The sequence below is a fragment of the Stomoxys calcitrans genome, chromosome 5 (assembly GCF_963082655.1).
Source record: "Stomoxys calcitrans chromosome 5, idStoCalc2.1, whole genome shotgun sequence".
Classification (NCBI taxonomy): Eukaryota; Metazoa; Arthropoda; class Insecta; order Diptera; family Muscidae; genus Stomoxys; species Stomoxys calcitrans.
Window position 1 is genome coordinate 115,897,976 of NC_081556.1, and position 122,185 is coordinate 116,020,160.

Consider the following 122,185-nt stretch of genomic DNA (forward strand, 5'->3'; position numbering starts at 1 on the left):
GATGAAAGAATGCAATTACAGAGTCACAAGCTGTGAAAAAATTTGTCAATGCCGACTAAATGCCCGCAATTACTTTTTGGACAACCCAATACTTAGCTTGTTTGCAACTTTTACCCATGAACATTCCACTAAGGAACAGGGGCAAAATTCTCACATATCAATGAGTGCAGTCCGATTCAAGTTTAAGCTCAATGATAGAGGCCTCCCTTTTATAGCCGAGTCCGAACGGCGTGCCGCAGTGTGACACCTCTTTGGAGAGAAGTTTTACATGGCATAGTACCTCACAAATGTTGCCAGCATTAGGAGGGGCAAACCACCGCTGATGGTCTCGCCAGGATTCGAACCCAGGCGTTCAGCGTCATAGGCGGACATGCTAACCTCTGCGCTACGGTGGCCCTCTTGCTTGTATCGACATGTCGTATATACTTGTGGTTTGAAAGAACAACACAGTAACACACCAAAAAAACAAGTAAAAAGGCGTTAAGTTCGCCCGGGCCGAATTTTGGATACCCACCACTTATATGTAAACCACGTTTAGTAATAATCCGGTGAAAAATTCATAATTTATGCCTTCATAGCAGCTATACTGAAAAAAGGTCCGATTTGGACCAAAGTCGGCACGGACATTGACATCGATCTCAAGCATAAAAGACATGAATGTCGAATTTCAGCGAAATCGGATTATAAATGTGCCTTTTATGGGGCCAACACTTTAAATCGGAAGATCGGTCTATATGGCAGCTATATCCAAATCTGAACCGATCTGGGTCAAATTGGAGAGGGATGTCGAAGGGCCTAACGCAAGCCATATATATATCCAAATCTGGACCGATCTGGGCCAAATTCAAGAAGGATGTCGAATGGCCTATCACAACTCACTGTCCCAAATTTCGACGGAGTCAGACAATAAATACGCCTTTTACAGGCCCAAAATATTAAATCGAGAGATCGGTCTCTATGGCAGCTTTATTCAAATCTAGACCGATTTAGGCAAAATTGAAGAAGGATATTGAGTGGCCTATCACAGCTCACTGTCCCAAACTTCAGCAAAATCGTACAAAATATGCGCCTTTTATGGACTCAAGATCTTAAATCGAGAGATCAGTTTATATGGCAGCTATATCTAAATATGGACCGGTCTAGGCCAAATTGCAGAAAAATTTCGAAGGGCCTAACGCAACTCACTGTCCCCAATTTAGGTAAAATCGGACAAAAAATGCGCCTTTTATGGGACCAAGACCTTAAATGGAAAGATCGGCCTATATGGCAGCTATATCCAAATCTAGACCGATCTGAGCCAAATTGCAAAATGATATTTAAGGCCCTAAAACAACCCACTGTCCCAAATTTCTGCGACTCCGGACAATAAATGCGCCCATTATGGGCCCAAAACCTTAAATCGAGAGATCGGTCTATATGGCAGCTATATTCAAATCTAGACCGATCTGGGCCAAATTGACGATAGATGTTGAAGGCCCTAACACAACTCACTGTTCCAAATTTAGGCGATAAATGCGCCTTTTATAGGCCCATAACCTTAAATCGAAAGATCGGTCTATATGGCAGATATATCCAAATCTGCACCGATATAGGCCAAATTGAAGATAGATGTTGAAGGGCCTAACACAACCCACTGTCCCAAATTTCGGCGATAAATGCGCCTTTTATATGTCCAAAACTTTAAATCCAGAGATCGGTCTATATGGCAGCTATATTCAAATCAGGACCGATCTGGGCCAAATTGAATAGGGATGTCGAAGATCCTAACACAACTCACTGTCCCAAGTTTCGGCGAAACCTCACAAAAAATACGCCTTTTATGGGCCCAAGACCATAAATCAAGAAATCGGTCTATATGGCAGCTATATCCAATTATAAACCGATCTGGGCGAAATTGCTGAACGATGTCGAGGGGCCTAATACGACTCTCTGTCGCCAAATTTCGGAGACACCGGGCAATAAATTCTCCTTTTATGGACCCAAAACCTTAAATCGAGAGATCGGTCTATATGGCAGCTTTATTCAAATCTGGACCGATCTGGGGCAAATTGAATAAGGATGTCGATGGCCCTAACACAGTCCCAAGTTTCGGCGAAACCGGACAAAAAATGCGCCTTTTATGGGCCCAAGACCATAAATCGAGAGATCGGTCTATATGAGAGCTATATCCAAATATAAACGGATCTGGACCAAATTGCAGAAATATGTCGTGGGGCCTAACACAACTCACTGTCCCAAGTTTCAGCAAAATCGGAAAATAAATGCGTTTTTTATGGGCCCAAGACAATAAATCGAGAGATCGGTCTATGTGAAAGCTATATCCAAATCTGAACCGATCTGGGCCAAATTCAAGAAGGATGTCGAGTGGCCTAACGCAACCCACTGGGCCCAAAACCGGATAAGAAATGTGGTTTTTATGGGCATAAGACCTTTTATAGGCGGATCGGTGTATATGGGGAACATATCCAAGATATAGTCCGATATAAACCATCTTCGAACTTACCCTGCCTATGGACAAAAAAAAAGAATCTGTGCAAAGTTTCAGCTCAATATCTCTAATTTTCGTCTTAGATTATTAACACGATCAAGAATATATGCACTTTTTAGGGTCGGAAATGGATATTTCGATGTGTTGCAAACGGAATGACAAAATGAATATACCCCCATCCTTCGGTGGAGAGTATAAAAATTGCTCTTATTAGTCAATGATGATTTATGCTAAAGGCTCTAGAGAGATTGATTTCTATGGACCACAGTAAGCCAAAAGTAAGGGCAAGTCAAGTTCTTTGGCCGATATCTCTTTATAGACAAACAAAGATAATGGATAAGAATTGCTATGCTATTTTCATACCAAGTTATGAATCGATTGGGGCCGTACTTAGTTTGCCTGTTGGAGACTTAAGTGGAATTCATTGTGAAAAATTTCAGTCAAATCGGATAAGAAGGCTCAAAAACTAAAATTGGGAGATCTCTTTATATGGGAGCTTTATCAGGTTATGGACTGATTCACGCCATATTTAACATGTATGTAAAAGGTCATACAAGACGCAGTTGTGCAAACCAAATTGGATAAGAATTATTCCTTCTAGAAGCTCAAGGAGTATAATCGGATTTATCGGTTTATATTGGAGCTATATAAGGTTGTGAACCGATTTGGGCCATACTAAGCGGAGGCAAACCAAAACACCTCATGCCTAATTTTAAGCCAAATTAGATACTAATTGCGCCCTCTAGAGACTTACGAAGTCAAGATCCGAGATCGGGTTATATGGGAGCTATATCAGGTTATGAACCGATTTGAGCCATACTTGCCGCAGTTGTTAATGGTCAAACCAAAATACTTCATGCCCAATTTCAGTCAAATCGGATAATAGTTGCGCCCTCTAGCGGCTCAAGAAGTCAAGATCCGAGATCGGTTTATGTGGGAGCTATATCAAGTTATGAGCCGATCATTGAGCTCGTCTCGAAAGAGAAACAAGTAAAAGCGTGCTAAGTTCGGCCGGGCCGAATCTTGGGAACCCACCACCATGGATTCTGCTAAAATTTTATACAAAAAATTTTATACAAAATTCAAGGGCATAATTTTATGGTTTTTTGGACCGTACTTGGCTAGTTGTTGGAAGTCACAACAGATCGAATGAAAATTGCGGCTTTCAAGGGCTAAAGATGTCAAATCGGGATATCGTTTTAAATACCAGCTATATCAGGTTATAAACTGATTTGGACCGTATTTGGCACAGTTGTTGAAAGTTGTAATAGAACACCGCATGGCAATTTCAGCCAAACCCGACATAAATTGCGGCTTGTAAGGACTCAAGAAATCAAACGGGAGATCGGTTTATATGGGAGCTATATCAGGTTATAGACCTATTAAGACCGTTGGAAGTAGTAACAGAACACTACATTCAAAATTTAAGCCAAATCGGACAAAAATTGCGGTTTCCAGGGGCTCAAGAAATCAAATCTGGAGCTCGGTTTATATGGGAGCTATATCAAGTTATACACCGATTTGGACCGTACTTCGCACATCTGTTGAAAGTCATAACAGAACACTACGTGCAAAATTTCAGCCAAATTGGACAAAATTTTTTGCTTCCAAGGGCTCAAGAAGTCAAATCGGGAGATCGATTTATATGCGAGTTATATCAGGTTATAGACCTATTAAGACTGTGGAAGTAGTAACAGAACACTACATTCAAAATTTAAGCCAAAACGGACAAAAATTGTGGCTTCCAGGGGCTCAAGAAGTCAAATCGGGAGACTGGTTTATATGGGAGCTATATCAGGTTATACACCGATTTGGACCGTACTTCGCACATCTGTTGAAAGTCATAACAGAACACTACGTGCAAAATGTCAGCTAAACCAGACAAAAATTGTGACTTCCAGGGGCTCAAGAAAATCAAATTGGGATATCGGTTTACAATCCCAACCGACCTACACTAAAAGACGTATTTGTGCAAAATTTCAGGCTCCTAGCTTTATTCCTTTGACGGACGGACAGACGACGGACATGGCTAAATGGACTTAGAGTGGCAAGACGATTAAGAATACATATATACATTGTCAGTTCAATGTTTCGATGTTTTTTCAAATGGAATGACAAAATTATTCGGTTGCCCAGAAAGTAATTGTCGGTAATATAGTAGTAATATAGTCGGCGTTGACAAATTTTTTCAACGGCTTGTGACTCTGTAATTGCATTCTTTCTTCTGTCAGTTATCAGCTGCTACTTTTAGCTTGCTTTAGAAAACAAGTGAGCGACATTTTGTTTACATTTGTTTGTTTGGCGACAATTTTAATATGGGTACCACATGTATTGAAAAAAATTTATTTAACAAACCGAATCAACGCTTGTGATATGCACCTTAAACGCAATGAATTCGATCCGTTTTTAAAACGAATCATAACTGGAGATGAAAAATGGATTGTTTACAACAACGTTAGTCGAAAACGATCATGGTCCAAGCATGGTGAACCAGCTCAAACCACTTCAAAGGCTGATATCCACCAAAAGAAGGTTATGCTGTCTGTTTGGTGGGATTGGAAGGGTGTGGTATATTACTGTCAACAATTGGACAAATTGAATACAGCCATCAAGAAGAAACGACCAGAATTGGTCAATCGTTAAGGTGTCATATTCCACCAGGACAACGATAGACCGCACACATCTTTGGTCACTCGCCAAAAACTGAGTGAGCTTGGCTGGGAACTTTTGATGCATCCACCATATAGCCCTGACCTTGCACCATCAGACTACCATTTATTTCGATCTTTGCAGAACTCCTTAAATGGTAAAACTTTCGGCAATGATGAGGCTATAAAATCGCACTTGGTTCAGTTTTTTGCAGATAAAGGCCAGAAGTTCTATGAGCGTGGAATACTAAATTTGCCAGGTAGATGGCAAAAGGTTATCGAACAAAATGGCAATTATATATTTGATTAAAGTTCATTCTAAGCTTTATTAAAAATGCATTTACTTTCTTTTAAAAAATCCGCAATTACTTTTTAGGCAACCCAATAGTATACACCATCCTTTGATGAAGGGTATAATCAACTGCAAAGCTATTATTAATCGCTGTACTATATTTATTATTATTCTAATTATTTATTATTATTATTTTTTTTTTGTTAATTCACTTATCCAAGTCTGAAATAAGTTAGGTCTTTTGAAAATTTTTCGCGATATTTCCTAATTTTTTTTTGGTCAAAATTCAAAAATACGAATTTTTAAATATGTAGTGAATTTTGCGAACCAAAACAAAACAAAAATAAAAACATTAAAAACTTCAAGTCGGCCGGAGAATATTTACGAATGAGACATGTAAAGCAAATTCACTAAAAACATCGCTTACTCGCTTGAGGAAACGGAAGATGCAAGCTAAGCACTTTTCCTTTTTCAAAGCAGCCAGCCGGCCAACTGGAACTGAAAATTGAACTTGAACTTGACTTACTTTGGACAAAATTTCAGAAATTTCATAACAAAATGCTGAGCTTGATTATTTCGAATGCAAAAAAAAAATAAACCGGCTTCAACTAATATTTCTTCCGCAACCATTGATGGTGAGCTCTTGAAGCGCCAAGCTAAAGTGCAGTTTCAAGCTGCACAAACCGTCATGGTTTGACTGCTGCTTAGCCTAAAATCTGCTCATTTGAGTTGAAAGTTATGCAAGAAGCAAAGTTCAAAGCTGAAATGAGAGTTTGAGTGGTCAGAGAATGCCATGGGAATTTCGTGATCATTTCGAAATGCATTTAAACACCCGCTCGCTAGCGGAAACAGTGCAAACGTAAAGAAAAGCTTCGTGAGTTAAGAACGACATTGAACTCGAGAACGGAAATTAAACGCGAAACTCAACAAGCTTAACGAAAACGAACGAAAGGAAGTGCAACGGAAGACGAAGCAACGAGAAAAAGTGAATAAAATTTCCGCAATGTATAACGAACTGTCCTGAACAATAAATGGATAAAAAGTGCTAAAATGTAAACAAAGAAAAACAAAACTGAAACAGAAACAAAAAAAATTAAAAAAAAAACATATAAACAAATTAAGAATTTTTAAAAATTTAATACAAAAATAAGAAAAACGTAAAACAATTTTAGGATAACAAAAACCTATAGTGACTCTTAAAATGTTGAAATTTCTGTTCCTGTCCGCCATCATTATCTGTTGCTGCTGGCCCTGTGGCTATAGCCGTTATTTAGGCCAACCTTCCTATGGTTCCCAAGTCTATAACCCATATGGTGGTTATGGCAACCCTTACCGGATTCCCAACTATTATCCACATGGGACATATTTTGATCAAAAAAGCGGAGTACTGAAATTCTTTCCAGGCGGTGGTGTTCCTATTATCGTGGATTATGTAAGTTGGCCATGTATAGAAAATTTGGCAATGTGAAAGTTGTATGCAAAAAAAAAAAACGGACATTATCCATTTACTGCCAAAATAATAGAGTGAAAGTTGGTGACATAATATGTTGTGTTAAATCCCCTACACAAAATCTTTTTCTGAGACTGATAGCTTCCTTGCTCTAATAGAAATGGAGAAATTATTCTTTGTCAGGGTTTGTGCAAATTCAGAAATAGATTTTAAAGACGATTATAGAGAAAAACTTAATTCTGTTCATGAGATTTTCAATTTTTTTTTTTTCAAAAAATTGTCAACTCTGGTCGCCATGGCGCCGAGCTTAGAATGTCTCCTTATAATACGGAAAACCTGGCGTTCAATTCTTGCAAAAATATCGGTAGTTGGTAGTTGTACCTTCACTAGTTGTAGTTGTCCCGCCACTAGCGGTAGTTGTCCCTTCACTAATACTGCCAAATTTGTGAGGTCGAGTGCCACGGGAAACATCTCTACTAATTGGTGTTGCTGCAAACCCTTCGGGAGGCCACCGTAGTGCAGAGGTTAGCATGTCCGCCTATGACGCTGAAAGCCTGAGTTCGAATTCTGGTGAGACCATCAGAAAAAATTTTCAGCGGTGGTTTTCCCCTCCTAATGCTGGCAACATTTGTGAGGTACTATGCCATGTAAAACATCTCTTCAAAAAGGTGTCGCACTGCGGCACGCCGTTCAGACTCGGCTATCAAAAGTAGGCCCCTTATCATTGAGCATAAACATGAATCGGACTGCACTCATTGATAGATGAGAAGTTTGCCCCTATTTCTAAGTGGAATGTTCATGGGCAAAATTTGCATTTCCAAACCCTTCGGGTATGAAAAAACCTGGACAGAACTTCTCTCATAGATATGAGCTATTCCCTTATGCATTTTGCTTATCCTGTGACATCCACCTACTGCTCAATACTAAACCGCAACCAAAGAATGGCTTATTTGTGCATCACAGACGCACTGAGGACGACACCATCTGATGCACTGAATTTAATGCTACATCTAATGCCTCTGGACATTGTGGCTAGACAAATTGCAGCAAACACTGCCGTGAGGTTAAGGGAGTTTTCTCATTGATCATGTGGCGGCTACGGACACTGTAGCCGCCACATGACCGATGTTCCAGGCAGTGTGGATGACACCCTACCTGAGCCGCTTTTTGATAAAAAGTACTGTACCACTATTCCTGATAGAACCGATGGGAACTACGATAACCCTGGTAACAGAAGTTACATAGGTTTCCAAACTAAACGACCAGATGGGCTTTGGGGTGTACTCTAAAGATCCAGGACTGGCCATATCGAAAAGGTTACCGACCACTGCAGTGTATATCAAGCGGAGATCCTTGCAATTAAGGAAGTGGTGGAATGGCTAAGATATAATGCCATTACGACAATTGGCATAAACATCTTCTCAAAGAGCCAGACAGCCATTAAATCCTTGGATAACGTGTTTTTGAACACAAAAACCGCCTTCGACTGTCGCAGATCTCTCAACAAGATGGCAAAACAGTTCAAAATTCAGCTGTTCTGGGTGCCGGGCCACAGAGATATCCCAGGGAATGGTAAAGCGGACGAGCTTACGGTAAAGCGGATGAGCTTTCGAGACTAGGAACTACCCAACACATTCCAGGAATACTGGAATCCGTGGGTATGCCCCTAGCGACATGTTAGCTAAGTTTTCAGGACCAGGACCGAAGGACAACGAAACGACCAGGTCGGCTTTGGGGTGTACTCTAAAGATCTTGAAGTGGTCATATCGAAAAGGTTACCCGACCACTGTAGTGTGTATCAAGCGGAGATCCTTGCAATTAAGGAAGTGGTGGAATGTCAAAGATATAATGATGGAAAGATGGAGTGTCAAAGATATAATTGGCATAAATATCTTCTCAGACAGCTAGGCTGCCATTAAATCCCTGGAGATCGTAATTCTGAACACAAAAACCGTCCTCGACTGTCGAAGATCTCTCAATGAGATGGCTGAACAGTTCTGGGTGCCGGGCCACAAAGATATCCCAGGGAATTGTAAAGCGGACTAGCTTTCGAGGCTAGGAACTACCCTACACATTCCAGGGAATGCCTCTAGCGACATGTGAGCTAAGTTTTCAGGACCAGGCCCGAAAGACAACGAAAGAAAGATGGTCACAAAGGGGGGGCTGAGAGCATTCCAAAACTATGTGGCCTCATCTAGACTTAAAGAGGTCTGCTGCTTTGCTGTCGTTGGCTAGAACAGACGTCTCAGTCATTGTGTCCGTCATGATAGGTCACTGTCTAATCGGAAAACATGATGACAGATTGAAGGTTGCCAGTAACGACTTTTGCAGAAGCTGTGAGGACATCGAAGAAGAAGAGATCATAGAACACCTTCTGTGGGTGTGTCCCGCACTAGCAGTCAGAAGGAGTTCCACTTTAGGTTTTCATTTCTTAAAGAACCTGTCTGATTTAGCGGATGTGTACATGCGCAAGTTATTAGGCTTTTTAAAGAGATCTGGGCGGGTTAACGGTAGGAACTAGAAGGCATCTTCCTTCTTCTGTTCCTGTGGTATCTTAATGGACGAAAACGTCTAAGTGATTCTGATGGCAGAATGACACTTAAACCTAACCTAACCTAACCTGTGACATTTATCCTTGGGTCCTAGGTTCGCATTACTTGAAATTTTGCACAGATACTTCTCAAAGATGAAGGTCGTTGGAGATTGCTAAAAGGCCTTATCGGTTCAGGTTGGCATAAACCTCCCATATGAAATGGTCCTTACCCAGAAGCTTCAACCCCTAGCCCCCATGGTCGTCTTTGAAGAAAAACAGACTAATTATGCCACTAGCACATTAGCCATGTCTGTCCGTCTCTCCGTCCATCTGTGGAAATTACGATAGTGGTCGAATGCGCGAAATTAGCCGCTTGAAATATTGCACAGATACTTCGTATTGATGTAAGTCATTGGGAATTGCAAATGGGCCATATCGGTTCAGATTTGGATATAGCTCCCATATAAACCGACCTCCCGATTTGACATTTGTAGCCCCTGGAAGCCACAATTGTTATCCGATTTGGCTGAAATTTGGCATGAAGTGTTCTGTTACGACTGTCAATTGTCCCGCTAAGTAAGGTCTAAATAGGTCTATAACCCTATATAGCTACCATATAAACCGTTCTCCCGATTTGACTTCTTGATCCCCTAGAAACCACAATTCTTGTCCGATTGAGCTCAAATTATGCATGTTACGACTTATAACAATCGTGCCAAGTGTGGTCCGAATCGGTCTTTGACCTGATATAGGTCCCATGTTAACCAATCTCCCGATTTGACATCTTGAGCCCCTAAAAACAGCAATTGTTGTCCGATTAAGCTGAAATCTTGCACGTAGTCTTATATTACTACTCCTACCAATCCTGCCATCTAAGGTCCGAATCAGTTTAAAACCTGATATAACTCTCATATAAACCGATCTTCCAATTTGACATCTTGAGACCCTAGAATCCGCAATTGTTGTCCGATTGAGCTGAAATTTTTCAAGTAGTGTTCTGGTACGATTCCCAACTAACATATCAAGTATGTTCCGAATCGGTTAGAACCTGATATAGGTCCCATATAAACCGACCTCCCGATTTGACTTCTTAAGCCCCTGGCAGTAGCATTTCTTATCCGATTGGGCTGAATTTATTCATGTGGTGTTCTGTTACGACTTCCAATTACCGTGCCAAGTATGGTCCGAATCGGTCTATAACAGAATATAGCTCCCACATAAACCGATCTCTCGATCTCCCATCTTGGCCCTATAGCACCGCAATTGTGTTATGTTACGACTTCCTACAATCGAGTCAAGTATGATCTAAATCGGTTTTTAGTTTGGTATGTAGAATTTTTCAGCATAATCCAGTGTGGTGGGTTCCCAAGCTTCGGCCTGGCCGAACTTAGCACGTTTTTAATTGTTCGATATGCATCGCTTACTTTATTGTACGGCTTCCTACGCACCAGATGTAAAAATATTGCTTCTTTACGCATTCATTTAGCCAAAAATCAGACTCATCGCTGAATAGGAAATTTTGATAAAACAGTGGATTTCGATCCAGCTGTTGCCACAGAGCAAGATTATTGATAATCAATTTTAACGATTGACAGTCGTTGCTTGTTTTCAGTTACTCCATGATGAAGTGGCAGAGTATACTGAACACTTTTCACTTCCACAGATGGCGTTTGTACGCAATTGTGCAAATCTTTTTTACCAAAATTTTTGTTATTATCAAAATTATATTGTTCCGGAGGAGGCCATCGTAGCGCAGTCCACCTATAATGTTGAACGCCTGGGTTCGAATCCTGGCAAGATCATCAAAAAAAATTTTCGGCGTTGGCAACATTTGTGAGATACTATGCCGTGTAAAAACTTCTCTCCAAAGAGGTGTTGCATTGCGGCATGCCGTTTGGACTCGACTATAAAAAGGATTCGCCTTATCAATGAGCTTAAACTCGAATGGGATGCACTCATTGATATGTGAGAAGTTTGCCCTTTTTTAACACAATTTTTGTTATTATAAAAATTAGTTTGTTCTAGAGAATATCACCGAGGTTAGCATGTCCGCCTATAATGCTGAACGCCTGGGTTCGAATCCTGACGAGACTATCAAAAAAAATTTTTCAGCGGTGGTTTTCCCCTTCTAATGCTGGCAACATTTGTGAGGTTCCATGGGACGTAAAAACTTCTCTCCAAAGAGGTGTTTCACTGCAGCACGCCGATCGGACTGGGCTATAAAAAGGAAGCCCCCTTATCATTGCGCCTAAGCTCGAATGGACTGCACTAATTTTTATGTGAGAAGTTTGCCCCTGTTCTTTAGTGGAATGTTCATGGGTAAAACTTGCCTTTGCATATTGTTGTAGAATACTTAGCCAGCTCACCACCATAACATGGGTGGACAAATTGAATATTTGTCATTTCGTTTGCAACACATCGAAATATTTATTTCCCGCCCTACAAAGATATATTTTCTAGATCGCCATTAAATTCTAAGACAATCTAACGATGTTTGTATGTCTGTCCGTCCGTCCGCCCTTCTAGCCGTCCTTCAATTGTAATCACGCTACAACATTTTTGTGATATTAAGTTAAAATTTGGCAAAGATCCATATTTTTTCAAAGGGTAGGTTAACATCTTGAAGGGAATAAATCGCAACATATCTGGATATAGCTGCCACACAGATAAACGTGCTTTATTAAGGGTACTGAACCCATAAAACCTTATTTATGGACATTGAGTTGCTCTAGGTCTCCCGATTTCCTTACATATATGGTCCGACTCAGACCATATTTAGATATGGTTGCCATATAGACCGATTAAGGGTGTTATACCCATGACATATTTAGTGGCTCTATGCCTTCCACCCGATATTTGAACTGAATATGGTTAAGATCTGTCCAAATGTAGATATAGCTGCAATAGACCGATCTGTCGATTCGGGGTGTTGTGGCAGGTTTGTTACTCAATTTCGCCGAAACTTAAAACCGTTAATTTCATGAGATCCCTTGAGGAGGATACCTTAGCGCAGAGGTAAGCATGTCCGCCTATGACGCTGAACGCCTAGGTTCGAATCCTGACGAGAACATCAGAAAAATGTTGGTTATCTCCTCTTAAAGCTGGCGACATTTGTGAGGTACTGTACCATTTGGAATGGCAGCCATGTATTGTATAAACTTCTCAACAAAGAGGTGTTGTATTGCGTGACGCCGTTCGGACTTGCTTATAAAGGGAGGCCTCTTATCATTGATCTTAAACTTGAATAGGACAGCATTCATTGATATGTAAGAAATTTGCCCCTATTCCTTAATGGAATATTCATGGGCAAAATTTGCAATTTGATCCCTTGATATATGGTGAAGATCGTATCATATTTAAATATAACTCCATATAGTACGTCTTCCCATTTATTGCCTGAATTGGACAAATTTGGGAAAAGTTATTAATTTGGGTCTCCTTAACATCATTAGCCGATTTGGTACGAATCGAACTATATTTAGATGTAGCCGTATATACACTGATACTGATGTTAACGAAATTGGGATAAGATGTATACCCATGGTATCCTATGTTCGGCACAGCCGTACCTAATTCGCTTTTTGTTGTTTCCTTTTGTCTTCAGTTAAGATTTTGGAAAAAAATGTATGGCTACTGAACTTCTAGAAAAACTTTAATTTGGGAAATGTCAAGGTCTTTTTGAAAACTTTTATGTAAAACTTTAATGTTCATTTTGTTTTGTTTGTAGTTAAATCTTATTTTATAACAAAAAAAAACAAATTTTAATTCATTAGTTTATGTTTTCTTTGCATTTCAGCACAAAAAATGTTCAGATAATTTCATAGGCTTGAAACCACATCCTGAGGAACGACAATACTATTATGTGTGCAAACGCGATTGTGTCATATTTGGCAGATGTCAAAGATTTCAGGTAAGAACATCGCATCATAGCTATACAAAACGGTGCTACATACTCGGGAATTTAAGAAAAAACCTTAAGACCACAAATAACAATCCGCTAAATTCGCCGCGAAGCCGAAATTAGCCATATTTAATTATAGACTAAAATGTGTAACCTTATTATACAGCTTCAAGTATCTACACCCAAGTGCCTAAGTCTGTAAGCCGCGTAAGCCGGGCATTAGCTTAGGAAATCTTCCAAAGGGTCATCATTTTCCCCACATCATCAGATTCGTACTCTATTTCCAAAGACCTTTCACTTGAATTCCACATTGTCCTAGCCGAGCTACATATCCGTTACGTGGTGTTAAAATGTTCATATTCCCATTCTATTTTCAAATACCTTTCATTTGAGTTCCTATAAGTCGACAAAATCTTTTGGGGTTTTTTGAGAAGGGATTTCGTCCTGAGGCAAATTTTGATATCAGATTCGCCCAGTCGGTCTGGATTTTCGGTGTTTCCGTTTTTTTTAGTTTGGAGTAGCCCCCCTAAGACTTTACCATAAATATTGACATACGTTTCGTATTACTCGCAAATACCATTCATTTGAGCCCCATATTATCCCGATCGGTTCACTTTTCAGTTTGGGCGGTATTTATGGGTAAGGGGAAGGGGCCGCTGCCTTCCGATATCAAAAAGTTATATACCCTATTATTCCTTCCAGAGCTTTAAAAGTGAACAGGATAAGTTTAACAAGCAAATTCGTACTAAGTTCAACCGGGCAAGTTTTGTGTACTCACCACAGTGCATTCTGCTATATTAGGTTTGACCGGACTCGGTGTTAGGTTAGGTAAGTCGTAGAAAGAAATAAAATAGGAGATAAGAGAGATACAAAAGCCGTTAGAAAAATATAAGGACAAACTACAATAAAAAGCCGACATTAAGACCCAAAGAAGTCTCACCCACTAGAAACCCAAAGAGTCTCACCCGCCAGCCATCCCAGGTCGTTACAGAAGTCCAGGGTGATTCGGAGGCCGAAAGACTGAAGAGAACTCAGGTGAGCTAAGCACCCCCCAGAAAAGTTTAAGGCAGAACTCCTCATCGTCCCGAGCCTATTTCCTAACATTGCAGTTGCCTGTCAGGACTCTCACCAACAATCCAAGGTCAGGCTCGACAACAATCGGCGTCTTCGTTCCGCAGAAACTCGGTCACAGGGCTTTGGCAACCCTGCAGTGTAAGACATCAGCCCACGTCGCTGATTCACCATAGTAGAAATTCACATTGGCGTCCCACTCCCTGAGTCCATCTGCGACCCAAACCTGGCCCAAGCGGTTAGTCAGCCGTTTTGTTCCCCGCCAACCCTCGATGGTCCGGAACCCAGCAAAAACTGACAGATCTCTGGACAAGCCTCGACCTCACGTGATCACCAGCCAGGGCCTTCAGCGCCGCCTGACAGTCCACGTGAATTGTGAGTCTGAGAAAGCAGCCGCTCCTAACTCTAATCCTATCCATGGCCCTGCAAATACAAATTTGCACATGAACATTGCATTAAGAACAGGTACAAACTTCAACGCAGAGGTTAATAAGTCCGCCTATATCGCTGAACGTCTGGGCTCAAATCCTGGCAAGAACATCAGAAAAATGTTCAGCAGTGGTAAAAACTTCTCAACAAAGTGGTGTCTCACTGCTGCACGTCGTTCGGACTATAAAAATAGGCCCCTTATCATTGAGCTTAAACTTCAAGGGGACAGCACTCATTGGTATGTAAGAAGTTTGCCCCTGTTATCCAAGGCCCTGAGGATCGTAAAATCGTCAGCCGGAAAGACACTATACCCAACCAGAATTTTATGTGACTTCCTTATTCCTAAGAATTCAACAAAATCCCCTGTCCCGGTACCTCCATCCAGCTTGGAACCATCTATGCAAACAGCAATACAAATTTGTCCAGTTGTCCAAAGGTCTCTGATCGAGTATCGTATTCAGCGCTGCTCTTGGAGCGCTCCACCTCGCCCACGATGGTGCCACACCAGGCACCAGGCATAGGTGAGGGTCGGCCGAACCACAACTTTGTACATCAAGTAGACCCTACTTGGCCGAAGTCTCCAACTCCTGCTTGTCCAATTGCGATATGAGTAGAGCACCCTCGTTCGACTCACTCTCCTCAACTTTGCTTCGTTAGTTCAATTTCTGGTCAAGAATAACGCCCTGGTATTTAGTCCCTCGAGAGAGCGGCAGCCGGTACTCTCCTTCTCGTGAATAACACCAGCTCTAATCCATCAATCCGTGAAAGTAGAGAGAAAACGACCGCCAATCAAAATGACGACGTCATCGGCGTAGGCAACCACTCTTTCCTCCTCGAACAACCTGAAAGACCCATTGACAACCAAGAGCCACAAGAGGGGCGATTAAATCCCCTGCGGGGGTCACAAGCTTCCTCAGCAAACCCTTCGTCAGTGATTGATAATTTTGCCCTTGAGTATTAGATCAATCCAGTTCATCTGGTTCATATGAACCAGAGAATTACGAATGGACCCCAACTCCATTATTAAAAGGTTCTTCTATGTACAAAAAGGCCACCAAAGTTATGTGGGAATGAAAACTAACCCAACCCCCTGTCACGCAGTTGACGAAAAACCAAGCAAAACGCAAGCCCTAAAAATCCCTTCCAGAGGCCTCATGCCATCTGCAGCACGACAGCATGAATTAATCGCCCGCATTATCCTCCCCTCCGTTATCATCCCCTCAACAACCGACGGCGCATCAGCAGTGTTTTGTATCTGAGGGACGGATGTGTTGTAACCAGAAGTTCGAGAGTTTCAGAACAAGACTTCGTCCAAGTTCCGTCATACGTATTTCAAATACTAATACTAAGCTCGTCCGGGCCGAATCTTATATACCCTCCACCATGGATCGCATTTGTCAAGTTCTTTGAACGGTTTCTCTTTATAGGCAAAAACTAAAAACGGATAATGGGAGATCATAACGGGAAATACGCGTGGGTTTTTAAATGCTTGAACAAGAATTGCGCCCTCTAGCGGCTGAAGAAGTATATTCCGGAGATCAGGTTTTGAACTGATTAGAAGTATGCTCCGTAAATCTGTTGGAGGTTATTAAAAAAAGTACTCCGTAAAATGTCAGCCTAGTCGGATAAGAAATGCGCCCTCTAGAGGCTCAAGAAGTATATTCGGGAGATCGATTTGTATGGGAACTAAGTATATCAGGTTTTGTACCGATTCGAACCATATTTGGTACATCTGTTGGAGGTCATAGGAAAAGACATTGTGCAAAATTTCAGTTTCGCCCTCTAGAGGCTCAAGACAACAATTGCGCCTTTTATAGGCTCAAGATCTCAAATCGGTAGATCGATTTATATGGGAGCTATAAGAGGTTTTTTACCAATTTGGGACGTACTTAGCACGATTGTTGGAAGTCGTAACATAACGCAAACTGCAAAATCCCTCTCAATCGGACAACAATTGCGAGTTCTAGAGTCTCAAGAAGTCAAATCGGGAGATGGGTTTATATGGTAGCTATATCACGTTATAGACGGATTCGAACCATACTTGGCACGGTTATTGAAAGTCATAACAAAACATTTCGTGCCCAATTTTAGCCAAATCGGAAAACAATTGCGGCTTCAGCGGCTCGAGATGCCAAATCAGGAGATCGGTATATATGGGAGCTATATCCGAAACTGAACCAATATGCCCTAGTTGCAATCCCCATCGACCTACATGAATACGAAGTATATGTGCATCATTTTATGCGGCTAGCTTAAGGCTATCTACCGCTATCGTGATTTCCACAGACGGACGGACGGACTGATATGGCTAGATCGACTTAGTAAGATTCTAAATCGATTTAGCCATGTCCGTCCGATTATGGAAATCACAATAGCGGTCGAATGCTAAAAGCTAGACGATCAAGAACTTATATACTTTGTTGGGTCGCAGATCAATATTTCGAGGTAAATATATACAAATCGAATACCAAATTTTCTAACTTTTTAAGGAAAAATTTCCTTTGCTTAAATATTTTTTATGTTATACTAGCTGGCCCGGTGCGTTTCGCTACACCATAAAATTCGTTTTTGAAAATGGATTTTTCTTGAATCATTTTTAAGCTAGCTATCAAAACATTCAGGACTACGACTCTTGTTCAGATTACACACTAATTAATTTTTTTTTGTATTGGTTATCTACTTTTAAAATCATATTTCAAAGCTACCACTTGGTAAATCATATTTTAAAGATCCGCAAGTACTTCCAGTGTCCGTCCCGTTTTAGGGCTCTACTACCAAAGATCTTTTTTTTGCACTCATAGAAAAAAGTTTGCTGAAAATAGCATACACCGTATGCTGAATATTCGTATTGGGTTGCCCAAAAAGTAATTGCGGATATTTCATACAGTAGGCGTTGACAAATTTTTTTACAGCTTGTGACTCTGTAATTGCATTCTTTCTTCTGTCAGTTATCAGCTGTAACTTTTAGCTTGCTTTAGAAAAAAAATGTAAAAAAGGTATATTTGATTAAAGTTTATTCTAAGTTTTATTAAAAATGCATTTACTTTCTTTTAAAAAATCCGCAATTACTTTTTGGGCAACCCAATAGTTAATTTTGCTGCTATTGTAGCAGTAGTCAGCAGACTTGTCCATTCAAAACCGCAGATATTGTTAGTTCAAAGAGCAGCAAGTTGAAATAACAGCCCTATGTTTGCTGAAACCACATGCCCATTTTCAGTAGACAAAAACTGCTGTTTTAGCAAACATTTTTGTTGTTTTGAATAACAGATTTGGTTAAGTGTATATTAAGTGTATTTGGTTAAGTGTATATATTATTTTTAATTCCTTCTTGTTTTGGGTAGGATGGGGGGAAGGAGGATTGCCCTCTGACACGTCCTGTCATTTGTGTACAATATGTTCTCAGTCGTCCAGTTTGGGGTTGCTTATTTTGAGTTTGTTTGTTTGTTTGCGATCTACATGCCCTGATGAACGTCAGGACGTGACCCATATCCTTATATCAACATTAGATTCGAACTCTTCTGTCATAGACCTTTCGTTTAATTCCCATTTCATCCCGATCGAATTACACTTCTTATTGAAGCGTATTAGGTGGGTGGGCCGGTCAGATTCGTAGTCAACTCTCAAAGACCTTTCATTTTATACACATTTTGTGACGCTGAACATTTATGATCGTTTTGGAGTTTTTGTGGTTGAAGAGGCCCCGTAGACACCGTGCACCAGACATGTACTCAACTTCCAAAAACCTTTCATTTGGTAAATATATCCTGTTGAGAGGTTTTTGGGGGTGGGGGGCTCCTCAGACACCAAGTGGTCTGAAGCTTTTTACTATACTTCTAAAAACCTTTCATTTGATATCCATATTGTCCCAATCGGTAAATATGTCCTGCTGGGGGGTTTTTGGGGGTTGGGTGGCCCGCAGACACCAAGGAATACATTTTTATGTCAGATTTGTACTCTACTTTTAAATACCTTTCATTTGATACCCATATAGCCCAAAGCGTCCTTTCGAATGGTGTTTTTGGTGATATTTTTATGTTAAGGTGATATTTTTATGCCAAGTTCGTACTTTATTCTTACCTCTCTCTCATTACTTCTCATTTGATACCTATATTGCCCAAAGCGTTAAAAGTTTACTGTTATTGTTAAAGGTTAGAAAATTATTCTCATTGGGTGAGGCTTACATCGTATCAAATAATAGAAAAATGAAAAAAGAGAAAAACAAACTGACTTTAGGAAAAAGACCACATTGTACCTTAATTAACCTTTCCTTCCTTTGTCCGATATTGATGAAATTACATATTTTCAATATTAAGAGCATTTCATCGACGTAGTACTTAATTACATTTTTTTATAAAAATTAAATTTAGTAAAAAAAGATATTTAATATTTAAAAAGTAGAAACTTTTTTCAGATTTCCTAAGCCACTATAACAGTTGCTGTAAAACTTATTCCCAAGAATTTTCCGAAAATTTTTGTTCGAATTTTTGTTTGAAATAACGCACCTTAATTTCAAAAACTATGATAGAAAGAAAAAAATTCCTCTTCATCAAATTGAATTGAACAAATTCAATAACATGAGTAACATGAAGCCATGAGCTTATAATACCAAAGTTAACTTGAACTGTTTCTGAGCAGTATTTCGTAATACAAATACTTCATAATAATCTCTTTTTTGCAAAAACAAATATTCATGGTTGCTACCATTAAGATAGGCAAATTGATCAACTACCACGTAATGTCAGCAACTTACTTCGAATATATACCTTATTTAACGAATATATGCTTTAATTAAATATTGATAAATATGTTATATACTCGCATACATTCCTATTTATTTGCACTATGCACCAAAATATAACCATTGCTTTATCATCTTAAACGCATACCTCACTCTCTGATGCATGGTTGAAGGTGTTTGCCAAGTGTATAGCAACAACTCGATATGTGTCGTGGTGGCTTCATTGGTAGATATATTCTTTTCTTTTCATTATATCAGTTATTGGCCATATACGAGTATTGGCCACACAATTCGAAGAACCTGCACGTTTTCTGGTGCATATCACAACAGCTGTTTGGCCAAAAGCTTGGCGTAGAGCGAGCAACTTTTCAACGAAATATAAAAGATAGCCATGGTATTTAATGGGACAATTTTGAAATTAATGCACATTTCTTTAAAATGCCTTTCTGGAGAAAAGATTTGGAGTTAATCAAGCCTTTATTTAACAACTTCACTGAGAAAATTTTAGAACATTGTGATACCACACCTATTATGTTGTAGTGACACACCGAAGGCTGGCGAAAATCAAACCTGCGACCTACACACTTGTAATTCTCGCTTGCTATCAACTAAAGTACCGGAGGTCTCAGTTTATATTCTTACCTCCCCAATATTTGTAAGACTGGTTTCCAAGGAAAGCATTCATCGAACGTATAAATGCTGTAGCTAAAACCCCAAGTGCGATCATATACAGCAACTGCTGCCAATCTGCAGATGTTAGGTTAGGTAAGAGTGGCAGTCCTTTACAGACTCACTTAGACAATTGTAATACCACAGCAGCAACAGACCAAGGCTTTAAGCGGGAATCGAACCCACGACCCCTGCACTGGTAATCCAAGCACGCTACCATCTCGGCTACTAGGGCGCCCTTCAGATGTCAGAATCACTGAAAAATTTTAGATCGTTGAGAAATCTTTTTTATGTGACCGACCAAAGCTTCCGGTAAGAATTGAACATACATGTATGAGTCATGACAGGCCTCGAAATGGCTAGAAGAGGGTCTGGAGGAAGTTGAAAGTTAGTTTAGGCTATTCACAAAATTAATATGTAAACAATATCGTGTGGATGTCGGTTTTAAATCTCGAATATTCAAAGAGAACTTAAAAACAAAGATCCGTTTTAAACTTCACAGGTTCAATGATTTTTATGTGCATCGTGGCCCAAAAACCCCCTGGGTGGGTCAACTATATATTGGGTTGCCCAAAAAGGAATTGCGGATTTTCATATAGTCGGCGTTAACAAATTTTTTCACAGCTTGGGACTCTGTAATCGCATTCTTTCTTCTGTCAGTTATCAGCCGTTACTTTTAGCTTGCTTTAGAAAAAAAGTATATTTGATTAAAGTTCATTCTAAGTTTTATTAAAAATGCATTTACTTTCTTTTAACAAATCCGCAATTACTTTTTGGGCAACCCAATATATAGTTGCGAGGAAACTCCCAAGTAGATGCCGAAATTGGAGATCACCGTGGCGCAGAGGTTAGCATGTCCGCCTGTGACGAACGCCTGGTTTCAAATCCCACGGTGAACATCAGAAAAATTTTCAGCGGGGTATTTCCCCTTATTAGGCTTTTTAAAGCGATCTGGATCGTTCAACGGTAGGAACTAGAAGGCATCTTCCTTCTTCTGTTCCTGTTCCAATGGACGAAAACGTCTAAGAGAGTCTGATGGCAGATTGCCATTTAAACCTAACCTAACCTTTCCTCTTACTAATGGTGGTTCCATTTGTGAGGTTTCCTACCATGTTAAAACTTCCCTACTAAGTGGTGTCGCTATGCGGCACACCGTTCGGACTCGGCAATAAAAAGGAAGCTCCTTATCATTGAGCTTAAACATTAATCGGTCTGCACTCATTGAAATGAGAAAAGTATCACCTGTTTCTTAATTAAATTTTCATGGGAAATTTAGTAGTAAATCCCAAAATGGCATACCTGGTGAAATAAAAACTGACGAAGACAGCAATATATTGGGTTGCCCAAAAAGTAATTGCGGATTTTTTAAAAGAAAGTAAATGCATTTTTAATAAAACTTAGAATGAACTTTAATCAAATATACTTTTTTACACTTTTTTTCTAAAGCAAGCTAAAAGTAACAGCTGATAACAGACAGAAGAAAGAATGCAATTACAGAGTCACAAGCCGTTGAAAAAATTTGTCAACCCCGACTATATGAAAAATCCGCAATTACTTTTTGGGCAACCCAACCATAAGCCCTCTTCTTCTGTCCTTCAGTAGGGATTTCCTTTACCCTCCACCATAGGATGGAGGTATACTTTCTACAACATTCCGTTTGTAACACCTCGTAATATTCGTCGTAGCCTAAAGTATACTTGATCGTCTTGATATTTTAAGTCAATCTAGCCATGCGCGTCCGTCTGTCTGTGGAAAGCATGCTTACTTTGGAAGGAGTAAAGCTAGGCGCTTGAAGTTTTGCACAATTACTTCTTATTAGTGTAGGTCGGTTGGAATTGTTAAAGGGCCAAATCGGTCCATATTTGGTTATAGCTGTCATATAAACCGATCTTGGGTCTTGACTTCATGAACTTCTAGAGGGCGCATTTCTTATCCGATTTGGCCAAAATTTTGCATGAGTTGTTTTGTTACCATTTCCAACAACTGTGCTTAGTAGGTGCTGAAATAGGTGCCATATAAACCGATCTCTCGATTAGACTTCTTCAGCTTCCAGACGGCGCAATTCTTGTACGATTTGGCTGAAATTTCGTATGAGGTGTTTTGTTATGACTTCCAACAACTATTCCAAGTATGGTTTAAATCAGTCCACAACCTCATATAACTGCCATATTAACCGATCTCCCGATTAGACTTCTTGAGCCTCTAGAGGGCGCAATTGTTATCGAAGTTGGTTAACATTTTGCGCATGTCGTTTTGATATGATTTCCAGCAACTGTGCCAAGTGTGGTCTAAATCCACAACCTGATATAGCTGCCATATTAACCGATCTCCCGATACGAATTCTTGAGCATCTAGAGGGCAGAATTGTTATCTAAGTTGGCTGAAATTTTGCAGATGTCGTTTTGTTATGATTTCCAACAACTGTGCCAAGTATGGACAAAATCTGTCATAATCTGATAAAACCGCCATATAAACCGATCTGCCGATTAGACTTCTTGAGCTTCTAGAGGGTGCATATATATATGATTCGGCCTGGCCGAACTTAGAACGCTTTTACTTGTTTAGAAGAAAAATTGCTCTTCTTGGCTAAGACAGTTTCTGCAAGTACAAACTATCTGTATATACAATACTAATGCTGGCCCGGGATGCTTCTCTACACCCATAAGTGTTTGCGGCCCCCTTTTGACATGGTCCAAAGTTGAAAATTATTTATCTACGTGTTTAACTCTCATTATCATCCCATATTGTCCCGTTTGTATACATGTCCATTTGGTGCATAATTCTAGGATAGAGCGACTCCCCGAAAATTGATCCAAATTTTTATATAATTTTGGTATTTTATTGTCTCGATCGGCCTACATGTCCGTTTGTATATAAGTTTCGAATTCCATTACCTTTCATTTGATACTCATATTGCCCCAATCGGGCAATATGAGTCAATTGGGGGTGGAGCGAGCCCCCCGACACATAGGGTCGAATTATTATATCAAGTTCGTACTCTACTCTTAAATGTCTTTCATTTGATACCCATATTGTCCCAATCGGCAAATATGTCTGTTTGGGTGGGTTTTGGGATGGGGCGTCCCCCTTTTTTCTGGGTTACCATGAAGGACATACAAAACACGTTATAGTCTTTATAAATTGAGATATTGAGTTGAAATTTTGCACAGACTCGTATATTTTCTATACGCAAGTCAAGTTCTTGAATGAGCCATATCGGACTATATTTGGATTTGACTGTCATATAAACGGATCTGACGATTTAGGATCTTAAGCCCGTAAAAGCCGCAGTTTTTGTCCGATTTCGCTGAAATTTGAAACAAGAATTTTTACTAGGGTTCCCGATACTCACATCGGATATGGCTCATATCGGACAATATTTATATATAGCAGCCATATAGGCCAATATGCCCTTTTGCCCTCTGAAGCCCGTAACAGGCACATTTATTATCCGATTTAGATGAAATTAGAAAAAGTGAGTTGTGTTAAGCCTCCCGACGTCCCACTCAAATATGGTTCAGATCCGACCATATTTAGATATAGCTGTCAAGTACACCAATCTGATAATTTAGGGTCTTGAGCTTATAAAAGCTGCAATTTTTACCCGATTTCGCTGAAATTTGAAACAGTGAGTTGTTTTAAACCTTCTGTCATCACACCTAAATATGGTCCAGATCGGACAATATTTAGATATAGCTGACATATAGACCAACCTGTCGTAAGCCCATAAAAGCCGCAATTATTATCCAATTTCGCTAAAATTGGGAACAGTGAGCTGTTTTAAGCCTCCCGACATCCGACTCAAATATGGTTCATATCGGACTCTATCTAGATATAGCTGGCCGATCTTAAGACCCAAAATCGTCTTAAGCCCATAAAGCCGCAATTATTATCCGATTTCGCTGACATTTGAAATAGTGAGTTGATTACAGACTATGGATATCCGACTCAAATATTTTTTAAATCGGTCTTTATTCGGATATAGCTGTCATATAGACCGATCTGCCGATTAAGGGTCTTAAGTCCATAAAAGCTGCATTTATTACCCGATTTCGCTAGAATTTTACACAGAGACTTGCATTAAGTCTCTCGCCATCCGACCAGCCTATGGTCCAGATCAGTCTATATGACAGATCGGTCCAGATTTGAATATAGGATGTCGAGTGCCCTAACATAACTCGCTGTCCCAAATTTCAGCAAAATCGGTTTGTAAATACGGCTTTTATGAGCCTATGGCCTTAAATCGGCAGATCGGTGTATATGGGGGTTGTATCAAGATATAATCAGACGGATGTACATCGGTAGACGATTACATCGACGATTAGGAATATATGTTCTTTATAGGGTCGGAAATGGATATTTCTGTGTTGCAAACGGAATGACAAAATTAATATACCCCCATCCTTTGGTGGTGGGTATAAAAAAATGAGGAAATCGAACATACATAGGTCACGAAATTTGAAAATGACGGTTATGTTTTGATCTGACAGAAACAGGGACAAATTTCTCACATATCAACGAGTGTTGTCCGATTCAAGTTTAACCTCAATGATAGGAGATCTTCTATTAAATGCAGAGTCCGAACGGCGCGCCGCAACGTGATACCTAATTGGGGAGATGTTTTTACATGGCACAGTACCTTACAAATGTGGCCAACCTTAAGGGAGGATAGGTTAGGTCAAGTTCAAGTGGCCGTGTGCCATCAGACTCAATTAGACGTATTCACCATTGTGATACCACAGTAATATGAGAAGGAAGATGCCTTGTAATTCCTACCGTTGAACCATCCAGATCGCTTTAAACAGCCCAATGACTTCAGCATGTTCACATCAGCTGAATCAGACAACTTTTCAAAGAAGTGAGAACCTAAATTGGAACTCCTTCTGACTGGCAGTTCACAATTTTTTTATGTTCCACTAGTATGTTTGTCCATCACTGTTCTATAGTCTTGTCCTCCTCCACGTAATCACAGCTTCGGCAAAAGTCGTTACTGTCATCCTTCCGTTCTAGCCAGCATCATAGGCGGACATGCTAATCTCTGCGCTACGGAGGGCTCCATATAAATCAAATATATAAATACATATATGTTATCAAAGCAAATTTTGTTATCGTCTTGGAATATGCATAGCAACAAGTGGTGTATGCCACTGTGGCGCAAAGGTTAGCTATGACGCCGAACGCCTGGGTTCAATTCCCGGCGTGAACATTAGAAAAAACTTTCAGCGGTGATTGTCCCCTTTACAAAATGCTGGAAATATTTTTAAGGAGTCCAGCCATGTTAAATTTCAATAACAAGTGGTGTCGCAAAGCTGCATGCTGTTCACACAATGGTACTAAAATTACGCTTTTCCGAAAAAGCTTACGCTTTTTAGTACTGCGATTTTCCGAAGGAAAGGCAACTAAAACTTTGCTTTCCCAAAGGAAAGGGTACTAAATCTACATTTTCCCAAAAGAAAGGTTACTAAAAGCGTGTTTTTCCAAAGGAAAAGGTACTTAAAGTGCGTTTCCCCACAGAAGGGTTTATAGAGAGGGTACTAAAAGGTGGTTTTCCCGAAGGAAAGGGTACTAAAATTACTCTTTCCCAAAAGAAAGGGTGCTAAAACTACTTTCTCCCAAAGGAAAGGATACTAAAACAAAACTTTCCGCAAGGAAAGGGTTGCTAACACTACTCTTTCCCGAAGGAAACTGTACTAAAACAAAACTTTCCGCAAGGAAAGGGTCCTAAAACTACTCTCTCCCAAAGGAATCGGTACTAAAACTACTTTTTCTCAAAGGAAGGGGTCCTAAAACTACTCTTTCCGAAGGAAAGGATACTAAAACAATGCTTTCTCTTAGGAAAGGGTTGCTAACACTACTCTTTCCCGAAGGAAAGTGTACTAAAACAACGCTTTCCCCAAGGAAAGGGTGTTAAAACTACTCTCACCCAATGGAAGGGGTACTAAAACTACTCTCTGCAAAAACTACTCTTTCCCCAAGGAGGGCTAAATATACTCTTATTATACTTTATAAGGGTACCAAAAGTGTATTTTTCCATAGGAAGGTTTATAGAATTAGGCTTTCCCAAAGGAAAGAGTACTAAAACTTCGCTTTCCCGTGGGGAAGGGTACTCAAGCTATTCTTTCTCAGAGGAAAGGGTACTAAAACCACTCTTTCCCGAAGGAACGAGTACTAAAAAAACGCTTTCCCAAGGAAAGGGTCCTAAAACTATTCTCTCCCAAGGGAAGGGGTGCCAAAAATACTCTTTCTCAAAGGAAGGGGTGCTACAACTACCCTTTCCCAAAGAAAAGAGTGCTAAAACTACACTTTCCAGGAGGAAAGAGTACTTAACTACGCTTTCCTGAAGGAAAGGGTACTTAGACTACACTTTACCAAAATAAAGGCTAGTAAACTACACTTGTCAGAAGGAAAGTTTAGTTAAACTAAGATTTCCTTAAGGAAAGGGTACTTGAACTACCCTTTTCCGAAGGAAAAAGTACTTAAACTACATAACCTATGCTTTCCCGAAGACTTTTCCGTGGTAAAGGTAGAAAGGTAGACGGAGGGGTCGCACATCAATTTTTCGAGGTGTTTTCAAACTATACTGATGGTATTTCCCCTTAGAAAATGTCCAATTTTTACTTTTTTCCCTTCAAAAATCCCCATACCTCAAATAAGAAAAAATTTTCACAATCACGAATAAAATCCCCTTTTTGGGGAAATTTCTGAAGGTAATTTCCAATCTGAAGACACTGCCTGTGTCCCATATTGGGCAAAGATCGGGTATCTATACGATCTGTACGACCAAACCATGTCGTCCATTTTCCACTCCCACACCATGTCTTTGTTTCTTTAATGAAAAAGGCTTTCGTTCTCTTCCACTCTTTCTTAATCTCTTCTTAAATGGTATATAGGAATAATGCCTCTTACACGGCTTACACTTTTGCTTAAGGAGCACTATAACACCTGAGGTAACCATGTATTTTCGTTGTCGGTATAGTTTGTTTACCCGGATAATCGACTAATCGTCTTCAATTACTCGATTAATTCTTTATTTGATAATGTGACATTTTTAATTGTTCGATTATTTGAAAGGGCAAAAATAATACATAAATCCCATAACGATTAATTGAGCACACACCATAAATGACACCTGTCATTTAATATCTTCCTCCCTCTTCTCCATTGCAGCAATTCAATGCCACCTCTGGCCAGTGTGTTCAATATACACCATCTGAATACAAGCCCAATTGTACCACCGAAGGACGTTTCCCCATCTTTTCCGACTGTCATCTCTACTACAAGTGTGACAAATCCATGGAACCCCAAATCTATGCATGCCCCTACAACATGATATTCTCGCAGCTAGAGGGAAAATGCATACGAGGCAACAAATGCATGCCCACTCAAATAGTAGCTGATGCCGACGGTGTGCCTGAATATTGTGAAAATAAATATCCACCTTGTTTACAAAATGGTGTCTTCCGTTCACCATCCGACTGTTCACTCTATTATACGTGTGAATTGAAAGACAATCGGGTTTACTATCAGACAAGATTCAAGTAAGTTAAAATTATTGCATTAAGCATAGCGAAAACAAAATTAACCGATTTCTATTCCAGATGTCCTGACAGAACTTTCTATGATTTAAAGAAAAATCTATGTTTACCTCAGGAGCAAGTACCTTGTGATTCCATAAGATTTGCCGAATTGATCTATCCCACAACTCATCTGCAAGGATATGGCGCCCGAAAAATATACCCTGCAATGCATCCTGTGGTACATCCTAGTGAATTCGATGTAAGCTCTATGGAAGAGCTCGATCCTCCTATTGAGAATTTGGAAGACGTTAAGTGTGATGAGAATTCCAGTATACCATGTGATGATGATGAAAGTAAGTGTGGCGAAGCTACGCCCCAGAATATAGCCGTTAAATCATTACCTGCTGAACCAATTGAACAGGCGGTAATGGATCAGCAAACGCCAGAAATGTCAGCTCTATCGCTTACAGAAGAAAATTCTGCACCTGCGGAAGAGAGTGAAACAGAAGCAGATGATGCTATACCAACACCTGTAGTAAGCACAAAATCGCTGCCAACTGTACCGGAATCGCCTGCTTCAAGCTCAGTTCCATCACCAGATCCAGCTCCAGCATCTTCGCCGCCTTCAGCCCCCTCACCGCCTTCAACTCCCTCCCCAGCTTCAGCTCCCTCTACGGCTCCAGCTACATTACCGGATCCTTCTCCTGTTCCTTTACCACCACCTTCCGAAGAGAACCCAACACCAGAACCTGAAGATGATGATGATGATGACGATGATACCAGTGAAGATTCTACCGAAATACTTGGAAGTGATATGGAATTTGGAGGAAGAATGGTTTTAGATGATGCCCAACAACTAAAACAATCTGAAGGAAATAAGCCAGAAGGACAAGAGAATGAAACTGTACCGCCAGAGACACTTGTTGAACTAGAACAAGCCCAACCCCAAAATCCAGAAGCAGTAAATAAAGACGAAAATCCTCTGGCATCGGAGCAGGAGGAAGGGGAAGTTGAAGTGGAGACAGAGATGGATTTGATAGTGAAAGCTGACGTAGCAAACACGGAAGAAATCGGGACAGCAGAAAGTGCTAATATGGCAACACCAAACTCTGAAACAGTTACAAATGAATCTGTAGCCAAAGATGAAGAAGAATTAATTGAAGCAGTTGAAGAGGAAGATTTGAATACTGGAGCTTCAACAGGTACTCCAATGTTCCCAGACCCAAATACCTCTGATCCAAATACAAATGAGGTCATAGATCCTGCTTTAGAAGTCAAGTCTACTGAACCTGAATCGGAAGCTGAACCTAAACCTGAAGCGGAACCTAAACCTGAAGCGGAACCTGAACCTGAAGTGGAACCTGAGCCTGAAGCGGAACCTGAACCTGAAGCGGAACCAGAACCTGAATCGGTACCTGAACCCCAAGCGGAACCTGAACCTGAACCTGAATCGGAACCTGAACCCATTGCGGTGCAAGCAGAAGAAGTCCCTGTAGAAAATGAAGTTGGCGATGATGAAGCAGCTTCGGACCCTGAAAATCCAAGTGTGCGAACACAAACCTCTTCTCAAGTGCAAGAAGATACAGAATCGCAAGGACCAACCGCAGACTCTACAAATGATCAAGATAAACCATGTGATGAAGTGTCTACAGGTAAGATATGTTTTAAAACGGAAAAGAGCTAGTCACCTTAAGAAACTTTTCAACATTTTTTAACAAAAAATCTCGTGAACAAGAAACTATTCTAGAAAAAGGAGGCATACCTTGTGATTATATACAATCCCTTTCTATACAAACATAACTCCTCATAACATAATAACCCTATAACAATATTTACCTTATCTTATAACGATTGGATAAAAAAACAGCTGTCATTTCATATGTTCCCTAACTCTCTGCCTATATGAATGTATTCAATTTCAGTCTTCTTTAAGGAAACCAGATTTCTTTAAGAGTTTTCCTAGCCTTTCCTTTTATTGCTTTCAAGCGCTCTTATACCATGATGCCTTAAGAGTTTGTTAAGTAATGGTATTGTCAGAATATGCCCTGATGCACGCACAACACCGTACTATGACCCTACTGTAACTCCCGGTTCCTTATGAGTGAGTTAATGAAATCGTATTGTTTCATTTCTATATCCCTATTTGCTTGACATATTTTTGGTTCTATAGAAAGCTACAAGTTATTCCAGTCACATAGGTAAAACCTTAGACCATTTTTCGAAATATGAATCAAAATTAACTAAAGTCACATAAAATACTGAAATTGTCGATACAAACTTAAATATACAAGCATGTAACTTCTAATCGATTATCGAATGAATCGATTATCGGGTGAACTAACCAAAAGAAATTTAGTTCTTCAAAAATTGGACAATAATCAAAATTTGTATTCAAACTTAAAAAGCTTCTAACTCCTGAAAATTTATCTCACTAAGGCTTCCGGGATTTTAATCTCAATTTTCCCAAAATGTTTTTAAGTTCGTGAACTATAACGGACTCCGGCACAACTTTCTTAAAAGATTTTTAAAAAATCTAAATCTAAAACTTCACCAAAAAATTTTAAATGTTCTTTTGAACTTAAAAATGCTTGTAACTTCTTAAATGCACGCTTAATCGAAAAACGGACAAAATTTGTGACCTATAGAACCTTCAACACTGAACAATAGATTTTGGTCTTATACTTCCAACTCTTATAGGTATTACACAAAAGATTCTTCGCAACCCCGTTCCAGAAAAAGTTTCCTGAGCCCATTAAAAATGATACTGACGACAACCCAAAAATCTTTTCTACGCAATTTCCAGGTTTACCTTACTCTGATAGTCCTTCTATGCCGTAAGGCAACTTGCTTCACAAGAGTTTTGGTGATTTTAACCTTATAGAGACACCCTATAAAAGGGCGTGACCCAGATTTATTTCGAAATATTGGTCACGGCACAACTTTACGAACGTATCCAGCAATTAGTTTGAACCACTTTCTACCTCAAATAGTAAGGAGAAATTCAAGAATACTTACTACAGTTACCGCCAGGTCGTTTTAAAGTCCCACTTCCGTTTAAATTGGATCCCGAAATTTTATGTTCGTCGTTTGACACGAGAGACGTTTTTATCGCTTGAGAGGAAACTTTCTACAAACAAAGAGAAGTATTACGCCTTTATGTAAGGTCAGGTGTGTTACGAACAATAAAATACCAGATTTTCCTCACTTCTACATTCCGTACCAGTGCATGCTTCGTCCTCAAAGCACTTCTACAAGGCTGAGAGTAATTTTCAACGCTTTATATCGAACTACTTCACGGAATTCTCTCAATGACTTGCCAATGATTGGACCCAGTGCAGAAGAGTTTGTATTCGACACTTGTAAGATTTCACACTCATAAATTAGCAATTACTACAGACCTTCATTTTCATCGCCTGAAGGCAACAAAACTAAAAGTTTTATGGGTCTCGTCAAGACTGTTTGATACCCTCGTATTGTTTTACCCAGTTGTTATTTAGGCTGACAATTAAAACGACACTAAAAACTTTCCATGCAATTTCCCGTTGCATTTAAACTCTGGTTTTCGACTTTCCTTTGTAGTAAAAAGTTGTCTTACCAGAGCTTACCAAAGGCTTATTTTGAATTATATGCCACTGCACTCATGAATAAGTTTCCGTCATACATATCATCAGTGTTTGAACAACCTTTTTCTAATGGGGCTCATTTTCGTTGCTCTATTGAAATAAGCTTATTGCTCTCTCTTTCCCTCTCTCTCTCTCCCTCACTCTATCCCTCTCTTTCTCTCTCTCTCTCTATCTCCCTCTCTATCTCTCTCCCTCTCTATCTCTCTCTCTATCTCTCTCTCCCTCTCTATCTCTCTCTCCCTCTCTATCTCTCTCTCCCTCTCTATCTCTCTCTCCCTCTATATCTCTCTCTCCCTCTCTATCTCTCTCTCCCTCTCCCTCCCTATCTCTCTCCCTCTTTATCTCTCTCTCTCTCTTCCTCTCTCTCTCACTCAATCAATATTTTCCTCCATTCCTAATTCTCTCTCTCTCTCATACATTCACAACAGTTGGCATTGTTGTATTCAAAAATTTTAAGAAATTTTTCACTAAAACCTAAAACCTACACATCCATCATATTACAGATACCAAATCCCATGATCCCCACACAAGACCACCACACTGTTCTCCAGAGATGCACAAAGAACAACTAGATACACAAAATTCCAATAAAACACAAACCCCACCCGCTGAGTCACCGCGTGAATCAAGAAGTACAGTTCTTGATGGTCACCTTTCCACACCAAGCATTGCAGATATGGCAGAGTCGCTAGCAAAAAATATAACCACTCCCACACCGGACACATCTACATCTAGACCTACGGAGTCAAAAGCTTCAACAAACATCACCCAAATAGAAGAACGAGTGGAAGGTATTTGGCTCAACGAATTTGAGGCCAATGATCAAAAGAACGATACAAAACAACAGGCAATTGAGGGATTGTTTTTACCCATTAACCCAGATGTCAATGAAATTCCTCAGGAAAAATTGCCAGAAGATCCTTTAACTTCATCTGGTTTAAAGGTTAAAAACAAACCTGTCTTCACTCCAGAAGAAAAAGAAAATGAAGACGAATTTATATCAGTAAACGGAGAAAATCTTCAAGTCAAACAAGCTTTGGAAAATTCCCAAGATTATGAGGCATCTGGTGAAAATCCAATTGAATCCAGCAGCCGCATTAGTAGTAGTGGCAGCGGCAGTTTCGAAGAAAGTGATCAACAGGAAAATGAGGAAGATACTGAAAATGAAGAAGATGAGGAAGAAGATACAAAAGGCAATGAGCCACAATCTCCCTTAAAGATAAAGGATGATTTGGAGGATGATTATTTTGGTATATTCGAGAAAGGAGACTCAGTAACACCTCAACCTGGAATAGGTAATACCATTCTACCTGAGGATATATCCTTAGGAATTGATTCCACAGAACAGCCTGAAACATTTAGTGCAGATGAACAGGCTGTGGAGATAACCACAATAAAACCAAATGCCACACCTATGCCACCTGTGGAGAGAGAAAATCAAAACGATACTACTATACCTAATTTAGAGCCCAAGTCTAATGTAGCACAGGCACTGAACACTACGGAGCCTCAAGTGGTACCGTCTTCAAATCCCTCTTCAATACCAATTAACGCAGCTAAACCTAATGCCACATCAATAGAAACTACGGATACAGTATTGCCAGTGAATATCTTAAATCAAAACGATACTGCTGTATCTTCTTTGGAACCCAAGTCAAATATTGTTTCTGCAGCACAGACACAGAACTCTACGGAACCTCAAATGGTAGCTTCTTCTAATACATCTTCTGTACCAATTAACACTGCCGAACCACCTCCTTCGGAAAATCATGCCGTATCATTGGAGGCACAAAGTCAAGAAGTATCTTCATCAGATACTTTGAATTCCCTTTCTAATTCGGATATCACAAACGAGACACTGAACTCTTCGGTACCTCGTCTAGAAAGTACAGTAGCGAATGTATCCATTACTGAAACTCCTAATTCTGATAGCGTCAATGATGATAACAATTCTGTAAATGAAGATATTCCTAAAGTACAAGAATTAGTTAAGGAATCTATAGCCTCTTCCCCTGCTGCTGAGAACGATTTTGATGAAGATGAACAGAAATCTAACTCAACTGTCAACAATACTGTCAATGAGGATATTCCCAAAGACATTCTTGTTCCTTCTCCTACTGCTGCTGATGATTTAGCTGAGGATGAACAATCTGTAGAAAGTTCAAATGACTTGGAGCAGGCACAAACCAACAATGCCCTCAATTCATTTGAATATGATGATGATGATGATAATGACGAAGAAGAAGAAGAGAGCGATGAAATTGGAGTTTTATCAGACGAAATTGTTTTAGATGATAATTTCTTTTCGTTGGAGAAGAACAATTTTAACGAATTCGAAGAAAATGATGATGACGGTAAACCTAGCGAAAAGTCTCTACCAGATGAACCTAAAGAAGAAGATGAACAAGATGAGAATACAAAGCAAATAATTCAGAATGATGTCTTAGAACCAAAACAGATTTCTACCCAAGATGAACCAGAGGAACAATCCCAACCAGAAGTCAACGATACAAATGTTACAAAGGAACAGCCCCCACAGGATATTCAAGATGCTGCAGCAATAAAGGAACAATCGGATGAAGATTCAAATACCCAACAATTAGTCAAAATCTCTGCGACGGAACCAGAACAACCGGATGAAGATTCTAATACCCAAGAATCAGTGAAAAGTGATGCCTCGGAACCAGAACAACCGAATCAGGGTTTGAATACACAACAATTAGTAGATCCAGAACAAACGGATCAAGATTTCAATACACAACAATTAGTGAAAAGTGCAGCTATAGAAACAGAACAAGCTTCGGTTAAGGACAATGGTAACCCCCCGAACGTAACCGAAACAGAAATACCACCAACCGAGGAGGCAGACAATGTCAGCAACGATCTTCAACAACTATTGCCTTTGGATGATATCAAGGTTCAAACGGAAGACAATCCCATAACAACAGCAGAACTTGAGGGACGATCTCAATCGGATCCCAATGATAATGTCACTAATAATGCAGAAGCTCAAATAGAACAACAAGATTCAAACTCCAGGAGTGATATTGCAAGTGATTCAGAGGATATTGTTACGCAAAATGAAATTTCGAAAGAAATTGTAGAGCAGAATGTCAATGGCATTCCTCTTAATGAAAATCAAACCTCAAACATTACCCAGACTGAGGAACAATCACAATCGGCTTCAAGCGATGTTCAAGATGCTATGGCTCTAGTGGAAGCAAATGATAGTGTCAATAATGATGCAGAACAACAAGATCAAGTGGAACCCTCACCAAATGTTGTTGATTTAAAATCCAGAAGTGATATTGCAATTGAGTCAGAGGATTTTGTTACGCAAAATGAAATTTCGGAAGAAATTGTAGAACAGAATGTCAATGACATACCTCTTAATGAAGATCAAAGCGTAAACACTACCCAGACTGAGGAACAATCAGAATCGAATTCAAGCGATGCTCAAGATGATATGGCTCCAGTGGAAGCTAATGATAGTGCCAATAATGACGCAGAACCACAAGTAGAACAACAAGTTCAAGTGGAACCCTCATCAAATGATGTCGATTTAAGATCCAGGAGTGATATTGCAATTGATTCAGAGGATATTGTTACGCAAAATCCTCTTCTTGAGGAAAGTGCCGAACAAAATGTCAATGGCATACCTATTGCTGAAGATCAAAGCGTAAACACTACCCAGACTGAGGAACAAACACAACCGGATCTAAGCGATGTTCAAGATGTGGAGGCTAGTGATAATGTCAATAATGATGCAGAATCACAAATAGAACAACAAGATGAAAGGAAACCCTCACCAAATGATCCGATGATCAGAAGCGATATTGCAAGTGACCCAGAGGACATTATTACGCTAAATGAACTTCTAGAGGAAATTGCACAAAGGGATATCAATAGTAAATCTAACCCCAATGATTCCGATACATTTAATTTGGACATAGATAGCCGCAACAACGATTCCGTGGAGGATGAAGAACCACAAGTTTTGTCAGATTCCATAGATCTAAACTCAGATGTTATTAGCCCCAAGACCAACACACCTGAAAATCCTTCACCACCAACACCAACCAGTTCTGCGACACCCACCACCTCTCCCACTCCCTCACCCAACTTTGACCTAAGTTCAAATCCCTTGCCAACAACTCCGCTTCCAAAGCCTCGTATTCTTGAAACCAAAAAAGATAATAGTCCTATAGCTTTACACTTTAGGCACCCCTCGACGGCATGTTCCCCTTCGGGCGAAGCCACTAATCCCAACACAATAGACCCCAATACTCCCAGCACACAGCAGAATAATATTTTTATAAGTCTACCAAATTCAGATACAAACAAACCAGTGACTAATTCTAATTCTAATGTAATAGTTCCACCACCACCTTGTGAGGTGGAAAAGGCCAAAATGCCGCGTCTGGATATCTACGTGGAAAAACCCATAGATGTAAGATTTGTGATATGTCCTCATGCATGCTCACAGGATCATGAGCACAACTTTGGTAAGATTCAATGACTTAATCTACAACATTTTGGCAATGTACTGTGCAACCAATAGGCTTTCGCTGGCTTGGTATATCAAAATCAGCTGATTCTATAAAGGGAAATCAGCTGATTTGGATGTAACAAGTTAATGACAGCTTTCTTGGGGAATACAAATACTAGGTCTTGGTAGCATGAGTTAGAAGGTAAAAGCACTAGCCCTGCTGATGAAGTTTTATCGTTGCAGTTTTGTATTCATATCCCACTATAACGTCAAATTCTTGGTTAACATCAGGATTCACTAAAGAAGGTTAGGTCACTTGCCCAGCTGAGAGTTGTCCAATCCCAGAGTTGTATCCAAATCCCACAAGAACGTCAAACGCGTTGATTGGACTTAAGAAGTGACTTAACCATCTTATTTCAACCATGGTTTACAATTTTAAGACGGTTAACCTTGGCTTGACGCTGAATATGAAAATACTGTAATAAACAGAAGTTTGACAGCTCAATGAAAATTTCCAAAACCATTCTTACAGAGTTGTATGATAGATTTTTGTTGTTGTTGGGCTAGTGAATTTACCTTATATAATATTGCCAGACTGTTGTTGTTTTGTTTGTTTTTTTTTTTTTCTTTCAAAATGTATATTCACTCACATTACTTCTCTCCTCTTCTATACCACCTTGCAGGTGAGGATAGCAGTCGTGCAGTACATCTTAAATGGTATCCCAATAAATCCAACCAGACTATGGCCCTGACAACATCAAATAAACTTAAAATAGACGGTGACGGTGATAGTGTTTAACAATTGTTTAATTAGTTTTTATTTACTAGAGTATAAATTAGTTTCATAAAAAATTAGTTTAATTTAGATCTACAAACGAAAGACCAAATACTTAGTAACATAACTAATAAACCAATAGAGCTACTGAATGCGAAATACTTTTATTTATTATAAACAATTTTGGAGGCTTTGAGGTTACATTAGGGAGGAGGGTGCCAAATTTCAACCATCTCTGCACTCTATCAAAATAAATGGAACCTTGCGAAAGAAATGCTACGAATTCTATTCTTCTCACAATATTGGGTTCGGTTGAAAAGAGAGAGCGGATGATAATCCGACCCATGCCATTATGGACATACACCTAAGCCAGTAATCGGCTTGTTGTGTGCTCTAAATACTAGGAATTCTGTGCTAATTACAAAATCCTCAATTGTTTTCCATGCCACGCCCCTAAATTGGTTCATGTCTGTACTGTGTCCCCACCAAAGTGCCAATTGCAAATTTTACCCATGAACATTCCGCTAAGGAACAGGGGCAAACTTCTCACATATCAATGAGTGCAGTCCGATTTAAGTTAAAGCTCAATGATAAGGGGCCTCCTTTTTATAGCAGAGTCCGAACGGCGTGCCGCAGTGCGACACCTCTCTGGAGAGAAGTTTTACATGGCATAGTACCTCACAAATGTTGCCAGCATTAGGAGGGGAAAACCACCGCTGAAAATTTTTTCTGATGGTCTCACCAGGATTTGAACCCAGGCGTTCAGCGGACTTGCTAACATCTGCGCTACGGTGGCCTCCCCACCTAAGTGCCGGTATCCGTTAAACCCAAAAGCCGGGCAATGACAAAGAAAATGCTCCAACTTCTCATCATCTTGCCCACATGCCCTACACATGCTATCACTTGCCGCACCGATTTTACATACTTGAGTTCGTAGTCCTATGTGCCCCTCATAATACCAATAGCCATACTGACCTCCTTCTCACTTCCTTTCTGTAATAGCCTCGTCTTCTCACGATCTGGATCCCCCATTGGATTTTCGCCGTCCTACCGACCTTTCTCTGTTGCACAGGGTTGCATGCGCATTCGTAGTCCACGCCCTTAATTCGGACTGCGTCGACTCGAAAGGCTTCGGAATATTGATGGCAGTCCTCTGGCCCTCACCGCCAAATCGTCTGCCTTTCATTCCCCCATATTCCGTTATGGCCCGGCAACCAAACGATGCTGATTTTGCAGTCCTCAGAGAAGGCATTAATCTCCTTCTTACACTGCAAGACTGTGTACCGCCTAGGTTAGCATGTCCGCCTATGACGCTGAACGCCTGGGTTCGAATCCTGGCGAGATCATCAGAGAAAATTTTCAGCGGTGGTTTTCCCCTCCTAATGCTGGCAACATTTGTGAGGTACTTCTCTCCAAAGAGGTGTCGCACTGCGGCACACCGTTCGGATGCGACTATAAAATGGAGGCCCCTTATCATTGAGCTTATACTTGAATCGGATTGCACTCATTGATATGTGAGAAGTTTGCCCCTGTTCCTTAGTGGAATGTTCATGGTCAAAATTTTCATTTGCAAATATGTTCACACTAACCGTCCTCGCGTTAGCAGCAAACCTCAATACGCATTCAGTGATCACCCGGATCTCCGCCTGCAGGACTGTATAATGGTCAGGCAGTCTAAAACAGATCTCAGTGCCTGGGCTCTCAATGTAGACCCTCAGGCTCATTCTGTTCTCTAGGTTTGATCCATCCGTGTAATATGATCTTCCAGATGGCAATACTAGGGTTCTGTCAATACAAAACTGTCCCGCTCGCAGCAGTGCCTCGCACTCGATCTCAAGGTTCATCTTAGGTATACGATCGGAAACCTCTTCCCTTCCTTCCCGGTTTCCTATCGACGCCTCGATTATACCGCGATAATATGAGCTGCTCCATCCCATCCATTCCCCCCATCGCCTTAAGTCTCATAGCCGCATTGGCTGCTTCACACTTAATTTGTATATGTATGGGTCGAATATTTGGAATAGTCTCCAGTGCCCTAGTGGGCGTGGTCCTCATCGCTCCGCCTATAGTTGAGGTAGAAGTTTAACCTACAATAAACCCAAACAATCGTCCGCACATGATCCGATCTCTATACCGTCTGGAGGGTGTGGAATACAGGATAGTTAGGGGTTAAACAATGCCGGAAATATCATCTCACCTTGAGGAACTCCCGTTTCATTCTACGGTGTTTCGACTTCTTATTTCTTAGTGCCACTAATGACCGACCACACACATATAATTAGCGACCCAGCGTTTAAGATTTGAATGGAAGGACGTGTTGGCGATGTCCTCAAATAGTTTGGCATGACCGACCGTGTCAACGCTTTCGTTAGATCCAGTATCACGAGGACCACCCTATCACATGGCCTCGGCTAATTGAAGCCACGGCAAATGTATGCGATAATGGCATGCAAAGCAGTTAATGTGCTATGCAGTCTTCGAAATCTATGCCGATGTCTTGGCGAATGGAAATTCCCCAAAGAGGCTCGGGAGGAGTAGTCCCTCAAGCGTTATGGCTACTGGTGAGAGAAGGGAGATCGGTCAGTACAACTCCTCCTTACTAGGGTTCTTCCCAGGCTTCAGTAGCGGGATCACACTGCCCATTAAGACAGTTTAAAGACAGTTGTAAGATACTCGACTCCAAGTATATACCCATTCTTTAGCATCAGAGTAGAGATTCCGTCGGGTCCCAACGCGACATTCGTCAACGGTAAATTCTGATGGCTGTCCATTGGCTCGGAGATCATGGATACGACGAATGGCTCTCCTCAAAGACTCGGGATTCTCAATAAATTGACGGTTGAAAAATCCGACGCGTCTCTTCGGATAAGCCACAGTTACGTCACCAAAAATGACTGAGGTCCTATCATCCCTTCTACCCGGATTCGAGAGTGACTTAACCGTAGACCACAGTTTGCGTTAACCGGTACCTGTTTCATTGCTCCATATGTTCCATCCACAAATTTCGCCTATGTTCGTTGACTGATTAAGCTCACTGACTCTGGGGTTAGTGGGGTCCCTGTAACAAATCGCATCACGCAAGTCTGCGTGTACCGCAGCCTGCGGCGGGAAATTAGGCCGCTCTTGGGATATTCGACCGACTGGTATAAAGCGAGCAACTGCTGCGTTAATGATGCCTGCGAATTGGGTGGAGATAGGTGTCAGCTCACTGAAGCGCCGATTGGTGTACTGAAGTCTGAAGCCGGCCCAATCGGCCTTCTTCTGATTGATAAACGTCCGTAGCTCAGAGGTTATGAAGTCGAGTGATCGGTCGATGGTGAGTATTATGTGGAAGGGGGTCTGATCCCAAAGAAATTACGGTTTGCCAGCAAACGTCGCTCAAGAGATCATGGGGTGCAATGGAAATGCCTGACGAGCTGGTGCACCTGCTCGTAATTCTAGTATTGGTATTCAGGTTCACCATGCAGAACGCAAACCCTTATGTGTGTTCAGGCTAACATTGATGTACGCATTGGAAGTATGGTTGAGTACATCACAAAGGAGTGGAAGACAGTCTGGGCTGTGAATTCGTTTGGAGCTTCAAGTGAACGGGACCGCATGAAGTACTACATTATAAAAAGTGATACCGTATGTCATACGACTCCTAGAGATGTTTTTTGGAAGCTGGGTTGGTTCCGGACCGAAAGGCCAGGAAACCAAGCCACTCTCTTCCCAAGGACTACAGGCCAATCAGTTTCCCATCCTTTATTTTGAAGATCGCGAAGAGACTAACCGACACATTTATAACATCCGTCTCGACTTTCAATGATATTGCGGCTACCAGCATGCCTACTCTAAGGCTCAGTCGGTTGACAGTTCCCTGCATCATGTGGTTGGGTTCCCCCTATTTGGTGAATTGGGTTGTTACAATGCTGAATGGCTCGATTATCAAAGCATCACTATCGGAGGGCTCAATAAGGAAAATTGGGACTGAAGGAACAGGAGAGATTTTATTCCCTCTGAGGTATTTCAAGAAGGCAAGGGTAAAGGTCTTCGTTACTTCGTCTTGATGGCAGGGTAAGTGGCCGTTTAACTTTTACTATTACGGACAGGTGTGCATGGGAGAGAGGCAATGAGATTGGTCTAAGTCCCAGAAACACTGAGCTAGAACTTTTCGTCAGAAGAAGAAATCTGAGTTTATTCAGGGGACCTGTCCTTGATTTGGTAGAGCTGTCGCTTTGACGTCGGACTCTAGACAGCTGTGTTCTCCACAGTATAATCGAGAGGTTACAGTAAGTGCTGATCCTTGAATCAAGGAGAAAAGCCCAGAGAGAGTCGCTGAATGCCATTCTTGATCTTAGGCCTGTATGCTGGGTATGTGGCAACGAATATTGCCCTAAGACTGAGGGAGTCAGGTACCTGGCGCTTCTCAAACTTTTGTCATTCTTCTGTTCTGCTTGGGGATGGAGATGAGGGGTAACGGCGTAGTATATGCGTAATTCCTTGTTCACGGGTTGCACCTTGGTTTCCTAAAAGGGATCTCTAGGCTGGGGGTACCCTGCCCTCATCGGGTCCAAATTGGATGAGGGAACAGTAGCAGATGTCTTTATTGAATTCCTTGGAATCATGTAGGTTTCTGGTGAAGGTCTTCGTGGTCCTGAAGGAACTGGTGACGATGTCGTTGCGGAAATGAAAGCTCGATCAGACTGTTACGATATACTGGATCGGTCAGTCGGTGCTGAAAGCCCTGGCATCGAGCCGTAAGAAGTCAAGACTGGTAAGAAGATGCAAAGAGCTTTATTGAAACATAGCAAAGGCTGTCAGCATCAAGGTTGACGGGGATCGCTGAGCAGGCCTGGAATGGACCGCAGATTGACACACATAGTGCAACGTATTCAGTGAGCTCTCTGCCGTCTTTCAGGCGGAGGTCTTCGCAGTTCTGAAGGCTCTGGAGACGATGTCGACGCGGAAGTGGCGGCTCGTTCAGATTGTCACAATATACTGGGACAGCCAGGCGGCGTTGAAGGCCATGTGTGGCGACTGGTAGGAAGATGCAAAGAACTCCTTCAAATCGTGGAAAAGGCTCTCAGGATCTGCTCGGTCCCGAGCCAATAAGGGGAGGCCGGCAACGAAGCAATCCACGTGCTGGCATGTTGTTGTTGTAGCCACATTTGCTAATGTGGAAGTTGGGATCATCTTCAAGATCCAGAAATCAGCATGCTTCTTCCAGTCCATTGGACCTATTGCCGCGGAAACGTTATGGGCATTGTTTATTTAAAGACTCCTGACAGTATTTAATCAAGAGACGGTGCCACCCGTCCTCTCAATGAGACTCTCCATTCTCCAACAATTCACTATCCCCAACCTGTGGACTCGTCCGATCGCTCCCAGATGAGCTTCTCGTGATGACGATGATCAATCCCATGATAGCCGGTTGTACGAACCGGATTGATCCGATTGAGACCTTCATCGGCAAGGGCTACCGCCTCAGTATACAACACACTGCTACAACAACAACAACGATGAACGCCAAACAAATCGGAGCTCAGAATTCCAACCCACGATGAGCTGACCTAAACTAGATCGCTGATTAGCGCAGATTATGCTACGAAATCAGTGAGACCTTCCTAGGAGAGGTAGTTGTTGGTAGGGTGACTATTTACAATGACGGCGCGGATGAAGTGTGGGCTGGTACTGAGGTTTTTAGAGTATCAAATTCCCTGTGGCTGCGTATATCATCGGACGTCGTTATCCAGGAGCTGAGGAAGCATAAATTCGCACTGCGGATGAGAGTCCTGACTGGTCATTGCAAAATTTTGCATAATGCCCCATGACAAGGAAGTCAAACTCTTTTGTGCCATTGTCCCGTACTTGCGACAAGATAATGCGTGAACACCTCTCTCAGTGCCTGGATTCCCTTCAGGCAATTAGTCCACATCTTATTCTGGATTTCTGTAGAAGCTTCAATTGTCTGACTGGAACATTACTATTGCAGGTCCGATTTTCTTCCCGGTCCGTCTGCTTCCCTACCTTTTTTGTCTTGTGCGTTGACATTATTTTTCCGGCGTTTCTGCTGTCTTACACGGCGCTACGGTGTATCTTTATCTATGTTCTCCGTACTCTTTTTTTTCTTTTACCCTTCTCTAGGGCGAACAAAATGAACTTAAGATCTCCGAGTGAAGCGGCTGATTACCTAGGTTGCTAGTCGCATGCCCCCCAACCTAACCTAAGGATAAAGGAATGACCTGGAGGTGCCATAATTTCTACAGAAACTGTGAGGAAGACTAGAAAGAGGAGACTAAAGAATATCTGCTGGGTGTCTGTCCCGCACTGGCAGGCGGAAGGAGTTCCATTTTAGGTACTCATGTCCTGAAGAACTTGTCTGAATTATCGGAAATAAACATTATCAAAAAAACTTTTCCACAAAAAGATGTCACACTGCGAAACGCCCCTTATCATTCAGCTAAACTTGAATCAGACATCACTCATTGACATGTGAGAAGTTTGCCCCTGTTCTTTAATTCACGTTCATGGGCGAATTTGCATTTGCAAACATTCGCAAGTTCTTGTGATTTTTAAAGCGATCTTCTTCCCCCGTTCCTGTTGTTGTTGTAGCCACAATTTCATGTGAAGGTGGCGTTTCTCGTCAAGATCCTGTAGGTGAACAAGCTCGTTCCGGTTCAAAGGACCCATCGCCGCGGGAACAGGTTGGTCAATGGTTATTTAAAAGAGGCCAATAACTCGCCTTGCCATAACAAGCTTCATAGGTACTGAGTATTTAAGCAAAATCCAACGCCGCCCGGCCTCACAATGAGACTCTCCCCTCGATACCGTTAATTGTCCGCGGCTGCCGTTGCAGGTACTCCATATAAAGTATTCCACTATCCGCAACCTGTGGACGCGCCCGGTATCACAGCTAAGCTTCTCGTGGCAGCAATGAACACTACACAGACCGGACCTCAATTTTCGAGCTTATGTGCTACTCACAGATATCCCGTGTCGGGCCTGTTGCTGTAGTATCACAATGAACGAAATCGTCTGAGTCTTATTGCAGACTGACATACAAATTTCCAAATTTGGGAAGTTTCCTCCTTTTTTAAATAAAGTATAAATTTTCAAAACGCTAATGCACTGCACTTCTATTTGTATCTCTTCATTGAAAAAAATGTATTTAACGTAATTTTTGTAAATAATTGTATTTTGTTGCACAGTGTTATCACCTTTTAAAAAATCCACCATTGTGAAACGCAGTACTCATTTTTCTTTACATGTTGTACAATAAATCGTAAACCCCCACACGATGTTTTTTTTAAATATTGCTGTCTTTTTATTATGACTGCTGCAAATGCTAATGGGAATGAAAAACATACCCCAGCAATTGCTTGAAAAAAAAACAAACCCCTATTTTTATAAAAAAAAAGAATGCCATAATCCCCTTCGATAACTACTCAATACCTTAAGGGGTTGCACACTCTGTGGCAAAATACTCAAAACAAAACGGAACTATTCTGTCGCTGCCAACAATCCCATGCGATTAGTCAACACTCGTAAAGCGAAACAACAACTACGGCAACACCGCTATTTTTGCTGCATCCAACTTAACTTTGTTTTGGTTGGTTTTCTTGTACGAGGAAAATTTCGTAAAAACTAATAAAATAAACTACAAATAAATTGAGTAAAATTAAATAAAAATCTTTAAAGTTATTCTCTATATGAAATTAAGAGTTCTGTGCGATATGTGGTGCATCAAAAGTGGCATAGAGTTTACTCCTTAACGCGTGATTAGCAATGAAACCTCTGCCCTGTCATAACCGACGACGTCGTCTTCGTAAATCTTGCTAATTTAATTAATTAAGCCTTAATTAAAAGGAACTTTCGGCTTCATATCGTGATTTATTGCGTACCCTCTGGGTGAATAACGGTGATTTTTGCCTCTTTGATACACTTCATATGTGTTACTGGACTGGGTAAAACGAAATCATCAACCTGTCGCAGTTTATGCCCTCTAACTCTGCAATGGATGAACAGTTGATTGATGAAGTAGCCCTACATGCGGTTATATACAATCGACAGAAATATTACCTCAATGGCTGTGTCAATGGTCAGAATCCGGCAGCAAATAAATACGAGACAAAAGATGAGGCTTGGCAAGAGATTGCCATGAAGCTAAGAAGTGATGGTAAGCTGAATCCAATTTCCTTCCTATATTCTTTCATTATTTCTTTTTAATTTTTAATAGGTAGGTACTCAAAATATTCTCCCCAAACATTAATTGATGCACTTTGTAATCAGGGAGGCTATTCTTATTATCCCATAAATGTTGATTGGATTGGATATTAGATGTGCTCTTATTAGATTCCAACTCATAACACCAGAGCTAAGAACGAACCCTCATGCTCTGAGGGAAAAAAATCTCACACCCTCAATGGAGATATTTTCACATAAAAAACATTTCAATTTTTTACTCAAAGTGCGTAAGCTGAGAGGGGGAAAATACTCAATTCATAAGCATTTCATTCATAACACTGTGGTGTTTTAAGTTGAAGGGCACTTTGGTCTCACAAAGAAAATCACTCAATTTTCCCGCCTAAGATTGCCGCCAGCACAAACATTACATCCAACATACAATCGCCATGCTTAGATGCATTTCCCTTTTATTACGGCCTTGCTTTGGCACATGTTGGCAAAAAACAGCTCTTACTACTGAGCTGCTTTTACATAAAAAATGTGTAACCCTAAAGTAAGGTTGGGGTGGAGAAATAACCCACAGGGAAGAGATTTTGCAAAAACGACTCACATGAGATTTTCCCTTTTTTTTAATTACTACTTCCTCCCCCAAAATACAGGCGGATGTAATATGGTGAGATGTTTAGAGGCTTTTTATGCGTTTCTTTTTTTTATCATAACATAATTCAAAATTCCTCAAAAGGTTTTCCATAACTCTGTAATTCAGTTTGCTGGCTCTTCACCCTCCCCTTAATGCCAGCAAAGGGGCTCTCAATATTTGTGTGAGTTGAATATTTTTTATCACACACATACGTGGGTGACTTTCAGCACTTGCCAAACGTTAGAGATTTTCACAGAAAAAAAACATGCCACCCCTTTTCCCTGTTATTAAGGGTCGCAAAAAATCATTACTAACATAGGGATGAGAGTAAGAAGCTCTAAAAAATTTGCAAAAACTAATCTACCCAACGTTTCGATTTGAATTTTTGAAATTAAAATTCTTATTAGTGTGTACCCAGTCATGTTGGATAAAAAAGGCAAAGAGGCTTTGATATTTAAGCAGCCTTATTTAGAGCTTTTCTATTGTAAGATTTTTTTAAACAAATTTCTACGTTTTAAAAACTTTTCATTAATTTGATGTCTTTTTTTTAATTTCCAGTGGAAACTTGCAAAAAACGCTGGAAGTATTTACGCGAACGCTATGTTAGTCAACGCAAACAAGGAGATCCACCCGTATACGAACATCTGTCCAGACCCTATCTGGAGAAAATGAAATTTCTGGACCAGCATATACAGCCACGCAAATCCTATCGCAATGTGCCCAACTTTCTTACCTCACCCCACTCGGCGAATGGTTCCAACTTTAATGATTATAATATGGATTCGAAATCGAATAGTTCATTAAAGAGTATGGGTCACTTTGGCCAACATCATCCGTTTCAAGACCAACAGCATGCCATGAATGCTTTGAGTTCGGCGGCAGCTGCTGCCTCAGCCTTAGAAGGTGATGGTCGTGTTAAATTAGAGGCCGATCAAGTTTTCAGAGATTTTGCGGCGGCGGTGCATGGCCAATTGCATCATCAGCAAGCTGCGGTGGCTGCAGCCTTGGCTGCCGATCCCTCCCAAAGTTACAATGAGCATTTTCGTGATGCTGCCAATGCTTTATCGGCTGTGGCCAGCGCCCAACACAATGGCAATGGTGGGGTTCTGGGTGGCATGCACTCATCTTCGTCGTCGGTTAAGTCACCGCTCTCCTCACCACTTGGCGCCACCCACAATGGTACAAATAGTGCTGGACACTCTTCAACGCCTACGCATCAGTCATCGACTTCTAACCTCAACAATGCAACATCTTCGGCGGGCCCTAGCAGTAGTATGAGTGTAGCCAACAATCACTTTAGTAATTCGAGTTTTAGTGAAAACCATCAAGAGGATATGGATTCCTCCTCCAGCGGTAACTATGTGAAAAAGCCTCGTGTACATTTAATGAATCATACTGCCAGCGAAACAGCCACAGCAGCCCAACAACATAGTCACAATAATGGGCTGCCGCACCACCACAGCAACAGTAATGGCAATGCCAATGCCAATCATCAACAACAACATTCAAATAATCACCATCAACAGCATGCAAATAATGCCCTGAATAATTCCAATAGCTCTCAGTTTGGTGGAGGCGATGAAACCGATGAAGATTCTGATGAAAATAGTGCTTCTATGTTGCAGCCTCAAACCATACTCAATGAACACAATAATGACAATCCCTATAACAGTGCTTTGGCAGCCCCCTCTCCAGCTCCCTCAAATGCTTCATCAACAAATGCTCTGCAGCGTAGCGTAGGGGCACCGCAGCACTTAAATGCCAACACCAGCAATGGCGGCAACATGTTCTCCACCAATGCCGATTTTCTACAATTACTGTATCAGCAATTGCCACATAGCCAACAGCAGAATAATATGCCACAGCAACAAGGGTTTGGTAAATTCCAAGTACCACACAATCCCCCGCCCACGCCACCGGCTGTGCAACGCAGCTCGGAACAACTGCTGGGCGAATTGGTAACCACAGAGCTGTTGAAAATGTCAAAGGAGAGACGCAAAAGTGTACAAAAAAGAATCTTGGAAATATTATTCTTTGACGATTGAGCAGATGAGTTACCTCCAAAGTGAAGTTACGGTTCTAGGCTTTTCTTGTTTTTCTTTTTACTTTTTTTTGAACGGAGAACATAAAGACTCGTTGTTTTATCTACTTATCTACAAAACACTACCCTACCCAACATATCCACATTTACTCAAAAACCCTCGCCCATGTTTTATCTGCTATACATGCAAAAACAAACTAAAACACCTAACATCATAAGTATATAGATATACAATTGATTGAAAACTTTAGTTCTAAGCAATTTCTATTATAGCTTGCTTAAGTTAATGTCTGTCTTCTATTTATTTGTATTTGTTCCATTTTTTGTTTAACTGTCTAGGCAATTCAAAATCCATTCCAAAAACAAAACTTTAACAAACAAGCATGTGCATCTGACACTTTTACCAGTATACAATCTATATTTATATACCGAAACACATCAAGCCCACCTATTTTTAAGTAATAAAAAAAAGTAATCTTTACATATAATTTGGAATTATATACAAAGAAATAATTTTGTCCTACTTCCTAACTTCTAGTCAGTATACAAACATCGTTTAATTTTTGTATATTTTTTTTTATTATTTCTGCCTACTTTTTTGATTTATTCTTATTATTGTATATCTAGTTATTAAGATTTTAAGTACAGAAAATTTCCTTAAATGTGTATTTACATTACCGTAAGCTAAGCTTTAAAGTTGTATGTTACAAAAAAACAATACAAAAGTCTAAAAATAACATAAATTATAAAGTAAAAACATAATAAATAGAAACGTAATTATATTTATGGTGTTATTTTTTTTTGGAAATATGTCTATGTCTGCTTACCAACTGTCTGCTTACAATATGTCTGCTTACCAAACCATGGAAAACGCTCAAAAACCCATACTTGGGTAGCAAATAGAGCTGACAAACTATCGATGGCACTGTCTAGGCAATAGTTTAATTATTACCTCAACATCGATAGTTCTTAACGCTAGTTCTACTATCGGAAAAACTGAACTTTATATTGAAATGGACCCTTTTTGATAAAAAAAAGCCCGTAAGGATAATAATACCCTAAACCTACCCTACAATAATAAATTCGGGCAATAGATATATTTATATGATACAAATATGAACCGATTTTGATGAAATCTTGTGGATAGGTCAAGATCAGTAATAAAACAATTCGTGCCAAATATTTTGCAGATCGGTCGAAAGTTGTAGTTACTACGGCCATTTAAGTGGAAATCGGGCAATACATATATATGGGAGCTATATCTAACTCTGAACCGATTTTGATGAAATCTTGCGCATAGGTTAAGATCAGTAACAAAACAATCCGTGCCAAATTTTGTGCAGATCGGTCGAAAGTTGTAGTTACTACGGCCATTTAAGTGGAAATCGGGTGATACATATATATGGGAGCTGTATCCGAATCTGAACCAATTTTAATGAAATCTTGCAGAAAGGTTAGGATCAGTAAAAAAACAATCCGTGCCAAATATTTTGCAGATCGGTTGAAAATTGTGGTAACTACGGCCACATAAGTGGAAATCGGGCGATACATATATATAGAAGCTATATCTAAATCCGAACCGATTTTCATGAAATCTTGTGGATAGGTTAAGATCAGTAACAAAACAATCCGCGCCAAATTTTGTGCAGATCGGCCGAAAGTTGTAGTTACTACGGCCATTTAAGTGGAAATCGGGTGATACATATATATGGGTGGTGTATCCGAATCTGAACCAATTTTAATGAAATCTTGCGGAAAGGTTAGGAGCAGTAACAAAACAATCCGTGCCAAATTTTGTGCAGATCGGTTGAAAGTTATAGTTACTACGGCAATTTAAGTGGAAATCGGGAGATACATATATATGGGAGCTATATCCGAATCTGGACAAATTTTAATTAAATTGTGCAGATCTTTTGAGAATTGAAGTTACTACGGCAATTTAAGTGGAAATCGGGCGATACATATATATGGGAGCTATATCGAAACCTGAACCGATATTAAAGAAATCTTGCAGAAAGGTTGGGATCAATAAGAAAACAATCCGTACCAAATATTGTGCAGATCGGTTGAAAATTGCTGTAATACCGCCACATAAGTGAAATCGGGCGATACATATATATGGGAGCTATATTTAACTCTGGACCGATTTTGATGAAATCCTGCAGATAGGTTAAGATCAGTAACAAAACAATACGTGCCAAATTTTGTGTAAATCGGTTGAAAATTGTAGTTATTATGGCCAATTGTAGTTATTATGGCGGAAATGGGGCGATACATATATATGGGAACTATATTCAAATCTGGACCGATATTAAAGAAATCTTGCAGAAAGGTTAAGATCAGTAAAAAAAACAATCCGTGCCAAATATTGTGCAGATCGGTTGAAAATTGTGGTAACTACGGCCACATAAGTGGAAATCGGGCGATACATATATATGGGAGCTATATCTAAATTCGAACCGATTTTGATGAAATCTTGTGGATAGGTTAAGATCAGTAACAAAACAATCCGTGCCATATTTTGTGCAGATCGGATGAAAATTGTAGTTACTACGGCAATTTAAGTGGAAATCGGGCGATACATATAAATGGGAACTATATCCAAATCTGGACCGATATAATAGAAATCTTGCAGAAAGGTTAGGATCAGTAAAAAAACAACACGTGGTAAATTTTGTGCAGATTGGTTGAAAATTATGTTAGCTACGGCTACATAAGTGGAAATCGGGCGATATATATATATATGGGAGCTATATCTAAATCTGAACCCATTTTGATGAAATCTTGCAGATTTGTTAAGAACAGTAACAAAACAATCCGCGCCAAATTTTGTGCAGATCGGTTGAAAATTATACTCACTACAGCCACTAAAGTGCAAATCGGGCGATACATATATATGGGAGCTATATCTAAATCTGAAACGATTTTGATGAAATCTCGCAGATAAGTTAAAATCAGTAACAAGACAATTCATGCGAAATTTTTGTGCCGATCGGTTGAAAATTGTAGATACTACAGCCATCAAAGTGCAAAACGGGCGACACATATATATGGAACCGATTTGTACCAAAATCAATAACGTTCGTCCTTGAACCTAAGAAGTAACATGCGCAAAATTTCGTGAAGATTGGACAACAAATACGACCTGTACCTTGATTACAAGAACACATGGACTCACAGACGGACATGGCTAAATCGAATCAGAAAGTGATTCTGAAGCGATAGGTATACTTGTCAATGGATCGAGCTCTTCTCCTTTTTAGCATTGCATACAAATGCACAAACTTATAATACCCAAAAGCATAAACAAGGTCCTCAAGTCACTTGCTGGAAGCACTTGGGGAGCAGACAAAGAAACCTTGTTGACCACGTACAAAGCAATTGGCCGGTCTATGGTAAGTTATGCAGCGCCAGTATGGTCTCGTCAACTTTGTGACATGCAGTGGAATAATATACAGATCCGTTAGAATGCCGCCCTCCGAACTGCGACGGGCTGCCTCCTCAGTTCTCATGTGGACCACCTCCGTCAGGAGACAAAGATCCTACCAGTGCGAAGACATAACTACATGCTGTCTAAGCAATACCCTTTGAGACGCCGAACGGCATCGGATCTTGCTTAAATACTGAGTGTCTATAATGCTCGATATAGCAAGGCGAGTTATTGGAAAAATATACAAATTTCACACTAAGTGTTCGGGGGGGACCCCCACCCACCACAAAATCCCCCAACTGGACACTTTTACTGCGTTGGGCAATATGGGTATCCAATGAAAGGTATTTAAAAGAAGTGTACAAATCTGACATAAAAATGTATTCCTTAGTATCAGCTTTAACGACGTACATTTATATTTGTTTCATTTAAATATACATACATACATATTGTATTTATGCAGTTTGTAGTTTACTGTTGGACCCATGGCTTATTTGCTACAAAAATGCTGTAGTCTTATATTACCACTTCTGCATGTAGATTTTCGTTATACATTAGAGGGGTGCGCGTGACACCAATCCCACGAATCACGTGTTATTTGAGCGTGAATAATGTGATTTGTGAGCAAAAGCCCATAACTAAACAATTGTTTGGTCATGTGGAAATATTGAAAATGCCAGCTGAGTGGATGACAACGAGAAATTTGTTGGGCTAATCGTATTAGACGTATACAAGGTAATGGAACTCGTTAACTTTTCCTGAATGGGGTAGAGCTTTCATACTTTCTGTAGGCCAAGTACCTGGGCGCGATTTTATATCAGCGGCTAACCTGGAGAAAGAACTTCGAGGAAAGGATCATAAGGTGGCTGAATGGACTCTACTCCTGTCGCAAATCGATAGGAAGGAGTTGGGTCTAAGACATGGGACGGTACACGGGTGTTTATGGCGGTGGTTCGGGTGATTCTCACCGATGGTTGTTGTTGTTGTTGTAACCATATTTTCATGTGGAAGTGGCGATCCCCGTCAAGCTCCATTGGTTATTTAAAGGCGCCAATAACTCGCCTTGTCATATCGAGCATCAAAGGCACTAAGTATTTATGCAAGAGCCGGTGCCACCCTACCTCTCACTGAGACTCTCCGCTTGATACCGCTGATTGTCCGCGATTGCAATTACAGCTACTCCGGATGGAGCATTCCACTATCCGCAACCTGTGGGCGCGCCCGGTAGCTCGCAGCAAAGCTTCTCGTGACAACAATTAACACCCCACTGATCGGACCTCATTGTTCCAGCTTGTGTGGTGGTCACAGCTATCCAGTGCCGGACCTATGGTTATCTGAACCTAGACAACTGTTCTTTACGCCGGATGATTGAGAATGTACAGGGTACCGCGATACTGATCTCTTCAGCAATGAGTAGTGCCCTGAGGGCGACGTTGCATGCCATGCTCGTTCTTAAACCTTTGCACTTGTATATTGAGAGAGTCAGGATTCAGGCGCTCTACAAACTTTGACATTCTGCGGGGGGATGGTGATGGTACATGACGTTATGCTATTTGCGGCCCGACGGAAAATTTACTAGGAGAGTCCTTAAGGATAGTATGAAGTTTCTAAGAAAATGTTGTTGTTGTTGTTGTAGCTACATTTGCATAGGGAGGGGGCGATAATCGTCAAGCTCTTATAGGCGAGCAAGCTCGTTCCGGTCTATACGACCGATCGCCGCGGGAACATGATGACCATTGGTTATTTAAAGGCGCCAATGTCTCGCCTTGTCGTATCCAGCATCATAGGCACTCAGTATTTAAGCAAGAGCCGATGCCGCCCGAGGCTGACATTTCAGGTGCTCCTTATGGAGCATTCCACTGTCCGAAACCTGACAGCTGTGAGCACCACACAGATCAGACCCCAAAGTTCAAGTGTGGTGCTCACAGCTTTGCCATGCCGGGTTACATCTTTGTCTTGTGGGTTGGTTTCCTTTTCTTTTAGCTTTTCGATTGTTTCCCCAGTTTTCACCTTATTATGGGTCTAGGGCAAACGCAATGGGTCTAAGGTCTTCTTCAATCTAACGTCAAGTAATGGAGACATCTATACACTGTGAGAATGCTTGACACCCTGCGCCGTTCTTTCAATTTGTTTATTTTAATAAATATATAATGCATTTGTTGCTGTCATATGCCTCGTTCTCAACCGCTTTCGATCTTACAAATTTTTAAATTCCATTATCAATATTGGCAATAGTCAAAACTAACTTACGGTCTGCTTTTCCGAAAGCTTAAGTTTATCTCATTTCCATGGCTTAGTTTTTTATAGTAACATATTCATTGTAAACGTTTTAGATAATATGTCTATTGAAAACTTACCAAGTAAAGGAAAATCCGGCTATTTATTGAAAAATATTCAAATATTCGTTCACAAACTTGGACAATTAACTTTTACCGGTATTAAACCGCTTGCTACCGGCAAACACTCAACGTAGAATGGTAGCACATACATATGTCAAGGTAGATCAGTACGAGGTAATGTGAGTTCCCCAGCAGCCTAGGCAAATTTATACAGCTGATGAAATTTTTTAATTACAGAGTTGTATGCAAATCCCACTAGAACGTCAAATGCTATGTTTGGATTTTTAAGGGATTTTTACATTTCGTTTCTTTTTTCACATTTTTATCGTATGAATTTATAATTTACACGTTTATAATCACAAAACTTTTGATCTTATGGCAGCTACACATGATAATGCAAATAAAAACTAGTATGTCAATTAGTGATCAGAAATTTGACAGCCTGTTGGGAATTTGCGCCACCATTCTCACAGGGTTGTATAGTTAATTTCGTTGTTGTTGGTCTAATGACTTTACCTTGTATAAATTTGAGCATTAAGAGTGCATTGAGCTTAGGTATTTAGCGTCGCATTAAAAAATGATACTCTGCAAACAAATTCCACAAAAGCAATTGGGAAAAGTTAAAAAAATATTCAACTTTGACGCTTGAAAGCTTGTATATAAAATTGTTATATTTATTTATTTTAATTTTGTTTCCTGAAATATCTATACTATGTACGCAATCAAGCTTGTATTGTGGAACTTTGCTTCTCTCTCTCTCTAGTTTTGGAGGTATTTACCAGGGATGGAAATTACAAATTTTGAAATGGTACTAAAAGGGTACTTTTTGAACCGCAAGAGTAATTTTGAGTTTTGCTTAAAAAATTGCAAAAACTGTGTCAAAACAAATGTTTGAGTGACCATTTGACCAAACAAATGTTTGAATATGAGTTCGAACCGCAGAGAGACACAATTTAAAAAAAAAACAGTTTACAGGTTGATTAAGGATAATACCTTACCAGCACTAGCAGGGGAAACTGCTGCCGAAAATTTTTTTTCTCATGAAGTCAGGCTTCAGCATCAGAGACGGATTTGCTAACCTCTAAGCTATGGTGGCCCCAAATATTCAAGTGAAGAAATCAAAAAAAAAAAATCTCATTAAAACTATTACTAAATCGGTCGCTAGAGTACTACAGTACTCCTCGGGTCGAAAAAGTACTATAGTACTGATTTTTCCATGCCTAGTATTTACCAATGGTAAATAATCATGTTGATAAAATTACATTCATTTTTGATGCCAGTATATTTAGCTGTTATTTACCTCCCCTATTTTGTTGCTAAAATGCTTTCTGCCTCTTGACATTTTGGTTTCATGTTTTGTGTGGAAATATCCCATGATTAGTGCTTATGTTTTTAAAATCTGTTGATTTTTACAGGCTGCTACCAGCTTTTCTATTGCGATATTGACGAATTCTATGTATCTATTTGCCAGCTGTTTATATTTGAGCTGACTTGAAAAGCTGCCAGCTTTCCAATGGAGTGAGAAGCAGTCCGTTTTTCAATACATCAAAGTGTTACGTTTGATACTACCACTGGTTAGCCTGGAAGTATGTGTGTCATATGACTACACCAACACAGCATAAAAAAGAATATATTGTAACTGTTATTAATTTCGTTTGCTTCATCACAAAACACTTGTCATTTTTTAAAAATAAAAAATGTACTTCGCATATATGTATGTAGCTGGAGATTGCCAGATTATTGGAATATTCAAGAAACTAAATAAATATATAAATACGCATTGCTCATAAAATACCTTACCAACTCTGGGAAATTGCTCTCTATTGGAAAGTTTACCATCTCTCTCATTATAGGCTGGAAGTCTTTGTTTGGGGATGGAAAGTGTTTTTCAATGCCAGATGATGCGATTCAACAATGAATGTTTATGCCTGAAAATCACAAAATCATCCCCAGAACAAGAAGAGAAAACAAGCGTACCGCTTCAATGGCCTTATTAAATACGTTTGAACATGGCACATCAAGTACACAAATAGACAAATGAACTATAAAATGACGCACAATGGACCAAACGGCGAAAACAAATTTATTTGTTAATCGGAGCGGTAAAAACAATCTAGACATGTGTAGAGAAGAACATAGGCTCTCAGGAAAATGACGATGTTGGTCTTTATCTTTAATATAGGGTGTCAAAATTGACTACTTTCGACTTCGCCAACTTTCTAGGGACTATAACTTTTGATCTACTGAACCAATTTGCATGATTTAGGAGAAAGAGCTTAGCGAGAACTAAAAAAATGCAGGCAGATGGCAGGATAGATCTTGTACCGTTATTGAGATATAAATATTTTAATATAAAAATATCAAAATGTTGCCTTGGTTTTTTTCAGTGTTTTTGCCAGAGAGAAAATTGCAAAATTTAGAAAAAAAAATTGTCCATGTTGCTCTTAAGATAACGGGGTGGTTTGTTGTCGAAATGAGTCAAATTTGCATTTAAAATTATTCTTAATACCTCCGCTTTTGAAAATGGAAAGAATGCTTTGACGACCAAAGATTACGGAAACTTGAAGGAAGCAGGAGTAACACCGAAAAAAAAAACAATGCAAAAGTATTAACTATTATCCAAAGTTCGATTAAATTGAATTTATGTATTGTGGGTTACATTGTTTTGCATTTGAGGGAAAGAAATATAGCAAATAGGTAATACAGAAGTTTTAATAAGAATTGTTTTTGATTTCTTCACTTGAATACTCGGGGCCACCATAGCTCAGAGGTAAGCAAATCCGCCTCTGACGCTGAAGCCTGGCTTCATGAGAAAAAATGTTCGGCAGCGGTTTCCCCTGCTAGTGCTGGCAAGGTATTATCCTTAATCAGCCTGTAAACTGTTCTATTAAATTGTGTCGCTCTGCGGCTCGGCCTCACATTCAAACATTTGTTTCGTCAAATGGTCATTCAAACATTTGTTTTGACATAGGAGCGAACGAAAGCACAAAATTAGTGGGAAAGGCGGTAATACTATTGAAATTTTTATGGCAAAACTCAAAATATTCTTGCGGTTCAAAAAGTACCGTTTTAATACCATTTCAAAATTTGTAATTTCCATCCCTGGTAAATACCTCCAAAACTAGAGAGAGAAGCAAAGTTTCACAATAACAAGCTTGATTGCGTAAATAGTATAGAAATTTCAAGAACCAAATTTTATAAATACATATAACATTTTCATATACAAGTTGTGTTAAACGTTAATAATTTAGTATTGTTTATAAATTTAAACTTGCTTTTTTTCGAGGGTTTTTGTTTTGTTATGAAGCCATATTGGAAGGAGAATGAGTTATTTTTTCTTCTCTTTTGCTCTGCGTCAATTGTTTCCATTCATTTCCAATAAATGCAACCAGACAAAGCCTGGAATGAAGGGCAATTTCAAAATAGTACGAAAATAGTACTTTTTCTGTGAAAACAAATGCGTTCTCGAAATTTTTTTTTTTTAATCTATGCCTTGTATCCATGACATAATTACCACGTAGTGTACCGTAAATAGCTGAATACAATTTTTTCATGGGAAGTGAACTATCAATCAACGAGTTTACATAATTACAAGATAGTGTACCGAAACAGCTAAATAAAATTTTTTTTTTTCACGCGAAGTGCACTATCTATCAACGAGTATTGGTTGTGTGTGCGTACTACAGTTAAGAACCATGGCACACACAAACAACGAAAAATAGCACGAACTAGTAACATACACAATATCAGAGTTGCACTAATCACTGATTTTGACAGATAGTACACTCAATATTTTGTTGTTGGGAAACTGTCACTACTTGTAAATGAACATATCTTGCTTGTATCCCAGTTATAGCATTTCTTGAGATATCAGGGTTTTTCAATAAGGGAAGGCAATTTTTTTAAACGTAAACCATTTGAGATGTTTCAAATACAATCGATTGGGCCATTTCTTGAAATAACATACCCATCAAACTTAAGGCCCAAGTAGAATGAGCGTTGAGGAGCGTCTCATTGTAAAATGCAATCGATCGTTTCCGTGAAATTTTCTTGCAAATTTTGCCCATGAATATACCATTTAGGAACAGGGGCAAACTTCTCACAATGAAAAGCCTTGAGTCCGATTTAAGCTTTAAGCCACCCGTTTAAATAAAAATTCTATAACTTTTGCGCATCGCTTTTGTATGATTTGTTTGCAGAGTTGTATTTTTAATGCACGCGCATAGAATGAAACTCCAACTAAAGGAATTTCATTGCCATTTCATACATGTTTATATAATTATTGTTTTCTTTTTTGTATGCGCTTATATATTTGCTGAAATAATACTTACCCATATTTGGGGTATAAAAAAAGTACAAACACTATTTTCCATCACTGAATCATTTTGCACCCATAAAGTGTATATAAGCATGTTTCTCTCTTGCAATGGCACTCAATTTTTATCAGACAATTGTGAACAGCGTACTTTAAACCTTTAAACAAGAAGAGAAACCAATATTAATCAATTATTTAATAAAGAAAAAGTGAAGTGAAATAGTAGACTGCGCAATAAAGAACAATTTACATTTGAAAAATAATTTGAAGGTAAGGAAAATTTAACGCCAAGAAAATTGTGTAAATAAAAAAAATAAGTGAATAAGTGTGGAAAAATCCATTACATATACATTTTTCGCGATAAAATATACCACATATATATATAATTTTTTTCAAGTATATATCTATCATTGTTTCGGGAAGTTTCTATACAATTCTAGAACAGGTTTAATATTTCATCACATTATTTTTTAATTTCAATAGAATTTGTGAATAATAGTACTATTTTTGTGTTTCAAAGAGTTGAAATTAATTACGTGCCTGAAAAAAAAATAGGACACATCGTCATCGTATGTATTACTTGCATCTTTTCCTTTGTCGTCTGCTTTTGTGGATGTGTGTATGCATAGTTGGTCATTTACAAGGCATTAGAAAAAGAAAAAAAGAAACTACAATGGATGACGACAATTTTAGATAAAAAATAATCGAATGATTTTTTTTTATAAAAATAGTTGCAGAAAAAACGACTTATGTATGTATTGTATACATACATATAAATGTATTTAAAATAATGTCAAGTCAATATCTTCTGGTGTATGTTTAACGGTAGAGGTCATTGGCATAAAATTCTCAAAATATAATCCTTTTTATCCCAGAAAATAAAAATTTAAATTTGGTTAAAAAAATAATGCAATAACAATGAATTAGTAGCAGGAAATAAAAACTAATTATAGCGTTTCAAAACAAGAAAAAAAGTTCTCAATTTCCTTATAGTGGGAGAAAACGCATCATTATACTAAAATAAAATACATTTTCCCGAGCGTTTCAGTTTTTTTTTGGGGAAAATGCAAAAATGGCGTTGCAGGGGTTTTTTTCTCAACCAAGTTCATTTGCTTCAAGCTCTTTGTGTCATTGGAAAGCGAGAGAGAACTTGAGAAATAAAAAACAGTGTTGGTAAACACTAATGGTATATTTCCCAAAACAGTATACATATAATTTATTTTACTGGAAAGTAAAATGAGTCAGCATTTATGAAAAAACATTGGAAACAAAGCAATTTCTAAATTTGTGTAATGCAATAGAAATAATTTTTTTTTTTCAATAAGTTTATATATTCCTTTCCTTGCTTTTTTATTTTTTTTAGATACTTCAATATGCAGATCTTCGTGAAGACATTAACTGGCAAGACCATCACATTGGAGGTTGAACCCTCTGATACCATTGAAAATGTTAAAGCCAAGATTCAAGATAAAGAAGGCATTCCTCCAGATCAACAACGTTTGATCTTTGCCGGTAAACAGCTGGAAGATGGACGTACCTTGTCCGATTATAATATCCAAAAGGAATCTACACTTCATTTGGTTCTTCGTCTACGTGGTGGCATGCAAATCTTTGTAAAAACATTGACTGGTAAAACCATCACCTTGGAGGTTGAGCCTTCTGATACCATTGAAAATGTTAAAGCCAAAATTCAAGACAAAGAAGGAATCCCACCAGACCAACAGCGATTGATTTTCGCTGGCAAGCAGCTTGAAGACGGGCGAACATTGTCTGATTACAATATTCAAAAAGAATCTACATTGCATTTGGTATTGCGCCTTCGTGGTGGCATGCAAATATTCGTTAAGACATTAACGGGAAAAACTATTACACTGGAAGTTGAACCTTCTGATACTATAGAAAATGTTAAGGCCAAAATTCAAGACAAAGAAGGTATTCCCCCAGATCAACAGCGTTTGATTTTCGCTGGCAAGCAATTGGAAGACGGACGTACATTGTCCGACTATAACATTCAAAAAGAATCTACACTACATTTGGTCCTACGTCTACGTGGTGGTATGCAAATCTTCGTCAAGACCTTGACTGGCAAAACCATCACCCTCGAAGTCGAGCCTTCGGACACCATCGAAAACGTGAAAGCCAAGATTCAAGACAAGGAAGGCATTCCCCCAGACCAACAGCGTTTGATTTTCGCCGGCAAGCAGTTGGAAGATGGTCGTACATTGTCCGATTACAACATCCAAAAGGAGTCGACCCTGCATTTGGTTTTGCGTCTACGTGGTGGTATGCAAATTTTCGTTAAGACTTTGACTGGTAAAACCATCACTTTGGAAGTCGAACCATCCGACACCATCGAAAATGTCAAGGCCAAAATCCAGGATAAGGAAGGTATTCCTCCAGACCAACAGCGTTTGATCTTCGCCGGCAAGCAGTTGGAAGATGGTCGTACATTGTCCGACTACAACATTCAGAAGGAGTCTACCCTCCATTTAGTTTTGCGTCTCCGTGGTGGTATGCAAATCTTCGTCAAGACCTTGACAGGCAAAACCATCACATTGGAAGTCGAACCATCCGACACCATCGAAAACGTCAAGGCCAAAATCCAGGATAAGGAAGGTATTCCTCCAGACCAACAGCGTTTGATCTTCGCCGGCAAGCAGTTGGAAGATGGTCGTACATTGTCCGACTACAACATTCAAAAAGAATCCACTCTTCATTTGGTACTCCGTCTCCGTGGTGGTATGCAAATCTTCGTCAAGACCTTGACAGGCAAAACCATCACCCTCGAAGTCGAACCATCCGACACCATCGAAAATGTCAAAGCCAAAATCCAGGATAAGGAAGGTATTCCCCCAGACCAACAGCGGTTGATCTTCGCCGGCAAGCAGTTGGAAGATGGTCGTACATTGTCCGACTACAACATCCAGAAGGAGTCTACCCTCCATTTAGTTTTGCGTCTCCGTGGTGGTATGCAAATCTTCGTCAAGACCTTGACAGGCAAAACCATCACTTTGGAAGTCGAACCATCCGACACCATCGAAAATGTCAAAGCCAAAATCCAGGATAAGGAAGGTATTCCTCCAGACCAACAGCGTTTGATCTTCGCCGGCAAGCAGTTGGAAGATGGTCGTACATTGTCCGACTACAACATTCAGAAGGAGTCTACCCTGCATTTGGTTTTGCGTCTCCGTGGTGGTATGCAAATCTTCGTCAAGACCTTGACAGGCAAAACCATCACATTGGAAGTCGAACCCTCCGATACCATCGAAAACGTCAAAGCCAAGATTCAAGACAAGGAAGGTATTCCGCCAGATCAGCAACGTTTGATTTTTGCTGGCAAGCAATTGGAAGACGGACGTACGCTTTCCGATTATAACATTCAAAAAGAATCCACTCTTCATTTGGTACTCCGTCTCCGTGGTGGTATGCAAATCTTCGTCAAGACCTTGACAGGCAAAACCATCACCCTCGAAGTCGAACCATCCGACACCATCGAAAATGTCAAAGCCAAAATCCAGGATAAGGAAGGTATTCCCCCAGACCAACAGCGGTTGATCTTCGCCGGCAAGCAGTTGGAAGATGGTCGTACATTGTCCGACTACAACATCCAGAAGGAGTCTACCCTCCATTTAGTTTTGCGTCTCCGTGGTGGTATGCAAATCTTCGTCAAGACCTTGACAGGCAAAACCATCACATTGGAAGTCGAACCCTCCGATACCATCGAAAATGTCAAGGCCAAAATCCAGGATAAGGAAGGTATTCCCCCAGACCAACAGCGTTTGATCTTCGCCGGCAAGCAGTTGGAAGATGGTCGTACATTGTCCGACTACAACATCCAGAAGGAGTCTACCCTCCATTTAGTTTTGCGTCTACGTGGTGGTATGCAAATCTTCGTCAAGACCTTGACTGGCAAAACCATCACCCTCGAAGTCGAGCCTTCGGACACCATAGAAAACGTGAAGGCCAAGATTCAAGACAAGGAAGGTATTCCCCCAGATCAGCAACGTTTGATCTTTGCCGGTAAGCAGTTGGAAGATGGTCGTACATTGTCCGACTACAACATCCAGAAAGAGTCTACCCTGCATTTAGTCCTTCGCCTTCGTGGTGGTATGCAAATTTTCGTCAAGACCCTGACTGGAAAAACCATCACATTGGAAGTCGAACCCTCCGACACCATCGAAAACGTCAAAGCCAAGATTCAAGACAAGGAAGGTATTCCTCCAGATCAGCAACGATTGATTTTTGCTGGCAAGCAATTGGAAGACGGACGTACGCTTTCCGATTATAACATCCAAAAAGAGTCCACTCTTCATTTGGTACTCCGTCTCCGTGGTGGTATGCAGATTTTCGTCAAGACTTTGACCGGTAAAACTATCACTTTGGAAGTTGAGCCATCGGATACTATTGAAAACGTTAAAGCCAAAATCCAAGACAAAGAAGGTATTCCCCCAGACCAACAGCGTTTGATTTTCGCCGGTAAGCAGTTGGAAGATGGTCGTACATTGTCCGACTACAACATCCAGAAGGAGTCTACCCTCCATTTAGTTTTGCGTCTCCGTGGTGGTATGCAAATCTTCGTCAAGACCCTGACCGGAAAAACCATCACTTTAGAAGTCGAACCATCCGATACCATTGAAAACGTTAAAGCTAAGATTCAAGACAAGGAAGGTATTCCCCCAGATCAGCAACGTTTGATCTTCGCTGGTAAACAGTTGGAAGATGGTCGTACATTGTCAGATTATAATATCCAGAAAGAATCGACCCTCCACTTGGTACTCCGTCTCCGTGGTGGCATGCAAATCTTCGTCAAGACCCTGACTGGAAAAACCATCACTTTAGAAGTCGAACCATCCGACACTATTGAAAACGTTAAAGCTAAGATTCAAGACAAGGAAGGTATTCCCCCAGATCAGCAACGTTTGATCTTTGCTGGTAAACAGTTGGAAGATGGTCGTACATTGTCAGATTATAATATCCAGAAAGAATCGACCCTCCACTTGGTACTCCGTCTTCGTGGTGGTATGCAAATCTTCGTCAAGACCTTGACAGGCAAAACCATCACATTGGAAGTCGAACCATCCGATACTATCGAAAATGTGAAAGCTAAAATTCAAGATAAAGAAGGCATTCCCCCAGACCAACAACGCTTAATCTTCGCCGGCAAGCAATTGGAAGATGGTCGCACTTTGTCCGACTATAACATCCAGAAAGAATCTACCCTCCATTTAGTCCTTCGTCTACGTGGTGGTATGCAAATTTTCGTCAAGACTTTGACTGGAAAGACAATTACGTTGGAAGTGGAACCCTCTGATACCATAGAAAATGTCAAGGCCAAAATTCAAGATAAAGAAGGCATTCCCCCAGATCAGCAACGTTTGATCTTTGCCGGCAAACAGTTGGAAGATGGTCGCACATTGTCGGACTACAACATCCAGAAGGAATCAACACTCCATTTGGTGCTTCGTCTTCGCGGAGGCGCATTCTAAATTACTTTTGTGTATTCAAGAAATAAATATCAAATAGTATTCGATTAATTTATGTGTTTTCATTTTTAAATTAAAGAATATTGAGGAGGTGTAATCAAGTGGAAATAAAATTCCATCGATAAGGGAGGTTTCCTTTTGGTGGATATTCATCGGTCCATGGAAACACCGTTGTGCATAGCAAATGTTTGCATATAATTCTCTTGATAGATCAGTTTGCCTGGTTTGTTCTGGGGACCCGAATTCGACTTCCTTGCTAAATTTTATACCATTTTGCAATTAAAAGGAAATTGGATGCGTTGTTTTTGAGACTTAACGGAATGCTGTACAAAATGAAAAAGAGTAAAGCATTAGAGAAATAAATGTCTGCTTTGTTGTTTTACCAAGGGTGATAAAACGTGGTACTGGACCTATCGAATGCATTCGACAGGTCAGTCATGCCAAACTATTCGAGGACGTCTCCAACCAGGCCTGAAGTGCTGGCTCGCGAATTATCTGTGTGGTCGCCAGTCATTTGAGGAATTAAGGGATAAGAAGTCGAAGCACCACAGAGTGAAACAGAGAGTTCCCCAAGGTGGGTTGATATCTCTGGCACTGTTTAACCCCCTCCACGCCCTCCTGACGGCATAGAGATTGTATCATATGTGGACCATTGTACGATTGACACCTGCGATATGTTGAACGTCTACCTCAACGAACTTGCCTCATATTTCGCTACAAGAAATCTGAAGATATCTGCCAGCAAATCTTCAGCCACATTGTTCACTACAAATATGCGTGAGGTGAATACTGTGATGGTCGATGGAGAAATGATTCCGACCATCAAGTGTCCCAAAATACTTGGCGTCACATTTGACAGCTCTTACACATTCTCCCCACATGCCACAGCAATTTGCGATAAAGTCAAAAGTAGAAAAAAGGTCCTCAAGTCACTTGACGGCAGCACTTGGGGTGCAGACAGAGAAACCATGTTGACCAAGCAGGTCTAGAAAACATTCATGCAGATGCGGTAAATGACTACCGGCTGAATGTAGTCCTTGGAGAATGACCGCCTCCCATCGAACCTGAAGAAATTGACCCCAGCAAACCAGAATAATTCTGGCTCAATTACGACCCGGCAGATGCAGCAGCCTCAAGTCCTACAGAGCAAGAATATATGCCCACGTGCAGGATGTGTGTCCTGATTGTGACCAGGGACCACACGTCACGCGTTTAACTGACCAGCCAGACCCACTCGACTCAGACCCAGATGCCTCTGGACGCCCTATTCTGCATAATTGCCCCTATGGTCTTATGTTATCCGTAATGATACGGAAAGCAACATTGACCCCATTACAGCTTCGAAAATAGCCTCGACTTCCCCCATCAGGAGCCCCTATAGTCCTTTGATCACACATGCGCGTTCGTTGCCCATGTCGTGCACTCGGCATGTACAGAATATAGGAAATAATACTCAAAGTAAAGTAAATTTTTCGAGGAATAGGAATATGTGGAAAATATATCATAAAAGTTAATCTCGGGGCTGCGGGGCCTTGAGTATTTGGCGTTGGCGGATTATCGCGTGGAGGTGATAGTCAGATTTTAATCTCTAGAACTTTTAGCAAAAATGCACTTTATAAGGCGCACCTCCTATTTCACTGAAATTTGATATGTAAATGTGGATTGATCCCAGGAATAAAATATGTCCCAAAATTGGACCCGGGAAGGACATACGAGGTTTTACGAATTTTGAACCCCACTAACTCTAAGCATTATGGGTATCAAATGAAAGGTATTGACAAGTAGATTACGAATATGCAAAAACATCTCCATAAATTGGACCCGGGAAGGCCATACGGGGTCTTACGAATTTTGAACAACGTTAATATAGGTGAAATGGGTATCAAATGAAAGGTATTAACGAATAGATGAAAAACGTTTCGTCCACAACAATAGGAAATCTATTAGTGAATATCAAATTTCCACTCAGAGATGAACTTAGTACCGCAAATGAAAAAGTTTTCACAGATTTTTTTATATAGAGTTTCACAAGGAAAACTAAACTTAATACCCACCTTTATGGGGGAATGTCCTACTGAATGCAATTAAGGTGCTATCACACTATATGTTTTTGTCTTATAACATGCCAAATTTTGCTATTGTTAACGCAAGACAGATTTAAAAAGTTGGTCTCGCGCAAACAGCTGTTAACAGCCAGCCAGGTTTGACGGCATTAAGATGTCAGATTTTTGTTTGCATTCTCTTTGTGGTCATCTTCTTTCTCGTATATTTTCTGCTCATGTACGCACAAGTATACACACACGCACACAAATTTCTTTATGTGTGTTGGCAAAACTTCGATCAGTTTGATGGCAAGATGAAAGCAACCCCAAATTAAATTTTACGCAAAATATAATCAGATTTACAATTACAAATTACAGCGGTTATTTCGAAAGCAGAATAGAATACCAACCCTTTGGGCATACAAAAATAACATACTATTGTGATAGTAAATATGATGAAACGTATGTAAATTGGCAATTTTTACACATGTAATGAAATTCCAATGATACTTAAAAAGTGGCATGCCATAAGACAAGCACATATAGTGTGATAGAGCCTTTATAGCAAGTTATTTTGCTTCAAAATCTGTTATCGAAAAAAATAATCGGCATAAAATATCGCGAAAATGAAACGTAGTACTAGCCAACCATGGTATTAGCCTTTAACCGTTAAACAATATTGCAAGAAAGAAACATGAGCAAAAATCTTTATTTGCCTGAGTTTCACGAAAAAGGCAATTTAATCAAATAATTTGAACAGATATACGATTTACAAATTGATCTGTTACTGCTTTTTAAAATCGTGAATAGTTATCGATTAGGCAAGTATAAAAAATGAATTTTTAGTTGACATTAGCCACACTGCTACAGTTAATCAGCCAACTGAGCAAACCAGTTGTTTTCTTCGAGTTGGATGAGAAGTGAAAAGATCGTACAATCAATTATTTGTTAACTTTCTATAATTACTTATAACAAAAAAACATTATCCAAGTTCTTGTGCTTTGAATATATCTTTCTAAAACATTATAATAGATGCAATATTTTAATCAAGCCAACTTTGAGGCCTTTACTTTGTGAAAATTGTTGTGTGGCTGCGACGCCTACAGCAAGTGTGCGCCGTCTTAGTGGAAGAAGCAGCAGCGATCGCGGTCTTTTTTTCTCTACCATCATATTTATATACTTTATTATCAGCTGTGGTTTTCTTTTATAAATCTATGAGAAAAGTGAAACAAATATTTGACTGTGACCAATCTAGGAATTTGGAAGAGGTAATTATATGTTTCATTTATTTGGGATTTGTGGCTTTTCGGCTGTGGTATTGTGGGTACTGATTATTTTTCGGCCACGTCCATTGAATCTACAAAAAAAAAATTACGTGACAGATGAATATTAATTTATATCCTCATCTTGGCAACCTTACATTTCAGTCCCAATGTCTTTGAAGCTTAAAATAAAAATAAACAATAGCTATGAATCGGAATCCGGGTGTGGGGTAAGTTTACAAATACTATGCCTTTTTTGAAAGAATATAAAATATTAATGACTAAAGGCACTGGTGTCATATATCAGTATATTGTTAGTGTCTCTAATCAGCTGACTAGGTGTCAACCAATGTTATAAACTACGTGAAAATGTGGCGGACCCACCTTTTTATATTCTATGTACCTATAGTGAATGCATTAGAAAGAATGCAACTGAACGAAACACACAACACAATAACGGCGCTTTAGCATGGTCACTTTTAGTCCGTTCTCTTTCTGTTTTTTTAAAACACAAGGGCGAAAAACTCGTCGCATATTATGATAGGAAAAAACCCCTAAGCAACGAAATATTTGAAGAATGTTATAACTCTATTAAGCACCATTAAACCCCGTTTACACTGCTCTTTAAATCTGTATTTAACCATCTGGTTGCCCTTTATGAAATCAGCTGACGAGAGCCTTAAATCCGGATTTAATGAGCAATATAAACGGGCTTTTATTCTATAATCTATTATTCTATCTTGTTCCATACGCCATTTTCGAGTTTTTGGAGTTCGGATCGATTTTTGTGATGTTAAGACACGCCCTTTCAGAATCGCTAAGAAAATTTCTCATATCTAATTAAGCTTTCGAGATATTGAGGTGTAGATATGCCAAATATGGGCGATTTCAATGAATTTTCCAAACTTCAAGTGCGTTTATCTCAAGATCAATAAATTGGCGTATTGAACAAGATAGCATTACACCGACGATATATTGACTTTAAAGGAAGTCTTTGATAAGCTAAAGAAGTATTATAAAGCGATCAATAACAGCCATTGTACCAATGCACCTGACGACCCAGTTGACGCATGAAGTTGGCCAAAGATCACAACCCTCACACGCAAATATGCGGCAAAAACAACATTTTCCGTCGATTTCTATAACGGGCAATTGTACTTAACATACATAGGTGGTCAAAGACAGAATGTATGTATATTTTAATGGCTAAACAAAGAAAACTTCTTCAAGCAATTCAGTCTTTTGCGCTTCTCCAATTTCTAACATAGGTTTCGAGATGTTTTCCTCCATCTGATCTCAAAATCGTGGCTTTATGTATATCGATTGAACGAAATCGAAGGCCGCTTACAAGAGGAAAACTTCTAACATAGTAATGAGCGGTTCAAGTTTTTAAGCTCAATAAAAAGGGATCTCCTTTTTTATAGGCGAGTTAGAAGGGCTTGCAGGGCGGCACCTCGATTGATCGAAGGCTGCTAGCAGGAGGAAAACTTCTAGCATAGCAATGTCCCATTCAAGTTTTTAGGCTCAATGATAAGGGACCTCCTTTTTTATAGGCGAGTTTAAATGGCTTGCCCCAAGGCGGCACCTCTTTGAAGAAAAGCTTGGAAAGAGTTTTCTAATGGTCTTGCCAGGTTGAGAACCAGGTGTTTTGCATCATAGGCAGACATGCTAACAAGATATTCGACCTCCGGTATATCTAAACGTCCTGAATCTGTCCTTTAACACTTTTTGTCCCGTCTGTTTTGAAAAGTTGCAGATTGGTCCTTCGCCAAGGCATTTCTGGCGATTCTTGTTGGGTAATTTTCATCAAGGATTTCGCTAATTGCACACCATGGCACCTGCTTTGCATGGCAACACCGCACATATACAAGGAGGTTTAATAAAACGTTGCTCTAAACTTATCGTAGGCTTTCAGAACGACCAGTCCTGTCGAGTCTGAAACCTTGGATCATGAATTAGTTGTCTGAAGTTGAATTTGGGGATAAAAAGAAGAAGCCCCGTAAATTGAAACAGGGAGTTCATGCATGTCGAATTGAGCGCTTTTTTTTTGTATGTGACATACATAAGGAAAGTCATATGGTATAGAAAGTGGCTTATCATATGACAAATACATATCATCTGGTAGCACCTTTAGAATTCCCAACCAAATTTTCGAAGGCTCGAGAAAACGACTACAGTGCGAATCTTGTTTCGTTGTTGTTGTAGCCACATATGTACTTGTATGAGGGGATGGCGTTTATCACGAAAAGATTAGCTGGGTGCTACCGGTAGCTTCCACAAGTTTTGGATAATGGAATGCTCCATACGGAATAGCTGCAACTGCCCTCGCAGACAATCAGCGGTATCGAGTGGAGAGTCTCAGAGAGAGGCCGGCCGGCTCCGGCTCTTGTACAAATACTGAGTGTCTATCATGCTCGATAGAAAAGGCGAGTTATTGGGGCCTTTAAATTACTAGTGGCCAACCTGTGCCCTCGGCGATCGGTCCTTTGAACGAGCTTGCTCACCTAAAGGAGCTTAACAAGAACCGCCAACTCCACATGAAAATGAGGCTACAACAACAACAACAAGGATTAACACCGCACAGATCGGAGCTCAAAGTATCAGCTGTGTGGTGCTCATAATTATCCAGTGCCGGTCACAGAAAAATTACGAAATTAATTGATCCAATTAATTTTTCATTGAAAATGCTTAAATCACGAAAATGATAAAATCAATCACACTTGATAAAATCAATCACACTTGCTAAATAAATTTAAAATTTTTTCAATAAAATAAAATTCAAATTCAATTAAAAAATTATTGAAATTTTTAAAATTATCAATAAATTTTTTATTTGATCTAATTTAAAAAATAATTGATAATATAAATAAATTTTTATCTGAATTCCATTATTTATCTAAGGGGGTGGTGTAGACCCAGAAACGTGGTTACGAAAGTGGGTATGAATTTCGTGCCCTACTTCCAAATACCTTTCATTTAAGTCCTACATTCCCAAGATCCCCAAGACACTTAGCCCTGACAAAATATTAGCATCTTGCGCTACCCCCAAATACAATTTTTTTAAACCCCATATTGCCATTGGTCTAAGGGGAGTATATGGGATGAGGCGTCCCCCAAACACTTGGTCCCAAAATTGTTTATCTAATTCGTTTTCTAATCTCAAATACCTTTCATTTAAGCGACGTATTACAATGTTGAGAAAATTGTTTCTATTTGGGGCGTGTCAGATTCCTATTATACTCCCAAAATCCTTTATTTAAGTCCCATATTCCGTTTGCCAATCTCAAATACCTTTCATTTATACCCCTTATTACAAAAGTCAGAAAATATGTCCGGTTCGGGGTATGGGCCCTTAAAACTATTAATATCGAGCTCCACTCCCTTCAAGACCCGAATTGTCATGGCGAGCAAATACGTCCTATTTGCGGGTAAGACATCGCTTAGACAGTTGGCCCCGAATGTTGGTTTCACATTCTTAGTCTACTCCCAAATACCTTTCATGACATGACCGTTTTGGGGGGTGTTTTTTGAGGTATGTGGCTGCCACTCAGTGACTTGGCCCTGAAAATATATACCACATTCTTGTTCTACTCTAAAACACCTCTTTTTTTCAGCCTCATATTGCAATGGTCAGCAAATACGTCCTATTTGGGTGGTTTTATGGGGGTGGAGTTGCCTATAAACACTTTCTCCCGAATATTGATATCATATTCGTACTTTTTATTTGAGGCCCATAGTACCATTGTTGTAAATTTGTCCCCTTTGGGGTGTGTTTGGGAAGCGGTGATTGGGATATCAGATTCGTATTCTACACTCAAATACCTTTTATGTGAGCCCCATATTGCCATGATCAGTAAATAAGTCCTGTTTGGGGGGTGTTTTGGGAAAGGGGTCGCCCCTCAGAAACTTGGCCCCACATTTGGATGTCAATTTCAATTACCTGCTATACCAGGTAATGAACCGAATTGAATCATACTTAGCACAGTTGTTGAAAGTGCTACCAAAACACTACGTGCAAAATTTCAGTCAAATCGGACGAGAATTGCACCCTCTAGAGGCTCAAGAAGTCAAGACCCAAGATCGGTTTATATGGCAGCTTTATCAAAACATTAACCGTTTTAACCCATTTATAATCCCAATCGACCTGCACTAATAAAAAGTATTTGTGCAAAATTTCAAGCGCCTAGCTTTACTTCTTTGAAAGTTAGCGTGCTTCCGACAGACAGACGGACGGACATGGCTACATCGACTTAAAATGTCATGACGATCAGCAATATATACATATACTTTATGGGGTCTTAGACGCCTATTTCGAGGTGTTACAAACAGAATGACGAAATTAGTATACCCCAATCCTATGGTGGAGGGTATAAAAATGCAATCATTCTTTGAATTGAATATACAAATTTTTTAAATGAACATCTTTTCAATAAACTTTTTTAAAATTTGTGTTTGATATTTTCATTTTAGAGATTGAAACAGTTTCAATTAAAAAATTAATTGGATCAATTAATTTCGTTATGGAAACCGATTTCTAAGAATTTTCTTTAGTTGCTCAATACTGTTGTACTGGTTATGCCAACATTGCTATGAAACAACTGAATAATGCTGCCCCTCGTATCCATAACCATAAACTATACACGGCGCATCTCTTTGTAAGGGCAACGTCAAATTTCGATCGCTTGTCTGAAGTGTTTTCATTTTTGATGTGGGATTTCAGTTTATATTTTAATGATAAAATAAAAAAAAAGATTTACCAACTACCCATCTGAAAGGCATAAAGAGAAATAAGGGAAGCAAGATATTTTTTGTTAAAATATATGTACCACATATAATGGCCATGGCATACGTGAGTGCATACCTATTTTAATGCATTAGTATGCGTGTATATGTACTTTCATTTTGTTCTGTGACTTATGCCATGCGTGCGGCTGTGCGCCATAGAAAGGCGCATTTTCAATACTGCCATAAACAAGTCACTCACTCACTTTATGCTATGCATTTGTATTTGTATTTGAAGCATACATATGGTTTGCGAGAGGGCGCATACGTGAATGCCTACCCATACTTGAGGAGTTAGGTTTTAGGTACATTTTGCATTGTGAGTACCGTCAAAGTAAATCGAGTAGAACGTTCAGGCCATAAACTTCAACATACAACTAATGTCGTTGCTGCTGTAAATATCTGAACTGCAATCCTCGGCTCGGCTCTTTACTGGTCGTGCAGCCAGGATGAGAGATAGAGAGTAAAATAAGAGAGACACAAAGAATGAGTTTGAACGAAACAATTTCTCATACATATGAATTTAATGTACCAAACAGTTTTAGTAAATATTTCCACTCTTAGATCGATAGACGTTCACCTGGTCAGTCTGATTTTGCTAAAATTTTGCTAAAAAAAAAAACACCGAAAAAAGGACGAGGACGAGAAGAATAGAGAACATAAGATAGATTTATAAAATATTCTTTGAAAAGGATTTTGTAGCCGTCATGTGTAGTCCATCCCAAGCAAATGGGACAAAATTTGCAAATGTGACATAGACTAATATGTGTACGTGTGTGTTTTCCTACCACCTCTGTGCGCTTCTTCCATTTCTAGTCTTCAATCAGTGAAAACAATGATTACAGCAGCATTTACTATGACGATAACCTGGACTATATCATAAAACCACCGTCCTATAGCAATGAAGTAACGATAACGACCTCAACAACAATGGCTCCCATAACCAGCTTGCATCACACCAATGACAGTATAGCTTCATCGCTAGCAAGCAAAGACGACAGTGCTCGCAAAAAGGACAAACGTGACTTGCTATTTGGCATACCAGTTAATTCCAGTCAAGAGTCATCTTTTGAAGGATTTGGCAATAGCCCCTTTGACAAATTGCATCGTATTTTCTATACCAAACAAAACGATCTTGTTAATGCTGCAAGCGGTAGTCAGTCCAACGAAAACAACAACAATAATAAACAAATGGCGCCGCGTAAGCCTTCACCGGGTAAACTTTTATTCACCAAGTTCTATGATACAATTGTGGAGGAAAATAGCTGCAATGCTGTCGACCTACAGTTGTCCAATGATCCCGCCCCACAACCATTACGTAGATCCAGTAGCATTAGTTCCATGTCAAACAACACTGATGCCAATCCCTCTTCGGAGTTGTCGTTCAATGGCAAAATAAACTGTTTGACCAAACGGCAGGAAGTGCTAAATGTTGCCATTGAGCAACCAAAGCTGGGTACTGTATTGGAGACTTCTTTAAATACATCGCAGCAGCCCCAATTTTCTGAGTCTTTCATTTTGAAAAAATACAGCAACGAAAAGTCGCCTGATTTATTTGGTGACGATGATGATGATGAAGAAGAAGATGTAGTGGAAGATGCAGAAAATGAGAATGAGGTGGACGCAGAGGTTGCAGAAGAAGGTGCCGAAGGCATACTGGAGATGCAACCTCTAAAAACTATTAACGAAAATCCTGGAGCCTTCGAAACATTAAATGAATCGCAACAAACTTCAATATGCCTGAATGATACAAATGCCAATAATTCATTCAATTGTCCTGCCGAGAGTAGTTTTCCCAATGAAGATCAAACCATGGATTGCAGTTTAACTCAACAAAGTGCTGGCGGCGGCGGCAATAGCTCAAATTCGTACACCTTGTTTAAGGAGAATTGTCGCCGCGAAAGGGAAATGTTGAGGCGTATACGTAAGTGTTTGGCCGGTGTGTTACCGCCTCCATCGGTTACTATACCCCAATTGGATATGTTTACGGCCGTATTGTCAAGGAAAAATGATATTTTAAATTATTTCAAAAATTCCCCTTTAAAAGCAAGCGCCGAGACTAAAATTTCCAGTTTGTTTAAACCCACCCACACATTGGAAGAAACAAAATCGATGCCATGGCGCGATATTTTGGGCGTTAGACAACATGGTTTAAGGTATGATGTTGCTACAACTTTGTTTTCCTTGTTTAAAGTTAATAGCCTAACGAAAACACATTGATATTTTTTTTTAATATTTGTAGCTACAATGTTACCAAAGCTTCGGAAAACAATGAATACCTTAGTCTCTCCATTGTGGAACGATGTATAGGTGCTGAAACGGCCACTTCTTACAGGAATTCACCCTCATCGGCTAAGAAAAGAAGCACTCGAATGAAGTAAGTAAAAACAAAATAAAAGGCATGAAGTTCAGAGGTGCCGAATCTTAAAACCTCTACCATGGATTGCGCTCGGCAAGTCCTCCAAACAATTCACTTCCATATAAACATATTTAGATCATAACTGATTTCGGTGTTGTTATCCAATACCAAAATTATTCAATTCCATTAGAACTGCGATCTGTTCAGTAGTTCAAGAAGCTAAATTGAAAGATTTTATGGAAGCTATACCATTTTATGGACTATATTTGGTTCAAATGTTAAAAGTTAGGTCTTTTATAACTAAAAAAAGTATGATATGATGTACCAAGTGGTAGGTTAATCTGTTTATCACAGATTAAAAACCAGTCAAACAAAGGCTTACGAAATCTATTTAGGAGAGGGGTTTTTGGAACTATTTATATCTGATGACCTACTTTCCCAAGAAGCAAAAAGGATTTAAAAGTTATTGTTGTTGTACCAGTTTGCTCTGTTCTATATTTTGTCTGCTTGATTCTGTTGAGTGTCATGACCCAGGAACTCTGCGACTAAGATGAGGTGTGTCCACAGGGATCTGGGTCTGACTGCGCAGACAAATAGGTGACGTGTATCGTGCGATCCCTGGTTACAATCGGGACATACATCTTGCACGTGGGCATCAATCCTTACTCTGTAGGAGTTGACGTAAAAAATCTGCCGGAACGTAATTGAGGCAGTACTGCTCTGGCTTGCCGGGGGAGGTCAATTTCTGCAGGTGCAATTGGAGGCGGCCGTTCTCCAAGGACTACATTCACCCGGTAGCCATGTATGATATGCCGCTTGATCTAGATGTTCTCTTTTGTAGATATCTATCCACAAGATGATGAGTTGGATGGTCTCTGGCGATAACAGGCTAAAAGTATTGCTTAGACAAATGCAAATTTTGCCCATGAACATTCCACTAAAGAACAAGAGCAAACTTCTCACATATCAATGAGTGCAGTCCGATTCAAGTTTAAGCTCAATGATAAGGGGCCTCCTTTTTATAGCCGAGTCCGAACTGCGTGCCGCAGTGCGACACCTCTTTGGAGAGAAGTTTTACATGGCATAGTACCTCACAAATGTTGCCAGCATTAGGAGGGGAAAACCACCGCTGAAAATTTTCTCTGATGGTCTCGCCAGGATTCGAACCCAGGCGTTCAACGTCATATGTGGACACGCTAACCTCTGCGCTACGGTGGCCTCCATTGCTTAGACAGTATCTACAACAGTTATGTCTTCGTACTGGTAGGTTCTTTGTTTCCTGATGGAGGTGGTCCATATGAGAACTGAGGAGACAGTTCAGAGGGCGGTATTCTGATAGATGTGAATATTATTCCACTGCGTGTCACAAAGCTGACGAGACCACACTAACGCTCCATAACTTACCACAGACCGTCCAATTGCTTTGTACGTGGTCAACAAGGTTTCTTTGTCTCCACCTCAAGTGGAGCCAGCAAGTGACTTGAGAACTAGGTTTCTACTTTTGACTTTATCGCAAATTGCTGTGGCGTGTGGGGATCAATCCCATGACAGTCGTTTGTTCGCACCGGATTGGCCCGATAGAACTCTTCATTGGCAAGGGCTGCCGCCTCACTGTACGTGTACGTCTTAAAAGTTATTCTTGACCAACGATTAAGTTGAGGAAGGAACATAGAGAATATGAACAATATAGGAATGTAGTAAGTGCTTTACATTTGCCATAGGTCGAAGTCATGAAGTTGCGACCTTAGGGCGAGAACAATACACTCAATGTATACAGCTTCGTTAGACCCATACTTACTTATGGGCATTTGGTTTTATATCAAGTTCTTACTTTACTTACATTTATTGGCTATGACAGAATATTTGTTCCACTAGCCGAACGTAGAATAGCTTTCCAAGCGCCTCGATTTTCTGCGCTCATTCTAAAATCACTGACACCAAGTTTCGAGGTGTCTCCCACAACTTGATCTTTCCATCGGGCTTTTGGTCTTCCCGGTTTGCGTGTGCCATTGTGTTTGCCTCCAAAAGTCTTCTTTGATGGATCTTCTTTATCCATTTTGACAATATGACCTAGCCAACGCAGCCGTTGTATTTGGATGCGTGTAACAGCTCATACAGCTCGTGATTCAGAAGTCCCATGAGGCTCTCCTCCTAGCCCTGCCAATCTCGGGATGCTCAATAAATTGGACAACCTGGGGCATCTCTTCGGGTAAGTCACAGTTGCGTAGCCAAAAGTGACTGAGGTCCCGTCATCCCTTACGGAGTTCGAGAGTGACTTTACAGTAAATCACAGCCTGCCTAAACCGGTACCTTAGTTACATTGCTTAAGTGTTTCAGCAACAAATTCCGCTTATGTTCGTTGACTATCCGGTTTATTTCCAGATTCAGGTAATAAATACGCCTTTTATTGACTTAAGGAATTAATTCGGGAGACCGGTCTATAGGGCAGTTATGTCAAAAACATTTTTTTGGACCTTATTCGGTACATTGGTCTATATGGTAGCTATCCAATGTGGTCATGATGGTGGGTAAAAAAGAATAATCCTCTTACGAATGCTGGCGAATTTTGTGAGTATTTCATCCTTCTTAAAATTGTCTAGAAAAGTTTTACTCTGCGGCACGTCTATCGAACTAGACTATGTATGTGATACCAGAACATATCCGAATATTTGGGCACAAAAAAAATTAACAAAATAATTTTCTACCTACTATAGATTATTGTGTCAGTCACCGGGAAATCGCCTAAGTCATTTAGCCAAACGACGTGCAATATTTTCATCCGCCCATTTGGCTACTACCTCACAGAAGTCCAGCACATTGTTGGGTCCACAAATTATGCTTGACAAAAAGTAAGTTTACTATCATTTCCATAATCCATTATAGATATTTAACCCATAGATATTTTTTCATTAGCAAAAAGACTAAAAATCGTCGTAAGGCCACACCCAAACGAATGACACCTGACAGCAAAAAGAAAAGTAAGTTCTTTGACAGAATATGTTTTTTGCATGAATTATTTACAATCGGAAACATTATTCGACTAAGAGTAAATCAAAAGGTTTCATACATCATATTCTGTCATATTCACCTTTTCATTTTCAGACCGAAAGACCCCAAGTTCATCGGCAAGAAAACGTCTATTTCGTAATGATCTTATAAAATCAGGTCCATCCAGAGAAACCTCGAAACGCGCTTTATTCCAGAGTCCCGCCAAACATGTACAACAGAGATCAACAACTTTGCCGAAACCACCGTCAATGAAACCTGAGCTAGCGAATCGTGTTGAGAAATCCAAGCGTGCTTTACTCTTTACACCCGAAAAACAGCAGCAACAATCGTGCTTAGATCAAAGGAGTACAACAAGAACGACTGAAAGCAGTTATTTTGCCCCAAGTACCTCTAATTTGGAATCGTTACTTAAACGCAAACGAAATCCCTGTGATGATGCTGAAGATGAAGATATAGCCGCACAAAATAGTAAACTGCTGAAAACAGGCAGCTCAGGTCTAACACCCAGAGCGTTAAAAATTAAAAGCCAAAGTTTTTGCATTGGGGCTGGATCCTCGTCAGCAAAACACTTGTCAAGTGCATCAAGTTCGAACAAAGCCATGTCAACAAATGTCAGCGGTAGCAGTAGTAGCATAAATACCCATACTTTAAATCGAGCCACATCGATTACCTCATTGGGTGGTGGCCCTAAATTACATAAATCCTATTCGGAAACTGCGGCATCTTCGAATGGTTTAACGGAAAACCAAAAGAAGAAGCTGCTGTGGGCCGTTTCTCAAGCTCTGCAGGAGCGCAAGATCACGGCCAAACATGAGAGCTTTAAGCAATATGCTTCTATACTGGCAAGGGTGGTCAGAAGGATATTCCAGGAATACCATCAAAAAGGCAGTGCAAGTAACAGTGAGACTATGTTAAGGTAAATAGCAGATAATTTATGGTTTTTAAATAAAAATGAAAAATTTGTGTTTGTGTGTGTGTTTTTTTTTTTTAATTTTTCAGATTGGCCAAAAAGTATGTGTTTAATGTAACAACTGGCGCTTCGGCGGATGATATCTATCTGCAAGCCAAATCTCAACTAGATGATTCAAAGCGACAATCTACTTCTCGGCTGTCGGGCTATATAGGCCCAGAAGAATATCAGCAACTGAAACAGCAACAATCGCAAACGTTGCTTGGTCACGCATTCGGTAGCCACAAAGGTTCCGCACACAACATTTTCAATGGTGATAATTCCTTCGATTCTTTTGGACTGATGAGCCAGAATACATCGGGCTTTTGCAGTGGCAGTAATAACGTGGTATTATCACAGACAAGTTTCCTGGGCCAAATCACACAAGATGTTGTTGTAGAAACCTCACAATCGTCGAGTACGCGTAGCGGCAAAAAAGCCTCATCGGATCCCAATAGCAGTATACACAACAGCTCATCGAAGAGTAACATCTATGCAGATGCTTTAAGAGAGAATATGGACTGTGATGTAAGAACTTCGGCTCAGAAGAACTTCACTGGCAAAGATCAACGCAATATGATACCATATGCAGGTAATGGGGGCGGCTCAGCAGTGAAGGCCCATGCCCAATTAGTCACCGAAATTGTTACAAATAGTGCTAAGGCCCGAAGGCAAATAACATTTGATAGTTAATATAGGATGCTAGGCGGTGTTACTTTTAATTTATTTTTCATTAAGGCTACTGCTAAGAAACGAGAATAGAGCATACAAGTATTTGGCATTCTGATGGATGTACTTACCTATCGCACCTATTGCAGAAGTTCCAGTAAAGGCGAAATGCAGTTACATTGTCTGTGGTGTCCTTAAAGGAATGACAAAAAAAAACTAATTTATTTTTGTGGTGAGACCTTGCTATTGGCGTAAGAGCGATTTGAACAGCCAAAACAAAATAAACTGAATTTTGAGTTTAGTCATTTTTGTGGTACAGGTGCGATATATTGCTCTTAACTATATGAAAGTGTAAACTTTAGTTAATTTTAGATCTTTAGATGTATTTGTATCATATATACAATCTGAAATGAGTTGGAAGGACACATATATGATTTGGTTTTAAACATTAATCAGGTTTAAACACTGTTTCGCTTTTTTGTTTGTTTATAAAACTATCTCTTTTTCAAATTCAGTTTACTTCCATGTTCTTATGCTGTATTATTGGTATGAAGGATTTCCTAAACTCCAGCACCTCCGACCAGAACTACCTTAATTTTGCATTAAACCTTTTTCCTTTGAAGTAATCGTTGATTGTAACAAAACAATATTCATAGACATACATAAAATTTTACTAACCATGAAGAAGATTGCAATATTCTAAAATATTAACTCTACATTTAAATGACCCTAGTGAAAATTAAGATTTACCAATTACAAAAATTTTTTAAAAATTGAATTCTTATTATTAATAAAGTTTTTTTTCCTTTAATGTCAGTTTGAGATTAATTTTTTGGAAGAGCTTGTGAACAAAGACTGTACCGAGCATGTTTTTAGGAACAGGGTCTGTCGAGGCATTTTGTGGGTGTCAGTGATGGAGATTAAAGAGGCAAGAGTCGTTTTGTTGTTAGTGTACTTTTATTTAAAGTATTAACATTTAACCTAGTGGGTTGGGAAGTGTTTGGGCCCTTGATGCGGTAATCTTCGAAGATTAGTTCCCTTCCGTAAATACTAATCGGATGATGGCTAACGATCGTAATTTGTCAAAAATTTATAGATTTCCGAGAAAAAATCGAATAATTGGTGCGGGCAAACGCTCAAATTAATCGAAAGCATTAACCAAAAATAGCGCAATACGATCGTTGTAAGTCGATTACGGATGCAGGAATCAGGTAGAGCTGACAAAGTATCGATGACACTATCGCTATTTATTTCTTTGACTGAATATCGATTGATATTTTTTCGAAGGATACTATCGTAAAAGTTACTTTTTTTGCAAAAATAAGCAGTCCGACACTGAATGTATCCTTTAAGATAGATTGCACCTATAGAGGGCGCAATTTTTATCCATTTAGACTAACATTTTGTGCAATGATTTCTCTCATGACTTCTAACTGACTTTAATTAACCTTAGTTTTATTTGATCTGTGTATTGATATTGGTTCTATATAAATCGATCTCCTGATTTTCGCTTCTCATTTTTATTTGAAATATATGTGATGGGAAATTAACGATGGTATCAATATTTATTATTAAAACTATCGAAAATATCGCATGTTACGATTATCGATATTTTTTGCCCGCAGCAATTTAGCCATCGTAAATAACTAATCTAATGGAGGCCACCGTAGCGCAGAGGTTAGCATGTCCGCCTATTGCGCTGAACGCCTGGGTTCGAATCCTGGCGAGGCCATCAGAAAAAATTTTCAGCTGTGGTTTTCCCCTCCTAATGATGGCAACATTTGCGAGGTACTATGCCATGTAAAACTTCTCTTCAAAGAGGTGTCGCACTGCGGCACGCCGTTCGGACTCGGCTATAAAAAGGAGGCCCCTTATCATTGTGCTTACAACTTGAATCGGACTGCACTCATTGATATGTGAGAAGTTTGCCCCTGTTCCTTAGTGGAATGTTCATGGGCAAAACTTGTATTTGTTAAATAACGAATTTTCGCCTTTTTTCAAGAAACTTGGATAAAAATCGGACATCGAAGTATTTATTTCATAAAATAAAACATCAATTTATAGTGTAAAAACAGTAACATATCGTTAAAAATAATTGCATATTGTTTAGAATGTCTTTTATTTATTTTTTTAGTATTAATAACTTTTTTTTACAACCACCATTTGCTTTGTTTACCTTTAAGATAGCAAAATATGGTCGGCGTATCGATTTTTTCTTCCCCGAAATCGATAATTTTTTGACAAATTACGATCGTAAGTCATGATCCAATTTGTATTTACGGAACGGAATTCGAACAAAAACTCGCTCGATAGCGGATGTGAGAATTAGGGCCCAGGCCCCAGAATGTGTATGTAAGGGGACGAATAAAACACGTGAACCGAAATGCTGTTTAGTTGGAATTCAAAGACGTGTTAAAATTCATTCATGACCTGAATGTTGTGTTGTGTTTGAGAGAGATCGAGCAAAAGACTGACAGGTTCAAAGGCCCTTGTTTCAAGGTATAAACGCACTGCGCTTGTTTCCATTTCTAGAGATCCACTTTAATTGGTACTGGTTGGGTAAGAAGGCACGCAACTTGCAACTTCGGTTGCTAGCGGAAGTTGTATCCACATGTCACTATGTAGAGATAGCGATCCTCGTTGTTGTTGCAAGAGCCGGTGCCGCCCAACCCCCTATTGTGACTATCCGCGATACCGATGATTGTCCGCGACTGTCGTTGTAAATACTCCCTATGGAGAATTCCTCTATCCGCAACTTGTGGACGCGCCCGGTAGCTCGCAGCTAAGCTTCTTCGTGACAGCAATGAACAGTACACAGATCCTATCTCAATGTTCTTACCCGTGTGGGGCTCACAACTATCCCGCGCCGGGATCAGTGCATGTTACTACCGGGTAGTGGGAGGAACTCGTGTGGTCTGCTCACAAACTGTCGACATACTCGTTGCTGTCAATTCCAGAAAGGCTTGTGCCCATAGAAACCGGATGTCATTGCCCCGATACCTCGGTGTAAATGCAAGAAAGACAGGACTGGTAGGCTGTCCCCTCTACAAAGGTGACTATACAGATTTCACAATCCCTAGTAGAGAAATTAGTATAGTTCTCAGAGAACTGCATGAGACCCTAAATTAGGCACTCAAATTCTACTTGTGCCAAAGCAAGTGCCTTCTATACATGCCACATCAAAACAATGTTAGCTAGAAACGTTCTTCATATGACAATAGAACAAGAGTTGATCGAACGTTTCAGCAATCGATCAGTGGATGTGCTCTTCAATTTGAGTGTCGGACATCGTATGTTGTTTGCGAAAGAGCTCTACTCAGTTGAGTGTCATGTGAAGCCAAAGCAAAACGAGAAATGCCACAACAGACAAACAAACAAACGGCAAAGACACATAGATCAGCAATGTTCAGCCTTTCACGGTAGCGTTGAAGCCACGTCACACGCATTCAGTGTTGCCCTTTTGGGCTTTTTTCTAACAAATTTGTAAATTTTGGAATTTAATCGGTTGGACGGCACAAGTAGATTTTGATAGATTTTCAATGTGATCGAATTTTTTTTTCTATTTGTAGCATAGCGTAAAAATTTTTTAGTTAGACAAAATTTTATCAAAACTTTTGTCTTTGGGAACTTGTTATCGAAATTTCGTCGTTTTAGAGAAAATATCGAAATTTTGTCTTTAGAGTAAATTTTTAAGAAATTTTAAATTGTGGTCGGCTATCTACAAAAATTAAAATATTGTATACTTTTGGACACCAAGAACCAAGACAACCAAATCAAGCTGATCGTACTTTTGCCAACACACGCAAAGAAATTTGTGTGCGTGTGTGTATATGTGTGCGTACATGAGTTGAGAATAGAGAGAAGAAGATAACAACAAAGAGAATGCAACAAAAATTTCTCATCTTAATACCGTCAAACCTGGCCAGCTATTAACGGCTGTTCGAGTGAGACCACCTATTTAAATCTTCCTTGCAACGTTCCTTTGAATTCGTTAAGGAGGGAAGATGCTGCCAGGGGTTTGAGTGGGTCTAGCTGGGCAGTTAAACAAGTGTAGCACAGTGGGATTAGAAAAAAAATTGTGCGAATTAGCCTGCCAATTGTGAACGGCTACAGATATCTTCAATGATAACAAAGTGTCCGGAGCCGCCACATGACCAAATAGAAAGCTCCCTTTGCCTTACATCAGTGGTCGTAGCAATTTATCTAGCCACAATATCCAAAAGCATTAAATGGTTAGTCCAAAATTTCTTTGTCAGCACAACAAGTGTACTTTTGTATACGGTGCAGCCTTCGAAATGCATGCTGATCCTCGGCGAATGGAAATGATCCAATGAGAGGAGCGGGAGGAGTGGTCCCTCATGTGTCTTGGCTACTGACGAGAGAAGGGAAATCGGTCTGTACGACTCCTCCATGCTCGTGTCCTTTTCAGGTTTCCGTAGCGGGATCAGGCTGCCCATCTTCCAAACATCGGTTGTATGGTAATCGACTCCAGGCAGATCCAGATTCTTCAGAATCAGTGTAGAGATTCTGTCTGGAACCAGCGCTTTGCGCGACTTGGCTCCACAGAAGACATTCGTAGCTTCGTGCACGGTTGTTGTTGTAGGAGTAGTAGTAGTACACTGAAAGACTCAATCGGGCCAATGCGGTACGTACAACCGGCTGCCATGGGATTGCACGGTAATTTGTGATGGCTGTCCAGCAGCACGGAGATCACGGATATATAAATGGCTTCCCTTATAGCCTTTTCACTCTCGGGTCAATAAATGAAAATAAGGAAATACCTCACAAGCCAGCATTTTATCGACTGCAGCATTAGAAGTTTTATTTGGAGTTCAACTGTTTGAGCTGTTTTTAAGGCAAACATCAGTTATAAGAGTTAAGATTGTCTCAATTGACTTATTTTGAAGATAATCGGCAAGACACAAACCTATATTCCGCTTGGCGATGGCTCATTTTAGAAGTGTGAAGTTCGTAGATTCGATTCCAACCAAAGACATTGGTCTAACCTTAACAGTACTGAAAGTCTGGCTCCTTTAATAAGCTACACAAAAACTTAACTCTTATTAGCTTAATAGGCATATGTATTTATTGCAACTTAAATTTAAAATTAATTACAAATTCTAAAACAACAATAACATAAAATACTAGTAAATCGTAATGTGTTACTTTTCTTCTGCTTTATTTACGCCAATATTGGGCTAACTTGTGTATTTGTTCCACCAACGCTGGCATTACAGCTGTTATGGATATATCCAAAAGTCCTTGTAAATGTTGCACTGCTTCCTCATCGGTTAGGCCCAATTGCAGGTTATCTTCGACTTTTTTAACCGCTTTATCGGGTTCCAAAGCTATATCGGGTACTGAGGCATCCACCATCAGTGAGAAGAGATTCAATACCACATTGGCATGTCGTCTCAAATGCAAGAAGGCTGTATAGCATTGCTTGCGGAATTCATGATGTAGCTCAGAGGTAACACCACCCATTGCTTCGACCATTTCCTTGCTCAGCTTCATGGGTGGGGGCATAGGTTTGGGATCTCTACCGAGAATATAACCAAAATCGATGTGGAAAAGTTTACCATTGGTGGTAAGAAGCAAATTATCCAAATGCCTATCGCCAACACCTATGCAAAATGTATAAATTTTGAGCATTTCTAGTTAAAGGCTTTGCAAATCTTACCCAAAAGATATGTGATAACACAATAACCAGCACAACTCTTTATATAAGTATCCATAATTTCAGGCAATATGCCATATGGTGCTGAATCGCAAGGATTGTGTTTTCGAAAGAAGTTCAATATGCTACCCTCTCTGGCTAAAACATCGGCTACTGTGTAGGAGTCAATGTATTGTAGGAAACCATGCTTGGAGCTAGTGGCCAGCACTTTGTAGGGAGTCAATTTGAGATCGAGATTTTCGCGTCGTAAGAGTTTATCCATTAAGGTTATCATTTGTAATATAAGCTGATCCTGCCGCAAGTCATCGCCATGTTTGAATATGGCCACATATTCATGTTGGGCTATAGATGTCACAAAAGTCAATCTTTAAAATAAAAAAAAAAAATACTGGTTCAATATCTATGAGACCTCTGATGGAAGAAACTTCCCAAAAGGAAGAAACCGATTTACTTACTTAGCTGGCATCAATGCACTCTTAAACAGGGACGTTTTGGATGGCAATATTTTGGTTATATAAATTTCCGGATCCAAAGGAAATGGTATTTGCTCCAAGTTCGTAAAGACCACCTTAAATGTATCCGTTTCACCCAATAACTTTTGGAACTTCTCTGTCTTCTTATTACGATTGCCTGGCTCTTTGGCCACAATTTTCACCAAACGCACCAACTCATCGATAAAACGTTGCTGTTTCCGTAGATTATAGAAAATGCCGCGCAGATTGAAATTTCCATTTTCCAAGACCTTGAGAAACATCTTCAATACCATGTCGTACATTTCATGTACACTCTCATCCTGTTTCCGCACCGACTCACAATCTTCGACTTCAATGGACAGATACCAGTATAAATAATTGGCCAAGGTGGGATTATTACAGGCACGCTGTATTAGGAATGTTGCTAGATTTGAGGCTGCATTTGTCATTGTGGAATATTGAACATTTGTATTGTTATCGCTCATCAGTGTGTTGGACACATCCGAAGGCAAGGAACCAATCGATGTCTCATTATCATCGGCCAGTGAGGAGTTCACTGAAATAGTCATGGGCATGGTGGTGGAACGTTCTATTTGTACACCCGGCCGCTGTATCGAACTACGTTGGGTGGCCGTTAGAACTGATGATGTGCTACCCATGGCCCCTGCAGCCCCACCTCCACCGCCACCACCACCAGTGCTTAATTCGGAACACAATGAACTTTGATCGAATAGCGTAGAATTATCATCTAAAGAACGCACTATATCACGATCGGGAAAGAAGCGCTTATGCGATTCCATAATATCGCTAAAATTTTCATATTTCAAAGCCTGCACCAACTGCAATAGATACAACAGCAGATCCTCATCGGGAGCTTGAGCCAGACGACTTATGGCATATTTTCTAACATGCGGATGCTTAAAGCTGGGACTTAGCAACTCCAAGGCATCTTCGACATCCATTGGGGCCCATTTGTTTAGAAGTATAAGAGCCTGTTCCACCTCCCCTGGTGTTTCCCAGTTGATGCATTTTAGAAATTTCGTCAAAGCCTTTTTGTGGGAGCTTAAATAGAAGCGGAATTTCCACAGCAAATCCTGTTCTTCGCTATTCAAAACACAAGTAGGTGGATACCGATAGACTATGGTGTGTAACTGATCGCGTATGCTAAAAATTTAATAGAAAAAAACTATAACGCTAAAGATAAGTGATTTATGGTTTTTTCTTACCTAGCTGTTGGTTTGGCATCACGATCTGATATTCGCGATCTTACTGAACGAGCAAGGCGATGATGTTTTCTTTCGACAAGATTTTCCTAGGAGAAACAAAAAGTTTAAAAAATAATCAACACACAATTTATAATGGGTTTTTCTTTAGTCTTCAAGAAAAAAATCATTATTTCTATAAAAATTTCTATCAAATCAAAAATTGTACAAAATGTTGTGCAAAAATCGTAATTTGTCAAAATGTCCACTAACATTTTCTTAAGGAACAGTAGCAATATATCTCCCATACCAATTCATTAAAAAATAAGGGACCTCCTTTGTGTAGCCAAATACGAATGTCTTAGTAGAGATGTATAAAGGTATGGTTTAACAGAGACCTTTATTCTGATTTCCCGCCAGCTTTCAACCATAGGCGTTCAGCGTCAAAGCCGGATATACTATTTTGTATGGTATTTGACAGTGAACCGCAAATATATGGTTCATTAATATTGTACGGCTTAATCATCCAAATCTACGTTACCAGGATCTAGCACGATATTGAAATTGGGGTCTGGTTTAGTTGTCGTACATGTAGTCGGCCGGCACGGAATAACCCTGGCAGCAAGTTTGTACGTACCGGATTGACCCGATGAAAGCCTTCATCGGCAAGGGCTGCCACCTCAGTGTACAACACACTGCTACAACAACAACATGAGCACCACACAGGCTGGAACTTTGAGTTCCGACTTGTGTGGTGTCCACCGTTATCACCAGAAGCTTAGCGTCCACAGGTTGCGGATGGTGGAAAGCTCCGTTTTTATGCAAATGCGGCCGCGGCCAGTCAGCGATTTTCGAGAGGAGAGTGTCAGTGAGAAGTCAGGTGGCTCTAGCTCTTAACTATTGTAGGTTGGGTTAGCCCCTACAGCTAAGCCAGTAATCAGCGATTTTCGAGAGGAGAGTTTCAGTGAGAAGTCAGGTGGCTCTAGCTCTTAACTATTGTAGGTTGGGTTAGCCCCTACAGCTAAGCCAGTAATCGGCTTGTTGTACGCCCTAAAAACTATAAAGTAACCTCTAAAAAGAAAATTTTAAGTTAGGAATTCCGTGCAACTTACAAAATCCTTAATTATTTTCAATACCATTCTCCTTAAGTTGGTCTTGTGTCCCCCACCTTAGTGCCGGTATCTGTTAGACGCGAAAGCCGGGAAATGACAAAGGAAATGCTCCAACGACTCGTCATCTTCCCCGCATGCCTTACACAAGCTATCACTTGCCGCACCGATTTTACATAAGTGAGCTCTTAGTCCTATGTGCCCCGTTGTGATAGCAATATCTATACTGACCTCCTTCTTACTTCCTTTCAGTTATAGCCTTGTCTTCTCACGATCTGGATCACCCCATAAGATTTTAGCCGCATTCAACATTGTGGAACAGCGAAACGGTCGGTAGGACGGCTAAAATCCTATTGGGTGATCCAGATCGTGAGAAGAGTATTACTGAAAGGAAGTAAGGAGGAGGTCAGTATAGCTATTGCTATCATAAGGGGACACATAGGACTACGAGCTCACAAGAGATAGCATGTGTAGGGCATGCGGGGAAGATAATGAAACGTTAGAGCATTTCCTTTGTCATTGCCCGGCTTTCGCGTCTAACAGATACCGGCACTTAGGTGGGGGACACAATACCAGACATGAAGCTACTTAGGGGAGTGGTATGGAAAACAATTAAGGATTTTGTAAGTAGCACGGAATTCCTAACTTAAAATTTTGTTTTTAGAGGTTGCAAATTGCAAAATTTTGTCCATGAATATTCCACTAAGGAACAAGGGCAAACTTCTCATATATCAATGAGTGCAGTCCGATTGAAGTTTAAGCTCAATGATAAGGGGTCTCTTTTTTACAGCCGAGTCCGAAAGGCGTGCCGCAATGCGACACCTCTTTGGAGAGAAGTTTTACATGGCATAGTACCTCACAAATGTTGCCAGCATTAGGGGGAGCAAAACAAGAGCTGAAACTTTTTTTTCAGATGGTCTCGCCAGGATTCGATTCAGCGTCATAGGCGGACATGCTAACCTCTGCGAGGCGGGGGCCTCCGTTACTTTATAGTTTTTAGAGCGCACAACAAGCCGATTACTGGCTTAGGTGTAAGTCCATAGTTCCATGGGGTGGATTAATATCTGCACCCTCTTTTCAACCTAACCTAACCTAAAAACTGTTTTCAGAATAGGCTTTGAATATTTCCCATACACTTTTTTTGTTCAAAATAGCTTTTATTTGATTATTCACCTAACTATCACACCAAATAAAATGTGCACTCTTACCAGCCATTTCTTGAAATAGTTTCTTGGTCGCCATTTTTTCAAATATAAAATTTTAACTTTTACGAAAATGATATATTTCTTCAAAAGTATGAACCATTTTTTTATAAAAATTTTCTTGAAATTCCACAGAAACAAAAATATATGGAATTATTATTCAACTCCAAGCTTAAAACTTTTGTAGTATACAGCCCACTTAACGTATTATACACACACAGAAGCTCCAAGAAATACTGGTAAGTTTCAATACAAAATTATATGGCCAAAAGAAATTGTACGGCATTTCTTATTATTGGTTATTTGTGTTTGTTTTAAACTTATTGCTGATGCCAAAGGCCGTCAATCCCATGGCAGCCGGTTGTACGTACCGGATTGACCCGATGAAGGCCTTCATCGGCAAGGGCTGCCGCCTCAGTGTACAACACAACCAAAGGCCGTACACAAAATGTCAAGTTTAACGTCTTATGGTGCGTTCTTTCTTAGCCTTGGCAATATTTTCACTGACGAAGTGAAAATGGAAAATATAAAACAAACTGGGAAAATTTCCTTGAAATCCGATTATCACGAGAACATTTCGTGGAATTTTAATTTCCACAGAAAATTTGCTGGCATTCATTTAAAACTGTCAATTTCGTTTTCAAAAGCTTTAGGCGCGATTTGTTTATTAGTCTTCAAAACTTACCTGTAAGATATCCGAATCAGGAACAGTTACCAGTTTTGGTTTGCTTAGGAATTTATAGTTCTTATCTCCTTCCGGTTCAAAGTAAACAATGGAATACTTTAAAAACAAATGTACATTAATGAGTACAAAAGAAACTGAGTATTCCCAAAAACTTACATTATAACAATCATCGACCACCACTGTAGGAAACTCAATCATCACATACATATAGTCGGACATGCGTTTCTCTTTTTCATTGATCAGTTCGATTTCACGAAATGTTAAACGATCCAACCAATCCACTTTCTGCACTTGTCCATTGCGATGTTTCTTTGCCAGCTTACCCAGACGTTGCATTTGAGACTTTGAGGAATCCTTTCCTTTGCCGGGCGTTTTGGAGGGAAAATTTCCATCACCCTCCACACCCAACCACACACGCAAATCGTACATGCCTTGACGAAACATACCATTCTTACCGAACAATGATATAGAAGTGCCACCAATCACAGTCGTTTGGCCGGCTCCCGCACAATCGAGTATTGTCAGGACTAACATTGCAGTGCGAGGTAAATCTGAGAATTGCAAGGGCAGAGTAACCCACTCATTCCAACTCCAGCGTTTGGTAAACGATTTATACGATGTAGTGACAGGCAAACAATAGGGCCGTCCTTGACTGAAAATTTGTAATCGCACTTGGAATGATGGACATTCCTCAGAGTAGAGGCCGGAAAATCGTAATATTGGATCTTCTAGCAATTTTTCGTAGTCAGGCTGTCGTTTCTTACCCTCCAAGGTACCCCTTGAAAAAGAAATAATGAATGTATTGTGTACGATGATTAATCTGGGTTTGGACACAGTTATAGCCATTGGATAGTAGATCAAAACAAAAACTGTAGATCAGACTCTACATAAAGAAGAATTTTTTATGTCTGATTTTGGTTTATCTTGTTTTTTTTACTTATGTAGGGAAATCTTTAGGGAAAAAATCAATCTTACACTTTTATTTGAATTAATTCATGCAATGAAGAGCTATATATATAGCGAAAGTAGTCGTTTGGCTGATCCATAGCAGCTACTTCTTGTTAACACTCTAAAAGCCCGAATGTTATCCTAAATTTCTTCCTTTAATTTCAGATATACTCCCCTAAAAACTAAACTGCGAATTCCAGCAAAATAACAAAACAAAGCTGTCAGCTGTCTCTCAGTTATCAAGGCCGTAACGTAGCGAAGCACAGCTGACTCATGTGAATAAGGCAAATAAGTGAGTTCGCGTATTTTCAAGCATGTTCACAAATGGGCTGAAGTTTATTTTGTGGGGTAGTTCGCAAAAAAATCAAATTTTTTGCAAATGCCCTAATTTTGACCCTAGGAAACCGAATATGAAGTCCGTTTTAGGGGCTCGGGCCCGTGGACCACCCTAGGGGCCAAAAACCCCCCTTGGGGGGAAGTAGTCCAATCTAGGCAATATTGTTATCAAATGAAATTTATTGATTAGTGGATTACAAATATGCAAGCAAGGGTCCAAAATTTTGAACCGTGAAGGACCTATGGGGTCTTGAGAATTTGGAACCCACTTAAATTGAGCAATATGGGTATCAAATTAAAGGTATGAACGAGTCGATTGCGAATAGTGCCCGTAAACCCCCCTAGGGGCCAAAACCCCCTCTAGGGAGAAGTAGTCCAATCTAGGCAATATTGTTATCAAATGAAAGGTATTGATTAGTAGATTACGAATATGCAAGCAAAGGTCCAAAATTTTGAACCGTGAAGGACCTCTGGGGTCTTGAGAATTTGGAACCCACTTAAACTGGGCAATATGGGTATCAAATTAAAGGTATGAACGAGTAGATTACGAATATGCAAGAAATTAAGATCCAGAAGTACTCTAAATTAAAACAAATACATATTTACAAAAAAATTAAAAATTTTTCAAAAAATTACTCATTTTTTCAGAAAACTTTGGAAGCCAAATAATTTTATTTAAAATACTTTTGCTATATCCAACTGTTAGACATATGGAGGAGAAGAAAATTTCAATCCCGTTCGAAGGCCGGCAAATTTTGTTTTTAAAATAACAATTTCCTAAATTTTCCAAATAGGGGTACAAATTCTCGAGACCACATAGGCCCTTCCCAGTTCAAAATTTTGGACATTTGATTGCATATTGGTAATCTACTAATCAATCAATCATATTGCCTAGGTTGGACTACTTCCTCCCAAGGGAGTTTTTGGCCCCTGGAGGGGGGGGGGGGGTCCATGGGCCCGAGCCCCAAAAACGGACTTCATATTCGTGTTCCTGATGTGAAAAACTAGGGGCTAAGCAAAAAAAATTAAATTTTTTGCGAACTAACCCGTAAAATACAGTTTTGCTTATATAGGCCTATAAGCCTTACGTCGTTTTCACTCAATACCAAGGCGCCTAAAATGGACACCATGCTTAGAATCTGTGATATGCTCATATACACGTAGCATTTATACTTCAAAGCTTCGTAAAAATGCTGCTTGCACGTAGGTACATTGGGAGATTGCGAAAACCGACAGCAGTCGTAGTGGAAGGCTAAGTTTACATTTGGTGGTATCGTGTAACTTAATTGCCTTCGACTGTTTGGCAATAGAAATGAATTGTGAATATCAAAAAGATGTAATAGTAGGCTCCATACTTTTTCAACAAACAGGCATGATGCTCTTCAGAATGCAAATAACGGATATATCGATCGTTTTCGCCAAATTTGATACTCTAATGCGACTAATGTGATAACAAAAATGTTAAAGATTTTTCGTCTTCAACAACTATAATACCACATTTTAAAATTGTCGAATTTTAAATACGCCTTAGACAATCGGAATAAGGTGGATTACTTGTAATATATTAAATTTATTTCCTTCTGTTGTTGTTTTAACAGCATTTTGAGTCTTTATCCATTATCTTTAGTTTTAAATATGCATTTATTTGACTTCAAATGTATTTCTTTTATTTATTGATAGTTGTTTAAGCTTATTTTTATTGAATGTTTACACCTTATAATCCTAAATTCACATTTGATTGATTAATGCCAATAATTTCTTTAAGATCTTCTCATACTAAGCATAGTATTTATTTCCCATACTATTATACGGGTGCGATCGATTATCTCACGAAGTTGACGGTTTTTCAATTTCACAATATCGATAAGTTCCTGGTTTTCTTGTATTGCTTTGCGATATTCTTCACATTGAGTGGCCTCTAAATTGCGGTGTTCCGTTTCATCTTTGTATGGGATTAGACTTTCAACGTGCGTATATTCCATACCTATAATAAAAAAGAATAAATAATACTTTCTATGTAAAATCAAGTACAGTGTAATCAGGTTTCTATAAGAAACCATAGGCAGAGAACTAAATAAGAAACATCATCAGAAACATGTTGTTGTAGCAGTGTGTTATACACTGAGGCGGCAGCCCTTGCCGATGAAGGATTCTATCGGGTAAATGCGTTACGTACAAACGGCTGCCATAAGATTCAAGAAACATCTATCGAAAATGGTACATGCGATGGTTCTTTGTAAATATAAAAACATAATCATCCCAGGCTTTTGACCCATGAAAGGACTTCAGATTCGCTTTTCCCTCAAATAACTGAATACATTTTTGTTTTAATTCTATACGTGAATCATTACTTACCTTGAGGATAGCCGTCACTGCATCGCTCGTAGATGAGACGCATTCTTTTAAACAATAACCGTATAGTACGAAAATGCTCTTGGACTTTCTTGACCGTTCCATTATCACGACTTGCTGTCGGTTGAATGACTTTGAGAGCAGTAAATATTTCTTGAAAACGTGACGTTATATCCTGTACGGTTTCCTGGCCTACACGAGACAACTGAACTATGTTAATCTCTTTGTGTGGCTGCTGCGATATGGAAAGCATATTATTGGAAGTTTGAGGTTGCCCAGTAGGCTGTTGTTGTTGTTGAGTTTGCTGTTGTTGGGATTGTACTGTATTCGGTACCATTTGCTGTGGTCCTGCATTTTGCATCATCTGCTGCTGTTGTTGTGGTAGTGCGGAAGTTTGTGGTTGCTGCTGTTGAGCCATCATTGTCATGGCGTTTGGATTAGGAACATTTTGCATATGCGATTGTTGCTGCATGCCAACTTGTTGCATTGCAGGCGACAGTTGTGGTTGTTGCGGCATCATACCACCACCTAAGGATGATTGTGGAACTCCTCCGCCCATTCCTACATGACCCATTCCCATGCCGCCCATTTGAGGACCACCAACACCACCCATTTGCTGTTGCTGCTGCATTTGTTGTTGTTGCAGCATCTGTTGTTGCACATGAGAAGGAGATTGCATACCCACAGGATTCATTACGCCGGGTCCCATGCCACCGCCACCAGCAGACATACCTTGAGGCATCATTCCAGCTCCGGTTTGTCCATACATTTGCATTTGATTCATCATTTGTTGTTGCTGCTGCTGCTGTTGTTGTTGTTGAGGATTAAATTGGCCACGATGGCCTGCCAGTGGGTTATTATAACCACCAGGATATTGACCCGACATTTTATATTAGCGAAATACACCAAATGAAATCAAAAATCTACTAGATATGCAAAAATCTTTATCTAGTGTTGGTAAGTGTTTTAGACGCTGCAAACAGCTGATCAGGTTTAAAAGCTCAATTATTGCTATGAATTAAACGTAACGCTGCTACCGTGACGTGAGATATAAATTAACATAAAACCTCATGGCGAAAGGAAAACAATCCGCCTTTATTAAAGCTATGCCCCTTTTTCACAGATTCTTAATATTCGGCTGAACTACCTAGACCAATAACTTATTTTTTCTCTTTGACGCTCGATTAGTTTGCGAATTTACTGAAAACATCTGCCTTCCCCATGTAAAATCAGCTTTTTTCATTGAATAGGCGAACGAACCCAGTAAGATAGTGGTCTAGGCTGGAAGTCAGCCCTAGGTTTCTTAATGGTCATTTTAATATGGCATTTACTCAACAAATATTTTTTCCGAACTGCCTATTGGCCTTAACGAGATTCGCTATGGATTCTGGCGCGTACATCAGTAATTGAACTCTTGTGAATGAGACTCAAAAACAGCTGTTGCCCCAAATTGAAATTCAGTTTGGCCGGTTTTGGTCTAGGGGAGAACGTGCTGTTTACAACAATTTCCAATAAAAAAGAAACCATGGACAAACGCGAGGATGCCTTAAAGGAGGTTGACATTTCCCCCTCTATTCTCATGAATTTATAATAATTTGTATTTGTATCTTAAGGCTTTGCTAAACAATGCTGCAGAAACCGAACGGTGGAGCACATATCTTAAAGAAAATGAAGCAGCTAAAGAGAATCTATTGATGTTTCAAAAACGACTGAGTGTCGAGGTAATGGTTCCGGTGGGCAAGAAAGCCCTAATGCCAGGGCAATTGATACACACCAACGAAGTATTGGTGGGCCACTATCAGGGATACTTTTCCAAATGTTCAGCCCATAAGGCAGCAGAGATATGTGATCTACGTATTAGGACGGCAAAAGAACATTTAAAAAAATTGGAAACAGAACTGGAACTATGGCAGTAAGTACTCGATGAATGCTTGTTTGTTTGAGCAAAACGTTAAATGGTTAGTTTTGTAGAAATAAATTGGAAAAACCCTATACAGAAGGTGTGATTCCCAGTGGGGAAGAACGTGAAATCATCGAAGAGTACAATGAGGAACAAGAAAAGCTGTGGAAGGAGCAGCATAAAATTCGTTTAAGGGAAGCCAAACAAAAGGAGAAAAAGCAGCGCGACCGAGAACATTTAGAAGAGCCTGAAAAAGGTGTACCAAGTACAGAAAAGTCAGAGGAGGAAATATTTAAAATGCTAGAGGAAGCTGAAATAATGGAAGAATTGGAAGAGGAATTGCAAAATCTGCAAGTCGATGAGGTAAACGATGAAACCATACGAAAGCTTATGTCAGGCGAAATGTATTTGCCACCCGAAAAGAAAAGGGTGGCCCATAACATTGCTGCCAAAGAAAAAGAAACTGAGGAGAATCTACTGCAAGCAAATATTGTAAAAAAGGCTACAATCAAAAAGAAGGTGATGACCACAAACAACAATGTACTGCCCAATCCTGACTTTGAGGAAAATAATAACATGGCAGAGGAGGATACAGATGAAGAATCTTTGCCTGAGGAAGTTCGTATCATCAAAGAGCAGGCAAAGTTTCTTAGCATTGATGATCAGATTGGTTTCTATGAATATCAAATTGAAATTCTAAGACAAAAACTAAGAACGCTGCCCTTAAATAATCAAGAGGATATGGAGGAGAAAATTCGACTTTTAACAGTGCTTGAGAATATGGAAGAACTGCTGGACTCTGCAGAAACTGCTGCAGGAAATGAAGAACTGGCAGAACACGAGGCGATTGCAGAAAACGAGATAACCGACAAAGTGCTAAACAAGGAAGATGCCAATGATAGGCAAGGAAAAAGCGAACAAACTAAAGTAAATCAAAAGCGACGCATTTCATTCGCTTTGGAGGATCAAACTCTAGAGTTTCGTAAAAACGAGGCAGTGACCCAGATGTTACCAGAGAAAAAGGAAAATTCCACAAGAGATGTTATCACATTAGATGATAGTGATCAAATGCCAAAAACTTATGAAAACGAAATTATTCCCACATCTCCTTTATCAGTTGTAAATAGAAAAGATCTCATAAAGGCAAAGGTTGAACAAAATTTACAATTTGTTTCCGAGACCCAAAGTAAACAGGACTTTGATTTGGTCAATAAGATCTTAGAAACGTCCATGGGTAAAATTAATACTTTACACATTAAATTTAAACATTCCACAAATAGTCCGGTACCGTATCATTATCCAGAGGATAATAAAAACTGTTCTATACCCGGCTCACCGGCCGATTTCTATAATTTGTATCTTAAATCTGTGGAATGCGCAAAAGATCCAGAGCCCTCGACTTTATTTATTAACAGCTATGATGGAGAGGATCAGGTAAAAACTCCGGTGCTTAAGGAATCGGACAGACAACAAGCCTTTGAAGATCCCAAAGCTGAGGTGAGTTTTCTATGAGAGTATTTAGAAATTTTTATATTAATATCTTGTTCTTGTGCTGCAGTTTTCAAATCCCAAATCAATATTAAGGAACAAGGAAGCAATTGAAAAGGAAAATATCAATCTGCAACAAAAGTCAGAGAATGTGGATAAAAAAGGAAAGAAACCAAAGAAGAAAAGAACTCCCAAGGAAGAGGAAGAAATAACTAGTGCCTACTATAAGGTAAATAAAAAAACATGAATATGTAGTTAAACATGTCTTGAGGGCTATTATCTTAACTATGTGGGGTGTAGCTATTGAAACACTGTATGTATGTATGAATTAATGTTGCTAATTATTATAAGGAGATAAGTTGTTATTGTAGCCATTTATAAGTTTGGTTCCGGTCCATAGGCCCGATCACAGCGGAAACGTTATGGCCCTTGGTTATTAAAAAGGCCAATAACTCGCCTTAACTATTTAAGCAACAGCCGGTGCAAGCCGGACTCGAGCTGAGACTCTCCACTCAGTACCGCTGAATGTCCGCGACTGCTGTCCTGATTCGGACCATAATTGAATTGAATGTTAAAAACCGTAGTAGAAGTCATTGTGTAAAATTTCGGCCAATTCGAGTAAGAATTGCACCCTTTAGAGGCTCAAGAAGTAAAATAGAGAGATCGGTTTATATGGGAACTGTATCAGGCTATAGACCGATTCGGACCATATTTGACACGTATGATGGTCACGGGAGAAACCGTTGTACAAAATTTTAGCCAAATCGGATAATAATTACTTCCTCTGGAGGCTCAAGAAGCCAAGATGCCATATCGGTTGAAATGGCAGCTATATCAGGTTATAAATCGATTTGAACTATATTTGGTACAGCTATTAAAAGTCACAACAAAACACATCAGCAAAAATTTCAGCCAAATCGGATAAGAATTGCGCCCTCTAGTGGCTCAAGAAGTCGAGATTCAAGATCGGTTTATATGACAGCTATATCAGGTTATGAACCGATTTAAACCACACTTGACCCAGTTGTTGGAAGTCATAATAAAACACCTCATGCAAAATTTAGATAGAAATTGTGCCCTCTAGAGGCTGAAGAAGTCAAGACCCCAGATAGGTTTATATGACAGCTATATCAGATTATAGACCGATTTTAACCATACTCAGCACAGTTGTTGGAAGTCATAACAAAACACCTCATGCAAAATTTCAGCTAAATCGGATAAGAATTGTGCCCTCTAAAGGCTCAAAAAGTCAAGACCTAAAATCGCTTCATATGGCAGCTATATCAAAACATGGACCGATATGGGCCATTTACAATCCCAACCGACCTACACTATAAAGAAGTATTTGTGCAAAATTTCAAACGGTTAGCTTTACTCCTTCAAAAGTTAGCTTGCTTTCGACAGACAGACGGACGGACATGGCTAGATCGACTTAAAATGTCATGACGATCAAGAATATAAATACTTTGTATTTCGAGGAGTTACAAACAGAGTGAATTAGTATACCCCCATCCTATGGTGGAGGGTATAAAAATGGAATTGTTGCGCATGGTTTGTTTGTATCTTCCGTATAGATTAAAAACGGCTAAACCGATTTTCATGAATTTTTCACAGATGGTAGAGTTCGAGTCCATGGTTACGAAATTTTTTGATATCCCAAGGGGGTGGCGGACCCTCCCCCATTCTCCATTTTTCAAAAACGCCAGATCAGCGATTTAAGCGAAATTTCATGTTACCTTAGGGTACACCAAAAACACGAAATTGGAATAAAACTTTGGGGTCATATAACCTAGGGGGACGCCCCATCCCAAAACCCAAACGAACGTATATGTTTAGCGATTGGGACAATATGGGTATCAAATGAAAGGTATTTAAGAGTAGAGTACGAACTTGCTATATAAATTACATCCTAAGTGTTCGGGGGTCTCTCACCCCAACAAAACTTCCCTACAGTACACTTTCACAGTTTTGGACTATATGGGTATAAAATGAAAGGTATTTAAAATACTGTACAACTCTGACAAAAAAAAAATATTCCTTGGTACCTAAGGTGCCTCCCCATGCCCCAAAAAAACCCAATAGGGCATATTTACCAATTGGAGCAATATGGACATCAAATTATTCAAAAATAGAGTAAGAATCTGACATAAAAATTTATTCCTTGGTGTATGAGGGATCTCCCCACCCCGCACAACCAACCAGCAGGGCATATTTGCCAATTGAGGTAATATGGATGTCAAATGAAAGCTATTCAAAAGTAGAGTAAGAATCTGGCATGAAAATTTATTCCTTGGTGTCGGAGGGGCCTCCCCACCCCCTAAAACCCTTTCAATAGAAAGTGTAGTTCGATCGGAATAATATAGGAATTAAAAGAAAGGTCTATGACAATAGAGTTCGAATCTAAAGTTGGTATAAGGATCCTAATATCTGGGTCACGTCTTATAGTTCAGCTGGACATGTAGATCGCGACAATAAACGTCTCAAAATAAATGGTATTTTAGCTTCTAACGTCGGAGGGACCGACCCTCCCCTCCCAATATAAACTACACCAAACTGTCACTGAGTACATATTGTACACAAATGAAAGGACTTATCAGAGGACATTCCTCCTCCCTCCAACCCTACCAAAAACAAAAAGGAATTAAAAGTAATATACAATTAGAAAGCCGATCAGGATAGAATAGGACAGCAATAAAAGGTCTTTGGTAGTAGAGTACACTTTTTTGGGCTCAGATTGGGATGGACACAAGAAGGACCTGCGGATCTTTAAAAATGTGCTATTGCAAGTGGTAGCTTTGAAATATAAATCTGAAAGTAGATACTCAATACAAAAAAACTTTTTGTGTTTTGTAGAAGAAGTGATGCCATGTAAAAGTTCCCTACACATATGTGCAATAAAGTTTGACGTAATACTTGTTTTTAACAGTGAATATAGCAATACTTGAAAAACGATTTTTTTAGTGTTATGGCTGCTGTGACTGCATTTATGGCTAGGATATAGCGAGACATACCATAAATTATTGGAAACATTTCAAGCTTTAATTGAAGTTCAAAAAGTGAAAAAATCACCGTGGAATTTTTTTTTGTGTGAAAGTATTAAACAATGGTCTAAAGCCGGACAATATCCTGCAATGGAATCTCAATAAGATTTTAAGACCGACAAAAAAAAAACGCAAACAGATTTTTGAAATTTAATGAAAAAATTGGCCATATTGATCTTAAGCCGTTATCTTAAGGTGGTTTGATATCAAAATGAAACAAATCGGCATTTAAAACTTTTCTTAATACCTCCGCTTTAAGAAAATGGAGATAAATGATAATGCTTTCTTCGTAATCTACTCCCGAATACCTTTCATTTGAGTCCCATATTGTCATGATCGTCAAATAAACCTATTTTAAGAAGTTTTGGTGCTGCGGCGGCCCCCCAGGTTCTTGGACCCTACTTTTATTATGAAATTCGTACCCTTCTCTTGAATAACTTTCATTTGAATCCCATATTGTCTCGATCGGTCCACTTTTATTTTTGGGTAGTACTTTTGGGGTTAGGGGGAGGGTCCACCCCCCTCCCGATATCAGAAAATTATATAGCCTATGTTTTTTTCCAGACCAACCTACACAATTTCAAGGTAATCGGTTCAGCCGTTTTTGAGTCTATACGGAACAAACCGACAAACTCATAGGTTCCCTTAGGGAACATAGGCTACATAATTTTTAGATATCGGATGGGGGCGGTCCCTCCCCCTTAACCCAACAACGCCATCCAAAACCAAAAGTGGACCCATAGGCACAGTTTGGGTATCAAATGAAAGGTATTGGAGACTAGAAAACGAACATCGCATTAAAATTTGGGTCTAAGTACCCAGTGGGCCTCCCCAACCCAAAAACTCTCTAAACTGATATATTCAACGTTCATGTCAATATGGGCCTCAAATGAAAAGTATTCAACAGGAGATTACAAATATAGCATACATAATTATGGCCAAGTAATGGGAGGTCGCCCCACCCCCAAGTACCCCCAAATGGGCATATTAGCCGACCATGTCTATATGGGACTCAAATGAAAGGTATTTGGGAGTTGATTACGAATATGACATTAAAATTTGTGTTCAAATCTAGGTGGCGGTTTTCTTTCCGAAAATAACTGCCTGGTTCACTAACTTTTTTTTTACTCAAGTGAGTCGAGTCACTCACTTCAACATCTGTTTTTCCTTTATGAAATCAGCTGGTTTTGACACAAGGGCGAACGAAAATCGCTCACTTTCAGTGATACAAAGTTGGAGAACCAGGCAGTAAGTCAAATAGGTTGATTGACCCATTATGACAATATGGGACTCAAATGAAAGGTATTTGAGAGTTGAAAAGGAATTTTATATTCAATTTTGGAGCCAAGTGTTTGGGGGTACGCCCCAAAGCACCCCCTAAACTGAATCAACGGTATTTGGGAGTAAAGAACGAATTTGATATCTATTGTCAGGGTAAAGTTTTTTAATTTTTAATTTTTACTGACCATGGCAATATGGGCCTCATATTAAATGAATTTGGAAGTGCAGCACGAATTTGATAGCCATATTTGGGTCGAAATGTCGGAGTGCCTTCCCTCCCTTAAGGAAGCACTTCTCATTACCCTAATTTTCAAAACCACCAGATCTCGGAGATTGGTTATGCGATTCGTTCGAAATTTTTTTTGCACTCTCACAGTCAAAACAAAACATTGTTTCTATTGTTGGGGTCGGGTAACCCCGGGGCCGTATATAGACCAGTCACGACAATATAGAGCTCAAGACGAAAGGTGCTTGAGAGAAAAAAAACGAATTTGATATCCAATTCAAGAGTCATGTGTTTGGGGAACTGCCCCACCCGCAAACACCTCCCTACTATATAAAAGCTATTGATATTTTTTGGTATACTCAATTTCGGGACAAAGTCTCTGGGATCCATCCCACCCTCAAACAGAATTTATTTACCGATCATGCCATTATGGGGCTCATATAAAAGGTATTTAAAAGTAGAGCACGAAGCTTATATTTACATTACGGCCCAAGCGTCTCTCTAAACCGGAAATATTTACCAATACGATAATATAGGACTCAAAAGAAAGGTATTTGAGAGTGAAGTAAAAATTTAACCAGGAACCGAGAAGGGGCACACTTCTCACACACCAATGAAAGCTTTCCGATTCAAACTCAATGATAAGGGACTTTTTTATAGCCGAGTCCGAATGGCATGCCGCAGTGCGACATCTCTTTGGGGAGAATTTTTTACATGACCATGTATGACGATTGTCGCCAGCATTAAGAGGGGATCACCACCGCTTTAAATTTTGTCCGATGTTATAGCCAGGATTTGAAAGAAGGCGTTCATCGTTATAGGCGGACATAGGCTACAGTGGCACGAATTCGATATACACAATCAGGGCGATGTGTCCCCAACCTAAAAAGATATTAGAGAGTTAAAGAAGGCGCAGCAGATCGGGCCCGGTTCGGCTATTGTATAATACACAAAGAACAAAACAAACAAAAACAACAGCAATTTTTTTAATTTAAGATCCAATTAGATATTATTATATATAATTGGATCTGTTTATATCTCGAACAAATTCGAGATACAATTGTATCAGATTGTATCCAATTAGATCTAACTGGGTACAATTACATCTAACCATTTTTCGGCTCCAGTTATATCTGATGCCAGATATAATTGGATCTCACCATAACAACTTGTTTTACTCGGTCAACAAATCTTTTTTCTTGATGTTTGTCTATTACGGCAATTGTTTTATATCGAGTACAAAATAATTGAGTATCAATAGACTGACCAGTAAATATTTTCTCTTGTCAGGTTATGCATGATGTTGTAGAAAAACCTTTGACTGAACCTGAACCCTTACCCGATGGAAAATATATTGATGCTCATGCTCCAAAACGAAGAGTAAGTCGTTTCAAGCAAATGCGCCAGAGTACGGAGAAAACGTAAAATACTCCAGGCTGCTAAACGTGTTTGGATATTAAAAAAAAAAACACCACAATAGTTTAAGATTTAACATGTCTACTATAATATATTATCATTAATATTAATATTATAATAATTAGCAAATAAAATCAAAACTGAAAAATATTCTCAAAAAGTCATTCCGCATTACATTAAACATAAAACTATCAGTAGAACTTCTAAAATACATACAACGTTTCTTATTGTTTTTATACAATTATCTTCTTCTGTGTATAAATTTAAAAAGATATATTTATATATATATATATATTAGTTTAACTTATAATAACTAATCATAGAATAACTAATAATTTAGAAAAAAAAACGAAAGATCAGATGTTGCAGAATTCAAGCGGGAGGCCATGCGTTACAATGGCCCAAAAGCAATAATTTTTAATCTTCAAGACCTAAAAACTCTCGCTCCAGAGCAGCACCCATCATATTCCAGTCGCCATCATCTTCTTCATCGGGGTTATTACCATCGCTGCCATCATTTGAGTCAGAGCCCATTTCCAAGTCTGAGGGTAAGTCACCACCTGGCAAGTAAAGCGTTATATTTTAGACGAAAAAAAAAAAAATAGAAAAAAATTTACCTCTTCTAAACTTTTCGCTGGGCATTTCCTCCTCCTCTTCATCATCATCGTCCTCGCTGGAAGTTTTATCTTCCAATTCTGGGCCACGGGAACATTTTGCGGCCAGAACTTTGTCAGAATCGGTGCGTGTAAAGAATTTTCGTGTTCTTTCCTCCTCATTTTCTTCGCGTTTACGCTTTCTAAGAGTTTTATCCACGGGAGGATTTTCTATAAACATTACAAATAAGGGTTATTATTTCACTTTGTTGTTGTTGTTGTTGTGGCTATGCTTACCTATATTTATGTGTTCATCCTCTGAAGACGAATCTGAATCAAAAAATTGATCAAATTCTTGATTCATATCCGCCAGATCATCATTGGAAAACGACAGCAAAGGATTAATGGTGTCAATGAATTTTTCGGGTTCCGAAGCATTTTGTTGGGCCGAACTCGATGAGGATATCTCTGATTTGTCACTGTAGTTAACAACATGTTCAGGACTGTGGCAATGGGCAGGGGGCTGTCGCTGTTTACTTCTGACCTTACGATCTAGGGGGAAAAGTTTCTCCTCCACATGCTCCCAACGTTCGGCGCAAGACCACAACCAATTAACATTGACTATTTTGATATGGGGATTCTTTTTAGCGGCATTCACTTTAAATGTACCTGCACTAACCGCCACTAAATGAGTAGTATCTGCAAAAGGAGTAGAAAGAAACATTCAATTACATTGGCTACGGCCATTGCTTTGTACAAACCTGTATTTATATTTTGTGAGACCTCTGCTCCCAAACTTTTGGCTATAAAATACGCTCTCGATTGCTGCAGCTTCATGTTGGTCGGCACCAGACCCGAAAATACAAGATTACAATTTTTCAACACTTCAGAGCGTATCTTGGGAACAATAATTTTTAAATCGGGTATTTCTTGTGTCTCATTATAAATGCTATAGAAGCGAGCATGTATCTGTTTCAATATAACTTCCAAATGCATAAGATAGTCATCGGGATCTTCGATTTCAATTTGATTTGAGGGATCCTCAGGAGCTTTCAATTTGGGAGTATTTTCTTCGTTAGTTAGTGTGGCGGAGGCTGAAACGGAAGCATCTTTAGTTTTGTTTTCTTCATCTTCTGTTTTACTTTCGGGGGGGTTTTCCTCTGCTTCTTTGTCCGCAGCCAAGGGCGGCGTCGGTGGCGGCGCTGACATTGTTGCCACTACTGTTACTTCTTCCGCAGGTTTTAGCTCCTCGTTTCCCAATATATCAGGCATGTCTGTATTTGTGGTCTCAGTTTTTGAGGTACCAGAAACATTCTCTATAATTTCTTCAGATTTTGAATCTTCATCCAGCTGGCCTACATCATCTTTTTTCGACTCTTCTACATTGGTGTTGTCCTTGGTAGTAGAATCTTTGGCTGGTTCCTCAGGTTTTGAATCTTTTTCTGTTGATTTTTCTTTGTCCTCCGGGCTAAGAACTTCAATGTCTGAATAAATAAAGACATATGTCGGTTAGAACGTTGTTTTGCTTTATGCTATTAGAGTACCCACCTTTAAAGTCTACCCCTTCTCCATCTAATTCATGTTTGGATAGACCCGGCGGTGCATTTATATCGCCAGTATGTTGGAAAAAATGATAGGGCTTAACCTGTATGAGATTGGAAGCCATATTCCAGACATCTTCACGGTCATCAATGATACACACCATCGAATCACCATTGGGAAATAAAGCCCTGTAACGAAGATTTAGTGGATTTTTTTTTTCTTCTGTTTGGAAAAATACTTACCTTAGATTATCCGTCTTGCTGGTGGCATTGAAGCATTCATCGCGGGACAAAATACGATGAGAAAAAAATTTGCCCTCTGGATCCAAGAGTTGGGCAATCATGTGGGCATAATTGCGCGCACCAAATGTACAGATATGCAATTCATAATATTTTGACATACGTTCCAAAAACTCCGGCGTGCCCGGCCGCAGACGGGTGTGATACCATGGTGATTGCGGACCATACAATTGAAAGTGATAAATACCCTTAATGTTGTTGGGTACATTATCGTTGGTGGTGTGTATTACCGTTTGATCCAAATCGACTAGAAGCACTAATTTGCGATCCTGCAGTAAACGACGTGTATCATCATGTCCCAATTTTTGTGCTAGTTTTTGTGTTACTTTTAAATCGGGTATGGAGTGCACCATAGGAACTGATGCCTCGGATGTGTTGCCCTAAATGGAGAAATATATAAAAGTGTAAAAAAAATCTCAGCCATTTTCAATTAAATTCTGGGGAGTTCAATGATATAGGTGTCGACGGAACTAAACTCGGGATAACCACCGGTTATGTGACCATAAGAAGTACCTCTTACCCATGGAGGAATATATGGGGACGTGTTGGACTAGAGAATGACCCTAAATTACTCCAGTACCGCCACCCTCTGATTTATGCTCTACCTCTCATCAAGTTTTATATACATCAAACATCACAGGTAGTATATCGATTTTCAATGAAAGCCCCCGCTCCATTCATCCTTCGGCCGAGATTAGACCCATTGCCAATTTTTAAAACATTATTTCTACCCCTCAACTTTTACATGGGACGTGGATTAGGATATGGCAACCCTTTTCAAATAAAAACGCCACTTTATGTTCCCTCTTTTTTTCCAATTGTGTATTTCTCGCACTGTTTGTTGTGCTTTCTTTGGCCAATACATAAACTAACCACTTTCTCCTACTACCCCTACCTTCTTCCACTAATTCACATTCGTTGTCATGCAAATCGCGGCAGCCACCTTCAGAAGATGGGACAGCACAGAGATGGCGAAGAAGAAATAAAAAACAATTATACTTACATTTTCATTTTGGCGCAAATCAGCACCGCAATCGGCGCACATGTCTTTAATAACAGTAGTATGAATACAGGCAGAGAGTTCCAATAAAGGAGTACTAGAGAGGAAGAAACAAACAACACAATACATTACAATCAAACAAACTCACGCTTTGTATTATGATAAGTTGGATCGATAACAATGATGAAGAAAACGGAAAACAGCAAATGGCTGCAAGGGAACGAACATGTACATTGTACTATCTCGCTTTTGGGCAAACTTACTCAGCCTTAACGGTGGCCCCATCCTTGTACAAACGTTTCTTTACCACACCAACCCTTTGGGCTTTCAGCTTATGTATGGTGGCGTCCGGTGTTGGCAAATCACCACCCTCCTCCTCCTCCGCGGGCAAGACTTCGTAGAGTAATATTACTTGAGAAGCGCTAACCGGAAAGCCTTCTCTTACCCTCCATCTATTGATTCGTATGCGTGGATATTCCACGGGCGCCTTGATAACAATGCCATCATTGGAATCATCACTTAAAACTTCCGACATTTCTCTCGATACGAGCCTCCAACTTCAATTTTCAACACAATTTATTTTTGTGCAATGTATAATTTTTTTTCTCTTTTGTTTTTGTCTTGCTTGCGATTTCGTTGCAACACTTTGGTAACTCTGGCTAGAGTACACTAAAGAAGATTGAAAATTACTTGCGCAACAACAAACCTTTAAATACAACTCTGTGTTTGTTTGTAATTGCGTTTGTCATTGTTTATTAGCTTGGCGAACGTATAGAGAGTTTTTAATTTCTCAGTGAATTAAATATTTACAACAAATGTTTTGAAATTAAATTCAGATTGACTTTACAGACACACACTTGCAGTGTAGATATGACCAATACAATTTAATTAATTTGTGGCTGTATACAACAGAGGTTGACAACTTTTAATATGAATCCCCTTTACACAGTAATTGATGGTGCAATGTTTTAAGGGGTGTTTACACCTTTTATGGGACAAAAACATTGGGCATATTTTGATTTAGCATTTTCCAATGTAAGTTAGATTTCTAGTTGTGGTTGTTGTTGCTCCAGTGTGTTGTGATTCATCCTTTCGTCTGCTGGGTACTGTTATGTATACTGATATAGGAACTCTGCCACAAAGTTGTTGTTAATTTTGACCCCAGCAACCCGAATATGAAGTCCGTTTTTGGGGCTCGGGCCCGTGGACCCCCCTAGTGCCCAAAATCCAGGTTACAATCGGGTGACATCCAATTCTAGCTTTGTAAGAGTTGTGGCGATTGCAAGTGTCCAGTATTTATTCGTAAGATACCGGCCGAAATGTTGGCAAGAGTATGCCAACATTGGACTAAGCGGTTGGACCATTTGAAGCGCAATCGCGCAACATTTGCATGGAATTATCTTCAAACATTTAATTATATGGACCGTACTATCGATTCATCTATCGTAATCTACTCCTTTGTAACTTTCCTTTGACACACATATTGCCTATGTTACAATACGACAATACCTTTCATTTGACACCCATTTTGCCTGGGTTGGATCACTTCCCCCAAGAGTTTTTTTTGGCTCATAGAGGGGTCTAGGGGCCTTTGCCCTTAAAACGGACTTCCGATTGGTGTTCCTGGGCTCAAACCACATGTACAAACCTAAATCGGAGTTGCACCCTATAAAGTGCAGTTTTGCCGCTGTCTGTATGGATGGGAACTTCATATACTCTCAGAAAGACTGAGGTAGTACTTTTCACCAGGGACCCTTCCTGGGTTAGGTGGAGCTACCGTCTGGTGTATTGAGCTCTGGACAACTCTGTAAGATGATCAAGGAGGTACAAGGTACCGCGCCCTTTCCTCGACCCTCTGTTAACACGGATGAGTGCAGCGTATTGTAGGCGGAGGTCTTGAGGATACTGGATATAATTGGGATGCAGGAGCGCTTGCAAGATCAAATTGCCACGATATGCGAGAACAGTCAAGCAGCGCTGAATGTTCTGATATCGGGCAATAAAAAGGTCGAAACAAATTAGACTAAGCGAGTAACGAAGCGGCCGACGTGCTAGTCAGGAATGGATCGTTGATTACCGCAGATCGTGCTATGGAATTAGTGAGTCCTTCACTGTACGAGTTTCTTGGTAGCGTGACAAGGCGGATTTAAAAAGTTGGGCTCACGCGAACACCTGCTAACAGCCGGCCAGGTTTGACAGTATAAAGATGTCAGATTTCTGTTTGCATTCTCTTTGTTGTCATCTTCTTCTCTCATATTCTCTGCTCATGTACCCACACATATATACACACGCACACAAATTTCTTTGGGTGTGTTGGCAAAACGTCTACGTCTAGTCTTGTGGATACAGAAAAACATGTGTACAAAAACATGTAAACATGTGTTTTCAACCTGTGAAAAACGAATAATATAACAGTACAATAAGCAGAGTTTACATGGCACATCATGACCGTGCTCATCGTGTGTACGTGTTGATTACAGCTTTTGCCTATAACGGTACACCGATTTTTCTTTTCTTTGATTTTATTTAATTTTTCATACTTTACTTCTCATGTTTTTACCTTTTTTGTCACATAACGTGTTTTTCAATATATTTCAATTAATGATTACACATTTCTTTGTAAACGGTAATCGATAAAGGTCATTCATCGAAACAAATTCAAATGATTTTGATTTTTCAGCCATGATTGATGGATACATCTTTGTTTTCATCAATACTATTACAATGACCATACATCGGCTGTGCCATGTTAACTCAGCACTAAACAAGCACAAGCATGTATCATGTATACACAATTAAAGAGCGGGAGAACCCTGTTGATATCGATTTTTATATGATATCGATATCTTTAACCAGTCCATTGTTTTAGCCGATTGGATTGTTTACATCTATTCTCGTGCAAGCACGTTAAAAGTGAAAAATATTAAAAATATAAAATAAATATGAGCGACGAAGATGAAAAATCCAGTAGAAAACGTAGTAATGAAAATGCTAATGGTGATGGTGACGAAGATGACAATGGCTGGATAGGACCTATGCCTACGGAGCAGTCAGCTGTTTCGAAACCGAAGAAAAAGAAAGGTAAATTTTGATTTTTGTTAAATATATGTAGGTTTAGAAAGATGGTGAATCTCTTTTCTAGTCTTGCCGTATGAACAAATTTATTTGGAAAATATGCCCGATGCAGAGTGCTATGAGAAAAGTTATATGCATCGCGATGTAATAACCCATTTGGTGGTAACAAAAACAGATTTCATTGTAACGGGCAGCATTGATGGTCACATAAAATTTTGGAAAAAAATGGAGGAGGGCATAGAGTTTGTTAAACATTTTCGCAGTCATTTGAGTAAGTGTTGCTTGTTTTACAATCAATCGTTTGCAAACGTTTTATAACCTCTTTGAAATTCCAGTGCCAATTCATTCCTTAACGACTAATGCTGGTGGTTCTTTGCTATGTTCCGCATCGGCTGATAAATGTGCCAAAATTTTCGATGTCATCAATTTTGATATGATAAATATTATCAAATTGGGCTTTACACCTGGGACAACTTGTTGGATTCATTCGCCGGGAGATGCTGTGCAAAGTTTAGCAATGTCTGTCACAAGAGAGAAATATGTGGAAAGTATTTATATCTGTCTTGTTTTCCATTTTTAGATCAGATAAGGACAGCAATAAAATCCATATATATGATGGTCAAGGTAATGGTGACGTTTTGCATACTTTGGATAGATTGCATTCTGCTCCTGTCATTGCAATGTGTTACAATTTACCCATGGATTGTGCCATTTCCGTGGACCGTAATGGCATATTAGAATATTGGCAAAACTCCAAATATGATTATAAATTTCCGCAGAAACATGTTAGTTTTGAATCAAAATTGGATACAAGTAAGTTAATGTTTTCATTTTTAAAGTGTTTACAATAATTTGTTTCTCTTTCTGTTCTTCTGCTTGCAGGTCTTTTCGAATTTGCTAAATGCAAAACATTAGTAACTGGACTAACCGCTTCTCAGGATGGCCGTCGTTTCGCCTCAATCTCTACAGATCGCAAAATTAGAGTATTTCAATTTCAAACTGGAAAACTGATACGAGTGTTTGATGAAGCTTTGGCAACATATACACAAATGCAACAAACACCGCATGCTTTACCAAATATGGAGTTTGGCAGAAGGTATGAAGAACTGCATTTTTTTTTAATTAGAATTTTTGCCTGGCCAAAATGATGTCATTTGGTTGACAATGGATGGGGGTATACTAATCGAGTCATTTCGTTTGTAACACCTCGAAATACTGATCTGCGTTCCCATAAAATTTATATATTCTGGATCCCCTCAACATTTTGATTCGATCTAGCCATGTCCGTCCATCTGTCTGTCGAAATCACGATAGCGGTCGAACGCTATCGTGATATTGGGGAATGCAAATGGGCAATGTCGGTTTAGATTTAGATATAGCCCCCATATAAAACGATCTCCTGTTTTGTTTTCTTGAGCTCCTGGAAGTCGCAATTTTTGTCCGATTTAGCTGAGATTTTGCATGCATAAAAACCGGTCTCCAGATTTGACTTCTTGAGCCCTTACAAGCCGCAATTTCATTCCGATTTGGCCGAAATTTTGTATGTGGAGTCTGTTTTAATTTCCAACAACTGTGTCGAGTACGGTCTAAATCGGTTCATAACCTGATATAGCTCCCATATAAATCGATCTCCCGATTTTATTTCTTGAATCCTTCCAAGCCGCAATTTTAGTCCGATTTGGTTGAAAACGGTGTTATGTTGTGACTGCCAACAACTGTGCCAAATACGGTCCAAATCGGTCTATAACCTGATATAGCTCCCATGTAAAGCGCTCTCTCCATCATCCTTGTTCGTTTCATAGGAGCATTAATGTTTGGTTTAACAGAAGTTTCGTATGTAAAATAAAGTTATGCCCTTTCAGCTAAATTTAATTTGTATAAATTTTTAGCAGAATCCATGGTGGTGGGTTCCCAAGATTCGGCCAGGCCAAGCTTAGCACGCTTTTACTTGTTTGTCATTAAAGCCACATACCGTAGTGCCTGCTCCGTATGCTTAAGTTTGCTGAAAAAGAGTTCTCTTAGTACTGGGAGATTTTAATGCCCATCGCAAGTTATGGCATTCCCTCCTAGGTAGTGACAAGAGGTGTGCGGTTTTAGCACAGATGTTCGACAGACATCTGGCAACCCTTCAGTTAGTTGGAATTATGATATTTCCCAATATTTCTATCCATTAAGCTACTATGCAACTTTGTATCCTCTGAGCGATGGAAGTTTATCAATAAAAAAAATCCAAAAAGTGTTGGGATTCGTCGTTCAGGGCACTGAATATAGAAATCAGCAGGGTGGTTCACGAACATAAGTGGAATTTATGGCTATTGTTGGTATTTATTGTACTACTGTCAAGTCATCTCAGGACATAAGGCTCTTCTAGCGAAGTAGCAGTGATTGTTCCGAAAAGATGGACCAGTTTGTTCAACCATCAATTTATTAGACATACCAAAAGGAATACAGGGAACGTTAGAGCCATTTATCGCATTCGTGGCTGATGAGCAGTCATCACAATTCACAGTGGACCAAATTACAAAAGTCATTCGCTGCGCCAAATTGACCAAGGTGCTAAGCCACAGAGAAGTTTCTACATTCATGTTGAAGTGTACCTGATTTGGGACCTCTGAACTTGACTTTTTTATTCTTAAGATTTGTTAACCTCACTTCTTTTTGAAAATAATACTGTTTTCGTGTTTCTTTTTACAGAATGGCTTCAGAGCGTGATTTGGAAAAGTCCGATTTTAATATGAGCAATAATATAATTTTCGATGTTACGGGACATTTTCTACTCTACCCCACCATGATTGGCATCAAATTGATAAACATTGAAACAAATCGTTGTGTTAGTATCTTAGGTAAAACTGATAACATTCGGCCACTGCACATAGCACTCTTCCAAGGCAAAGGAAGAAAAAGTAAGGCGGCCATAACACTTGAACAGGAAGCTAGTGAAAACCCAGCATTGCAATCTACCTCTAATGATCCTACACTATTTTGTACCGCCTACAAGTGAGTTTTGCTTTTGGTTCGAAAACCAAAACACATCTAAAAATATGACCAACTCTTTCTGTTTTCTATTTTCTAGAAAGCAAAGATTTTATATGTATACCAGACGTCTGCCTTCAGACCTGCAGGATGTGGATCGCGATGTATTCAATGAGAAACCAACAAAAGAAGATATCATTGCTGTACCTGAAGGGCAAGGTAAGAATTTTTTTTTTAATTTTTCTTTTAGCTAAATCTAAACGTTTTTGTTGTATTTTCTAACATGCCTAACATAAATAGAGGAAGGTTGTGGTTTAAATTGTAGCGCTGTTTTTTTATTGTACGAATTTATTTAAAAAATTTTCCCTAACCTTGTTTACCCCACATAAATTTAGGTGTACAAAAAATGTATGAAAATGTCACCATACACACAACCTTGGGCGATATACACATGAAAATGTTCTACAAGGAATGTCCCAAAACTGTGGAAAACTTTTGTGTTCATGCCAAAAATGGGTAATTTCAGAAATTTCTCTATAACTAAGGCTTAGCATATTTTTATTAATGCTTCTTCTTTATTTCAGCTACTACAATGGTCATATCTTCCATCGGGTTATTAAAGGTTTTATGATACAAACTGGTGATCCCACTGGAACTGGCACTGGTGGTAAATCGATATGGGGCAGTGATTTTAAAGACGAATTTGTTCAAACCTTGAAACATGATCGCCCTTATACGGTTAGCATGGCCAATGCTGGCCCTAATACAAATGGCAGTCAATTCTTTATAACTGTTTTGCCAACGGTATGTTGATAATAAGCCTTTTGTAGATTCTCATTTATTTTTGTGTTTTTTTTCAGCCTTGGCTTGACAATAAGCATACAGTCTTTGGTCGTGTCTACAAAGGCATGGAAGTGGTACAAAATATATGCAACTCAAAAACAAATCCCAAAACTGACAAACCCTATGATGATATTAAAATAATTTCAATACACTTAAGTAATTAAATAATAATTAAGAACAAAAATAACACAAACGCATAAATGAAAACCAACAAAAAAATTTTGGCAAGTGTTAAGGAGCATCATGAATTTAATTAACAGAATGTTCCAGGAAATTTTCAACCACAACCACTCTAAAACAAATCCCAAAACTGACAAACCCCATGATGATATAAAAATAATTTCTATACACTTAAGTAATTAAATAATAATTAAGAAAAAAAAAATAACACAAAAACATAAATGAAAAGCAACAAAAAATATCCGCAAGCATTAAGGAGTGCCATGAAATTAATTAGCAGAATGTTCCAGGAAATTTTCAATCATTACCTAATTTTTTGCATTATGGTTGGTATTCAACAACATCATTTAAAAAAATATGATTTTAAATGTTAGAAATGTTGACACAGCTGCTAAGAAAATACTTAAGCCTGGACATATGCTGGATCAGATGGTAAGTAAACGAAAATAATCTAAGAATACATTATGAATATGAAAATAAACTTGGATCTGTATATAAATCACTGAAGTTAAATTTGATCCGATAAAGTAGAACCTGGCCCTTACCAGTCAATATGAGTAGGTTAGGCTAGGTAAGGTTGAAAAGAGGGTGCAGATATTAGTCCGCCCATGCCACTATGGACATACACCTAAGCCAGTAATCGGCTTGTTGTGCACTCTAAAAAATATGAAGCAACCTCTAAAAAGAAAATTTTAAGTTTGGAATTCCGTCCTACTTACAAAATCCTTAATTGTTTTCAATACCACCCCCTAAGTTGGTTCATGTCTGGTATTGTTTCCCCACCTAAGTGCCGGTATCATCATCATCATCATCTTCCCCGCATGCCCTACACATGCTATCACTTGCCGCACCGATGTTACATAAGTGAGCTCGTATTCCTATGTGTCCCATTATGATACCAATAGCTATACTGACCTCCTTCTTACTTCCTTTCAGTAATAGCCTCGTCTTCTCACGATCTGGATCGCCGTCCTACTGACCGATTCACTGTTCCATAATGTTGCATGCGCATTCGACGCCCACTCCCTTAACTCGGACTGCGTCGAACCGAAAGGTTTCGGGTTAATTTAGTTTATTTGCGGCAGTCGTTCCAAATTCCACTTTCATTCCCCCAAATCGTCCCAAATGCCCTTTCATTCCCCCTTTCTCCGTTAGGGCCCGGCACCCAAACGATGTGGATTTTTCCATCCTCAGAGGAGGCGTTAATCTCCTTCTTACACTGCAAGACAGTTCGTGACCTTACGTTGTTCGTGACCTGGTTGTTATTGCCCTTGTGGCAATTTTATTGTCGGTAAAGATGTTCACCCACGTTGTGGGAGACACCTCGAAACTTGGTGTCAGAGATTTTAAAATGAGCGCAGAAGATCGAGACGCTTGGAATGTTATTCTACGTTCGGCTAGTGGAACAAATATTCTGTCATAGATGTTTACCATCGATGTCCCCGCGTTAGCACCACACCTCTTCAGGCATTCCGTGATTGCCCGGATCTCCGCTTGCAGGACCTTATTATGGTCAGGCAGTCTTAAACAGATCTCAGATGGCAATACTAGGGTTCCGCCAATCCAAGACTGTGTCGATGGCAGCAGTGCCTCGCACTCGATTTCAAGGTTCATCTCAGGTATCCGCTTGGAAACCTCTTCCCTTCCGCGATGGTCAATCAATCAATCCATTCTCCCATCGCCAATGGGTCGGATATCTAGAATAGTCTTCAGTGCCCTAGTGGGCGTGGTCCTCATCGCTCCGCCGGCCGGCCCGGCACCCAAACGATGAGGATTTTTCCATCCTCATAGGAGGCGTTAATCTCCTTCTTACAATGCTAAACAGTTCGTGACTTGGTTGTTATTGCCCTTATGGCAATTTTATTGTCGGTAAAGATGTTCACCATCGACGTCCTCGCGTTAGCACCACACCACTTCACGCATTCCGTGATCGCCCGGATCTCCGCTTGCAGGACCTTATTATGGTCAGGCAGTCTTAAACAGATATCAGATGGCAATACTAGGGTTCCGTCAATCCAAGACTGCGTCGATGGCAGCAGTGCCTCGCACTTGACTTCAAGGTTCATCTCAGGTATCCGCTCGGAAACCTCTTCCCTTCTGCGATGGTATGAGCTGCTCCATTCTCAATCTATTCTCCCATCGCCAATGGGTTGGATATCTGGAATAGTCTTCAGTGCCATAGTGGGCGTGGCCCCAATCGCTCCGCCTATGCCAAGACAACATGTTCTCTGAACCTGTTGTATGGTCCTTATTGTGCACTTTTTCTCCATAGCAGTCGCAAACTACTGAGATTCAGGCCCAATTTCCAGCCTACGTCCCATCTACATAGTGCTCAACATCTGTGCGCCTTTTCAGTACGCTGCTGAATGTGACACTTGTCAGATATCGAAATCTTCTTATTAAGGAAACGTGGTGCGTTAAACCGAAGCACCATCGTCTTCTTCGTGAACAGGAATATTTCAGTCTTCTCTGGGTTAATATTGAGAAGATTGTCTCCTCCCAAGGAGACAAGTGCCACTGTAGGCAACTTGTATCTCCTGCTGAAAAGAACTATTTCTATCTTGCACGTATTTATACCTAGACCACTTTTGGTAGCCCACTTCGCTGCTGCACGTAGAGCTTCCTGAAGTATATCTCTTAGAGTGCTAGGAAACATTCCTCTAAACGCAATAGCCACGTCATCAGCATACGCGACCACTTTTACACCTTTTTCTACCAGGGACAAAATATATTGTTTATATTTATGTTCCAAAAAAGAGGACACAGTACACCCCATTGAGGTGTTCCTCTGCTGACCCATATTTTTAGATCTACAGATCCCAGGCCTAACGTAGTCATCTTTTAGTAAGTTATAAATAAACTTTCTTACGGCAGTGTTGATGCCTAGAAGCTCCAGGTCCTTCATGATTGACGTCGGTTTAACATTATTCTAAGCACCTTCAATGTCAAGAAATGCTACCATTGTGCATTCCTTGTCAGCGAGAGAACCCTCTATGTAGCCGACTTGGTCGTGAAGGGTTGTTTCAGTGGACTTGCCTTTACTATATGCATGCTGTTGCCGAGGCAGGCGATAGCCAGGGATCCTTGCCCTAAGATATGTGTCTATCACCCCCTCATCAAGAAGAATGACAGACTGATAGGGCGAAAATCTTTCGCTTTCCTATGGTAAGGTTTTCCTGCTTTTGGAATGAAAATGGCCTATGTGTCCCGCCATCCCACAGATATAAATGACATGCTGATACAGGCAGAGTATATCTCCATAAGCCAAGGAGCCTGTCTGTCGGACACAACTTCTAACTCAACTGGAGATACATCATCAGGGTCTGGTGACTTAAACGAGTCGAAACTTTTTATCGCCCAAAGGATTTTTGGCTCAGACACAATTTCCAAATAACCTCCGACGAATGACAACCTCTTCTAGAGCCACGTTGTTCACTGAAGAGTTTCCCAGGCAATGTGTGTCAACGAGAAGTTCTAGTGTTTCCTCACTAGACATTGTCCATGCATTCTCTGACTTTTGAATATATCCCATCGTAATAGGTCTCGAGGATAGGATCTTTCTTACCCTAGAGGCCTAAGATGTATCCTCCACGGAGCTGCAGAATTCCACCCAGGATTTGTTCTGAGCCTTTCTCAGCTCGGCCTTGTATGAAGAGTTTTCTGCAATACTTTCCTAGACAAACCACTTTTGTGGCCCACCATGACGGTCGCTGTTTGCCCCTTGCCTTGACACAAGGACATGCCGAGGGCCTTCGTGACGTGAATGTGTGCCGAAATCAATCCCAATCCGCCTTTCTTCTGTATAGCCGATACTAAACCGATGATCAGAGAAGCTGTGGTCATCCAACACTTTCCAGTCGCATATCCTTCCGCTTAGATTTTCCGATACAAAGGTAACATCTAGTACCTCCTGCCTGTTCCTGGTAATAAATGTCTGTTTATTCCCTTTACTTCAAATCGCCAGATTGCAACTTATAATATATTTGATAAGCAGCTCACCCCTTTCCTTTAAATCCGAACTTCCCCATATCTGGTGATGTGCATTAGCATCACTTTTTTTAACAGAAGAAGCGGCTTCAACCAGCAAATTAAGGCTTGAAAGCTGCATCTCTGAATCGTGTGCCATATATAGGGTAGCCAGCCAGTAATGAGACTTATTTATTTAAAGGTTGTCTACTATTGAATCTTCAGAGTTTGGCGAAGGAAGAAGAAAAATATTTAGACTACTCATTGCAAGAATACAGACTTTGTGTCTCCCATTCCCCGTACCCCTGAGTACTTTAAATCTAGGAATTCTTAGTCCATGAACCATTCCACCACACAACAATGGCTCCTGAATAAGAACCACGTCAAATCCTCCTGGCATCAGAAGAACCGAAGCGATCTTACAATGGTGGCGATTTATCTGCAGAAATCGGACCATAGTCAGGATTCAGAATTTCCACATAGTCAGGATTCAGAATTTCCACCACTGTTGCGTTAGCCTCGTCTTCTGAGTCCGCCAGGAGTTCAACATCACAAGATTCGTTCGATCTTACGCATCCAGGGGGCGGTTGATAAAAGCAGTGGAACCACTCTTCCTCAAGACACTGAAAACTTTCTCCTTAGATGCTTCACTAGCTGCTGCTGTCGAAGTACCTTTTGAACCCAATCCTACCTTGAACCCGATCCAACCGGATGACCCAAACACACAGGGCTTGTCGGGTCCCGTTTCAACGCCTTGCTCTTCTGCTCCGATAGTGGTAGGGGTACTTCCAGTCTCCTGCATTCCTCCAGACTTTGAAGATGTGGTCGATAGTTTCTCAGACAAGTGTTCAGCAAGAACTGCTGAGTCATCTCCTTATTCCCCAATCCAACTGCTTCTATAGACTTTCAGCTTCAACATGTTGAATCCGTAGCATACAACTCCATTTAATCTACTAATCTTCCAGTCGGAGGGCACCGTAGCGCAGAGGTTCGCATGTCCGCCTATGACGCTGAACGCCTGAGTTCAAATCTTGGCGAAACCATCAGAAAAAAAATTTCAGCGGAGGTTTTCCCCTTCTAATGCTGACAACATTTGTGAGGTACTATGCCATGTAAAACTTCTCTCCAAAGAGGTGTCTCGGTGGACTCGGCTATAAAAGGAGGCCCCTTATCATTGAGCTTAAACTTAAATGGGACTGCACTCATTGATATGTGAGAAGTTTGCCCCTATACCTTAGTGGAATGTTCATGGGCAAAATTTGCATTAATCTTCCAGTCGGTGGTCGAAAGTTTGGGATTACAGTACCTTAGTCTCCAAAGTATGGATTCACGATCGGAGGCAATCCTTGGTATCTAAGCTTGTGCCATTAGTCGAGAAGGAATATCTTCCTTCTTGACTAAATCCAGTGCTGCACCTGGCCAGATCTCGACAATCTTCTTTAGGGCGCAACGATACATCTCAGTTAATCGTTGATCCCTGAAGGCAATAAGTTTGTATCGTCCCCCATACCAACCTGCATCGTCGCAGACTGGAGGGGGCCCAGGTAATTCCTCAAGGACATCGGAGTATACTGATGACAGTTCATTGACTATCCCACTCCAATTGTTCCTAGGTATGCAGCCCTGTTTTTCTCCCTTGTCGACAACTACCTACCATCATTAAGCTGTCCTTAGCGACATTAGCAAAGGTCCTTGGACCCATATTACTATTCTTCGCCTTGATTGTTTTGGGCATGGAATGCCCCCAAGTGTCCTCAGTCTTTTGGCTAATTGCGGTGCCGTTCCCGATTCTTGCCGTGTAGCCTTTGGTGTAGTCCGTTCAGCGAATCTCCGAGCCCAATTAAGGGAGTCTCTTTCCTTATCAGTGAGAGTCTTAGGATTATTCGCACCAAGCCTCTCAATAAACTTGAGAGCGATGCGCCTCCTATTATTCCAACCTCTTAAAGAGGTTTGCCAGAAAAGGCCGATGGCCTAGGCAAATTATATGCACGCGAAGATAAAATAGGTTCAGCCATGTCCTTATGACTCGAACCGAGTATCTTCGTCGAAAGCTTCTGCTGATCTGTCAGCTAGTGACGCAGCCGCTTCACCAGTCGAGGTCTCAGTAACAGACAACATGTTACGGCCTGATATGTTGTCTGCTACTGGTCATTCTAAGCCTACTCCGGGGCTCTAGATCTGCCGCTACATTGGAAACATACTCAGATCGTCACCTGCCTAATGGATAACACTATCGTAGCTATCCTTCTTCCCGAGCGAAATAAAAATACGTCCGCTCAACACAACGGTTGAAACAAGAATCTTGTGTTTGAACCTTTGAGTGGAGCGAGGGAAGTTAGTTTCCCTCCGATTTGTTCCGTAATGGGATGTTTGGGAAACACTTAGCCACATTATTGATAAAGGTATATGGCGTAACAGAAATTGCGATCCACCATGCCAGTCAAAGTGTTTTAAAAAACAGCACACACTTGCCTAACTTTTATAAGTTCTCCGCTATGATATTCTTTGAATAGAAAACACTCAATGTGATCTCGAGCTAGAATATGTTCCCAAAATCACGGAAATATTCGATGGAAATATCATTTCGACTACTTTTCTCTTTTTCAAATTTCGACAAAATTTTTCATAAAAATTGGACAACATTTTTTCAAATTCCAATGATTTTTTATACCCTCTTCCATAGGATGGGGGTATATTAATTTCGTCATTCTGTTTGTAACACGTCGAAATATGCGCCTGAGACCCCATAAAGTATATATATTCTTGATCGTCATGTCTTTTTAAGTCGATCTAGCCATGTCCGTCCGTCTGTCTGTCCGTCCGTCCGTCTATCTGTCGAAAGCACGCTAACTTTCGAGGGAGTAAATCTAGCCGCTTGAAACTTTGCACAAATACTTTTCATTAGTGTAGGTCGGTTGGGATTGTAAATGGGCCAAATCGGTCCATGTTTTGATATAGCTGCCATATAAACCGGTCTTTGGTCTTGACTTCTTGACCCATTAGAGGGCGCAATTATCGTCCGATTTGACTGTACAGTTTGGGTATGATTCAAATCGGTTCATATTCTGGTATAGCTGTCATATAAACCGATCTTGGATATTGACTTCTTGAGCCAATAGAGGGCGTTATTCTCATCCGAAAGAAGAAATTTTGTACAACGGCTTCTTTAACGACCTTTAACAGACGTGTCAAATATGGCCTGAATCGATTTTGTTTCTTATTCGAATGAATTGAAATACTAAACAATAACTTCTACAATGTTCAGCATCCATTTATGGTCCGAATCGGACTATAACTTGTTTCTATATTTTTTAATTTGTATGAGAATCAAATTACAACTAAATTTTCATTAAAATCTTATTGCGACGAAATTTTCCGCGAATATCCAAAAGAAACCTGCAAAAAATTTAGAAGTATTGGGTTGCCTAAAAAGTAATTGCGAATTTTTTAAAAGAAAGTAAATGCAATTTTAATAAAACTTAGAATGAACTTTAATCAAATATATAATTGCCATTTTGTATGATAACCTTTTGCCATCTTCCTGGCAAGTTTAGTATTCCACGCTCATAGAACTTCTGGCCTTTATCTGCAAAAAACTGAACCAAGTGCGATTTTATAGCCTCATCATTGCCGAAAGTTTTACCATTTAAGGAGTTCTGCAAAGATCGAAATAAATGGTAGTCTGATGGTGCAAGGGCTATATGGTGGATGCATCAAAAGTTCCCAGCCAAGCTCACTCAGTTTTTGGCGAGTGACCAAAGATGTGTGCGGTCTAGCGTTGTCCTGGTGGAATATGACACCTTTACGATTGACCTGGATTCTGGTCGCTTCTCCTTGATGGCTGTATTCAATTTGTCCAATTGTTGACAGTAAACATCCGAATTAATCGTTTGGTTCCTTGGAAGCAGCTCAAAATATACCACACCCTTCCAATCCCACCAAACAGAGAGCATAACCTTCTTTTGGTTTGGCCTTTGAAGTGGTTTGAGCTGGTTCACCATGCTTGGACCATGATCGTTTTCGACTAACGTTGTTGTAAACAATCCATTTTTCATCTCCAGTTATGATTCGTTTTAAAACGGATCGAATTCATTGCGTTTAAGGTGCATATGGTGCACAAGCGTTGATTCAGTTTGTTAAATGAATTTCTTTCAATACATGTGGTACCCAAATATCAAGCTTTTTCACCAGTCCAAAACTTTTTATGTGATAATGAACGGTTGATTTTGGTATATTTAACTTCTCTCCTATCTCACGCACGCTCAGTTACATGACGATCCAATTCGATTAATGCTTTGATTTGGTCATCATCAACTTCATTTGGCCGACCTGAACGTGGCTCATCTTTAAGTGAAAAATCTCCAGAACGGAATTTGCGAAACCAATTTTGACACTGTCTTCCTTTTAAGGCTTTATCACCATACACATCTCGTAACTTTTTAGCAACCTGCTCCGCGTTTTTTCCTTTACGGTAAAAAAATAAAGTAAAATATGACGAAAATGCTCCTTTATGGGTTCCATATTAAAATTGACGTCAAACAAACAAATGTAAACAAAATTTTGCGCACTTTTTTTCTAAAACAAGCTAAAAGTAACAGCTGTTAACTGACAGAAGAAAGAATGCAATTACAGAGTCACAAGCCGTTGAAAAAATTTGTCAACGCCGATTATATGAAAAATCCGCAATTACTTTTTGCGCAACCCAATAACATTTTGAAAATCCTTAATATGAAATGTGCATAAAATTGTCAATATTTATTACATTAGTTCTATTTATTTATTTTTTTTATTTCATTGTAATTCTCGTTTTAATTATCAAAACACTCAGTAAGAATTTCACAAAAAAAGCTTAACTTTCTTCTGCAATCAACTGTCCGCCAAGTGCCATGCGTCGTAAGAGCCACACAGCTAGAATTCCTCAGTTCAGCTCTAAAAAAATGAGAAACAATGTTAGCCACATTTAAAACAAAAACGATTTCAATGAGTACTTCATAATAGGATTTCCAGGTTCCCAGGCCCGATAATTATAACATTCAAGACTCTCGTCATCCATATTGAACATTTGAAAGCGTTGCGAACGTGTGCGATTATAAACGAGACCCACATAAGCCAAGTAGATTTTTGGCTTGAGGTTTAGTTGAGTTTGTTGTTCATTGTATTCCTTGATGATGTTTGCCAGAGCTGTAGTACGTTTCACAGAAGCTATATGAGCCAAATTACCACAATGAAGACTCTGATAATTTGTGTCATCCTTTGACATGTAATGTTGACAATGCTTTGAAGCATTTCGAAATGTTTCCGTTGTGGTGGTGTGGAAAATGAAAATTCCAATTTGGGGTATACAAATTTGATTTGGAATCGCTAAAATACACAAAGCTTAAGGGTAATTTTTTAAGAGCTATAGGAAAGTTTAAAAAAAGCATATAAAATTCGGAAAAATTAATGAAATCTTTATTTGACTCGATGGTACGGTCCATAAAATTTAATGTTTGAAGATTATTTCATGCATATGTTGACCGTGACTGCGCCTCAAATGGTCCATCCGCTTGGTTCAATTGTGGAATACCCTTTCCAACATTTCGGCCGGTAGCTCACGAATAAATGCTTCAATGTTGTCTTCCAATGCATCAATTGCAGTGGGCTTGTTTGCATAGACCCATAAAAAGTAGTCTAAAGGCGTTAAATCGAACGATCTAGGCGGCCAATTTACCGGTCCCGAACGTGAAATAAAATGTTCACCGAACTCGCCTCTCAATAAGTCCATTGTTCCTCGTGCTGTGTGGCATGTGGCGTCGTCTTGTTGATACCACATTTCATGCAAAGTCAAGCTCTTGGATTTTGGGCAAAAACTAGTTGGATATCATCTTACGACAACGCTCACCTTTCACAGTTACATAACGATTCGCATCATCCTTGAAGAAGTACGATCCAATGATGTTACCAGCCCATAAACCGCACCAAACTGACTTTTTCTGGATACATTGCTAGCTCTTGCAATACTTCTGACTGATCTTCACTCCAAAATCGACAATTTTGCTTATTTACTACCCATTGAGCCAACAGTGAGATTCATAGCTCAATGGAAGAAGCGCGCGATGAAATTTCTTTATTTTATTTTAACAATTTTATTGTATTTTAAATGGAGTAGCAGAGATTTTCAGCAAGCAACAGACTTTTTAGCAGGCAGCCTGCAACAGAGCTACTGCCGTAATAGCAGCAAAAGTAGCTACTTACAGTCAGCAGCCAGTGTCTGCCATTGTCAGCAGACT

At 39.7% G+C, this 122,185-nt stretch overlaps 9 protein-coding genes across 9 annotated transcripts; 5 read left to right on the forward strand and 4 right to left on the reverse strand.

The window, feature by feature from the left end:
* The first annotated feature begins 44,186 nt into the window (after positions 1–44,186).
* On the forward strand, positions 44,187–48,152 carry LOC106086654 (GATA zinc finger domain-containing protein 14). Its single transcript, XM_013251405.2, has 2 exons — positions 44,187–44,781; positions 45,988–48,152. Exons 1-2 carry the CDS (start codon positions 44,601–44,603, stop codon positions 47,472–47,474), a joined length of 1,668 nt encoding a protein of 555 aa, XP_013106859.1. The 5' UTR covers positions 44,187–44,600; the 3' UTR covers positions 47,475–48,152.
* Positions 48,153–57,709: 9,557 nt separating this feature from the next.
* Positions 57,710–63,088, forward strand: LOC106086651 (polyubiquitin-C). The gene is made up of 2 exons (XM_059370572.1): positions 57,710–57,824; positions 58,918–63,088. The coding sequence occupies exon 2, from the start codon at positions 58,928–58,930 to the stop codon at positions 63,038–63,040; it is 4,113 nt and encodes a 1,370-aa protein (XP_059226555.1). The 5' UTR covers positions 57,710–57,824; positions 58,918–58,927; the 3' UTR covers positions 63,041–63,088.
* Positions 63,089–65,768: 2,680 nt separating this feature from the next.
* On the forward strand, positions 65,769–78,920 carry LOC106086646 (uncharacterized). The gene is made up of 8 exons (XM_013251391.2): positions 65,769–66,347; positions 66,507–66,571; positions 71,940–73,279; positions 73,366–73,500; positions 76,197–76,331; positions 76,396–76,460; positions 76,585–77,407; positions 77,491–78,920. The coding sequence occupies exons 2-8, from the start codon at positions 66,512–66,514 to the stop codon at positions 78,131–78,133; spliced, it is 3,201 nt and encodes a 1,066-aa protein (XP_013106845.2). The 5' UTR covers positions 65,769–66,347; positions 66,507–66,511; the 3' UTR covers positions 78,134–78,920.
* Positions 78,921–83,177: 4,257 nt separating this feature from the next.
* On the reverse strand, positions 83,178–89,617 carry LOC106086648 (phosphatidylinositol 3-kinase catalytic subunit type 3). Its single transcript, XM_013251395.2, has 7 exons — positions 89,433–89,617; positions 88,614–89,235; positions 88,458–88,553; positions 85,486–85,571; positions 84,242–85,423; positions 83,790–84,151; positions 83,178–83,733 (listed from the first exon to the last, which is right to left on the reverse strand). The coding sequence occupies exons 1-7, from the start codon at positions 89,501–89,503 to the stop codon at positions 83,288–83,290; spliced, it is 2,865 nt and encodes a 954-aa protein (XP_013106849.1). The 5' UTR covers positions 89,504–89,617; the 3' UTR covers positions 83,178–83,287.
* A 1,784-nt stretch (positions 89,618–91,401) lies between these two features.
* Positions 91,402–93,040, reverse strand: LOC106086652 (mediator of RNA polymerase II transcription subunit 30). Its single transcript, XM_013251399.2, has 2 exons — positions 92,097–93,040; positions 91,402–91,725 (listed from the first exon to the last, which is right to left on the reverse strand). Exons 1-2 carry the CDS (start codon positions 92,977–92,979, stop codon positions 91,502–91,504), a joined length of 1,107 nt encoding a protein of 368 aa, XP_013106853.1. The 5' UTR covers positions 92,980–93,040; the 3' UTR covers positions 91,402–91,501.
* A 499-nt stretch (positions 93,041–93,539) lies between these two features.
* Positions 93,540–101,595, forward strand: LOC106086650 (unconventional prefoldin RPB5 interactor-like protein). The gene is made up of 5 exons (XM_013251397.2): positions 93,540–93,648; positions 93,707–94,005; positions 94,065–95,490; positions 95,552–95,710; positions 101,320–101,595. Exons 1-5 carry the CDS (start codon positions 93,619–93,621, stop codon positions 101,452–101,454), a joined length of 2,049 nt encoding a protein of 682 aa, XP_013106851.1. The 5' UTR covers positions 93,540–93,618; the 3' UTR covers positions 101,455–101,595.
* Positions 101,596–101,685: 90 nt separating this feature from the next.
* LOC106086649 (RNA polymerase II subunit A C-terminal domain phosphatase) lies at positions 101,686–105,537 on the reverse strand. Its single transcript, XM_013251396.2, has 8 exons — positions 105,143–105,537; positions 104,883–104,976; positions 103,823–104,259; positions 103,587–103,768; positions 102,800–103,522; positions 102,336–102,737; positions 102,063–102,269; positions 101,686–102,005 (listed from the first exon to the last, which is right to left on the reverse strand). The coding sequence occupies exons 1-8, from the start codon at positions 105,412–105,414 to the stop codon at positions 101,863–101,865; spliced, it is 2,460 nt and encodes an 819-aa protein (XP_013106850.2). The 5' UTR covers positions 105,415–105,537; the 3' UTR covers positions 101,686–101,862.
* A 2,249-nt stretch (positions 105,538–107,786) lies between these two features.
* On the forward strand, positions 107,787–112,449 carry LOC106086643 (peptidylprolyl isomerase domain and WD repeat-containing protein 1). The gene is made up of 10 exons (XM_013251388.2): positions 107,787–107,960; positions 108,022–108,225; positions 108,290–108,473; positions 108,535–108,767; positions 108,837–109,050; positions 110,649–110,951; positions 111,028–111,146; positions 111,323–111,443; positions 111,512–111,731; positions 111,788–112,449. Exons 1-10 carry the CDS (start codon positions 107,822–107,824, stop codon positions 111,932–111,934), a joined length of 1,884 nt encoding a protein of 627 aa, XP_013106842.1. The 5' UTR covers positions 107,787–107,821; the 3' UTR covers positions 111,935–112,449.
* An 8,275-nt stretch (positions 112,450–120,724) lies between these two features.
* On the reverse strand, positions 120,725–121,186 carry LOC106086642 (uncharacterized). The gene is made up of 2 exons (XM_013251386.2): positions 120,905–121,186; positions 120,725–120,845 (listed from the first exon to the last, which is right to left on the reverse strand). The coding sequence occupies exons 1-2, from the start codon at positions 121,174–121,176 to the stop codon at positions 120,725–120,727; spliced, it is 393 nt and encodes a 130-aa protein (XP_013106840.2). The 5' UTR covers positions 121,177–121,186.
* Positions 121,187–122,185: the final 999 nt, after the last annotated feature.

Coding starts and splice junctions, on each gene's coding strand:
- LOC106086654 (XM_013251405.2), top strand. CDS start 44,601: ATGCCCTCTAACTCTGCAATGGATGAACAGTTGATTGATGAAGTAGCC. Junction 44,782..45,987: donor CATGAAGCTAAGAAGTGATG/GTAAGCTGAATC, acceptor TTTAATTTCCAG/TGGAAACTTGCAAAAAACGC.
- LOC106086651 (XM_059370572.1), top strand. CDS start 58,928: ATGCAGATCTTCGTGAAGACATTAACTGGCAAGACCATCACATTGGAG.
- LOC106086646 (XM_013251391.2), top strand. CDS start 66,512: ATGTCTTTGAAGCTTAAAATAAAAATAAACAATAGCTATGAATCGGAA. Junction 66,572..71,939: donor AATCGGAATCCGGGTGTGGG/GTAAGTTTACAA, acceptor TTCCATTTCTAG/TCTTCAATCAGTGAAAACAA. Junction 76,332..76,395: donor CAAATTATGCTTGACAAAAA/GTAAGTTTACTA, acceptor TTTTTTCATTAG/CAAAAAGACTAAAAATCGTC.
- LOC106086648 (XM_013251395.2), bottom strand. CDS start 89,503: ATGGATCAGCCAAACGACTACTTTCGCTATATATATAGCTCTTCATTG. Junction 88,554..88,613: donor TGGTCGATGATTGTTATAAT/GTAAGTTTTTGG, acceptor TTGTTTTTAAAG/TATTCCATTGTTTACTTTGA. Junction 85,424..85,485: donor GATGCCAAACCAACAGCTAG/GTAAGAAAAAAC, acceptor TTAAATTTTTAG/CATACGCGATCAGTTACACA.
- LOC106086652 (XM_013251399.2), bottom strand. CDS start 92,979: ATGTCGGGTCAATATCCTGGTGGTTATAATAACCCACTGGCAGGCCAT. Junction 91,726..92,096: donor CAGTGACGGCTATCCTCAAG/GTAAGTAATGAT, acceptor TTTTTATTATAG/GTATGGAATATACGCACGTT.
- LOC106086650 (XM_013251397.2), top strand. CDS start 93,619: ATGGACAAACGCGAGGATGCCTTAAAGGAG. Junction 93,649..93,706: donor GCGAGGATGCCTTAAAGGAG/GTTGACATTTCC, acceptor TTGTATCTTAAG/GCTTTGCTAAACAATGCTGC. Junction 95,711..101,319: donor TAACTAGTGCCTACTATAAG/GTAAATAAAAAA, acceptor TTCTCTTGTCAG/GTTATGCATGATGTTGTAGA.
- LOC106086649 (XM_013251396.2), bottom strand. CDS start 105,414: ATGTCGGAAGTTTTAAGTGATGATTCCAATGATGGCATTGTTATCAAG. Junction 102,270..102,335: donor GGATGAACACATAAATATAG/GTAAGCATAGCC, acceptor TAATGTTTATAG/AAAATCCTCCCGTGGATAAA. Junction 102,006..102,062: donor CAGCGAAAAGTTTAGAAGAG/GTAAATTTTTTT, acceptor TTTACTTGCCAG/GTGGTGACTTACCCTCAGAC.
- LOC106086643 (XM_013251388.2), top strand. CDS start 107,822: ATGAGCGACGAAGATGAAAAATCCAGTAGAAAACGTAGTAATGAAAAT. Junction 108,226..108,289: donor ACATTTTCGCAGTCATTTGA/GTAAGTGTTGCT, acceptor TTGAAATTCCAG/TGCCAATTCATTCCTTAACG. Junction 111,732..111,787: donor TTATAACTGTTTTGCCAACG/GTATGTTGATAA, acceptor GTTTTTTTTCAG/CCTTGGCTTGACAATAAGCA.
- LOC106086642 (XM_013251386.2), bottom strand. CDS start 121,176: ATGTCAAAGGATGACACAAATTATCAGAGTCTTCATTGTGGTAATTTG. Junction 120,846..120,904: donor CCTGGAAATCCTATTATGAA/GTACTCATTGAA, acceptor TCATTTTTTTAG/AGCTGAACTGAGGAATTCTA.